We start from the raw sequence: 141,587 nt of genomic DNA, 5'->3' as shown, positions 1-141,587 counted from the left end.
CTTTTAAGAGCTCCAAAAGCTCAAAGCAAATCCTCATCCATTCTCTTGCAGACACATACTCAGCTCCCCTAATAAAAAAAAATTGAAGGTAACATTAAATTTTAAAAAGTCATTCTGCAAATTCATTTCTCAAAGCTGACAACTCATTTTAAGCGCTAAATAGAAATTATTGTTCCAGGGCCAGCGCTGTGGCATAGCGGGTTAACGCCCTGGCCTGCAGCACTGGTATCCCATATGGGTGCCGGTTCAAGACCCAGCTGCTCCACTTTGCTGTGGCCTGGGAAAACAGTAGAAGATGGCCCAAGTCCTTGGGCCCCTGCACCCAAGTGGGAGACCTGGAGGAAGCTCCTGGCTTCCAATCGGCACAGCTCCAGCCGTTGCGGCCAACTGGGGCGTGAACCATCGGATGGAAGACCTCTCTTTCTCTCTCTGCCTCTCCTGTGTAACTCTTTCAAATAAATAAATAAATCTTAAAAAAATTCTTATTCTACAGAAAGGCTGCTTAGTCTTAAAACTATATTGCTCTCCATTACCATTCAAATTAAAATTTGAAAATACTGATACTGAAGAGCATGACTGTATATATACTACATCAGCAACATTTGGCAAATTTTGCCGTTTGAATAAAGTAAGCCTGCAAATTAATATTATTTATGAAAATGTTTAAGTAATCTGCATACCTGTCAGCAATACGTCCAACAAGATCAATACAATTCTCCTGTACTTTTTCATGCCTGTTCTTTAAGATGGGGGTGAGTCTAGGAAGCAGATCTTTAATTGGTGGGGTCATCTTATGCATACCTATTTAACAAAAGTCACAAAGTATTAATTAACATTTGAAATGCAAACTTTATCTTTCCTTTTACTCAGCAATGTATTATACATTACTAGACATAAATATAAACTCAGAGCTGCCTATGAAACAAGAAAAATCCCCAGAATCTGACCAGACTCAGAACTGTTTATAACTTTTTAATTAACAACTTTTGATTATGCATAGAAATGAAAGAAACCAGTGAAGTGATTTAAGGAATGATGAGTACTCAATAACAAAAAAAGTTTTTATTTGGTTCTGAAATGTATTTGTGTACTGACATTTAAACATGGGGACAGCTTATGTTCCGGCCATACAAACAATATAAGCCAGAGGTAAACATGTAAATTAAAGCAAAATTTTCCAAAAGGGCCCCCTTACCCTTTAACTGCAAAACAAACAGATCTCCAGTCTCCCTGCAATGCAGGGCATACTTGGATGGTATTTACACCTATGAAGAGAGAAAAAAGGAGGCAGCTGGCAGGGGCTCTTGCTCTAACTAGAACTGCTTGCTCTGATTCTCTCTCCATTGCTGTTTTCCCATGTTTCCCTAACAAACAGTATGGTTTACAACTCCCTGCAAACCAGAGCCCCATAAGTGGCTGAGTAACTGATTCTTGGCAAATCACTATCTTCAAGTATAGAGGACTGGACTGGGCTGAACTTTTTGTGAGCTTTTAAGAGCTCTAAAATCCAACAGTTCAATGATCTGTATTGCATTAAAAACCACTTACTAAAAATGAGAAAATGGTGGCTATTACAACCAGTTATTTTGACCCCTGATAGTTATTTCAGACACTCTTAAGTTCAGGAGCAACTCTCGGCAACAGTTATGTTCAATTATAAGGAAAGACTAAACACAAGACGCCATTGTTTGCTTTATCATATTGCCCTTTAAAAAAAATTTTGCTTTCCACACCCAAGATCATTTGTTGTGTATTTACTTTGAGTGAGAAAACTATATGAATAGTTTTTAAAGACCTGGGTATGAATAAAGACAAGACAATAACTTGATCAATTCACTTTCCCCTGGTTATAATCCTTGAACTTGATGGCAGGCAAAAAATCCAGTATAATAATCACTTACTAATTCAAGATTGAATAAACATAATATTTTGTTCCAAAACTAAATTAAAACTTTAGGGTTGCTTCCCCCCACACTACCCATGATAGAACATGACAGCCAGTATTTTCAGCTGACATACTGGTTCTACTAGGGTCCTTTATCCCATGACTTCAAACTTTCTGAGTTGACTATTCCCACACCATTCTTCTAGATCCTAAGCTACCCTTTTTCTTTCTAAACTAAAACATAAAGGGCTTTCCAAGATGACTTTTGTGACATCCCTCAACCTAAGTACAATCTCAAAGTTCTTTAAAAAAAATGAAAATTACCCTACTCCTAATTATGAGTCTATATTTTACTTGCAAAAACCCAGAGAAAGTTAAAAACAAAACAAATTCTCACATGACCAGCAAATTCCATACCTATTACATTTACAATGGCCTTCAGTGCTCCAAGAATGCTGCCCAATACTTCAGGGTACTCTTCACCCAAATATTCATATAAAACAACACCCAAGTGCCCCATCAATTTTTCCTGTAACAAAAGAAACGATGTTAAAACATTACTGTTTATATTAAACAATATGGTGAAGAACTAATAGTGTGGTATCAAAGTTTACCTCTTGACAAGTCTTCATAACAACAGCAGTTCGAGAAATCAAGTCAGCTGCCTGTTGCCTAACTTTGGCGGATTTGTTATTTAAACGCCACAAAACTGTACCACAGATCTGAGGCAAGTATGGTTTGACTCGTTTACCAAGTGCATTGACCACTGTGCCAAAGCCATTCAACATTACTGAGTCCTTAAAAAAAAAAAAAAAAAAGCCAAATTAAATGAAAGAAGATATTCACTGAGGCCTAAAATTTTGTTTCTTTATGACTAGACAGTTGAAATATACTAATATTTACTCTTTTCCAACCATCCAAATAGCTACTGCTTTAAAAATCATCTAAAACCTTGAGGTAGAAAAAAATTTATTAGTAATTGAGACTATGAACATTTTAAAACTCCAAATTTTAAATTTTTTTAGTGATATTTGCTTGAAAAATTCCTTTTTATACAGATATGAAAGTGATGAAAGTGGCAACTTGCCATAAAAATTAGTTATCATTACCTCTGTGGTCTGTTCTTGGAAAGCATAAAGAATACCATCAATCAGTTGTTCTTCAAGTTTATGATCAATATCTGCTGCTCCCAAGTTGCCCATGATTTTCTCAATTGTCTCCATCACCATTTTTCTGTACTGTTCAGCTTCATCTTTCAGATCATCCACAATCCTGGATATAATTTCAGCTGCACCTACTTTGTTTGCCAACTCCACAGTAGTATCAACTAACTAAAAAGACCAAAAAAAGAGTAATTTTAATATAATATTCTTTAAAGAAAATATGAAAATCAAATACTCTAAGCATACTATTTAACTAGCAAACATGCTGAAAATGGTTAACTCCTATTTATTAAACGCTGATCAAAGTGATCAAAAAAATTTAAATGTTGAGGGCTTTTGCTTAAGGGTAATATTGCATCCATGTTTCATTTAGCCAGACAAAGCATTGAATTTACTAGATAAAGCAGAGTTGAGTATTTGCCCTAGAAGGCAAAATCAAAATAGAAGCTAACTGGCTAATATCCAACTTTCATAACAAAGTATATATAAACTGAGGCCATTCCCTCACCAAAAAAAGGGCAACATGCACTGACTTAAGGATTAGATGAAAGAATTTTTGAAAACTTTTTTCATAATTAAAGTTCACCTGTCGGTAATTTCTTCTATCCAAAGCCATTCTGTGCTGCCAAAAGTGTTTAAAAAAGGGAGGAAGAATCTCTGTCTTAATGTAGTTTGCTTCTACACCATCTGTTCCACAACACTGTTTCACCACCTAAATGGTTAAAAAAATAGTAACAAATCAAAATACAGTACTGGTAACAACATACATTTTTTTCTAAAAAATGCCTTAAAATACCTTGGAGCATAGAACAAACCCAGTTTAGATTAACAAATCCAGAACCATCTGGAACAGTTACCTTCAGCACAATTTTCTTCATTTCTTCATCAGGAGATTGGAATTCTCGAATAAGAATTAACATCACTTCTCTAGTATAGTAGTTGGCATATTCTGCATCCATGAGAGGAATAAGATATCCAATAGCCTTTAAGAAAGCAGCCAAACCCTATTTCGACATAAAAAATACATAATACTTCAATTGTATCACTTTAACTTTAATGAATAGAAATCAAAAGAAAAAATCTAACTAGCATATTTACCTTTCCTCTGTGTTGGCGAATACCCTTCCACAGAGGCTTTAACACAGAGTCAAAAGATTCGATACCATAAGGAGTCGCTGCCTCAGCTAAGGCAGCAATGGCCAAAGCACTGATGGTTCGTACTTTCTGCTGCTCATCCACAAGACCTATAAAATCAATCACAGGTTTTAACTATGCATCAACATTACTTAATTTCTAAAATGTCATCCAGATTCTAGCTTGCTCTAACCATTTAGCCAAACTATAAAATCTGTTCACGTTAGACAGTATTAGGCAAAAGCCAGTAGGAACTACAGCCTGTTAGATGATATCATAAATCCCATCATAAAATAAATGGGCTTATGCAGTTATGCTCAATCAGTAGCCCAAATTTCAGGACATATGTCACATAAAAGACAGTTATATTGCAGCTTACCGTGTTCAATGATTTCAACTAAACTTCTGAGATGTGGCAAGATAGCACAGCCCATCAGAATAGCTATCTGCTGTACAATCTTAATACCAGTGTGTCTTGCTTGCCAGGACTTCTTGCTTTTACACACAGCTTTTAAGAAGGGCAATAAAGAAGGAATGCCCAGGGCAGAGGCTACAACAGCAAAAGCTCTAGCTGTTGTGTTACGGACATATTCATCCATGTTATCTATATCAGGTCTCATGGTAGAGATCATAGTAGCCAGACCAGCAGCCTAAAAAGAAAAGAAAGTATTCATGAGCACAAATACCCTCAACTCTCTCCCATAATAAGATAATCCCATCAATAAGTATAAACTTTCTTCTCTAGAAATTTAACCTAGGGGCTGTGGCTGTGGCAGTGGGTTAAAGCTCTGGCCTGCAGTGCCAGCATCCCATATGGGTGCCAGTGGAGTCCTGGCTGCTAAATATCCAATCCAGCTTCCTGATAATGCACCTGAGAAAGCAGCAGAGGGTGGCCCAATTCCTTGGGTCCCTGTACCCATGTGGGAGACCTGGAGGCACCTCCTGGCTCCGGATCGGCTCAGCTCTGGCTATTGTGGTCATTTGGGGAATGAACCAGCAGATGGATGATCTCTCTCTCTCTCTCTCTCTCTCTCTCTGTCTCTACCTCTCTGTATCTCCTTCAAATAAGTAAAATAAATCTTTAAAAAAAATTTAATGTAAATACCTTTGCCAAATTAGAAATAATCTCTCGGCCTTCCACTCTAGCATAGTAATCTTCATCAATCAATAATGGTTCAATGACCACAAGGATCTGAAAAAGAGAAATAGGAAAAGGAACTACATTTTCACATCAATTACTGATGCTACACTCATAACAGAAGTAAACAAAGCAAGCTTATAATTGACAGTATTTTTTAATCAAGGGAGAAATTAAGTGTATTATATATAATTTCAAATCTCAGATATAGATGAAACTTTAAGAACTATTACCCACATAAACTAATACTCAAAAGTTTAAAAAACCATAATTACCAACAGAAAAAAGATGGATTTTAATTCTCAAATAACACAGTTTAGAAATACATCAATTAAAAAAAAAAAAACTGGTTGGCTTTGAACATCTTACAAGGGAGTAAATTTTCCCTTTTTACTGTATACAATCAGCTACTTGGGGCCAGCTTTGTGGTGTAACTGGTTAGTTCACTGCCTGCAATGCTGGCATCCCGGATGGGTACTGGTTCAAGTCCCAAATGCTTTACTTCCACTGGCTCCCTGCTACTGCACCTAGGAAAGCAGCGGGAGATGGTCCAAGTACTTGGGCCTGTGCACCTACATCTGAGTCCCAGATGAAGCACCTGGCTCCTAGCTTTAGCCTGGCCCAGCCCCGGCTGTTGCGGCCACTTGGGGAGTGAACCAGCAGATGGAGTCTCTCTCTCTCTCTCACTCTATAACTTTGCTTTTAAAATAAACAAAATATGGGGGTGCAAATGTTGAAATCTTTACTTAATGCATACTAAACTGATCCTCTGTAAAAAAAAAAAAAAAAAAAGAAATTATTAACTCCCAACTTGACTCTCACTGGGATTAAACATGACAATAGGTCTGATCTGATTTCATCATCATTTAAAAAAATCATCTATTATTTTTCACTTTATGTTTCTGTGTGGGAGCAAACTGTTGAAATCCTTACTTAATGTATACTAAGCTGATCTTCTGTATATTAAGATAATCGAAAATGAATCTTGATGTGAATGGAAGGGGAGAGGGAGTGGGAAAGGGGAGGGTTGTGGGTGGGAGGGACGGTATGGGGGGGAAGCCATTGTAATCCATAAGTCGTACTTTGGAAATTTATATTCATTAAATAAAAGTTAAAAAAAATAAAAATAAAAAAATAAACAAAATAAATTAAGGAAAAAAAGAAAAGAATCAGCTGCGTTTTTAGAATTTTTAAAATTTCAATACCACAGACATCATCTGGTGAAAAAAGTCAATTTTTGTGGAATTTCTTTTATATTAAAAAATCAAAATAGTAAACTATTAGAAACACTACTCCAGGAAATCACAAACCTTATGCACATATGGTCGAACGAGGTCATCAAGTTTGTACAATATTCTGTCAATAACTTTCACAAGTAAATGACGCTCCTGATCCTCAAGTGTAGGAGACATCAAGAGAGGAAGAATCTGATTAAACAAAGGACCAGCTCCAAACTCCCGGGCTTTATCAGTAATCTGACGCAATGCAGCCTGAGGGGAAAAGTAGAGAAAAAGGTGGTTTCTTTGTAACAAGCATTTTGAGTGAGCAGTTTACATCAGGAAGATTTTCTACTTTATATTGCACACTTTTACAGTTTGTATAGTGACCTAAGTTTATTTCCATTCAAGCTACTCTGGAACTTGAACTTCTGTAACAGAAAGTTAATTTAAAAAGGGTAATTTAGGGGGCCAGCGCTGTGGCGCAGCAGGTTAATGCCCTGACCTGAAGCGTCAGTATCCCATATGCATGCCGGTTCCAGACCTGGCTGCTCTACTTCCATTCCAGCTCTCTGCTAAGGCCTGGGAAAGCAGAAGATGGCCCAAGTCCTTGGGACCATGCACCCTCATGGGAGATCCAGAAGAAACTCCTGGCTCCTGGCTTCAGATAGGCTCAGCTCCAGCCATTGTGGCCAATTGGGGAGTGAACCATTGGATGGAAGACTTTCTCTCTCTCTCTCTCTGCCTCTCCTCTCTCTTTCAAATGAATAAATAAATCTTTTATTAAAAAAAAATGGTAATTTAGTAGAAGCACAAGAATATAATATTTCACATATTTCACCAGCCTTAAAGCCTGAAACATATTACAGAGGCCTTAAGGATTTTTAAAAAAAGAATCTCATTTTTTCAACATTCCTATTAATTTAAGATTTTTGGAATAAAAACTAAAAAAAAAACATGCATTTTTTTCCCCTTACACTATCCCTGGATAAAAACCAAGAAGGTAACTGTAATTATCTAAAACAAAAAAATATGAACATAATGAGCAACTGGGATTCACCTTTCTCATTGGAGGTGTTCCGTTCTTAATTTTTAAAAGCAACTTCATTATTTTTCTCTCTTTTTGCTCTTCTGGACTAAGTGTTGATTCATCAACATCAACCTATAGAAAGACAAAAAATTTTAAAGGTATGTTGAGATACCATAATTCGAACTCCCAAACCAAAAATATTAATTTCATTATGCTATTATCACTTACCAATAGTTTATCAAAGTACTGAATATCATCAGGTTTTAAAAATGGAAGATTTCCAGATGGCTGATCATTAACACTTTTCATAGTTCTATCTTCAGTTTGCATGTGGAAACCAGTCATACCACCCAATGGTGTTGGAGTTGCTGTCAGCTTTCGAGCTGGAGTTCTGATAGGAACATAACCAGCTGGAGGGGGAAGTACCTAATAAAATTAGAAAGAGTTTAGGTTTGTCCTAGCCTTATGGATTTAAGAACCACATATTGAATAACATTTGCACTTAATGTATTTTACACTTTAATAGCTAGAAAGCTTTTTACTTATTTGGAAAAAATTACTAAATCCTATCCCCTGCTTTTCTATCTTTAATTATGTCAATTTAAAATGTTTATGAAAAATGTTTCCATTTCTCATCTGCTAATTAAAACCAAGTATACCAGGAATGTGAAGGAAATGAGGCTAAAATAAGTGAAAAATTCTGACCACTTTCAAGTATTAGTCTATATAAGTATACTAGTGAATCAACCTGTCAAGTTACTAAACTACTTAGATTTTATAATTTCTAAGTGAGTGAATACAAATAAAGTGCTATAAAGCAAAGTAATATCTAATATAAGTATTCATATAGCAATAATCTTACATTATTATTATACCAAAAAGCATATTTTGGCACCAGAACAAAAGCAAATGCAAACCTATACAAGAACTAATCTTAAGAACTCTACAAAAAATAAGTTAATCGCATTAAAAATTGGAATCAAGATACTTTAAAAAAAAGTCCTGTACAATACATAAACCTTTTGCAAAACCAGTAAAAAAAAATTTTTAATGCAAGCTGAAAACAAAAGAATTTCTATTTTCTTAAAGCTGGCAGAAAGCTTTAAAAACAGCAACAAAAACAACTTCCTGAGCATGTCAATAGGCCTAGAAGTCTTCTCAAATAAGCATACACTATTATCTAAAAGTTTTAAAGCTTAAATTTTACTAAATGTATATTGATACTATCTGTAGTTAACCACTTTTTATTTACTGCTAGTTGTATATGAACCAAGATGAACCAATAATTAACCATTTTCAATAAAGTACAATTTATATGCAGTTAAGAGGCCTTTGAAATTCATGTCCAGTCCACTGATAACAGTCTACATTAAGGACTTAATCTATTTTCTATAATCACTAATAAGGACTTAATATATAATTTATATGAGTATATTAATTAATATAATTATATAATATATAAAGTATATTGTATATTATATAATATACTATATAATATATTATATAGATGTATAGAATATACTTCTATATTCTTTAAGTTTTTTTTTTTTTTTTTTGACAGGCAGAGTGGACAGTGAGAGACAGAGACAGAGAGAACGGTCTTCCTTTTGCCGTTGGTTCACCCTCCAATGGCCGCCGCGGCCGGCGCGCCGCGCAGATCCGATGGCAGGAGCCAGGTGCTTCTCCTGGTCTCCCATGGGGTGCAGGGCCCAAGCACTTGGGCCATCCTCCACTGCACTAAATATATTTCTATATTCTCATAGAGACTTCATAGGTGAAAAACAAAACACACAAAAAAAGCAAGTCACTAGCAGAAGACTCTCTAAAAGTATTAAAATGACAGGTTCTGGCCTTGATTACTGTGAGTGATCTCTTTCGACTGCCTGCCTAGCCTATGCAGTTAGCCTGACTACTGGCAGGCAGCGGGAGCCTCAGGCACATTTCCCCCAACTCATGCCTTCTGCCAATCAGGTAAACTGCTCCTGGGTGTGGCCAGGCCCACCTGGAAGGTTATCCTTCAAACTGATTGGAGAGGCATAATGGCACCCAGTGTTGGTTCTGTTCTATAGTTACTGTTTGCCCTTAATTAGTTATGCCCCTTCTGCCTGCCCTTTAAAAGTGTACACAGTCATTAATACAGACAGACATGTTCACTGAAGCCTGTCCCCAGTGCTTACTGGGGAAGAACATCGTTGCTCCACTCTCCCCAATGGTACGGGTCTCACAAGATGAGTCCACAGATTATAACACTAGGCTATCTAACCAGACTACTTTTAAACCAGTAAACAGGCTAAGTACCAGGTACCTAGAAAATGTTATAGTTCAAAATAAACTTAAGCTATGCTGGTAAAGAGAATATTCTTTGGCCGGCGCCGCGGCTCACTAGGCTAATCCTCCGCCTAGCGGCGCCGGCACACCGGGTTCTAGTCCCGGTCGGGGCGCCGGATTCTGTCCTGGTTACCCCTCTTCCAGGCCAGCCCTCTGCTGTGGCCAGGGAGTGCAGTGGAGGATGGCCCAAGTCCTTGGGCCCTGCACCCCATGGGAGACCAGGAAAAGCACCTGGCTCCTGGCTCCTGCCATCGGATCAGTGCGGTGCGCCGGCCACAGCGCGCCGGCCGCGGCGGCCATTGGAGGGTGAACCAACGGCAAAAGGAAGACCTTTCTCTCTGTCTCTCTCTCTCACTGTCCACTCTGCCTGTCAAAAAATAAAAAAAAAAAAAAAAATTAAAAAAAAAAAAAGAATATTCTTTGTGCCCATTAGCAATTTATGAACTTTATTACATATAATCTTGTTGAGGCTCCAACAAGTTACAATCTAATGTGAGCTTAATCCTGAGACTGTTGGTAATGAAGCAGCAAACTATCTATATAATCCATAAAAGCCCTTGAGGTTTCTCACTTTCAAAAAAAGTATTAACTTCAAAGGAGACTCATGCTTTCTACACCTCTGTCACTTTTTGAAACTGAAATTTAACTGGAAATAGAAATGAAGTGGCAATAGTAAATTTGGGCAAGGCCAACATAAACTTAATGAGTCAATTTTATTCAACAAACACTTAAAATTCATACGCTAAATACCACCACATTCACTGTTACTACCTTATATCCTTCTGGGAACATAGCATCCAATTCTTCATCAGAAAGTGGGCGATTTCGCTCATCAATCTCCCTCTCCCATCGCCAAGCCTGAAGCTGTTCAGGAGTCATACTCATTATGTGACCTACAAAATAAAAGCAAATTTTTCAACAACCTATAGTGCAACACCTTATCATTCCATGGGTACTGGGCATAATACAGTTAAACAACTCTAATGTTTTGCTTTTCAATATTATAAAAGCCAATACTTTAAAAAAAAAAAACAACTTGGATTTATCTGAACAGCAGAGTAAGAAAGAAAGCAAGGAGACAGATCTTCCATCTTCCAGTTTACTCCTCAAATGCCTGCAACAGCCAGGACTAGACCAGGACAAGCCAGGAGCCTAGAACTCCATCCAGGTCTCTCATGTGGGTAGCAAGAATTTGGGCAAGGCCATCACCTGCTGCCTCCCAGGATGCACACTAGCAGGAAGCTAGATCAGGAAGCATAGCTGGGGGACTCATCCCAGACACTCTGATGCAGACATCCATACAGTATCTTAACCTCTGCACCAAATGACTATCCCCCGAGACTTATCTTATCCTCTTCTTAGTAAAATAGTGCACAGAAAATCACAAAGGGAGAAAAAGTAAAGTATTTCCAGGAGAAAAAATAATTATTTCCAATGGAATAGTTTGTACCTGGGGTAGGAGTAGCCATGTTCATGGCTGGTGTGCCAATTGGTGTTTTTCCAGGGGTTAGAACAGGAGTGCTTCCACCCATTTGACTGGCTGGTGTTTCATCCCAACGTGACTTTCTTTTACTGGCTCCAGGAGTTGGTGTTTCACCAATTGAATCTCCACCTCGATCTGTTCGCGGTGTTTCAGCCCAACCACTTCCATGCCCAGGAGTATCTTTAAAGAGAATGAGCCAGTAATACCATATTATTAATCACTGTTAAAGTAGAATTGCTTATTCTCAAACATCTAATATATTCAATATGATTAAGATCAGAAACAGGATATTCCTAAAACGAAGACACATTTAAACTTTTGATATTCTATTTCATATTTATACTCTTCAATGTTTTTTGTGTTTCTTTTCCATGGGTTACAAAACATACAAAACAAACTACTGGGGAACAGGAACACAAAGTAACCTTAAGGCAACACTGCAACCAACAAAAATCCAGACTGGAGAAGTACCTCTTTCTGTTTTGGGGGTTTCATCCCATCTGTTTTTACGAGCACTGGAAGTTGCACCTCCATGGCCTGGTGTGGCGTGACCTGGGGTATCGCCTCGTCCAGGAGTAGCAGCTCCCGCTGGTGTGTGACTAGGTGTAGGATCCCATATTTTTGAGCCTGGTGTTGCTCCAGGAGTCTCACTTCCCTTTGCACGTCCTGGTGTCTCATCCCATCTCAGGGAAGGGGTATGCCCAGGGGTCTTAACAAAGAAAAAAAAAATTATTCTACATACTCACACAGAAATAACTAGAAAATTTGTTAAACAAAAATGTTTTAGCTCTATTCTCTAAATAGTTAGCATAAACTATCCTTCTCTTTAAAGACACCCACTTTCTTGCAAATATATTTATGATAAAGAACAATATAAAGTTTCAACTTGGTGTAATTAAAAAAATCTTAGACTTAAAAACAAAATATTCTAAGTGTATATCTTGGATATGCCATTAATATCTCTGTGATTTTCAGAAAATCACTAGGGTTTCTTTTCAACAGAAAACTGTGTCAGCTCCAATTACATCAATACTTTTCAAACTGGAGCATACTTGTACCATGTAGGGTAAAAGAATTCACAAATTGGGGGCCAGTGCTGTGGCACAGCGGGTTAATGCCCTGGCCTGAAGCATCGGCATCTTATATGGGCGCCGGTTCCAGACCCAGCTGCTCCACTTCCGATCCAGCTCTCTGCTATGGCCTGAGAAAGCAGAAGGTGGCCCAAGTCCTTGGGACCCTGCACCCGCATAGGAGACCCAGAAGAAGCTCCTGGCTTCGGATTGGCGCAGTTCTGTCTGTTGCGGCCAACTGGGGAGCGAAACAGCGGATGGAAGACTCCTCCCTCTCTCTCTGCCTCTCTTTTCTCTGTGTAACACTTTCAAATAAATAAATATTTTAAAAAATTCATGAATTCTGGCCAGCGCCGCGGCTCACTAGGCTAATCCTCTGCCTAGCGGCGCCGGTACACCGGGTTCTAGTCCCGGTCGGGGCGCTGGATTCTGTCCCGGTTGCCCCTCTTCCAGGCCAGCTCTCTGCTGTGGCCAGGGAGTGCAGTGGAGGATGGCCCAAGTACTTGGGCCCTGCACCCCATGGGAGACCAGGAAAAGCACCTGGCTCCTGGCTCCTGCCATCGGATCAGCGCGGTGTGCCGGCCGCAGCGCGCCGGCCGCAGCGGCCATTGGAGGGTGAACCAACGGCAAAGGAAGACCTTTCTCTCTGTCTCTCTCTCTCTGTCCACTCTGCCTGTCAAAATAATAATAGTAATAATAATAATAAAAATTCATGAATTCTAAGAATTACCTACATAATTATTACAACCATATACTGCCATATGATTTTAATCCTTGAGATAATTGTTTTAATAGATATATATTTACGTAGTATCAAATGTTTCACAGTAGTTCAGAGACTACTAGTAGTAGATATATGACATCAGATAGCGTATGATATCAAAAGAACCTCCACCAATTCAGATATCATTATCAAAACAGCAAGTAATTTAATGTAAACAAAATTTATTCTTAAAACACTGCCTTGGAAAATTCTAGCTTTTATAAGACTTTAACTCTTGTGTCTGGTTATCATGAGCACAGAGTTAAACAGTTACTAACAAGACAATTATATTTTAGTTTTTAAGACTATAACACTGAATGTTAACTACAGAATTAAAGCTTGTAAATAATGGACCAGCATTGCAGTGTAATGGGTTAACCCACCACCTTGCTATTCCAGCATCCTATATGGGCACCAGTTCAAGTTCCAGCTGCACCAGTTCAAGTTCCAGCTGCTCCACCTATGATACAGCCCCTACTAATGTGTCTGGGAAAGCAGAGGAATATAGGCCCACATGCTTGGGTCCTTGCATCCAAGTGGGAGACCCAGAAGAAGCCCTCAGCTTCAGCCTGGCCCAGCCCCAGTTGATGCAGCCATTTGAGCAGTGAACCAGCAGATGGAAGATCTATTTCTTTCTCTCTCTCTCTCTCTCTCCCCCCCTCTAACTCTGCCTTTCAAATAAATAAAATAAATCTTAAAAAAAAAAAAAAAAGAAAAAGAAAAGCTAGTAATTACTTATATTCAGCCGAATCAAATCCTCTCATATCCATGTGGAACCTTCAGGATCTACCTTGAACTAATTGTGTTTGGAAATTATGTACTGGGTTTAGTATACCCCAATTCTGGATTTGGGGAAAATACTACTGTGATCTAAAGGTTTTTTTCTCGATGATACATTGAAAAAAAATCTACAAGTCAGTCTAGGCTGCAGCTAAGAGTGATTTAGACTAGGGTGGTAGAGACATACATAAAAAGTAGCTAGATCCTAAACAAATTTAAAGGCAGAACCAACAAAACTTGTTTATGAATAGCATACAGGATTAAAAATATATAAAAAAACAAATACAGGATGACTATCTGGCTTAAGACAGATACGGGAAAAAACAAAGAAAGAACAGGCTGGAGAGGTGCAGTGAGTGAAGAAAATCAGTAACTTTATTTCAGAAATACTGACACTGAAATGCCTATTAGGAGCTGGCATTTGTGGCCTAGTAGTATAGCCACCTGCAATGCTGACATTCCATATGGGTGGCCAGTTCAAGTTTCAGCTGCTCCAATTACGATCTAGCTCCCTGCTACTGTGCCTGCTCCAGCCATCGCAACCATCTGGGGAGTGAACCAGCAGATGGAAGACTTCTCTCTCTCTCTCCCTCTGACTCTGCCTTTCAAATAAATAAATCTTGGCCGGGGGTGGGGGTTTGGGGGTGGGGGAGAAATGCTTATTAAACATCAAGGTCAACAACAAAAAAAAAAACAAAAGAAAAACAAAAGAAAAAAAAACCATCAAGGTTAGACAAACAGAGAGGTCTTAAGAACAGAAAAGTAGGGGACAAATTTATAATTTGGAGGTTCTCTTATACAGATGATATGTAAAGACAGCAATGAGATCTAAGCAGCGAGTATAAAAGGAAAAGGGATTCCAAAGACTAAGCCAGAGAACATCCCAAAATCAAAGGTTTCAAGAAAGATGAGGAGCCGGCGCCGCAGCTCACTAGGCTAATAATCCTTCACCTTGCGGCGCCGGCACACCGGGTTCTAGTCCCGGTCGGGGCGCCGGATTCTGTCCCGGTTGCCCCCATTCCAGGCCAGCTCTCTGCTGTGGCCAGGGAGTGCAGTGGAGGATGGCCCAAGTACTTGGGCCCTGCACCCCATGGGAGACCAGGAGAAGCACCTGGCTCCTGCCATCGGATCAGCGCGGTGCGCCGGCCGTGGCAGCCATTGGAGGGTGAACCAACGGCAAAGGAAGACCTTTCTCTCTGTCTCTCTCTCACTGTCCACTCTGCCTGTCAAAAAAAAAGATGAGAAGGATCCAGCAAACAAGACTCAGGAGTAGCAGTGAGGAGACAGTGAGGATACTAAAAGCCAGATGCTAAGATGAAAAAGGTTATCATGTCAAATGCTACTTATTGATATGATATGGTAATCTAAGGGCTGGGAAGGGAAGATTTAGGAATTTAACTTAATGGGAGGTCAAGCAACCTAGAAGAGATGTTTAGGTAGAATGGTATAGGCAAAGCACTGAAGCAGTTAAACACACAAAGCATGCACAGACTGCTCAAAGTGTTAGAGATAAGCAATGGTAACTGCTTATCTGTTTTTCTGTAAGTTTCTATTTGCTCAGATAACCTAGTATGGAAGAAAAAGAAACTGATGTTACCTAAGAGTCTTTGAGCAACAAAAGAGGACATGAAATAGTTCATAAGAAGTGCTAGTTTTAGATGGTGAAGTTGCATGAACAGTTTTACTTATCACAATGGGAGGGAGAGCACAGTAGATGGGAAGATACAGGTATACTGGTAGATTTCATATTGGGAATATGTACTGATTTTGTTTCTATTTGAGGAGAAATAGGAAGCTGAGTCATCAAATAAAAATGAAGAAACTAGGCAGCAATGCAGCCCCAGTAAGCCATCATATGTGACACCGGCATTCCATGTAGGCACCACTATGAATCCTGGATGCTCCACTTCTGACCCGCTCCCTGCTAATGTGCCTGGGAAAGCAATGGAAGATGGCCCAAGTACTAACCCCTGTGACCCACAAGGGAGAACCATAAGGGCAAGTTGTCTCTCCCTCTTTCTCTGTAATTCTGCCTTTCAAATAAATAAATCTTTAAAAAATTAATTTAAAATAAAAATGAAGAAGCTAAGGCAGGGATTGCGGTTCAGCAGGTTGTCACTTGAGATGCCTGCACCCCACCACATCAGAGTGCCTGGTTGGAGTCCCAGCTGCTCTGCTTCAGATCCAGTTTCCTGCTTAATGCATCCTGGGAGGCAGCAGGTGATGGCCCAAGTGGTTGGGTTCCTGTCACCCACATGGAAGACCTGGATGAGTCTGAGGGTGCTCAGAACATGAGTTCTTAGCTCCTGGCTTCAGCCCGGCCCAGCACCAGCTATCACGGGCACTTGGGTAAAGTACCAGTGGATAGAAGCTATCTCCCAGGGGCCAGCACTGAGGCATAGCTGGTAAAGCCGCAGCCATATGGGTGCCGGTTCGAGTCCCTGCTATTCCAATTCTGATCCAGCTCTCTGCTATGGCCTGGGAAAGCAGTAGAAGATGGCCTAAGTCTTTGGGCCCTTGCACCCTTGTGGGAGACCCAGAAGAAGCTCCTGGCCCCCAGCTTCCGATCGGCACAGCTCCGGCCATTGCAGCCAATTGGGGAGTGAACCATCAGATGGAAGACCCTCCTCTCTCTCTCTGCCACTCCTTCTCTCTCTGCGTAACTCCAACTTTCATATAAATAAATAAATCTTAAAAAAAAAAAAAAAAAGTATCCCACTTCCCCTCTCTCTGTCATTCCACCTTTCAAGTATATCAAAATAAACATTTAAATTAAAATAAAGAAGCTAAGGAGCTATCATAGGCATGACACTGTAAGAATTCCTCTGTGGAGGAGTTACTGCTTAATGATTACAGAGTTCCTGCTGGGGTGATAAAAAGATTTTGAAAATATATAATGGTGATGGCTGCACAACACTGACAATGTAATTAATCCAAGTGGTTTCTATGCTAAATTTTGCATCACATATATTTTACAATAAAAAAAATAGCTTTTTAGGGACAGGGTTTGGTGCAGTGATTGGGACACCATTTGGGGCACCTACGTTGCATATTAAGCAGCTTCCTGCTAATAGCCACGCTGGAAAGCAGCAGGTGATGGTCCAAGTACTTGGGTCACTGCCACCCACACAAAGGATTGAGTTCCAGGCTCCTGACCAGGGCCTGGCCCATCCCTGGTTGTTGAAGGGCATTTGGGGAATAAACCAACAGACAGATCTTTCTCTGTCTGTTGAAATAAAAATAATTTTTAAAGGTTAGAAAATTTGAAAGTCACTAGGAAAGTTGACCAAGGCAACGCAGTAATGTTACCTATTTATCACATGTAGTCAGAGGCTTAGGTTCTCCACATATAAAATAAGGAAGATCACTATACACTGTACTCTACCTCCACAATGTAACATATCTATATATAATCTATATATATATATATTTAATATTACAAAAGAAACATTCTTTTATTCCGTGATCTAGAGTGAACCGTCATCCTCAAATCCTTACATCAAAGTTCTATCTAACCCAGATGGGTTTTTAGGGAGGTAATTAATGTTAAATGAGATCCATAAGGATGGATCTTTGACAGGACCAGTGTCTACAAAGCAGAAAAAACACAGAAAAGGACACATGTGAACCCAGCAAGATAGTAGCTGCCTGCAAGCCAAGATGGAGCACTCAGACACCAACTCTGCTGGCATTTTGATCTTTGACCTCAAGCCTCTAAGCCCATGACTGTGAAAGTCTAAGTAGCTGCTGCTTAAACTCAGTGCGTGATATCCTGTCAATGGCAGATCAAGCACAATAACAAACGCTCTAACAATATTTTTAAATTATAATAATAAAAAATAAAAATAAATTACCTCTGCCTGATCCCAACTTGACAGTTTTTTAGGGGTAGCACCAGGGGTCTGATCAGCTGTTTGATCCCAACGCCGTTTTCGTTTTGAGGGAGGCTGGGATGCTGCTGCTCCATTGACGACTTTTAGTTCTCCAGCTTTAGCTTTTTCTGCTAGTTGTTGCCTAATTTCTCTCTGAAAAAATATTTGAAAAGATAATACTTGTCTTCAAAATGTCTCCAATGTTTTTATGCTAATATTCATTTCTATTTAATGTTTATATTTTATACTTCATTCTCTTTTCTATGCTACCAATGATTTCATTCCTTATCTCCTCTTCTCTGTATTTTCAGTTTTACATGTCTTTCTAAACAGACAAGCAAGGATATAATTTATATAGAAGACCTTACTTCATAGACAGTTAAAATCTTCAATCAACAATGAAGAGCCAAAATGCTTCCAATGAAAGGTAAGGTTTTAAAACTCACATAACAAGCAATTAAGACTCATATAAAAAGCAGTTAACAAGACTGAAAAATGATTATGTATTGCATATAATTTAGTTCTGATATATATCCTCTGACTTTAAAATGAGATTCCATCACCCCATTTAATTCATATAAATCTATTATTCATAACAGTTATAAAGCCTAACTACTAAAACAAAATGGAATATGATCACTGTAGGCCAAAAGGAATTATTTCAGAATTCTCCATCCCTATCAATGTCGAATTTAGGAGTTCTTCAGGGAGTAACCATTTGACTTTTTCCTAACACATTGGCTTCAGATACACACCATAAACCTTATCCCCATGGAAACACCTACTTTAAGATACATACATACATATTTGGCCAAGGGGCCTAGACTAGAAAAGATCATAGAAATATCAAGCATTTAATTTGAAAGGTGATGTGATTTTTGGATAAGATTCTTTTTTTTTTCAACATTTATTAATACTATTAAAGTATTATTTGGACAGCAAATAGCAAAAAAGAAATATAAATGCCTCTTATTCTCAACTTTACAGTGTTGTACAACCATTAAAATAAGAAGCAAGAGGCCACAGTTGTGGCTCAACTACGTAAGTCTGCTGCCTGCACCCCATATTGGAGTGCTGGGTTCAAGTTCTGACTGCTCTGCTTCTAATTCTGTTTCTTACTAATACACCTGGAAAAGCAGCGGAAGATGGCCCAAGTACTTGGGTCCCTGCCACCCATGAGGAAGAACAGGATGTAGTTCCTGACTCCTGGCTTTCGCATGGTCCAGTCCTGGTTGCTGTAATCATTTGGGAAATGAACCAGTAGATAAAAGATCAATCCATCTCTCTCCCTTGGTGTGTCTGTCTGTCTCTAAATGCTGTTCTGCTTTTCAAAGAAATAGAAATAAATCTTAAAAAAAAAAAAAAAAAAAAAGGCATGTTCACATACCTCTTCTTTAGTCAAATGCTGTTCTCGCATTACATCCATGTAAGTCCTAGCATTCATTTTAGGATCAGGGGTCTTCCCTCCTGCAGAAAAGAACAGCAACAGGACAAGAGTACAATAAATAAAGGATAATTGGGTTCAACTGATTTATCTGCCCTGCTCTAATATTATGTTATTCCATAATCGTTTAATTTATTTTTGATGGAAAACTTTAATAATTATACATCTTACTTTTTATTGAGTTTGCTGATCAATTTAACCTGTTTGAACACAAACATATCTACAGCAGTTTAAAACAAATATTTTAATGCATATAAAAACAAAATGACAGCACAGTTTAGAGTCTTCAGAAGTGATGGGTTCCTGGGTTGCTAATCCGGAATACGTACACTTTCGTGCCTTTGTCTCCATCAGCAGTTCTGACTTCAAGCAGCAGAATAGAAGCCTAGAAAATTATCTCTTTACCATTAGTAACACTTTGGAAAGATATTTATATTCAAAACATTACCTGTTGCAAGCTGTTAAAATCCTGACTATAAATAACTATAACTAGATAAGGTCTTCATACAGTGTTCTAAAACAGTTGTAGTTTAGACAATCAATTTTTAAAAATATACCTATAATCGTATTCTGATGTCAGGTTACTAAAAAGGGCTTCATACATTTTTTAAAAAGATTTTGTTGACCCAGAAACATTTTTATTTCTTAAAAACTATCAATTACAATGGAAACATATTACTTGAAATAAATTACTTCTAGCAGTTATGATGCACACAGAAGAAAAGCGGTATACAAAGAGATGTGTTAGTCTCTTGGTTAAAGTTTCAGTATTTGCTTTTCAAATCTCAAAGTATTTTAAAGAAGCCCGAATAACATATAACAAGACACAAAGAGGCACACTATGCTTTAGAAATGTGATAATTAGCTATACAAGTAGTATAGCATCACAATTTAGGAAAAAATAATAATATTCTAAGACATTTCCTATGCTGAAGATCATGCCCAATTGGTAGTGTCATTCTTTCTGACACTAGCTCTGCTAAGACTTCCTTTGGAATACTTTTTCACCATAATCTAGAGAGGATGTGTTGAACTGCACCCTTAAGAATGCAGACAGGACTGGCATATAGCAGTACTGCTGTAGGAAAGAAATTAAGGACAGTTAGTATGGGCCTGTGAATTCTGACATACATGTTTAAATCAATTACAATTATGCAAGTAAAAAAAAAAGAATATCCCTACTAATTCATGCAGGCTGAAAGTCTAACTTATAAACCTGCAGCAGAATCTAATTTTTAAGAAACAGGCACCTAATTTTGATTGTGAAACTCACTCACCTGAGGAAAGCTTCCATCAGGCTCACTATGCCCCTTGTGCTGACTTGCACACTAAAATTAGCAAAACAGACTTCAACTATTAAAAATATCAAAGTCTTTGTACATACTTTTGTTTTAATTTTAAGTATGCTTAGAGCAAAGTAGGTGCATTTACTATGCTATATTTAGAGCATTATGGGGGGGGAGCTCTAGTGTGAGAAATAGTTTCTTAAAAGTAACAATCCTAAAATTCTAGGATTTGGAATGAAAACTTTCAATAATTTGAAAGTATTTTGAGCAGGAAAACACATTTGTTCAAAGTATAGAAAGCGTACCCAAAACAAAAGTAAAAGAAAAACCTTTAACCCTTTGCGTTTCTATGGCATTGGCTCATTATTTTCTTGTCCTTCTACCTGGAAAGAAAACTTGCATTATAAAGATGAAGAATATGGCATCTGTGACTTCAACCAAATCTATACAAATCTATAATAAGGGGGGATTTTAAAAAAGAAAAGCAAATTCATAAGCATGCCAAAAAAAATCAAAGGGCTAAAGACAACTTAACACAAATAAATTTTTGGATACTTATAGAAAAGTGGGAAAGAATTACCATCTGCGAAAGGATCAAGACGCTCTGGGGAAATTATCATGGTCCGCCTGTGCTTTTTGTATTCATCCTCCCGGTCTGCGATCTTCGGAGGTCGGTGCTCAGCAAATGGATCATACTAAAAAAAGGTTATATCTCATTAATACCTACTTTGCTAAGTAACCAAGCAGAATACTGTAAATAAAGATTGTAAAACACATGTTTACTGTAAGAACTTTTCTATCATCTAATAAATAAATACTAATATGAAGAAAGGTATATGGAAATGAGACAAATACACATATGCATGATTTACAATTTAATGCTTTATGAAGTGATTACCTTTATAAAATACGTTAAGTACTTTTTCAATTCTTTCAAATCAATTCTCAAAACATTCTAAGAATTGATTCCTAAAATATATGGGCTTCCCCAAAAACTCAGACATTTACTTTTCTATTCCTGAATAAATTGCCTTTTTTTTTTTTAAAGTTACCTGTTCTGTTGACTGTGGTATATCATTAAGCAGTGCCACAGGAGCATGATATCCTGGCTTCTTCTGACCAAGCAAACTTGTAGATGATGAGTAGTCATCGTCATCCTACAAAGAAAAGTCACAAACAAAATAGAAAAGCTTAAAAATTAGCAGGATGAAATTTGCTTTTTCAGATCTAGCAATGACAGGTTACTTAGAACTCTTCAGGTTTCTTTACTCATTTTTTTAAAAAAGATTTATTTATTTAAAAGGCAGTTACGGCCGGCGCCGTGGCTCACTAGGCTAATCCTCTGCCTTGCGGCGCCGGCACACCGAGTTCTAGTCCCGGTTGTCCCTCTTCCAGGCCAGCTCGTGCAGTGGAGGATGGCCCAAGTACTTGGGCCCTGCACCCCATGGGAGACCAGGATAAGTACCTGGCTCCTGCCATCGGATCAGCGCGGTGCGCCGGCCGCAGTGGCCATTGAAGGTTGAACCAACGGCAAAAGGAAGACCTTTCTCTCTGTCTCTCTCTCTCACTGTCCACTCTGCCTGTCCAAAAAAAAAACAACTTCCCCTCTTGGGTTCCGGAACATATTGTCACCACTGTCTTTTATCATTTGGGTTATAAGAAATCCAAAATGCTAGTGCCTGATTAGCGTCTAAAAATTTAACTTTAGGAGTTTTAAATTTCTCCCAAGGGAAAATAGAAAAAGGAGGAAAGTATTATGAAGTAAAATATAACTTAATTTCCAAAAAACAACATTTGGTAATCTAGATACATATAAATAAGTAAGTTTTGCCTGTAACTAAAAATTGGGTATTTCACCCAATGTAGATGCTTGGAATGACCTGATAAAATGTAAACTATGTGGAAAATATGAAAAACACTGTATGGGGCTGGTGACGTGGCACAGTGGGTTAGACCACCACTTTTTTTTTTTTTTTTTTTTGATTCTTTTCTTTTTTATTTCACAGAGTTAGACAGTGACAGAGAGAAAATTCTTCCTTCCGTTGGTTCACTCCCCAAATGGCCGCTACAGTCAGAGCTATGTCGATCTGAAGCCAGGAGCCAGGTGCTTCTTCCTGGTTTTCGACGTGGGTGCAGGTGCCCAAGCACTTGGGCCATCCTCCACTGCCCTCCGGGGTCACAGCAGAGAACTGGACTGGAAGAGCAGCCAGGACCAGAACCCAGTGCCCATATGGGATGCCAGTGCCGCAGGCAGAGGATTAGTCAAGTGAGCCATGGCGCCAGCCCCTAGACACCACTTTTGACACTGCCAACCCATGTCTGAGCACCAGTTAAAATCCTGGCTGCCTTGCTCCCTGTTGATGCTTCTGGGAAAGCAGCAGATGATGGCCCAACCACTCGGGCCCCTGACACCTGACACCCACATGGGAGAACAGATGAAGTTCCAGGCTCCTGGTTTATGCCTAGACCAGCCCTGGCAATTATGGCCATTTGGGGAGTGAACAGGTAGATGAAGGATCTCTTTCCCTTGTCTCTCCCTCTCTTATCATTCTGCCTTTCAAGTAAAAATAAAGGGGGCAGGTGCTGTAGCTAAGCAGGTTATCGCCCTGTCCTGAGGCACTGGCATCCCACTTGGGTGCCAATTCTAGTCCCAGTTGCATCTCTTCCAATCCAGCTCTCTGCCATGGCCTGGGAAAGCAGTAAGAAGATGGTCCAAGTCCTTGAGCCCCTGCACCCACATGGGAGACTCAGAAGCAGCTCCTGGCTCCTGGCTTCAGATTGGTGCAGCTCCGGCCACTGCGGCCAATTGGGGAGTGAACCATCAGATGGAAGACCTCTCTCTCTCTGCCTCTCCACTATCTGTGTAACTCTTTCAAATAAATAAGTAACTCTTAAAAAAATAAAAATAAATTAATTTTAAAAAACTATAAATCTTGTAAAACAAAACAAAACACTATGAGGAATATATTTCAAAATGAGAAGCAATCATCCTTCACAGGAACTGAAATAGATAAAAAAAGCTCATGAGTATCAGTAACAAGAAAAATTCCACTGATGTTAAGATGCCATAGGAAAAAGAAAAAATCAAGTCAGAAATCAAGTCAAAAGTACAGATGTCTATTTATAATCAAGTCACTTCTCACACGAGCTACTCTAGAATGAACTCTGTAGATAATAGTATATATTTACTTTATAACAGTAATGATTTGCAGATGCTTTGCAGAATAAACTAGTCCTCAACATAAAGATTCAGAACTGAGAACTTACAGAGAAGTTTCTGAACCTTAGTAATGAAAAATATCTTCAGGCCGGTGCCGTGGCTCACTTGGTTAATCCTCCGCCAGCATCTCATATGGGCGCCGGGTTCTAGTCCCGGTTGCTCCTCTTCCAGTCCAGCTCTCTGCTGTGGCCTGGGAGGGCAGTGGGAAGAAGCACCTGGCTTTGGACTGGCACAGCGCTGGCCATAGCGGCCATTTGGAGAGTGAACCAACGGAAGGAAGACATGTCTCTCTCTGTCTATAACTCTACCTATCAAATAAATTAAAAAAAGAAAAAGAAAAGAAAAATATCTTCAAAAGTTATATTCTCTGAAAAGATCTCTTAATCTCAAATATCTCTCTGGAATAAAAACCAGAAAACTCCTTTATATTTCTTGCTTTCTTAAAAAAAAAAAAAAAAAAAAAAAAAAAAAGGCTTGTCTCTTAATTTGTAACTTACATCTTCAAGTTCAGTTGCAGCAATTGATGTCACATAGCCAGCAAATCTGCTGTCACTTCCACCATAAATTTCCTGGTCATAATAACCTGTAGAATCAAGGCCCACTCCTTGAGCTTCATCAAGAGCTGCCTTCTTGCCTTGAATTTCTCGAATCTGTGCTTCAATATCTGTAAGAAAGATAATATAAACTTTAATTTCCTTTTCTGAACAGCTCTTCATATAGTATCTTTACCAGGTGTTATCAAAAACACTCTTAAATACAATTTAAAATCACTGCACCACACTGAAGTAGTTAGCAGAACTCTAACAGGTATATACATTAAATACATTCCCCAGCTTCAGTAATGGTAACATTCAAGAGGAGTTGCTTCTTATCTCATCAACTACAAAATACCCTCACCTTCAAAACAGGCAACTAACGTTATTGTTGTATTCTATACCTTTCCTTTACTGAAGAAAATAACACTGTTGATACTGATTAAGGACCGAGAACTATACACGCCTATGGATTTTGTCAAAACGTTGGGGCCTGGGGTCAGATCCAAACTTCTGCACTTCTAACAAGTTCCTCTCCAGGACATCCGGAACCACTTCTGAATAGTACAATGAAGTCTAAATTTTTTAGCATGGAATTCAGAGCTGCTATGGTTTCCCCCAAGGCTTCAGGTGCTGGTGAACCTTCAGGTAGAGGCCTAATGGAAGGTAATTAGGTCATAGGGGCACTGTACTCACAAAGTGTGTTAATTCAACAGAGCAGGTTGCTGTAAGAGAGTATGGCAGTTTCCTTGAATCTTACTTCCTGCCTTGCCATATGATTTGTCCCAACTGCATGCACTGAACACCATGAGACCATCTATCATGCTGTGATATAGTTCAGTGGCCCTCAACAGAGGCTAAACTATGAGGGCAACAGATCTTGGACTTTCACCCTCCAAAACTGTGTGTGAAATAAATCTCTCTTCTATAAATACTGAGCCTCAGGCATTCTGTTACAGCAACACAAAATGGACTAATACAAGAGCCCTACACAATTTGCTGCAACCACTATCTCCTAAGTTTTCCAAGATTTTAAGCTCTGTAATCAAAATGTTTCCTTTCAAATAATGGCTCTTTCTCTTCTAATTAAAGAATTAAACTGAAATAACATAAACACTCAAGTATTTAATTATCAATTCCTGAGACATCTCATCCCCCAAGCTTTATGTTCTAGCCATACGTCTGACATTCAGAAGAGGCACATTTGGTGAATGAAGCATCAATTAGTATCAACTGCTTTCCAAACTTTCTCCAATTCTTCAAAAATCAAGTCTAAAGTAGTACAGCAAAAATCCACATAACTCCTTCACTTATATTATTTATTATGAGATAAAGCAAATGTGTATATAGACAATTAAAAACTACATTATAGACACTACACCTCCTAAATAGTTTGGTATTTCCAGATCTAGGATAGTCTGAACTGCTGCTTCAAATCTCGCCAACTGTCCTATAGAAATATTCTTTTCTAACTCATAATATAACCAACAACCAGACACTGCATTTACTGTCAATCTCTTCAGTCTTCTTTAAATACATACTAGTCAGGGCCCACACTGTGGCATAGTAGGCTAAGCTTCTGCCTGAGGTGCAGCAACACCCAAGGGTGCTGGTTCGTGGGCTGCTCCTCTTCTGATTCAGGTCTCTGTTGTGCCCTGGGAAAGCAGTGGAAGATGGCCCGAGTGCTTGGGCCGCTGCACCCATATGGGAGACCCAGAGGAAGCTCCTGGCTTCGGATCGACCCAGCTCCAGCCATTACTGCTATTTGGGGAGTAAACCAGTGAATGGAAGACCTCTCTGCCTCTACCTCTCTCTGTCTGTAACTATACCTCTCAAATAAATAAATAAAATACTTAAAAATAAATAAATACATACTTTTTGTCTTTCTTGATACCAGGTACCTTTAACTTACAAACTAACATTTCATTTTAATAATATGAATACATATATAAAGAAATGAATGGCTTCTCTTATAAATGTATTCTGTGGTCTAAAATAGCCATAATTCTTGCCCATCCATTTTCTTTGTCCAACTGGATTATGCCTGCTGACACCAGTCACTTCAAATATCTCATTTATGGGCCTGGATGCTCCACTTCTGACCCAGCTCCTTGCTAATGCACCTGGGAAAGCAGCAGACTATGGCCCAACTGCCTGGAGCCCTGCCACCGATATGGGAGACTCAGATGCTTCATCTCCCATAAAGTACATATCACAAAAAATTAAAATGATTTCTGAGATAACATTTTAAATATACATCATACATTAATATACATTAGAGTCAAAAGGCTTATTGGCACCACTTAAATTCTTATTTTTTTTTAAAGATTTATGTATTTATTTGAAAGAGTTACAGAGAGGAAAGGCAGAGAGAGGTCTTCTGTCCGATGGTTCACTCCCCAGCTGGCCACAACGACTGGAGCAGCGCCGATCTGAAGCCAGGAGCTTCTTCCGGGTCTCCCATGTAGGTGCAGGGGCCCAAGGACTTGGGCCATCTTCTACTGCTTTCCCAGACCATAGTAGAGAGCTGGATTGGAAGAGGGACAGCCAGGACTCGAACCGGCGCCCTTATGGGATGCTCGCGCTTCAGGCTAGGACGTTAACCCACTACGCCACAGCGCCGGCCCCCAATAAATAAATCTTAAAGAAAAAATTACAACCGGAAGGCCCATAGTGGGTTAAGCTGCTATCCCATGTATCCCATATTGCTTTGAAACCCAGCTATTCCACTTCCGATCCAGCTCCCTGATAACATGCCTGGGAAAGCAGCAGAGGATGGCTCAAATCCTTTGGCCCCTGCATCCACATGGGAGACCCAGAAGAAGCTCCTGGCTCCTGGCCTCACACAGCAGTTGCAGCCATTTTGGGGGAGCGAACCAGCGGATGGAAGACCTTTCTCTGTCTGTCTCCGAGAACCTCTCTCTTGTAACTCTTTCAAATAAAAATAAATCTTTTTTAAAAAAAAAAGGTGCAAAAATGCTACTTCTATGTGCATTTAAACAGGAAAATTAAATGGGTGAATTAGGCCAGACAGTCTGCAATCTCTCCTCTAAACCATCAGTGTAGTCTGATTACCACCTACTTCCACCAAATCACCTGGTGTACCTGTTACAAAGGTGGGACCCTAGGTCTGAGATAACACAAACACAGAATCTCCAACAGGCCTCCTCATTAACAAATGCACCAAACTATTTTAACTAGTCCTTCACCCTCCTACTTCCAGTTTCAGACAACTCCTTACTAAATTTTCCAGCTTAAAGTATCACTTTATCTTTTCTCTACCTTATATATAAGCATAAAAAACAGGAAAGTACTATTTTACAAAAAAGCATCATATTATACACAGCATTATGCAACTTGCATTTCTACCTGCACTTGCTAATCAAACTTTCTTATTTTCCTTCTAAAGAGTTATTCCATTTAAATTCTCAGCAACTAGTCCCTCCATTCGGATAACACATTCAGGAACTACTTTTATCTATGAAATTTTTCCTGCTGATTTTATGTACTTGCTGACTAGCAACAGAGTTTTCTAATTACAGAGGTTCATAATACTCAATTAGTATTTGTACAAAATATATGTAAATCATGACCGAATTCCTTTTAAATCAAAGTTTAGAAAAAAAAAATTACCTAGCCCAAGGGCTTGTGGGGCTAGACAGCTGTTTGTAGTTAATTCTGAGGTGAGTTCATTACTAAACTTCTAACAGCTGCTTATTATTTACATGCAATCCAAGCATTGTTTTTTGTCTGATTGAAATACATGGATAAAATCTTAAAAAGCTAATGGATCTTGCTGATGCACTGTAACTAGAGTACCTTTATATAAACACTGTTATTCACAAAATTAAAAAAACCAGATACCATAAAACTCAGTAGCTTGTTTTGCAAGCCACAGAGTAAAATTCAGTTAATATTTCTTAACAATATGCCCAAATGCTAAACATAATGTGCTCAAATATTTAAATAAGTTCATATCACTACATTCACAAATAAAGTACCTTCGTGTCTGAGGTTTCATTTCCAAAATATAATGGATGGAGCAAATATGGCAGAATATTAAGAACTGATAAAGTTACAAAAAAATTGTTGTATTTTGTCATATCTTTCTATATGTTAAAATATTTCATAATAAAGTTATTTCAATCTGTAAATCATTAAAAGAAAAATTTTCTTTCCGATCTATGCCAGCAAAGGTTTGTAATATCCTATGAACATTTTTACATCTTTAAAATTTTTTAATAATTTATTTTATTTATTTGAAAGAGTTTCAGAGAGAGGTAAAGCCAGAAAGAGAGAGCGAGGTCTTCCATTCTGCTGGTTCACTCCCCAGATGACCACAGTGGCCAGAGCAGAGGCTATCTGAAGCCAGGAGTGAGGAGCTTCTTCCAGGTCTCCCATGTGGGTGCACGGACCCAAGGACGTGGGCCATCTTCTTACTGCTTTCCCAGGCCATAGCAGAGAAATGGATTAGAAGAGGAGCAGCCGAGACTCAAATCGTCACCCATATGGGATGCTGGCGCTGCAGGCTGGGGCTTTAACCTGCTGTGCCACAGCACTGGCCCCTCTTTGGGATTTTCAAAGCTAACACTAAACTATAGCTACCTATATTTAGGTATTCCTGCAGTTTTTAAACATGACTAAAAATGGGCAAATAGGCCACTGCTGACAACAAATGATTAATAAATAAAATTTACTGTCAGGTCTAAAAATAAATTAGAGGAAACATACCAAAAAGAGTAAGGGGGGGAGGGGGCCTGGCAGGCACAGAGATGTGGCGTACCCTGTAGTACTGGCCGGTTCTAGTCCTGGCTGCTCCACTTCCAGTTCAGCTTTCTGCTATGGCCTGGGAAAGCAGTGGAAGACAGCCCAAGTGCCTGGGCCCCTGCATCCACATGAGAGACCTGGAAGAAGCTCTTGGCTCCTGATCCACTCAGCCCTATCCACTCAGCCCTAGCCGCTCAGCCCCAGCTGTTGTGGCCATTTGGGAAGTGAACTAGTGGAGGGAAAACCAACCTCTCTAACTCTGCCTTCAAAATAAAAAATCTTAAAATGTTAAGCCAAAGGCTGGAGCCCAGAACTCAATCCAGATCTCCCAAGTGGGTGGCAGAATACCACCTACTTGAGTATACCTGCTGCTTTCCAGGGAACACATTAGCAGGAGGTTGGAGTATAGTCAGGACTTAAACCCAGGGACTCTGATAGGGAATGTGGGCATCCCAAGCAATGCCTTAACCACTGCACCAAACACCCATCCCAGATGCAAGCATCTTAAACATTAAATTTATTCCAATGATCCACAGAAAAAGAAATCTTACTATTCAACTGAAAACTTACACAAAAAAGAAAAATCGTTCTGATCCCTGGCATATTTTCCACTATCAGAGAACAAATTCTTCCCAGAAAGTACAGAAGAAGAATATGTTATTAAGCTTTAATTTGTGAATTAATAATTTAAGCAGCTAGCTCATTTGGCCTCTCAAGTCATTGAAAAGCAGGTTTCCTTTTATTCTGGTTTGTTTACTTAAAAATCATTATTACTGGGGTCAGCACTAAGGCATAGCAGGTAAAGCCATATGCAGTGTCGGCATCCCATGTGGGTGCCGGTTCTAATCCCAGCTGCTTCACTTCTGATCCAGCTCCTTGCTGATGTGCCTGGGAGGACAGTGAAGGATGGCCCAAGTTCTTGGGCTCCTGCATCCATGTGGGAGACCTGGAAGAAGCTCCAAGCTCCTGGCTTTAGACAGGCTTGGCTCCAGCCATTGCTGCCATTTGGGGAATGAACAAGCAGATGAAGGACCTTTCTGTCTGCCTGTCTGTCTGTCTCTCTGCCTTTCAAATAAATAAATCTTGTTTAAAAAAAAAAACTCTATGGTAATTAGAAATGCAAGTTTAAATAAATTGAAGTTCTTCTTATATAAACACATCATATCTTACCTGGGAATTGAGTCTGACATCAAAAGATAATTCTACAAAACCAAGAGTGCTTTTTTTTAACTTTTTTTTTTTTTTTTTGACAGGCAGAGTGGACAGTGAGAGACAGAGAGAGAAAGGTCTTCCTTTTGCCGTTGGTTCACCCTCCAATGGCCGGCGCACCGCGCTGATCCGATGGCAGGAGCCAGGTACTTCCTCCTGGTCTCCCATGTGATGCAGGGCCCAAGTACTTGGGCCATCCTCCACTGCACTCCCTGGCCACAGCAGAGAGCTGGCCTGGAAGAGGGGCAACCGGGACAGAATCCGGCACCGGGACCGGGACTGGCGCCGCAAGGCGGAGGATTAGCCTAGTGAGCCGCGGCGCCGGCTAAACTTTTTTTTTTTTAATTTTTTTATTAAGAGACAGAGAGAAAGGTCTTCCTTCCATTGGGTCACTCCCCAAATGGCCGCTACGGCCGGAGCTACGCCAATCCAAAGCCAGCAGCCAGGTGCTTCTTCCTGGTCTCCGACGTGGGTGCAGGCGCCCAAGCACTTGGGCCATCCTCCACTGCCCTCCAGGACCACAGCAGAGAGTTAGACTAGAAGAGCAACAGCCCGGACTAGAACCCAGTGCCCATAGGGGATTCCAGCACCGCAGGCGGAGGATCAGCCAAGTGAGCCATGGCACCGGCCCCAAAGAGTGTTTTAAAAGATGGCAAACATCTAACCTGAGGTGTTTTATTTATTTGAATGGCAGAAACAGAAAAACACTCATCTGCTGGTTCATTCCCCAAATGAGGCACTCTAATGAGATGCGGATTTCTTACCTGTTAGGTCAAATGCACACCCTTACTGTTTGTAGTTTTAACCAAGACCTAAATATCAAACTCTTGAGATAGTTTATGCCACTAATATACCAGGTCAGCACCAGTACAGCTACATAACTGTTCCCCACCAATTCTGTCCCTCTATTGGTTTCCTTTCCTGTGTCTTTTCTTCTTCCCATGCCACAGATATTGCCACCCCAAGCAGGCAGCATTTCTTCCCCCTTTGCTGTTTTATTCCTCATCTTTAATTTGTACTACTTCCAATGATCTAACCACTGTTCATTACCCATGTTCCAGAGACAGAGCTGTGAGATGTTCATCTCTCACTGAATCTTTTAGTCCATAAGTGACATCTATTCTCCTTCAGCCAGAAGCAAACAGTGAATAAGGATTCCCCAAATACGAGACTTAAAGGACATCCCTGCAATGCCAGCATCCCTTATGAGCACCAATTCGAGTTCCAGCTATTCCACTTCTGATCCAGCTCCCTGTGTGGGAAAGCAGCATAAGCACAAGATGGCTCCTGCCCCCCATGTGAGAGACCTGCATGGAGTTCCAAGCTCCTGGCTTCAGCTTGGGCCTGCCCTGGCTGTTGTGGCAATTTGGGGAGTGAATCAGTAGACGGAAAGTCTCTCTCGTTCCCTCCTTCTCTGTAACTCTTTCAAATATATATACATATACATATATATATATATCTTAAATAAGTATATCCTGGCATCTCAACTGTCAGTCTGTTCACTAACAAATCAACAGAACTAACTATAATGTAAATTACTCTATTGAACACTGTAGAAAACAGTGATATATCAATTCCCAAATGAGTCTATGGGGGAAAAAACTTTTAAAACCTTCAAGCAGGGTCCAGCATTGTGGTGCAGTGGGTTAGGCTACCACCTTTGATGCCCCCATCACACACAAGCACTGGTTCAAGCCCTGGCTGTTCCACTCCAAATCCAGCTGCCTGCTAATGTGCCTGGGAAGGCAGCATATAATGGGCCAAGTGCTTGGGCCCCTGCCACCCACAAAGGAGACCTGGATGAAATTCCAGGCTTCTGGTTTCTGTTGCAGACATTAGGCGACTAAACCAGTGGATGGCAGATATGTCTCTACCTTTCTGTCTCTGAAACTGTGCATTTCAAATAAAAATTACAAGGGGGTGGGGCATTGTGGCAGCATGGGGTAAGCCATGCATGAAGTACTTGGGTTCCTGCTACCTACACGGAAGTACCGAATGGAGTTACAGCTTTAGCCTGGCCCAGCCCCAGCTACTATAGTCACTTGAAGAATAAACAAGCAGATGGAAGACCTGTCTGTGTCTGTCTATTCCTCTTCCATTTAAAACTTTTTAAAAATAAAAATAAATTTTTGGGGGAGGGGAGAGGGAGGTATTTAGCGTAGTGTTAAGACATGCTTGGAACACCCATACCCCCTATCAGACAGACTGAATTCAAATCCTGGCTCTGCTCCTGATTCCAATTGCTGCTTCCTGCTAATGCACACCTTGGGAGACAGCAGTAACAGCTCAGATAATTGGGTCCTGTCACCCACATGGGAGACTCAGACCGACTTCCAGGCTCTTGGCTTTGGCCTGGCCCAGCCTTGGCTGTTGCAGGCATTTGGGGAGAACTTGCAGATGGAAGCTCTCTTTCTCTAAATCTTTAAAAAAATTTTTAAATTCTCCAAAAAGCTTACATAAAAAATAATGAATTACATGGTACGACAAAGAAATGTCTGTACCAGAAACATTTAGAATAAATATTGTATAATCTTTTTACTTGAAACAAAAATAAATATTACATATTTTTAAAGGCCACGCCAGTGGGATTCAATCTAAGTCATCCTCTCTATTTCAATAGCCTAAGAATGGTTGCTGACTCCAGGTCATCCTTCACACTACAACCTGTGACCTTCCCAAAACACAGAAATAATATGACCTGGAGGAAAGAGCCAGTATCTGTGGCCACTGGTGGGAAGCCTTCCACGATGACACTAACCTAATATTTCATCCTCTCAGTTGAGGAAGTTCCCAAAGTGTAAAGTCTTGCTTCCCCCCATCTATCTCACCCAAATACATATAGTCAAGCCAACACAAACTTTCAAAGATCAATTAAGTACCTTTTGTTTGTGAAACTCTTTTAATACTTCCAGTATGTATCTTTCAATGTTGATTAAATATTTAAGCATACATAATGCACCTACTGGGTATTCTAAGATAGAATTCCTGTAAACAACCTCAAAGTATGAGAAAACTTTAATAGAAAAACTATCCTAAGTGAAATAATACAAATATATTGAATACTACAATAGCACACCCCAACCCCAAAAGAAACTAATTTCCAGCTTATAAGAAATCGCTTGACAAGTGAAAATAGCTAAAGCACAAAGAACTAGAGTTCTGCAGAAAAATACCACAAGGAAGAGAGCGAGAAGCTATGCAAATACTGTATTTCTATTTAACAGTTATCACCCTGCAACTTATCACACACAGTGATAATTTTCACAGAAAGTACTCAGATGTTATACCAAATTTTCCACTATTTTCTTTAAGGCATTACTTAATTTACATTGATAGCATAATCTCAAATAAAACAACGATTTGCAATCAAAAGGCCTTTTAGCTGGGTTTCTAACATGCAGGAAAACCAACTGCAATTTTTGATTTTCCTGACCAAGGTTATGAGATATTGAAGATACCAATAAATAAGCAATCAACGCTGCTAAGTGACCCCCAAATGAGTAATCTACTCCTGAATGAACAAAACTTGCAACATCTTTATATTTTCTGGTTATTTTGCAAAAGGTATTTTGAGATAGTCTAAAAACAAAGGATTAAGGCCTAAGAACAGTTCTGGGCTTAGAAAGCATTGAGCCTCAGTTCCATCCACATTCTGGTCCTAACCAACCTTTCCAGATTCATCTTCTACTTCCCCTTTGCACCTCTTTTCCTGCCACTGCAGACTTCTCCAACATACTTTTCAGACGCACTGCCTTGTTAACAGTTCTCTCAGGTTCACACGTCCTCCTCTAATTTAAAACTGACTGATCCTTTCAAGACTGGGGACACGTCACCTCTTCTGTGAAAACAGCCCTAACCATAAATCCATCACTCCTACCCAAGTTCGCAGAACACACTGCTTACATTTCTATCTAAGCAGTCATCTGGCCTCTTAAGAAAATTCAGATAAATACGTGTCAGTGTACCCCATCACACTAGAATGTTTGATGGCCTCTGAGTCGCTTACCTCTCACAGACCAATACCAAACCACACACCAAGAAACGACATACATAAATAACGACATGAAATAAAAGTCATCTTGAAAGCCTTGTGTACAGTGTAAATTTTGGATCCAAAGCCAAATCAAGGAGTGCAGTTCTAAATTCCCAATCCCCACTTCCTATTCTCTGGACACTCCCTAATGGATTTCACTCTACTCCCAACATTCGCCTTATTTTGTATACCCTGTATACTAGAAAAGGATCAACTATCTTCAAAACTTCGGTCACCAGCCAATATAATATGACTTTCCTTTTGCACATGCTCCTCCAATAATCAGCCACCAAAGAAAAAGATAAATATACTATAAATTATTAAGGAAGGCAAAAAACACCGGATCATTTCTTCCAAGAAAAATAATCAAGTAACCCAGACACCTGAAGACACACATTTTACCCAGGGTTAGGAGTCTGCGGCCTCGGTTTAACATTCCCCGAAAAGCGGCTGCCCTATTTCAGCGCTTTCCTGACTCCCTGCACAAACTATGCCGACCACAGTACCAAGAGGTGAGCGGGACTCTCCTCCCACGCTTCCCCTATCCGTCGGCCTGGAATCCTCCTTAGCCACCCGCTTAAACGAGGCTTCTGGTCAGGGAAGAGAAGAAACCCTCAAGCAGCTGCATTCAAACACGGAACAAAGCGCCTGTCGGGGGTGTACGAGTAGGACGCCATTACGCGGGGCAGTGGCCTGCGCCGCTAGCGCCGAGGAGACGCCTCAGACCCCCAAAGCGCGGACTCGGCCCCCTACAAAAAAACTAAAGGAGCGTCAGAGGCTCGGAAAGGCAGTCTTAGCAGGATGGCGGCAGAGAGGGCACGTAAACGGGAGAGCCTGCTTACCTTCGTGAGTCTTGGCGATCTTCGCCATTTTGTCCACTCGAACACACAGACGGAACTGGCGCTCCCAAGCACTTCCGCTCGTCGCCGCCGCCACGGAGAAAAATAGCTGGGACTGCTCTCTGCGCGTGCGCCAAGCGGGAGCGCGCTCCGTCGAATGACACGTGACAGAGCAGCCACCTAGATGGAATCGCGAGGTGCATTGTGGGTGTGGGAGGAACCGGGATTAGTCCGGGGGCGGGTCTTAGTTTGTGACCCGGGAAAACTCTGCCTGGGGGTGAGGGAGGCAGTGAGTGGGTAGATTACTCGGTGGTGGATAAGAACGGACCCTGTGGGAAACTATGGGTTCGGAGCTGGAAGAGACCTCAGCCTTTCAATTACCTTTGTCCAAATTCAAAGGCGTCTCGGGGCTGGAGAAAAGCTTTCTTAGCATGTTTCAGCTGTTGCCGTCCTTAGCTAAGGAGACAGTCTTAACAGTCTCACACCTCACGCTAACTTTCAAGGTCATTTTTCCTGCTGCCCTTTTCTCAATAATTGCCTGCTGTCTCTATAGGAGTTTCGTTTCCAACTGACGTTGCCAAACTACTTCACAAATAGTCCAGTAAAATAGGCAAGCTATTGCTAATACCATTGAAGACAAAAAAAATTAGAATGGGAAGATATGTAAATTGTGCAAAGTCACACAGTTACCAAATTGCACAACTTGAATGCTGTCACCATTATAAAGCTTTTTCACTTTATAGGTTCTTAGAATACAATTGCCCTAAATGTTACTCCTAAATCAGGAACTTTAGTAAGTCAGAATACAGTGGTGTTCTTTATGCTTAGATATGAATTATGCTGTCATAACTTGACACTATTTTTGGACTTTGGGGTTGAAAAAAACAGAAGAACTAAGGAGGGAGGTTGGGTCTAGGAAGCAGCCTAGGTAAACAGGTAGGGATCAAGGTTAGAGCCAGCAGAAGGTTAGCTTGCTGTTTGATAGACACAGTCTGAATAAATACTTAGTGGAAACTTCAGTAACACATAGGATTTTTATCAGCATCTGTGAAATAATCGATTTAATAAGTTTAAAACTTCAGATGTTTAATTTCCATCTCTTTATTAGTTCAAACAGAAGTTAATCTAATAGGGGGGACTACACTGTGGCCCAGCAGGTTAACGCCCTAGCCTGAAGCACTGGCATCCCACTTGGGTGCTGGTTCCAGTCCCTGCTGCTCCTCTTCCTATCCAGCTCTCTGCTATGGCTTGGGAAAGCAGTAGAAGATGGCCCAAGTGCTGGGGCCCCTGCACCTGCATGGGAGACCTGGAAGAAGCTCCTGGCTCCTGGCTTTGCACAGCCATTGCAGCCATCTGGGGAGTGAACTATCAATGTAAGACCTCTCTGTCTCTGCCTTTCCTCTCTCTGTGTAACTGTGACTTTCAAATAAATAATAAAATTTTTAAAAAAGAAGTTAATCTAATAGGGAATGTGGGGTCAGGATAAGAAAGATTGTTATGCAAATTATTGAGGGGCCCTTGCTGTGGCTTATCAAAGCGTAAAGCTGCTGCCTGCAGTGCCGGCATCCCACTAGGGCACAAGTTCCAGTCCCAGCTGCTCCACTTCCAATCCAGCTCTCTGCTATGACCTGGGAAAGCAGTAGAAGATGGCCCAAGTGCTTGGGCTCCTACACCTGCGTGAGAGGATCTAGAGGAAGTTCCTGGCTCCTAGCTTCAGATCAGCACAACTCAGGCCATTTTTGCCAGTTGGAGAGTGAACCAGCAGATGGAAAACCTCTTTTTCTCTCTGCATCTCCTTCTCACTCTGTGTAACTCTGACTTTCAAATAAAATAAATAAATCTTAAAAAAAAAACCTGCTAAACAAAAAAAAATCAAAAGAACATCAAGCTTTTTGCCTCATGTCTTTGAAAAAGACAAATTCTTATATATAAGGTAATCTGTCATGTGAAAAATATATATTGAAAAAGTTGTCGGGCAGGCGCCGTGGCTCACTTGGTTAATACTGCACCTGCAGCGCCGGCATCCCATATGGGCGTTAGGTTCTAATCCCGGTTGCTCCTCTTCCAGTCCAACTCTCTGCTGTGGCCCAGGAGGGCAGTGGAGGATGGCCCAAGTGCTTGGGCCCCTGCATCCGCGTCGGAGACTAGGAAGAAGCCCTTGGCTCTTGGCTTCGGATTGGCATAGCTCCAGTCATGGCAGCCATTTAGGGGGTGAACCAACGGAAGGAAGACCTTTCTTTCTGTCTCTCTCACTGTCTAACTCTGTCAAAGGAAGGAAGGAAGGAGGGAAGGAGGGAGGAAAAAAGAAAGAGAAAGAAAGAAAGAAAGAAAGAAAGAAAGAAAGAAAGAAAGAAAGAAAGAAAGAGAAAGAAAGAAAAAGAGTTGTCAATATCTTAACAGTAGATGTTTGTGAATGATGGGATTATGTGTGATTTTTTTCTTTGTGTCTTTTGTATTTTCCAAATACTCTGCTATAATCATGTGTTAATCTTATAACTAGAGGGAAAAATGAAATGAAAAAAAGCTGCAGAGTGGGTATCACCTATTCACCCTTGTCTTCTCAAGACATAGAATAGCTGAACCTGCTGGCTCCTTCATAATATATGCATGTTTCTCCAAGTTCCTAGCTATTAAGTTACTTAAAACATACAGCATACCTATATGAGTTCTTCAAAAAGTATGTGGAAACTGTGCAATATCTTTTTTTAAAAGATTTATTTATTTTAAAGGCACATTACAGAAGGACACAGAGAGAGAAGAGGGAGAGGCCTTTGATCCGCTAGTTCACTCCCCAGATAGCCTAAACTGCCAGAGCTGCGCCAAGCCAAAGCCAGAAGCCAGGAAATTCCTCCAGGTCTCCCATGTGGGTGCAGGGGCCCACAGACTTGGGCCATCCTCCACTGCCTTCCCAGGCCATAGCAGAGAGCTGGACTGGAAGTGAAGGAGCCAGGACTCAAACCGGCACTCATATGGAATGCTGGCACTGCAGGCAGTGGCTTTTACCTCCACAGTGCTGGCCCTGCAGTATCTTTTTTTTTTTTTTTTTTTTTTACAGGCAGAGTGGACAGTGAGAGAGAGAGACAGAGAAAAAGGTCTTCCTTTGCCGTTGGTTCACCCTCCAATGGCCGCCACGGCCGGAGCGCTGCGGCCGGCGCACCGCGCTGATCCGATGGCAGGAGCCAGATACTTATCCTGGTCTCCCATGGGGTGCAGGGCCCAAGTACTTGGGTCATCCTCCACTGCACTCCCTGGCCACAGCAGAGAGCTGGCCTGGAAGAGGGGCAACCGGGACAGAATCCGGCACCCCGACCGGGACTAGAACCTGGTGTGCCGGCGCCACAAGGCGGAGGATTAGCCTAGTGAGCCACGGCGCCCGCCATTTTTTTTTTTTTTTTTTTTGACAGGGAGAGTGGACAGTTAGAGAGAGAGACAGAGAGAAAGGTTCTGCAGTATCTTTTAATTCCTTTTTTCTACAAAACCTTTGATATACCCTTGTGTATAGCACTGTGAAAGATGAGGGGCTTTTCCATAAAGTAAAGGAGACTCCCTTCTCTTCACTGAATTTTTTAAAAGATTTATTTATTTATTTGAAAGTCAAAGTTACACAAAGAAAGGAGAGGCTGAGAGAGAGAGAGGGAGACAGGTCTTCTATCCACTAGGTCACTCCCCAAATGGCTGACACGGCCAAAGCTGCTCCGATCTGAAGCCAGGAGCCTCTTCTGGGTCTCCCACGTGGGTGCAAGGGCCATCTTCTACTGCCTTCCCAGGCCATAGCAGAGAGTTGGATTGGAAATGGAGCAGCAGGGGCTTGAACCACCACCCATATGGGATAACGGCACTGCGAGTGGTGGCTTCACCCCCTACGCGACAGTGCCAGCCTCCTGATTTGTTTTTAAAACAGTGCATTAGACATCCAGACAGAAGAAACATATTTTTCAACAAGTCTTTTTTACTTTCCATTTTCAATATTAGCAAGTAATAATCAGATATTACTCACAGTAGGTTTCCTACCCTTTTCTGGTGAGGTTTTATTATTATTTGTTTATTTGTTTGCTTGTTTCATTTATTAGAGGGGGTGGGTGTTTGGTTTAATGGTTGAGAAGCCTACATCCCACATTGGAGTGTCTGGATTCCAGTACCAGCTCTCCTCCCCATCCCAGCTTCTTGCTGATGTGCACACTGGGAGGCAGAAGGTGATGGTTAGAGTGGTTGAGTTCCTGGTGCCCATGTGGGAGGCCTGGATTGAGGTCCCAACTCCCAGCTTTGGCCTGGCCTATCCCAAGTTTACCAAAAAAAACTTTAAAAACTTTAAGTTAAGGTGATCTAGCCCCCTTTTTAAACTTAGACAATTGGCAGTGATGGCATCCAATTAAAACTTACCTTTTCTTTTTTTTTTTTTTTTTAAGATTCATTTATTTATTTGAAAGTCAGAGTTACACAGAGAGAGGAGAGGCAGAGAGAGAGAGAGGTCTTCCATTCGCTGGTTCACTCCCCAATTAGCCACAATGGCCAAAACTGTGCCAATCTGAAGCCAGGAGCCAGGAGCTTCTTTCAGGTCTCCGATGCGGGTGCAGGGGCCCAAGGGCTTGGGCCATCTTCCACTGCTTTTCCAGGCCATAGCAGAGAGCTGGATGGGAAGTGGAGCAGCTGGGACTAGAACCAACGCCCATATGGGATGTTGGTACTTCAGGCCTGGCGTTAACCCGCTGCGCCACAGCGCTGACCCAAAATTTTTCTTATCAACGCATTTAGACACTGGCTATTCATAGTCTCAAACTTTACAAAGTAGTAAGCATACAAAATTTCTCTGGACAAAAGGCAATACAGAGTAATATTGACAAATGTTGAATGCAAGCTATAAGTTCACAAACTGCTTTTAGGGATAAGACTGTAAAGGCTTTGAAGTTCCAAGCTAGAGAAAAACTTGTGACAGTTTAGCAACCCTCTTCCCTGGTGAGAGAAGGGCTGTCACAGAAGAAATGATCCACAGCCTTGCCCTGCAGTGTTGAATTTATCAGAGGTCTCCTATATTAAAGGGATATCAGACTCTACCTACTCCAGGCCAAAAATATTTTTCCATTTACCAGTCAGTTATGCCTAAAATTCTAAAACTAAAATCTTCTAAAAATTTAAGGCATTTGTCAGAGTTACAGAGAAAGGGGCAAAGAGAGATCTTCCACCCTCTGGCCTCTCCAGATGGTTGCAATGGCCAGGGCTGAGCCTTGTGGAAGCCAAAAGCCAGGAGCTTCTTCTGGGTCTCCCACATGGGGGCCCAATGACTTGGGCCATCTCCTGCTGCTTTTCCCAGGCCATTAGCAGGGAGCTGGATCAGAACTGGAGCAGCTGGGACATGAACCAGTGCCTATATGGAATGCCAGCATCACAGGCGGCAGCTTTACTCACTATGCCACGACACCAGCCCCTCCAACTTCCTTTTGGTGTAGACCCTGGGAGGCTCAAGTCACTGGTGATGGCTCAAGTCACTGAGTACCTGCCACCAATATTGGAGACCTGGATTGAGTTCCCAGCTGATGGCTCCAGCCCCAGCTGTTGTGAGCATTTGGGGGAGTGAACCAGGAACACAATCCTTATGTCTCAGGGAACCAGTTACGTCAGCCATCACCAGCTGCCTCTCAAGGTCTGCACTGGCAGGAAACTGGGTTTGGGAGCTGGAGGCAGGTATCTGTGGGTGATTCTGTACCTGGTGGGGAGTCTGCCTGCCTTGCTCATGCAGGAGGTTGAGAGGGTGTGGCACAGCATGCCTCCTGGGAAGGACCCCACAACCTGACTGCTGGCAGGCGGTGAGAGCCCCAGGTGCTTTTCCTCACTCCGGCTCCCTGTGAAAGGGCCCTGTAATTGCCAATCAGGTTAACAGCTCCTGGGTGTAGCCCAGGCCCATTAGGACCACCTGGAAAGCTATCCTATCTATGTGACCTTCAAGCTGATTGGAGAAGCATAGCAGTGCCAATATTGGTTCTATCCTGTAGAATTAGTGTTGCCCTGAATTAGTTCTGAAGTAGAATGGGGAGAAAAGGATGTGTGTGTTTCTGAAATCTCCTTTCTCTATCACTAATGCAGTGATTCTGTCTGTAATTGAATTCCCTTAGGAGATTTTTAAAATTCTAGGTTGTGGACACCACACCAGAGATTGATTCAGTATAGGTTTGAAGAGGAACCCCACAACTGGTGATTCTTTGCTGATGGCCTACCAGTATGCTTTGAGAAAATCTGCATTCCAAAGCCTCCTTCCTCAACTATATCTGAATTTTCGAAGGAGAAAGGAAGATTTCCAGTGTTGCATGGTCAAAAGTGTAAACAACATACGCATACCTGAGTGTTCAATGGTATAAGAGATAAATAACTTCTCCACCATTTACCCCCACATTGTTAGGTAAAATATACCTATGGATGAGAAGAATGGGTATTCTCCATATGAGAAAGAACAGGGATGCTTTACAGAACACAAAGATTCAGCCTATGCACTTGTTCTCACACCTACGTGACATAAGACCACCTTTACTTTCTGAAATAAAGTTCACAGAAAACACAACCTGAGGAGCTAGCACTGTGGCACAGCAGGTTAAACTGCTTTCTGCAGTGCCAGCATCCCATCTGGGCCGCTTCACTTCCAATCCAGCTCCCTGCTAATGCACCTGGGAAAGCAGCAGAAGATGGTCCAAGTACTTGGACCCCTGCACCCATGTGGGAAATCCAAATGAACCTCCTGGCTTCTTGGCTTCAGCCTGCTGCAGTCCCAGCTGATGTAGTCACTTGGGAAGTGAAACAGCAGATGTAAGATAAATCTTCTGTTCTCTCCCTCTCTGTAACCAAGCTTTTCAAATAAATAAATACATATTTCAAAAAAAAGGAAATAAAATATAACCTAATCATACACATAATCTTCAAAAATGTCAATATAATGCCCCAATTGAAATCTAAAAGGAGAGGGGCTGGTGTTTTGGCATAGCAGGTTAAGCCTCCATCTGCAGCACTGACATCGCATATGGTCTCCAGTTCATGTTACATATTAATGTTAGCCGTCACAAAACACACCGAACACCAGAGTAAGGGAAAGGGTTTACTGGGGAACAGCCAACAGACTGGAGTGAAGGGGCAGTGAAGGGAAAGAGACAAAGAGTATAAGAGAGCCAGAGGAGAGGAGCTAGTGAGGAGAGAAGATAGAGAAGAGATATGAGAGGAGGAGAGAAACCAAGAGAGAGAGCCAAGAGAACGCAGGAGAGAAGGGCCAAGAGAGCATGTGTTTTTTTGACAGGCAGAGTGGACAGTGAGAGAGAGAGACAAAGAGAAAGGTCTTCCTTCACCCTCCAATGGCCGCTGCGGCCGGCGCACCGTGCTGATCCGGTGGCAGGAGCCAGGTACTTCTCCTGGTCTCCCATGGGGTGCAGGGCCCAAGTACTTCGGCCATCCTCCACTGCACTCCCCGGCCATAGCAGAGAGCTGGCCTGGAAGAGGGGCAACCGGGACAGAATCCGGCACCCTGACCGGGACTAGAACCCGGTGTGCTGGCGCCGCAAGGCGGAAGATTAGCCTAGTGAGCTGCGGCGCCGGCCTTGGAACAGGCCCTTTTAAAACAGGGCGGGCAGGGAAGCGGGAGCAGTGAATCCCATTAGGATGGGGGTGCAGCTTGACCACAGAGGTTGGGCCATGTGTCCACCTGGCTAAAACTGCACCAGTTTCCTAACAGTTCATGTCCCAGCTGCTCTTCTTCTGATCTAGCTCTCGGCTGATGGCCTGGTAAGGAAGTGGAGGATGGCCCAAGTGCCTGGGCCCTGCACCCAGATGGAAGACCTGGAAGAAGCTCCTGGCTCCTGGTTTCATATCAGCGCAGCTTAGGCCATTGCGCTTATAAGAGGAGTAAACCAGTGAACAGATGACCTCTCTCTCTCTCTCTCTCTCTCTCTAACTCTCTCAAATAAATAAATCTTTTTTTTTTTTTAAATCATAGCTGTGAGTACAATGAAATTCTGAGAACTATGAGTTTTTTTTAGTAAATCATTGTACCTGGGAGTGGTCTTGGAATACAGGGTGGTACTGGGTTTTTGGAAATTGCTATTGATTTCTTATCTCAGAATCCCCTTATTTAGTCACCTTAGTTTCCCAAACGCTTATAAACAATGTCCCTATATTAAATTTTTGGCTTAAAATAACTGGTCACTAAACAACATGACTAATCACTGAGTGTGAACTGTCTAGTTAATCTCTGTTATGGGGGCTGGTGCTGTGGCATAGCAGGTAAAGCCACTACGTACAGTGCCAACATCCTATATGGGCACCAGTTCAAGTCCTGGCTGCTCCACTCTTGATCCAACTCTGCAATGGCCTGGGAAAGCAGTGGAAGATGGCCCAAGTCCTTGGGCCCCTGCACCCGCATGGGCGACCCGGAGGAAGCTCCTGGCTCCGGATCAGCACAGCTCTGGCCATTGCGGTCAATTGGGGTGTGAACCAGTGGATGGAAGACTCCCCCCCAACTCCCGTGTAACTCTTTCATATAAATAATGATGGAACAAGGACATAAGGCTCAGCCATTCTCCCTCATTGCCCAAAAGAGATAAACTTTAGAATGTATTCCTTGCCCTTGAATCTCAATTGGGTCTCAGACCCTATTGCCTTCATACCCCACCCAGCATTATTTTCCAGGTTCTCAAGGCCCCGCCCAGTTCCAGGAATTCCCCTCCCAGCTGCCCCCTACCCCCACCCCCAGCCCTAGCCCTCCTTAAAAAGACCCAGCCCCTGGGGGTTGAGGCCTTCTGCCATGTGCTCCATCAATATGCACGCAAGCAGTTGGTCACCCACCTCTACGGATTTATTTTCTCTGAACAAATTCGGTCTGGCTGTAAATTCTTTTTTTTTTTTTTTAAATGTACTTTATTTCTTCAATAATGCAGTATTTTGACTGGTACAGTGCTTTTACTTGGCATCATTTATGAGTTGGTTTTCAAGCAATTCAGTATTACACCAGCTGGGATGATTACTGATTTCTCCATTCTTTTGGGGTGACTCTGCCAACAGGGGACAGGTTCCATTCTATTCCAATTTGTGTTGCTGTATATGTCCATACAGCAATACAGAACATGGCTCCACCAGCTAATACAATATTACCATATTTGTCATGAAAATCAGGTGTACGTTTCTGGTGGCTCTGCCTTGCCATTGTTTGTTGAATGCTTCGAACTTGGAGACGACTTAGCGCATTTCTGACCACAGGAAACATCGTGAAGCAGAAGATACAACTGCGGCAACAGTAGCTACCGCTTTGCTGCAATTCCACTACAGATACCCTCGCAGAGCCCTGAAGAACAAAATGGCTTTCAGATGAAATCCTTGATGAGATTTGATGAAATCTCGTGAGATCTGTTGGCTGTAAATTCTTACACTGCCTCTTCTCTATTCTGATGCCCCATGTGAGGAGGCATCAATCTGCAACTCTTTTCCTAACAAATAATAAAATAAATCTTTAAAAAATAATCTCTGTTATGGTCTGGATATTTTTTTTTTATTATTATTTTTGACAGGCAGAGTGGACAGTGAGAGAGAGACAGAGAGAAAGGTCTTCCTTTGCCGTTGGTTCACCCTCCAATGGCCGCCGCTGCAGCCGGCGCACCGCGCTGATCCGATGGCAGGAGCCAGGAGCCAGGTGCTTTTCCTGGTCTCCCATGGGGTGCAGGGCCCAAGCACCTGGGCCATCCTCTGCTGCACTCCCTGGCCATAGCAGAGAGCTGGCCTGGAAGAGGGGCAACCGGGACAGAATCCGGCGCCCCGACCGGGACTAGAACCCGGTGTGCCGGCGCCGCAAGGTGGAGGATTAGCCTATTGAGCCACGGCGCCAGCCTATGGTCTGGATATTAATTCAGATATTCCTCAAAGATCCTCAAGATGGTGCTAGTGGGAGGTGGTAGAACTATTGGGAGGTGGGGCCTGCTGGGAAGTCCATAGGTCAGCGGAGACTTGTCCAGGGAAGGTAGTTCTGTAAGCACTGTAGTTTTTGTGAGCAGGAATTAAGCCCTCTCTCCACTTCCTGACTCACTGTGTGACTCTCCCTCTGCATGAATTCTGCCATCGCTACCCATCATCCTCAGCAGAGGCAAACCAATGGAGCAGCCTGCTCTTAGACTTGAACCTCTAAACTGTGAACTAAATAAACATTTTCTACTCATAAAGACAATTGCCTCCATTATTTTGTTGTAGAAGCAAAATGTTGGGGTCAGTGTCAGTGGTGTTGTGGGTAAAGCCATGACATCCCAAATGGGCACAGGTTCAAGTCCCAGCTGGTCCACTTCCAACCCAGCTCCCTGCTAATGCACCTGAGAAGATGCATTAGTAGAAGGTGGCTCAGGTCCTGGGCCCCTGCACCCATGTGGAAGACCCAGAAGGAGCTCCTGCTTCCTGGCTTCAGCCTCGCCCAGCCCTCCTGGTCGTGGTTATTTGGAGAGTGAACCAGCAAATGGAAGAGCACATGCTCTTTCTCTGTTTCTCTGCCTTTCAAGTAAAATAAAATAAATATTAAAAAAAGATTAAAATACAGTGTTCTGGGGTGGCGCTGTGGCATAGCAGGTAAAGCCACTGCCTGCAGTGCCGGCATCCCATGTGGGCACCAGGTTGGGTACCAGCTGCTCCACTTCTGATCCAGCTCTCTGCTGTGGCCTGGGTGAGCAGTGGAGGATGGCCCAGGTCCTTGAGCCCCTGCACCCTCATGGGAGACCCGGAGGAAGCTCCTGGCTCCTGGCTTCGGATTGGCGCAGCTCCGGCCATTGCAGCCATCTGGGGAGTGAACCAGCGAATGGAAGACCTCTCTCTCTCTCTCTGCCTCTCCTTCTCTCTCTGTGTAGCTTCAACTTTCAAGTAAATCAATAAATCTTTACAAAAAAAAATACAGTGTTCTTTGCTAATCTTCTTTTTGTCAGAAACTAACACCTGTAATAGCATTGATTTCTTGGAACTCAGTCCCTGCTTCAGTTAAGGAAGTTTTTTTTTTTTTTTTTTTAAGATTTTATTTATTTATTTGAGAGGTAGCGTTACAGACAGTGAGAGGAAGAGACAGAGAGAGATAGGTCCTCTTTCTGTTGGTTCATTCCCCAAATGGCTGCAATGGCCAGAGCCACGCCAATCTGAAGCCAGGAGCCAGGAACTTGCTCTGGGTTTCCCACGCGGGTGCAGGGACCCAAGGACTTGGGCCATCTTCCACTACTTTCCCAGGCCATAGCAGAGAGCTGGATCCAGAGTGGAGGAGCCGGGACTTGAACCGGCGCCCATATGGGATGATGGTGTGGCGGGCAGAGGATTAACCTATTGCACCACAGTGCTGGCCCCAAGGAAGGTGTTCTTTAAACGAAATATTTCCAAAGGATAATCCCTGTATAAAATCATTGAGCATGCTGGGAAGAGTATTTTGTTAATCAAAAAGGTGCAGGCAGGGCCAGCACCGTGGCTTTCTTGGCTAATCCTCCACCTGAGGCACTGGTGTCCCATATGGGCGCCGGTTCTAGTCCCAGTTGCTCCTCTTCCAGTCCAGCTCTCTGCTGTGGCCCGAGAAGGCAGTGGAGGATGGCCCAAGTGCTTGGGCCCTATACCCGCATGGGAGACCTGGAAGAAGCACCTGGTTCCTGGCTTCAGATTGGCGCAGCGCCGGCCGTAGTGGCCATTGGGGAGTGAACCAACGGAAGGAAGACTTTTTTCTCTCTCTCTCTCTCTCACTGTCTATAATTCTACCTGTTTAAAAAAAAAAAGATGCTGGTGATGGCTAATAGTAATTTAAAGCTTACTTTATTTCAGGAAAAAAGAATTTTTTTTTTTGACAGGCAGAGTGGATAGTGAGAGAGAGAGAGACAGAGAGAAAGGTCTTCCTTTTGCCATTGGTTCACCCTCCAATGGCTGCCACGGCTGGCAAGCTGCGGCCGGCGCACTGCGCTGATCTGAAGGCAGGAGCCAGGTGCTTCTCCTGGTCTCCCATGGGGTGCAGGGCCCAAGCACTTGGGCCATCCTCCACTGCACTCCTGGGCCACAGCAGAGAGCTGGCCTAGAAGAGGGGCAACCGGGAAAGAATCCGGCGCCCTGACCGGGACTAGAACCTGGTGTGCCGGCGCTACTAGGTGGAGGATTAGCCTATTGAGCCGCAGCGCCGGCTGGGAAAAAAGAATTTTCTGGTTAAAATTCATTGGCTTTTTTTAAACTGAAGGATGGATTAAAAACAGTATTTCTCATGCAAGCATTTGGCACAGTGGTTAGGCTACTGCTTGGGACACCAGCATCCCATATTGGAATGCCTAGTTTGAATCCAAGCTTCTCCACTTCCAATCCAGCTTTCTGCTAATGTGTATCCTCAGGGGGACAGTGGGTAGTGGCTCAAGTATTTGAGTCCTTGCTCCCCATGTAGGGGATCTAGGAAACCCAAATTCCTGGCTTCAACCTGGACCAGCCCTGGATGTTGTAAGCATTTGAGAAATGAATTAGTGGGCGGAAGACCTCCCTCTTTCTCTCTTTCCTATTTCTCTCTCTCTCTCTGCCACTCTCTCTCTCTTTTTGCCTTTCAAATAAAATAAGAATAGATAAAATAAAAACAGTAATAGGACTAAAAGTCTTAACCCTCTGTATCTACTGAAGCCTCTCAGGTTCTACTCAGTCTATATTAGTTTTCTGAAGAGTAAACAAAAGTTAAAGCAGTGTGATTCTAAGTGGAAGTCAATCTTTCATTTGGTAAGATCACATGAAGGCAGAAATAAAAAAGATACATAGTTATAGATGAATGTTTTATTATGGAAGATTTTAAACATCCCTAAAAATTGGATGTGATTATGCATTGAAACATTCAGTTCAATAATTATCAACACAAAAGTAGGCATTTAGCAGAGTGGTTAAGGTGTCTGTGACATACATCACAGTGCTGGGTTCAATTCTCAGCTCTGGCTCCTGCTTCCTGCTTCCTGCTAATGCAGATCCTGGGAGGCAGTGGTGAGGGCTCTAGTAATTGGATTTCTGCCATGGATGAGAGACTTGGATTACATTCCCAGCTTCCAGCTTCAGCCTAGCCCAGCCCCAGCCATTGTGGACATTTGGCAAGTAAAACATCAGATAGGAATTAGCTCTCTTTCACTCAGATGGATGCAACTTTTTCAAATATCAAGATATCATCAATTTTGTTTCATCCACTCTATCCCCCACTCCCACTGGATTATTGTAAAGACAAGCACAGGCACGTTTTATCATTAAGTTTGCCTCTGTGACAGACTGGTGATCAGTCCTGGTATCAGTCAGCACCAGAAGATGTGGCTTTCAGAAGGCTGCCTGGATCTGGTTAGTAATGGTTCCAGGCATGAAGCGGCCAGCAACAGGAGTAGCTCCAGTGGCAGCAACAAACGTCAGCACAGCCATCTGGAAAGAGTTCGGGGAGTATACCATACTGGCATCAGCAAAGTTTTCAATGGCAACATTGGCACGACCCACTAACAGAAGCTTCTCCCAGGTCCTCTTCAGATTTACGATGTAGATGCCTTCACTTTTCCTTTTGTACATGCTCCACTTGGAAGTCAAGGTTGGTGCTACCTAGATGGACATCAAGGGCTCCAGACATTGTGACAGCTTCCCTTTGAGCTACCCAAGGAAACAAGAACAAGGTCGTATGGACCCCTCACTGGGTAGCGCAGAAAGTCCATGTTCTAAATTTGGCAGACAGTATCCCTTTGGTGTCACTTTTTTTTTTTTAAGATGTATTTGTTCTGTTTGAATGTCAGAGTTAAGGGGGTGGGGGAGGGAAGAGAGAGAGAGAGAGAGATTGATTGATTCCCTCTGCTGGTTCACTGCCCAGATAGCCACAACGGCTGGTACAGGGCCAGGCTGAAGTCAGGAGCCTGGAACTCCATCTGAGTCTCTCACATGGGTGGCAGGGACCCAAGTGCTTGAACCATCTTCTACTACCTTCCAGGTATTCTAGCAGGGAGCTGGATGGGAAGCAGAGTATCAAGGACTTGAATTGGTGCCCACACAGATGGCAGCATCACAGCTGCATCCCAACCTGGTGTGCCACAATGCTGGCGCCTCAAGTTTCTTTTTAACAGCATAACTGACCTGGAAATTAAGGCACTTCTTCTCACAAGTATCTACTGAGTTTGATTTTATGACCAATATTTTAATGTAGAGACAGATCTTATAATTTCCAATTTATGGAAGTACTGTTACTTAATGAAATTGAACCAGAGGTTATTACCACCTTATGTTTGCACATGTTATTTTCTCTGCTGTAAGTCAAATGGTATTATACACTATCCTTTATTACAAAAATTCTTTGCCTTTCAAAAAAAAAAAAAAAACTGATTGGGGAAGGTGGTACAGGTATTTAGCCCAACCATTAAGCTGCTGCTTGGGATGCCTTCATCCCATTTTGAAGTGCCTTGAGTTCCAACTCCTTCACTTCCAATCCAGCTGCTTGCTAATGTGCATCCTGGGATGCAGCAGGTGATGACGTCTCAAGTGCCTGGGTTTGTGCCACTCATCTTGGAGAACTAGATGGTGTTCTGGACTCCTTGGTTTGGTCTGACCCAGCTCTGGTTGTTGTGAGCATTTGGGGAGCAAACTGGAAGATAGGAGACCCCCACATCTCTCTGCCTTTCAAATAAAATGAAAATAAATAATTTTTTTTTTGACAGGCAGAGTGGACAGTGAGAGAGAGAGACAGAGAGAAAGGTCTTCCTTTGCCGTTGGTTCACCCTCCAATGGCCGCCGCGGCCGGCGCGCTGCGGCCGGCGCACCGCGCTGATCCGATGGCAGGAGCCAGGAGCCAGGTGCTTTTCCTGGTCTCCCATGGGGTGCAGGGCCCAAGCACCTGGGCCATCCTCCACTGCACTCCCTGGCCACAGCAGAGGGCTGGCCTGGAAGAGGGGCAACCGGGACAGAATCCGGCGCCCCAACCGGGACTAGAACCCGGTGTGCTGGCGCCGCTAGGCGGAGGATTAGCCTAGTGAGCCGCGGCGCCGGCCCGAAAATAAATAATTTTTTAAAAATCTATTGGGAAACTATTCAATTGAGTGACCCAATTCTGGGAAGCTCTACGAGAAATTGGTTTGTGAATTTAATTTAATTTAATTTTTTTAAAGATTTAATTATTTAAACGGAATTGTTACAGAAAGAGAAGGAGAGACCTTCCATCTACTGGTTCACTCCCCAAGTGGCTGTAATGGCCAAGGTTGGGCCAGGCTGAAGCCTGGAGCCTGGAACTCCATCCAGATCTCCCACATGGGTGCCAGGGGCCCAAGTACTTGGGCTTGCCTCTGCTGAATTCCCAGGCACATCATGAGGGAGCTGGATCAGAAGTGGAGCAGCTGGGACTCGAATCAGTGCTCATATGGGATTCTGGTTTTGTGGTACAGTGGATTAAGCTACTGCCTACAACCTCATATTAAGGACACAAATTCATTTAATGGAAGTATGGTGCTCCTTTCCCCTGTCTGGCCGAGTAGAGGCTGAACAATGCCTGAAGTTAAAGTGAAAGGTGCAAACCAGCAACATTCATCAGAGCTCTGGTAGCTTTTCTCAAAAAGTCCAGGAAGTGGGGCCAGAGCTGTGGAGCAGCAGGTTAAGCCACAGTCTGCAGTGTTGGCATCCCTTACGGGCACTAGTTCAAGTCTCAGCTGCTCTACTTCCAGTCCAGCTCCCTGCTAATGGCCTACGGAAAGCAGCAGAGGACGGCCAAAGTCATTGGGCCCCTGTACCCATGTGGAATATGTGGAAGAAGCTCCTGGCTCCAGCCTGGCCCAGCCCTGACCATTGCAGCCATGTGGGAAGTGAACCAGCAGATGGAAGATATCTCTCTCTCTCTCTTTCTCTCTCTCCTTCTGTCTCTGTCTCTCCTCTCTCTTTCAAATAAATAAATCTTAAAAAAAAAAAAAAAGTCCAGAAAGCTGAAAGTTCCTGAATCCCAGTCAAATTGGCCAAGAAAAAGGAGCTTTCTGCCTACCATGAGAACTAGTTCTATTTTTTTTTTTTTTTTTTTGACAGGCAGAGTGGATAGTGAGAGAGAGAGAGAAAGGTCTTCCTTTTTGCCGTTGGTTCACCTTTCAATGGCCACCATGGCTGGCATGCTGCGGCCGGCGCACTGCGCTGATCTGAAGGCAGGAGCCAGGTGCTTTTCCTGGTCTCCCATGGGGTGCAGGGCCCAAACACTTGGGCCATCCTCCACTGCACTCCCTGGCCACAGCAGAGAGCTGGCCTAGAAGAGGGGCAACCGGGACAGAATCTGGCGCCCCGACCGGGACTAGAACCCGGTGTGCCGGCGCTACTAGGTGGATGATTAGCCTATTGAGCCGCGGTGCCGGCCGAGAACTAGTTCTACACATGAACTGCTTCCACAGCACAGCACCAGATCCTCTGAGGTCAGTGTTGGAGTTGGTTCCATAACCAGGATCTATGAAATCATAGAAATGGTGTCATTCCTCAGACACTAAAACACAGTTCCTAAAGTACAGCCCACCAAGTCCTCCAATCTCTGTAGGGGCCAAAAGTGGTGTAAAAGAACCAAGATGCGGGTCTAAAATTGATACTTTAGAGACAGATTTGGCGAAACAGTGAGACAGCTGGAAGCTGCCAACAAGAAGCATTAGAAAATGATGCTGGGTTAATAAATTCTCATTAAAAAAAACTACTGTGTATCATGCTGAAAACTATGCTTACAGGCCTTCTGTTAGAGTTACCAATAGTTTGAAATGGAACTAAGTGTAATGCCTAGGCAACTTGCCACTACTTTTAAAAAAACATTTATTTATTTATTATTTATTAAAAAGGCAGAGTGACAGAGAGGGAGACGCACACACAGATCTTTCATCTGCTGGTTCGCTCCCCAAATACCCACATCAACTGGGGGGGGGGGGATGTCATGTTGAAACTAAGAGCCAAGAACTCCATTTGGGTCTCTCATGTGAGTGGCAGGGACCTAAGTGCTTGGGCCATCATCTGCTGCTTTCCCAGGTACATTAGCAGGAAGCTGGATTAGAAGCAGAGCATCCAGGACTCAAACCAGCACTCTGATATGGCATGCCTGCATTCCCTCCTGGCAGCAACTTAACCTGCTGTGTTACAATGCAGGCCCTCACCACTGGTTTTTAAGCAGGGGAGTAATATGATGAAAATGTTCATTTTTATTAATTTTTTTGACAGGCAAAGTGGACAGTGAGAGAGAAAGAAACAGAGAGAGAAAGGTCTTCCTTTGCCGTTGGTTCACCCTCCAATGGCCGCTGCGGCCAGCGGGCTGTGCCGCACTGATCCGAAGCCAGGAGCCAGGTGCTTTTTTAGCTGTCTGCTGTGCACAGACTTAGTTACTTTTAGTTCGATCTGCAAGAAATACTCTGCAAGCCTTGTAGTGTAAAGAAACAAGTAGTTTATTTAAGTAGCAAATTTTTAGAGTAGGGCAGAGAGAGAGAGAAAGAAGGTGGGGGGGATTCCCTAAGAGTAGGGACTCAACTCGGGAATTTACCACTAGGCAATCTTCACACAGCACCGGAAAAGGATCCATACTGAGAACCAAACATCATCAGTAATCATCACGTGCACATTCAACGTCCAGCATGACTGCGTGCTCCCCCGGGATGGAACAGCAGCAGCAGAGGCTTGCTCTGGCTCCCTCTTAAAGCCCACAAGGACAAAGGGGGCTCATTGCCAGGATTTTAGGCAAGCAGTGCGTCCCGTCTCGGATCTTGGCCAGAGAGCCAAGACACAAAGCATGCCCACCTGTTTATCAGAAACATTCCTTTATCCTCCTCCCTGGGAACTGGCCAGGCAGGCTCCCAAGGAGCAGGAGAAGGTCATCTGGCAGACAAGTTACTTGTTTACCACAGCCGAACCTAGATACAAGCTTCTTCATCCTAAAAATTTGTCCTTACACCTGGTCTCCCATGGGGTGCAGGGCCCAAGCACTTGGGCCATCCTCCACTGCACTCCCTGCCACAGCAGAGAGCTGGACTGGAAGAGGGGCAACCGGGACAGAGTCCAGCGCCCCGACCGGGACTAGAACCCGGTGTGCCGGCACCGCAGGCAGAGGATTATCCTGTTGAGCTGCAGCACCAGCTGAAAATATTCTTTAAAGGAAAATATTACTGGATAATTTAGATCTAAAGCAAGCAGGGACTACGTATTTGAAGGTAATCTTTTACAGAATTATCTACATAGCTACAGAACAATCTCATCCAACAAGTACATCATATGTTGTATTGAAAAGTGTTTGACAGGGGGCCAGCACTGTGGGTAAAGCCACCATCTGCGGTGGCATCCCATATGGGCACTGATTCAGTTCCGGCTGCTCCATTTCTGATCCAGATTCATGTTAGTGTGCTTGGGAAAGCAGCAGAGGGTGGCTCAAGTACTTGGGCCCCTGCACCCACGTGGGAGACCCAGAAGAAGCTCCTGGCTCCAAATCAGCCCAGCTCTGGCTGTTGTGGCCATTTGCGGAATGAATCAGGGAGTAGAAGACCTCTCTCTGTCTCTCCCTCTCTCTCTATGAGTGTGTAACTCTGCCTTTCAAATCAATCAATTAATCAATCAATCTTAAAAATCCAAAGTTGGTTCTATGGCTGCCAGGCATGATGATAAAGTCCCATCTCTCTGATGGCATTTCCTGCCAGTTTCTTCCTCTTGCTGTGTTCCAAACCCCTTGCTCATCCTAAAGCATTGCAAGATCTTTCATGTCTGGGGCCTTTCCATGTACTGTTTCCTATACCTGAGGGTAATCCCCCTTCATTTCTAGACCTTTGTTTAGTATTACCTGCTCAGAGGCTCACCTGCCCACTCTGTATGAAACAGCACCCCACATGATCTCTCCCTCTCCTTTCCCTATCTTGTTTCATCTAACATTGTATTAAATATTCATCGGTTTCTTTCCTCCACTAGAATATAATACGCTCAATAATGGTCAAGACTTTGTTCGCTTCTCCCGCACCAAGAAAAGCCCCCAAATTATTTGTTGGTTGCATTTAACCAACAATCTTATTTGTGCCTCAAAAGTATCAAACAGGTAGTGTTGTCATCCTCATTTACAGTTTACAGGAAACAATAGTAAAATAAAGATGTGAGAACAGAAAAAAGCAGCTTGGACTTGAATGATTCCTGAAATTAATGAATCAAAGCAAAATTGTCTGACTTATATGGGATAAGAGAAACTCAAACACCAATAAATATGTTGGCCATGCAGGAAAAAAATCAGAACGGCCGTTAGCTGACTGGGTCTTAATGTAACCTTATGCTGCCCTCATATCAACGGGTTGTGGTAGGCAAGGAAAGTACTTTGACAATCATTAAAGAGCAGGACTTTGAAGCCCAGAATTCGCAAGCCAGTACCGACACCGTGTCAGGCTCCGCCCTCGGGGTCCGTACAGTTACATAATTCACACCCCGACTTTCTGGCTCCCTCTACCCCTGGGTGAGGCTCACGTGTGGGGCCTCGCGACCGGAAGCAGGTTCTCGGAGACCGGCGGCTCTCCGCAAATCCGGGTTAGAGTTACAGCGCGGGAGGTGGCCTGGGCGGCGCAGTGGATGCTACGTAACCTGCGCGCGAGAGTGGGTGGAGCGGGAAGGTGTGTCCCAGCGGCCCTGCGCTCCCCTGATTGGACAACAGCATGACGAACGCGTTTACACACGGCCTTCAGGCGGTGGAAGCGTGCGTCAGCTTTGCGCAAGCAAGAAGGAAGAAGGGGCGTGTCTGGTTGCCCAGAGGGCCACCCGATTGGCTGAAAGTCGCCGGAGCCGGCGGCACGCCCCGACATCAGGGCGGTGCCGCTGGCCTGGTCCTGGAGGTGGCGACCGGCTTCGTTGAGATGACCATGGCAGCGCGAACCGGTCCTAGGGCTTTGACAAGAGTGGTATCGGGATGCCGGCCGAAGTCGGCGACAGCGGCTGAAGCCCTGGCTCCAGCCGGGGGGCCCGCGCGGAATGTCAGGTAATCAACAACCGGGGCGCCGCGAGGGGGTTTTTCCGCCTAGGCCTGCTGAGGGAGTGGACCCGGAGGATTGGGGCATGGCGGAGCTGGTTCCGGTGCCTTTTCGCGTCTCTGGAGTAAACGGGTCTCCTGCGTTGGGCATTTGAGGGACTCTGCGCCGCGCGTTTCATCCGGGGCCCGAGGTTCGGTGACGTCCGTGTTTGTGGCTCGCTGCCTTCGCGAGAGGCGGTGAATCGTTGACGAAGCGGCTGATAAAGCAGCTCAGCCGCCTGTGTTTTTTCTGGCCTCCTCGCCTAGTGCCTGTTGCTGCTGCTGTGGGCAAGTTTTCCCTGCGCGGAGGCTGGCGCTGGGGGCCCGGTGGGGGCTGGTCTTTGGCCTCTGCGCCTGCGCGCCGGTGGTCGGAGCGGCTGTCCCAGGCTCTGGTAGGGTCTTCGGCCCCGCACACGAAATCCGTGAGGACCTGGAGTTAGTGGCTCCACGGTGAGCGTCGCGTAACCTTGAGCCAGAGTCTGTCTGCGATTTTCCTGGCTGGTTCATTCTTGGTGGAGGTGGGAGGAGAATGGAGGTGGAGACAGGAAGATACCATTCTTTTACTAAGTTTCCTTTTACCAATAGCACTGTTCTCTAAAAATTAAACTTTAGGCAGACGTGTACAGTGCGGGGCAGAGGGAGAAAGTACAAATCTGGGCATTTAGGACCAACAAAGAATTTTTAAAGGTACCAACAGCGCTGCCGATTCCAAATTCTTTGACCCGTATTGGATGAAGCAAATAAAATCCTATATCCTTTACTCCTGCTTTAGGAAATAGCCTCAAAAAGTAGTTCCAAACAGAACATAACGCCTTCATACTTTAGACCGATCTGCTTGTATAGTGTTATAAAATACTGGCTTGTAAACAAAACAAATATAATCTGTAGCATTAACATAGATTCTGGCCTTAGACTAAGAGAGTAGTAGTATTGGAAGGTTAGTGGCAAGACAAACTGTGTAGTATTCCTTTCATGGTTTAACTGTGTAGATGATTGTTTGGCTGCTTCTACTGCAGCTGAAGACATTATCTTTTATGGTGTGTAAAAATAGATGTGCTGTCTAGAGCTCTGTAACCCTTGAATGCAAATTGATCAGGAAACCTACCAGTTTGCTTTAAATAGACATTTCCCTGGGGATTATAATCAGCTTGTGTGAAAGTATCTTTTTGTGGACCTTAAAGAACAACACATGCACATGGTACCAAACCACATATAGTGAAAAGTAAGCCTCTTAGTCAACCACATGCTCACCTCTTTAGAAACAATTTATTTTTATTTTTATTTTTATTTTTTTGACAGGCAGAATGGACAGTGAGAGAGAAAGAGACAGAGAGAGAGGTCTTCCTTTTCAGTTGGTTCACCCCCCAATGGCCGCCACAGCCGGTGCTCTGCGGCCGGCGTACTCCGCTGATCCAAATCCAGGAGCCAGGTGCTTCTCCTGGTCTCCTATGGGGTGCAGGGCCCAAGGACCTGGGCCATCTTCCACTGCACTCCCTGGCCACATCAGAGAGCTGGACTGGAAGAGAAGCAACCGGGACAGAATCCGGCACCCCGACTGAGACTAGAACCGGGTGTGCCGGCGCCACAGACAGAGGATTAGCCTAGTGAGCCATGACGCCTGCCTAGAAACAAGAATTTTTTTAAAAATAAAGATTTACATAAGAAAAATTGCTTTTTCTGATGCTGGTTTGTGTATTAATAACTGTGTACAGATCTGTAATATAATTGGCTTCCAATATCAGGAAGTATATATGGAATACAAAAAGCAGGAAAAATAGATTCAGCTGTTAAAATAGTTATAATTTTTAAGAGAATGTCTTTGGACAGAAATGGTGATTAGGCTTTCTGTGCATCAAATTTAGTTCCTATAATCAGTCTAGCTAACAGGGATCCTATTGTGTTTTCTGTTTTAAGGGGAACGCTAAATTAACTATTTTATTTCCACTATTCTGCCTTATTTAGCAAAGTGACAGTTCACTTTTATTGGTATAATTTTTTTTTTTTTTTTTTGGACAGGCAGAGTGGACAGTGAGAGAGAGAGACAGAGAGAAAGGTCTTCCTTTTGCCGTTGGTTCACCCTCCAATGGCCGCCGCGGCCGGCGCACCGCGATGATCCGAAGCCAGGAGCCAGGTGTTTCTCCTGGTCTCCCATGGGGTGCAGGGCCCAAGCACTTGGGCCATCCTCCACTGCACTCCCGGCCCACAGCAGAGAGCTGGACTGGAAGAGGGGCAACCCGGACAGAATCCAGTGCCCTGACTGGGACTAGAACCCGGGGTGCTGGCGCTGCCAGGCGGAGGATTAGCCTAGTAAGCCACAGCACCGGCCTGGCACCCAGATTTCTGATGTTAGAGGAAGACCAAATTTCAAGTTTGATTTGTGTGAATCAAGAATTGAGGAACCCCTGTCGGTCCAGCCGGGAAGATAACCTGAGCAGAGAAGGTGAATTGACAAACAGATAAAGAGAGCCTAGCAGTGTGGCACAGTGAGTTAAATCTCAACTTGGGACACCAGTATCTGTATCAGAGTGCCGATTTGAGTCCTAGCCCTTCTACTTCCATTCTAGCTTTCTACTAATGTGCTTGGAAAGGCATTAGGTAACAGCTCCCGCCACCCTGTGGGAGACCTGGATGGAGTTCCTGGCTCTGGCTTCAGCTTGGCCCAGTCCTGGCTGTTGTAGCCATTTGGTGAGAGAACCAGTGTATGGAAGATCTCTTTTTCTCCCAGCCCTCCCTCCCCACCCCCTTACTCTGCCTTTCAAATGAACAAATCTTTTTCAAAAAGAAGGGGCTGGCATTGTGGCATAACGGGTAAAGCCACCCCATGCTGTGCTGCCTGCATCCCATATGGGTACCAGTTCCTGTCCTGGCTGCTCCACTTCTGACCCAACTCCCTGCTAATGGCCTGGGAAAAGCAGTGGAAGATGGCCCAAGTATTTGGGCCTGTACCACTGCTATGGAAGACTCTGATGAAGCTCCTGGCTCCTGGCTTCAGCCTGGCCCAGCACTGGCTGTTACAGCCATCTTCGGGAATGAGCCAGTGGATTGAAGATTATCTCTCTCTACCTCTACCTCTAACCTCTAACCTCTAATCTCTAATCTCTAACCTCTAACCTCTAACCTCTAACCTTTTCCTCCCTCTTTCCATCCCTCCCTCTCCCTTTTTTTTTTTTTTTAAGATTTATTTTATTTATTTGAAAGAGTTACAGAGAGAGGTAGAGACAGATAGAGAAGTCTTCCACCTGCTGGTTCACTCCCCAGATGGCCGCAACGGCCGGAGCTGCGCTGATCAGAAGCCAGGAGCCAGGAGCTTCTTCCTGGTCTCCCACGTGGGTGCAGGGGCCCAAAGACTTGGGTCATCTTCCACTGCTTTCCGAGGCCATAGCAGAGAGCTGGATCGGAAGAAGAGCAGCAGGGACTAGAACCGGCGCCCATATGGGATGCCGATGCTTCAGGCCAGAGCTTTAATCCACTGTGCCACAGCGCTGGCCCCTCCTCTCCCTTTCAAAATAAATAAATAATTTTTTAAAAGAAATAGATGATGAATAATCTTGCAAATGTATGGTATATTATGTTGTAACACATGACTGTAGACTGAAAACCAACTTTCTGGGAAGTAATACCTTTTGTATCCGAAGCTTCTAATCTAACTATAAACTGTTATTTTTAGTTTTCTGTGTGGTGCCTGTGAAGCTTCATTTTTCCTGTGCTTGTGTGTATCTTTTTTCAAGAATATTCTGAAGTGATAGAGGCTTCTAAAATGTGACAGTTGTTTTACAGTCTCTTTAAACTGAGCTTCCTCTTATTTTTCAGTGCACATCTAAATCAGATTATTTTTTGTCTTTTTAGATACTTAGCTTCCTGTGGGATACTGATGAACAGATCTCTTACGCTACATACCTCAATGCTACCCAAGGAGATACATGCAAGAACTTTCTTCAGAATTGCTGCACCATTAATAAACAAGAGGAAAGAATACTCAGAGCGAAGAATTATAGGGTTTGTATATAATAATTCTACTAAAAGCATGTTCACAGTTTCCAGTGGAGTGTCATGCCTCTTTCTCTCTGGCTTTTCTAAGTTGGCCTTGTTGAAGACCTTGTTGTTTTATAAATATTTGTTGGGAAAATTTAATTACAGCCAACTTTATAGGATAGATTTAAACCTTGACATATAAAGAAAATGATTTGTGTAGAACTACATTTTTGTACACTATTGTTTTCTGTAATGCAGTGTTCTTAATATGTTAGTCCATGTGTTTACCTAGCTTCCTCACATGTATACATGCATAAGTAAGTACATACTGACATACTGAGAGGCTCCTAATCTAGAGCAAGAGTTGGTAAACTTTTTTCTGAAGAGCCATATAGTAAATATGTTAGATGTTGTGGGCTTTAAGGCTACCCAACTCTGGGGCTGGCCTTGTGGCACAGCGGTTTAAGCCACCACATGCAGCACCAGCATCCCAAATGAGTGCTAGTTTGAGTCCTGATTGCTCCAGTTCTAAGATGGCCCAAGTGCTTGGGTTCCTGCCACCCACATTGCAGATCCAGGTGGAGTTCCAGGCTCCTGGATTGGGCCTAGCTCAGCCCTGACTGTTGATAGTGAACCAGCAGATGGAAGAAACTTCTCAGTTTGTTCATTGTACCCCAAAGGTAGGTATAGACAATTTTATTTGTGCACTTTTTTTTTTTTTGATTTTTTGTGTAAAGACTTGTAACTCTGGCCACTAAGTATACCTTTATTACTGGTTCGTCACTGTATTAGTTAAAGTAATGCTGGTAATTATACAAATAAACCCAAAAGTTTATTATTTTCTTATGTAACATTCAAATGGGTATTCCTTATCAAAAAAAAAAAAAAAAAAAAAACCAAAAAACAAAAAAACAAATTGGGTATTCCTTATCATTGGGTAATTTTTTTCCCAAGTAGTGATTCAGGAACCCAAGCTCTATCCTGTTGATGACTTCAGTAATTACTTAGTCTTTATTGTGTTATTGTTGGCAAGAACTAGTCATGTGACCCCCCCATATAAATGCAAAGCAGATAGAGACTGGGAATGGCACTGACTGATGAGTAGGTGCTTCCTAGTAACAATACTATGTAAAGGAGTGCAAATCTTTGGATAGGTGGACATTTTGCTGTAGCTGGTACTGTTAAGAAATGGGGAATAGGCATTTGGTTTTGTAGTTATGACTACTTGGGGGCTGGCATTGTGTTGCAGGCACCGACATGGGAGACCTAATTGGGGCACTGGGCTCCTTGCTTCAGCCTGGCCTAGGGGCTGTTGTTGCCATTTGGGGACTGAACCAGCAGAGGGAAGATAATTTTCTGTTTTTCAGTAATTTTGCCTTTCAAATAAATAAATTAAAAATATCTTTTATTAAAAAAAAAGATTCCATGGGGCCTGCGCTGTGGTATAGTAGATTCAGTCTCCACCTGTGACTCTGGCATCCTGTATGGCCGCTGGTTTGAATCCCAGTTGCTCCTCTGCTGATCCAGTTCTCTGCTATGGCCTGGGAAAGCAGTAGAAGATGGCCCAAGTGCTTGGGCCCATGCACCCATGTGGGAGACCCGGAGGAAACTCCTGTTTGGATTGGCCCAGCTCTGATTGTTGTGGCCATTTGGGAAGTAATCCAGCAGATGGAAGACCTCTCTCTCTTTCTTTCTCTCTCTCTCTCTCACACTCACACTCACACTCACACCCTGTCTCTGTAACTCTGCCTCTAAAATAAATAACAAAAAAAGAAGATGACGACAATGACTCCACTTAAGATACCTCTATCCCATATCGGATTACCTAGGTAAAAGTCTAGCTCCACTTCCAATTCTGGCTTTTTGCTAATTGACACTGTGGGAGGCCTCCCATATGGGTACAGAGGACCACATACTTGAGCCATCACCTGTTGTCTCTCAGAATGTGCATCAGCTGAATATACACATCCATGCGTATGTATATTTAACAGCAGTATCTTTGTTTTTGTTTTTTTTTTTTTTTGTTTTTTTTTTTTTTGAAAGTGCTGGGGCGGGGAGAGACACAGAGAGAGAGAACTTCCATCTGATGGTTCAGACCCCTAAGTGTCCATAACAGCCAGGGCTGAGCCAGGCCAAAGACAGGAGCTTCTTCTGGGTCTCCCATGTGGATGGCAGGAGCCCAAGCATTTGGATTGCCTTCCGCTATTTTCCCAGGCCATTAGCAGGGAGTTGGATCCGAAGCGGAGCAGTCAGGACAGGAACCAGTGCCCATATGGGATGCTGGTGTTGCATAGCTTTACCTGCTACGCGACAATGCTGTCTCCAGCATGTTTGTATTATTTCTTACTCTACTGGGAATGTGTCTGATATTTTACTATCTATGGGGGAATCAGATAGTTTTCCTTTTTTTTTCTATTAGTACAATTATAACTGGACAGGTACTTGGTGTTACAGTTAAGACACTGCTTGGGATTCCTACATCAGAGTGTCTGTGTTTCTGATTCCAGCTTCCTGCTAATGCATACCCTAGGAGGTTGCTAGTAATGGCTCAAGCACTTGGATCCCTGCCATCCATATGGGATACCCAGACTAGGTTTCAGGCTCCCTGCTTCAGTCTGGCTTAGTCCTGGCTGTTACAGGCATTTGGGCAGTGGACCAGCAGGTGGAAGATCTTTCTCTATTTCCATCTCTTTCTGTCTCTGCCTTTCACAAAAAAAAGTAGGTAATTTTTTTTTAAGAATATAAGTTTATTTTGCTACCAAAAAAATTGAAATCCATGTGTATGTTGTTTTTTTTTTAATTTTTATTTTTTGGACAGGCAGAGTTATACAGTGAGAGAGAGAGACAGAGAGAGAGGGCTTCCTTTTTCCATTGGTTCACCTGACAAGTGGTTGCTACAGCCGGTGTGTTGCAGCCGGCGCACTGCGCTGATCCGAAGCCAGGAGCCAGGCACTTCCTCCTGGTCTCCTATGCGAGTGCAGGGCCCAAGGACCTGGGCCATCCTCCACTGCCCTCCCGGGCCACAGCAGAGAGCTGGACTGGAAGAGGAGCAACCGGGACGGAACTGGCGCCCCAACTGGGACTAGAACCCAGGGTGCTGGCACTGCAGGCGGAGGATTAGCCTAGTGAGCCACGGCGCCGGCCCATGCATGGTTTTTTTTTTATGTTACACATTTTCTGTAACTTTTTTCAAAGATTTATGTATGTATGTATATATTTGAAAGGCAGAGATGGGACCAGTGCTGTGACATATCAGGTAAAGCCACCACCTGCATTGCCAGCATCCTATATGGATGCCATTTTGAGTCCCAGCTGCTCCACCTCCCATCCAGCTCTCTGCTATCGCCTGGGAAAGCAGTAGAAGAGGTGCAAGTCGTTGGGGCCCTGCATCCATGTGGGAGACCCAGAAGAAGCTCCTGGTTCCTGCCTCCGATTGGCACAGCTCCGGCTATTGTGGCCATCTGGGGAGTGAACCAACAGATGGAAGACCTTTTTCTCTCTCTGCCTCTGCCTCTCTCTAACTGCCCTACAAAAAATAAATAAATCTTTAAAAAAAGAAAAAAAGGCAGAGAGACAGGCAGAGCTCCCACCTGCAAATGCCCACATTGGCTGGGTTAGGGCTATGTCAGGGCAAGAACTGGAGCCAGGAGCTCAATCCAGGTACTCAGTGTGAGTGGCAGGGACCCAGTTAATTGGGATATCAACTCCTAGAGTCTGCACTGGTGGGAAGCTGGAACTGAGAGTCAGAGGTGGGAATCAAATGCAAGCATTCTAATATGGAGCCCTAGTGCCTTAAGTGCTAAGCCAAGCACCTATCCCTGTAAGATAATTTTTGTCTTTTTTTTTTTTTAAGATTTTATTTATTTGAGAAGTAGAGTATGGGTGTACCATTTATTTATAATTTATAATTTATTATTACTAATTAATATCTATTAATATCTGTCTTCTGATAGATATTTTGGTTGCTTCCTTTTCTCCCCAAACCATAATCAATATTGAAGTGACATTTTTTTGTCCAATATGGGAGTATTTTTTTTAAAGATTTATTTATTTACTTGAAAGAATTACAGAGAGAGAAGGAGAGGCAAAGAGAGAGAGAGGTCTTCCATCCACTGGTTCACTCCCCAGATGGCTGCAACAGCCAGAGCTGTGCCGATCCGAAGCCAGGGGCCAGGAGCTTCTTCTGGATCTCTCATGCGGATGCGGGGGCCCAAGAACTTGGGCCATCTTCCACTGCTTTCCCAGGCCCATAGCAGAGTGCTGGATTGGAAGAGGAACAGCCAGGACTCAAACCAGCGCCCATATGGGATGCTGGCACTGCAGGCAGTGGCTTTACCTGCTACGCCACAGCAACAGCCTATGGGAGTATTTTTGAATGATAACTTGCTGGAAGTGAAATTATTGGCTTAAGGTAAGGAATTATTAGTCACCTGACCTGAAGCCATTTTTTTTTTAAAGGCAGAATGACAGAGAGAGAGGTGGGAAGAGATTTATTTACTCAAAGGCAGAGTAACAGAGAGAAGTGGAGAGAGAGATCGATCGATCTTCCATCTGGTTTATTCCCCAAATGCCTGCAACATCCAGGGCTGGGCCAGGCCAAAGCCAGGAGGCAAAAACTCTGTCTAGATCTCCCATTCTCCCATGTGGATAGCAGGGACCCAAGGACCCAAGTGCTTGAGTGCTTGGGCCATTTTTTTTTTTTTTTTTTTTTACAGGCAGAGTTAGACAGTGAGAGAGAAAGAGAGAAAGGTCTTCCTTCCATTGGTTCACCCCCCAAATGGCTGCTACGGCCGGGCGCTGTGCCGATCCAAAGCCAGGAGCCAGGCGCTTCTTCCTGATCTCCCATGTGGGTGCAGGGCTCAAGCACTTGGGCCATCTTCCACTGCCTTCTTGGGCCACAGCAGAGAGCTGGACTGAAAGAGAAGCAACCGGGACAGAATCCAGCGCCCTAACTGGGACTAGAACCTGGGTGCTGGTGCCGCAGGCGGAGGATTAGCCAAGTGAGTCGAGGTGCCCGCCAAAAGATTTATTTTATTTATTTGAAGGAGTTACAGAGAGAGGTAGAGACAGAGGGAGAGGTATTCCATCCGCTGATTCAATCCCCAGATGGCCGCAATGGCCGGAGCTGCACTGATCTGAAGCCAGGAGCCAGGAGCCTCTTCTGGGTCTCCCATGTGGGTGCAGGGGCCCAATGACTTGGGCCATCTTCTACTGCTTTCCCAGGCCATAACAGAGAGCTGGATCAGAAGAGGAGCAGCTGGGACTAAAACCAGCATCCGTATGGGATGCCAGCACTTCAGGCCAGGGCTTTAACCCACTGCACCACTGTGCCACTGTGCCGGCCTGTGGGCCATTTTCTTCTGCCTTCCAAGGTGCATTAGCAAGGACCTGGATTAGAAGAGGACCAGCTAATACTCAAACTAGCACTGTAATATGGGATGCCTGCATCAAGCAGCGGCTTAACCCACTGTGCCTCAACACAAGCCAGTTCTTACTATGTATGCATATGGACACATTGCATCAAGATCTTCCCTTTTTTTCAGTTTTTATTTAAGCTTTAACTTTTTAAGTGCCAGTAACTAATTAAAATTTCGAAAACCACATCTGTAAACCAGATCCAACCCATGGGCTGCCAAATTGTGACTTCTGTGTAGATGTATATTTAGAACCCTTTTATTTTCTTTGTTGTTTTGAAGTCACTTATTCCAGGTTGTCGTTTAGCGTGTGTTCCAAATGATTTATTGCCTCATACACAGTATGTTTTATTCATTTTCAATGTAAAGAATGCATATATACAATATAAGTAGTGCAGTTAACACTTTTTTTTTTTTAAGCTATTCAATGCAGGAAATGTATGATGTGGTATCAGGAATGGAGGATTACAAGCATTTTGTTCCTTGGTGCAAAAAATCAGATATAATATCAAGGAGATCTGGATATTGTAAAACACGATTAGAAATTGGATTTCCACCTGTGCTGGAACGATATACATCAGTTGTAACCTTGGTGAAACCACATTTGGTGAAGGTAATAGTTTTTTTGTTGTTGTTGAAGTCTTTGCAAATTTAATTATATCAAGTGGGTTAAAGTGTAATAACTTGAAAATACTTCTCTAAACTAGTAGGAAGGTAGCGGGAAAATGAACCATGTATTATTACAGCTCCTAATTGTGTTTATTTCATAGAATGTTAGCATTATTCTTTCCAACTAAGAATTTAAATAGATTATGGAAAAGGGAGGCTTTAAAAAAATCTATTAAATGTTTTATCACTGAGAAATTAGTAAATTTATTCAGTAAATTTACCTTTTTTTTTTTTTTTTAAAGATTTATTTATTTATTTGGAAGTTAGAGTTACACAGAGAGAGAAAGAGAGGCAGAGAGAGGGGAGAGGTCTTCCATCCGCTAGTTCACTCCCCAACTGGCTGCAACGGCCGGAGCTGTACTTATCCAAAGCCAGTAGCAGGAGCCTTTTCCAGGTGTCCCACCCAGGTGCAGGGGTTCAAGGACTTAGGCCATTTTTTACTTCTTTCCCAGGCCATAGCAGGGAGCTGGATCAGAAGTGGAACAGCTGGGACACAAACCGGCGCCCCCATGGGATGCCTGCTTCCCAAGCAGCAGCCACGCCACAACGCTGGCCCCGTAGTGGCCTTTAAAAGCTGAGTTGTATTTTGCACATACAGGATGTAATAGAGATCTCATTTCTTGGTAATTGTTCAGAGCTAAGTGCCCTAGTTAGCTTTTCATCAGGCATTACAGGGCGACCAACTCTCAGATGCACCCTTTCTGGTGCAGAATCCAGAAGTGTACTGTCCAGTGAAGCTAAGAGCCTCTCTTCGTAGCTTACATTTATTGGGTCCCTTTTCATTATTTATTTAAATTACTCATATAATCTTTACAGAAGTCCTTTGAGGTCCAAGTATCATTATTCTCCATCTTTTAATTAAGCAAACTGAAACTTAGAATAGTTAGATAACTTGCTCAGGATCACAGAGCTGAGACTGTAACTTAGTCTGCCTGACACCATGGATGTTTTTATAATCTATAATATTTTCTATTCTTTGATCTCAGTCGCTTATCATTCAGACTCTTAAAACTTAACACCTTAGGGGACAGTGCTGTGGTGTAGAAGGTTAAGCTGCCACCTGCAGCGCCAGCATCCCTTATGGGTACCAGTTCAAGTTCTGGCTGTTCCACTTCTGATCTGTCTCCCTGCTAATGCACCTGGGAGGGTGGCAATGGGTAGCCTTGGTCCTTGGCCCCCACCACCCACATGGGAGACCCGGAAGAAACTCCTGGCTCCTGGATTTGGCCTGGCCCAGCCCCTGCCGTTGCAGTCATTTGGGGAGTGATCAACCCTTCACTCTCGTTCTCTCTCTCCTTCTCTCTCTGTATTTCCACCTTTCAAATAAATAAATATTTAAAAACAAAACTTAAATCTTAGTATATTATACTTCTTTAACTAAAAGAATTCTTGAAAAATTTTATCTTCTCTGCCCTTCACCCACTTTGGCTGTTTTTCTGTCTCGGCTTCTTAAAACATACAGGATAAAGTCCATCTCTTAATCATTATACACAGACCCATCTATGTCTCCCTCCCTCCTCACACATCCATCCTAAGTGTTCAGGCAGTACTATGTACTACACATGGTACTATAGTGCTTCCTGCCACACAGCTCTGTACTTTTGTATACTGTTCACTTTTCTGCCTGTAATGCACTTAACTCTTTGTCTGTTATTCCTTCAGATTCCAATTGTTTGGTGTTATTTTCTCCCTGTCTTTTCACGAGACCTTGGTGATTCCTCTGAGCTTTTTACATATTTCATTTCTCTTATCACTCTGTAGTATATTTATTATAATAGTATAACTAGTGTAATATGTATAATATAATATAATATAAGTATATTCCACTGGATTTCTCTTTGACAAGATTGAATTACTTAAGGGAAGAGGGCCTTGTCTTCTTCATCTCTCTATCTTCAGCAGCAGTATCACAATGATGGGAGTCAGAGGGGCTCCTTGCTTAGCAAGCTGTCACTACCTATATTCCTGGGCTATTGGCAGGTCTACAGGTGTTCACAGTAAGCTCAGAATAACTTTGAGCACTTCCAGGATTCTAAATTTTAATACCTAATACATAGATGTGATATACAGAAAAAGTTATTATGCCTGAGGGAAAAACAGAAGCCAAGTGGAGTCAGCAAGTTAAACTACTGCCTGTGATGCTGGTAACCCATTTAAGTACTCTATTATAGCTGTTCCACTTCTGATCCAGCTCTCTGCTAATACACCTGGGAAAGCAGCACAAAATCGCCCAAGTACTTGGGACCCTGCCACCCACATGGGAGACCTGGATGGAGTTCTAGGCTCCTGGTTTTGGCCCAGCCTAGCCCTGGCCATTGCAGCTATTTGGAGAGTGAACCAGCAGGTGGGAAAATCACTCACTCTCAAATATTCAAAAACAAAACAGAAGCCGAATGACATTTTCTATGAATGATTAGCTGCCCAGAATGTGCCTGTGACTTAATATGTCAGTAAATATTGTCTATATCAATCTTTTATGGCCAGAAGCCCTTGAAAATTTTCAGCAAATTTAATAGCAGCAACAGTTCTATGGATCTTACTGCCTAGTTCACAATATAAGCGTTTTATTTGGGTGAGATTATATGATGGTCTAAGTCAATCCACCCAGACCAGTCAGTAGGAGGTTATTACCATAACAGCTTGTACTGTTTCCATTGTCTCTGCACTTAGAAATGAGGTCTTTGGCAGCACTCCTATCAAAACATACCAGTAAAAATCCATGTGTCCTTGGGCTAGATCATTGGTGTGAGTACAATGAGGCCACGTTTTGTATAAAAGAAGTCAGAGGAAGTACTTCCAACAGCTGCTTCTCCTTCAGTGTTAAATTTCCTGTAGGTTTCTTAAATGATTATAAATATAGAATATATTATCTTTAAATAACTGAAATAAGATTTTATTATCGAATCTTGATACTCTTAAAAATCAGATGACTTTATTAAACCATACTTAAGGGGGCTGGTGCTGTGGCATAAAAGGTGGAACCACCTCCTACAGTGCCAGCATCCCATATGGGCACCGATTTGAGTCTCTGCTGCTCCACTTCTGATCCAGCTCTCTGCTATGGCCTGGGAAAGCAGTGGAAGAAGGCCCAAGTCCTTGGGCCCCTGCACTCATGTGGGAGACCTGGAAGAAGCTCCTGGCTCCTGGCTTCAGATTGGCGCAGCTTCAGCTGTTGTGGCCAATTGGGGAGTGACCCAGCAGATGGAAGACCTCTCTCTCTCTATCTCTCTCTGCGTAACTCTGAATTTCAAATAAATAAATATATCTTAAAAAGAATAATTATTTCCCCTCAAGAATTCAGATTGTCCCTCCCCTAAGGCTATCCAACATGTATCAGCATGCATAGGTAAACTATTCTCCAAATAATATCTGTATAGGTAAACTATCATTCCCCCAAATAATACTTTTTTTTTTTTTTTGACAGGCAGAGTTAGTGAGAGAGAGAGAAAGACAGAGAGAAAGGTCTTCCTTTTTCTGTTGGTTGGATGCAGGGCCCAAGCATTAGGGCCATCCTCCACTGCCCTCCCGGGCCACTGGAAGAGGAGCAACCGGGACAGAATTCAGCGCCCCAACCGGGACTAGAACCCGGGGTTCTGGTGCTGCATGCTGAGGATTAGCCAAGTGAGCCGCAGCGCTGGCCCAAATAATACTTTTTTGAAATAATTTTTATTATTTATTTTCAATTTATTTAAAATGCAGAGAGAAAAACAGAGAGATCTCCTATTCTCTGGTTCACTCCCCAAATACCCATATACCTATAAGCCCAGAATTCACTCTGATTCAGGAGGCTGTATCAGAAGCTGAGAAGCTCAGCCTCAAGCCAGACACTCTGATACGGGACACTGTGCAGTGTCTTACCACACAAAAGTGCTTGTTTCATAAAAGAGCCATTTTTAATGCCCCTAGTTATAGCGTACCTAAACACAGAACACAGGACCATTTCTCTGATTAAATTCTGGATCTCTCCAAAGAAAACTCAAATAGGGGGACAAACAACTGAAAATCTGTTTGTAGGTTTCTTCCTGATTTCCTCTTCATCAAACTTGTGAATCAGTTATCAGCTGCTAAGATGGTGAAATCATTACTATAAAGGTCAACTATAGGCTGGCGCCGCGGCTCAATAGGCTAATCCTCCACCTTTTGGCGCCAGCACACCGGATTCTAGTCCCGGTCGGGGTGCTGGATTCTGTCCGGGTTGCCCCTCTTCCAGTCCAGCTCTCTGCTGTGGGCCGGGAGTGCAGTAGAGGATGGCCCAGGTCCTTGGGCCCTGCACCCGCATGGGAGACCAGGAAAAGCACCTGGCCCCTGGCTTCGGATCAGCGCGGTGCGCTGGCCACAGCGCGTCGGCCGCGGTGGCCTTTGGAGGGTGAACCAACGGCAAAGGAAGACCTTTCTCTCTGTCTGTCTCTCTCACTGTCCACGCTGCCTGTCAAAAGCTAAAAAAATAAAAAAAGAAGAAGAAGAAGAAAAAAAAAGGTCAACTACTCAAACTGTAAACAGAATTTACATCAGAAATACTCATTTACATGTTGGTAAAAAGATACTAAAGATAGAAGCCAGTGAATGTTCTAAAAATTTACATATGATAAAATAATAGTCACTGAAATACTACTTTAATAACAATTTGATCACACTATGCTAAAACACTGGAGAAAGGTAAAAAAAAATTTTCATGCCGGCACCACGGCTCTCTAGGCTAATCATCCGCCTGTGGCGCTGGCACCTGGGTTCTAGTCCCGGTTGGGGTGCCAGTTCTGTCCTGTTGCTCCTCTTCCAGTCCAGCTGTCTGCTGTGGCCCGGGAGTGCAGTGGAGGATGGCCCAGGTCCTTGGGCCCTGCACCCGCATGGGAGACCAGGAGGAAGCACCTAGCTCCTGGCTTTGGATCAGCGCAGCTTGCCGGCCATAGCAGCCATTTGGGGGGGGGGGGGTGAACCAACAGAAGGAAGACCTTTCTCTGTCTCTCTTTCTCTCACTGTCTAACTCTGCCTGTCAAAAAAAAAAATTTTTTTTTTCAAAATGTTTACCTTGGAATGGGCATTTAGCCTAGTGATTATGACACTGGTTGGGATGTCTGAGCTCCATATGGGAGTGCTCTGTTCCCAAATCTAGCTTCCTGCTAATGTACACCTCAGCAGTAGGTGATGGCTCAAGTAATTGAGTCTCTGCCACCCAACTGAAAGAGGTGGACTGAGCTCCGGGTCCCTAGCTCTGGCTTGGCCTACGCATAGGCTTTACAGGCATTTGGGGAAATCAGCAGATGATTGCTCTCTGTTTCTGTCTCTCTGCCTCTCACATAAATAAAATAATTAAAAGTTAGTCTTAAGTATGGTTTATTTTGAGAGAGAGGTCTTCCATCTGCTGGTTCACTCCCCAGATGGCCACAATGGCCAGAGCTGTGCCAATCTGAAGCCAGGAGCTTCCTCTGGGTCTCCCACATGGGTGCAGGGGCCCAAAAACTTGGGCCTTCTTCCATTGCCCTTCTCAGGCCATTAGCAGGGAGCTAGATCAGAAGTGGAGCAGCTGGGACACAAACCAGCACCCATATGGGATGTTGGTGTCTCAGGCAGTGGCTTTACCTGCTACCTGACCACCATATTTCACATTGTAGTTGGTAACTTGTAGGTTTCAATCAGAATTATTTTAATGTTAGAGAATGGGAGCTACCTATATATGCCAAAGAGCTCAAAAATTTAGCTTCCATCTTGGTAGATTCTGGCTGATAGCAAAGATATTTCACTGTTATTTTATCTTTTTGTTCTATTCTAGGCATCCTGTACTGATGGGAAACTTTTTAATCATTTGGAGACTATTTGGCGTTTTAGCCCAGGTCTTCCTGGCTACCCAAGAACTTGTACCTTGGATTTTTCTGTAAGTCTCTCATAAAAGCCCTTGATTTATCTCAGATCTGAGAGGAAGTTTGAAAAGAAATAATAATCTATTTTAGAACCCTGATGCTATAATTTTCTCTCACACATAAAGGTTACGGAAACATACTTTAAAAAAAAAATCTTATATTTCTCAATGTTATGTGCCACTTTCTGCACTAGTGTTAATGAATGTTTCTGTTCTCTTTCTTCCAACATTGAATATTTATTCTTTTCTATTTTCTAATTTTTACAAGTCCATAGATTATAAGATATATGTCATGACTTTACTGCCAGCTTAATAGTAATTTAAAATTAGAGCCAAATTAGAAGTAGGCATTGTGGTGTGGCACCATTTGGAATGCCTGCATCTTGCATCAGAGTGCAGAATCAAATGCACCTCTGCCTCCAATTCAACTTCCTGGTAATATCCTTTGGAGGGGCGACAAATATTGGCCCAGGTACTTTGGTTCCTGCCACCAACATAGGAGACTCAGATGGAGTTCCTAGTTCCTGGTTTTGACCTGGATTGGCCCTGGGTTTTGCGGGCATTTGGAGAGTGAATCTGTGGATTGTAGATCTCTCCTTTTCTCTTATCTCTCCCTCTTTGTTTATTGCTTTGCCTTTCTAATACATAAATGAGTTAAACTTTTTAAAAATTTCATGGGACTAGCCAAAAAAAGGTATGATTTGTTTAAAATAATTAACACCAAGCTAAATCAAATGTCATGTAAGATTCAGTAATAAAGTACAAAGGAGAAAAATAAGATTTTCAAATCTAGAGACTGGTAATTTTCTTGTTCATACCACCTCACCTGAGCTACTACTTTAAGTAGTTTGTGTCTTTTTGTTTGCCAATAGGAAAATACATATGAGTTCTCAGTACTTGCAACTTAGGCATTGGCTGTTAAGAAATGGTAGTGATTTTGATTCAGTTATCATGTGCTATTCTCATATCTTGAGTAGCTTTTATTAAAAAAATTAATGGATATTAGGGTGGAAATTTGGAGAAGTGCAGTGCTGAAGATACTGCTTTGGGATACCCATATCCTGTTTCCATGTGCCTGAGTTCAAGTCCCAGTTCCACTCCTTATTTCTGCTTCCTTCTAACATGTACCCTTGTAGGGTGATTGGGTCCCTGACTGGGACCCTGCTTCCCATGTGGGGACCCAGATTGAATTCCCAGTTCCTAGCTTTGTCGTGGCCCAGCCTTAGCTATTGTGGACATTTGAGGAGTGAATCAGCAGATAGGAAATCTTTTACTGTCTGCCTTCTAAATAAAAATTAAACATTAATGGACTTTAGTGGAACAATTGGAAATTTGGGTAAGGTCTGAATAGATTAGATATTATCATTTTTAATGCATGTATCATTTGTTTTTAAGATTTATTTTATTTATTTATTTATTTGAAGGGCAAAGAGAGAAAGAGAGAGAGAGAGAGAGATCTTCCATCCTTTGGTTCATTGCCTAAATGCCACAGTCAGGTCTGGGCCAACCTGAAGCCAGGAACTAAGAACCCCATCCAGGTCTCTCACACGGGCTGCGGGGGTCCAATTACTTGGTCCATCTTCCACTGCCTTATCAGGCACATTAGCAGGAAACTGGATTGGAAACAGAGCAGCTGAGACTGTAACAGGCACCCTGATATGGGATGCTGTTGTTGCAAATAGTGGCTTAACCACCCAAGTCACAATGCTGTCCCTAGATATTAGCATTATTATCTAGTAATAGTAATTTCCTCTGTTAATTTCCCAATTTTGATAACTACACAGTGATATGAGACAATAACACAGATCTGGGTGATAGGTACTGGGAATTCTTTTGTGCTATTTTTGCAATCTTTTTATATAAACAGATTGACTTTAGATTGAAAAGTTAAAACATTTTAAAATGTAGAAGATATTTTGTCCTGAAAATACTATTCTCAGACCAGTTGCCTTGAAATAAGTTGCCTTGAGTTCCATCTAAAACAGTAAGGGAGTGTAAACTTCTAAATCATTGGCTATTTTATGATTAAACCACCTCCCCGATCTGAGTCAGACATGTGTGTGCCATGCTCACATGCAGTTTCATCTTTCTGCAGCTCTTTCTATGTGAACAATCACTTCCCTTCCCTCTTTCCTTTTGTGGGTTAGGCTAGAACTAAAGAGAGTACATTAATGAGAAACCAGAGTAATAAATGTGGTATTCAGGAAAACTTTTTTCCTGTCTTCTGTAACTTGTTAAGAAACAGACTCTTGCCTTGAAATGAAATCAGCTGGCCATGTTTACTTAAGCTTCTTGTGGTAGTTGTGCTTAGCGCTGTAAAGATTCCCTCTTTACATAGGTCCTAAAAAAATCACCTAAACACACCAACACAGCTCTGCCTTAGCTATCCAGTTCACAGTGTGACCATCACTGTCCTAAATGGAGATGTAATGAAAGAGTGATTTTTTTTTTTTAAGATTTATTTATTTGAAAGAGTTACACAGAGAGAGGAGAGGCAGAGAGAGAAAGAGATCTTCTGTCTGATGGTTCACTCCCCAGATGGCCACAGTGGCTGGAGCTGTGCTGATCCGAAGCCAGGAGCCAGGAGCTTCTTCCAGGTCTCCCACGTGGGTGCAGGGGCCCAAGGACTTAGGTCTTCTTCCATTGCTTTCCCAGGCCATAGCAGAGAGCTGGATCAAAAGTGGAACAGCTGGGACTAGAACCGGCGCCCACATGGGATGCTGGCGCTTTAGGCCAGGGTGTTAACCCGCCATGCCACAGCGCCGACCCCAAGAGTGATCTTCCTAAAATAACTTCTAACATTTTCCTACAGATTTCTTTTGAATTTCGCTCACTTCTACACTCTCAGCTTGCCACGTTGTTTTTTGATGAAGTTGTGAAGCAGATGGTAGCTGCCTTTGAAAGAAGAGCATGTAAGCTGTATGGTCCAGAAACAAGTATACCTCGGGAACTAATGCTTCATGAAGTTCATCACACATAAAGAAAGAGACAGCTGGTGTCACCTACTTGTAACTTTAGTTTGTTCAATCTTAGGAAGTGCTTTCATGATTTGTTTTTGGAAGTCAGAAAGCATTTATTACACCTAACTTTGATTGTAAACTTGCACCATGGAAAATTTGCACATAGAATATGGACCTACTTGTACATGGAATTATTTCTTTAGTCATGTAATTCAGTGTAATACTTACATTAGCATGTTCTGCATTTACTATAATGGGATGTTACTATTGCCAGAATAGACATCTCTCTTCTGAGCAGAAACAAACTGTAAATTTAAGCTTTTTCATGATCACCTTTCCTAAAAAAGGTCAGTTGATATACTCAGTATATATATTAACCATTTCATGTCTAAGTTATTAAATTCAGACTATTTGTAACTTATTGCTGTAGAGCCTGCCACATGGCTTAGGGGTTATCACCATATATGTAAAGTAAAAACTTTGACTTATAAATATTGTTAATGAATGTCCCCTGTCACTTTTGATATCTTTAAATTGTTCATATGGGTACAGTAAATGATTGGTGCTATAATGAGGTTGGCCTCAGAGAAACAATGGGAAAAAAATTTTTTTTTGGGTAAGTGGTCCAGAGCCTGAAGTTATTTTTCCAGTAGTTTGCAAACTTCTCCCTTTTCGTAGGTACTTTGGTTGCTTTTTCAATAATGCTAATTTTGTGTCAAATTTTAGTTACAACAGAGGCAACAGATGAAGAAAAGTTGGTTGATGTGTCTGCAGCACTATGCATCCCTATTTTTATTTATTATGTGTACTCACTTTGAATAAGGTATTCCAAACTGGTATTTTTTTAAACAAATCAATGTAAGGACTGAAGTAGTAACTTGATAAAATAAAGTTAATTTGTTTATTTTTTTGTAGTAACTTTGGTTATTGAAGTCATCCTATATTGTTTCAGTATGTGTGCATTTATTTTTAAATTTTTATTTATTTGAGAGGCAGAGAGAGACAGAGGGAGACAGAGAGCTTTCATTTGCTGGTTTTACTCCCCAGTGTCCACAGCACCCCCTTGTAAGAGGCCACTGGGAGCCGGGAACTCAATCTAGGTCTCCTATATGAGTTGCAGGAACTCAGTCACTTGAACCATCATCTGCTGCCTACCAGGGTCTGTATTAGCATAAAATTGGAATTAGGGAGCCAGAGCCAAATATCAAGTCCAGGTACTCTGATATGGGATGCAAGTGTCTTAACCACTATTTTATTTAGAAAGCTTTTATTTAATAAATAAAAATTGCATAGTTACAGCTTTTGGAACATAGCGGTTCTTCCCCCCATACCTGCCCTCCCTCCTCACTCATGTCCTACCTCCTACTCCCTCTCCCATTAGATCCATTTTTAATTACCTCTATCTACAGATCAACTCTGTATCAACAGTTTGCATCTACACAAAGTATAAAGTACTGTTTGAAGACAAGTTTTACCATTAATTTCCAGTGCAACTCATTAAGGACAGAGGTCCTACATGGGGAGCAAGAGCACAGTGACTCCTGTTGATTTAACAATTGACACTCTTAATTATAGTATCAGATCACCCAAGGCTCTTGTCATGAGCTGTCAAGACTATGGAAGCCCTTTGAGTCCACAGACTCCGTCAGTATTTAGATAGGGCCGTAATCAAAGTGGAAGTTCTCCTCCCTTCAGAGAAAGGCCATTTTTTGCCACCGTGTTTTGGGTTTCCATGCCTGAAATGCTCTCATGGGCTTTTTAGCCAGACCCAAATGCTTTAAGGCCTGATTCTGAGGCCAGAGTGCTGTTTAAGGCATTTGTCATTCTATGAGTCTGCTGTGTGGCCTGCCTCCTATCTTGGATCATACTCTCCTTTTTAATTGTATCTGTTGTCATTAGCAGACACTTAATCCTATCTAGATGATCAGTTACACACTTAATATAAGATCACTTTAACACATGAGATTGCATTAGTGCCACCCAGCTTAAATGGGATTTGGAGTCCCATGGCAAGTTTTTAGCTTCACCCTTAGGGGTACATCCATGGGAACGTGTGCTGAACTGTACATTTCCCTCTTATTCCCATTATTTTTTACAGGGATCAATTTTAAATTGGATTTAAATTCCTAAGAATAATTCTGTGTTAAGAGTTCAACCAATGGTATTAAGTAGAAAAAGAAAATAGTAAAAAGAATAAAATAAGGCCGGCGCCGCGGCTCAGTAGGCTAATCCTCCGCCTTGCAGCGCCGGCACACCAGGTTCTAGTCCCGGTCGGGATGCTGGATTCTGTCCTGGTTGCCCCTCTTCCAGGCCAGCTCTCTGCTGTGGTGGCCAGGGAGTGCAGTGGAGGATGGCCCAAGTGCTTGGGCCCTGCACCCCATGGGAGACCAGGATAAGTACCTGGCTCCTACCATCGGATCAGCGCGGTGCGCCGGCCGTGGCGGCCATTGGAGGGTGAGCCAACGGCAAAGGAAGACCTTTGTCTCTCTCTCTCACTGTCCACTCTGCCTGTCAAAAAATAAATAAGTAATAAATAAATAATTAAATAAAATAATAAGCTGTTCCTCAACAGGACAAGGGCTGATCAAATCACTGCTTCTCATGGTGTTTTGCTTCTACAGGCTTCAAGTGCTCAGTTGTCACAGCTCAGGGAGAACATTTATTTGTCCCTTTGGGACTGGCTTATTTCACTCAGTATGATGTTTTCCAGATTCCTCCATTTTGTTCAGAGTACATATCCCATAGCTTCTTTATCTAGTCTTCTATTAATGAGCATTTAGGTTGATTCCATGTCTTAGCTATTGTGAATTGAACTGCAACGAACATGGAGGTGCAGATAGCTCTTTTATTTGCCAATTTAATTCCCCTTGGGTAAATTATGAGTGGGATGCCTGGGTTGTATGGTAGGACCATATTCATATTTCTGAGGTATCTCCAAACTGTCTTACCCAGTCTGCATTCCCACCAACAGTGGATTAGTGTGCCTTTTCCCCCACATCCTTGCCAACATTTGTTGTTTGTTGATTTCTGTGTGAAAGCCATTCTAACTGGGTTGAGCTGAAACCTTATTGTGGTTTTGATTTGCATTTCCCTGGCAGCTAGTGATCCTGAGTATTTTTTCATGTCTGTTGGCTATCTGGATTTCTTGTTTTGAGAAATGTCTGTTTAAATCCTTGGCCCATTTCTTTTTCTTTAGAAAACTTTAATAAATATAAATTTCAAAAGTACAACTTTTGGATTATAGCAGTTTTTCCCCCCATAACCACCCTCCCACCCACAAACCATCCCATCTCTTACTCCCTCTCCTATCCCATTCTTCATTAAGATCCATTTTTAATTATCTTTATATATAGATCAACTTAGTATATACTAACTAAAGATTTCAACAGATTGCACCCACACAGACACACAAAATATAGTTTGAATACTAGTTTTACCATTAATTCTCACAGTACAACACATTAAGGACAGAGATCCTACATGGGGAGTAAGTGCACAGTGACTCCTGATGTTGATTTAACAATTGACACCTGAGGCTCTCGTCTTGAGCTGCCCAGGCATGGAAGCCTCTTGAGTTCACAAGCTCTGACCTTATGTAGACAAGGCCATAATCAAAGTGGAAGTTCTCTTTCCCCTCAGAGAAAGGTGCCTCCTTTTTTGATCCTTGGCCCATTAACTGCGTTTTGTTGTGGAGTTTCTTGATCTCTTTATATACTTGAGTTACAGAGGGAGAGGTCTTCCACCTGATGGTTCACTCCCCAATTGGCCACAACAGCCAGAGCTGCACTGATCCAAAGCCAAGAGCCAAGAGTTTCTTATGGGTCTCCCATGTGGATGCAGGGGCCCAAGTGCCCGGGCCCTTCCAGGCCATAGCAGAGCTGGATTGGAAGTGGAGCCCATAAGGGATGCCAGCACCTCAAGCCAGGGAGTTAACCCACCTGTCCCACCCCTCTTTATTTTTCATTCTTTTGCTTTGTTCTAGGTAACCATTACTTGCTTCACAGATACTGGAAGTGACATTATTTTGCCAATGGAACAGCTTGCTCCTTTTTGCTTTAAAAATAGCTGGATGTCTTTGAATGTGTTCAATTAATTTTGTCTTTTTTCTCCTTTCTCCAAGATATGGACCAAACTGCTATACAGGAATCCTGTTACCTTTGAATGGAGTATTAAAAAGATGTTAAGTGCTAGAATGTTCATGAAAACTGGTATGGGGTATAAGTGCCGTTGTTAGGTGATTATTTTGGTGACAGACGTCATGGCTGGGCCAATCAAGTTAGATAGCTTCCTTCCCCAGTATGGATTAAATGACACATCCCTCCCGTTAAAACATTCTACAAGACCTACTTTCATCATTTCTGGGCATCCAGCAGGAACCCCCAGCTTACCCATCACACCCAAGATTTGGAACAGTAACCACAGCTCCCTCAATAAATGATGGGTTACCCTTTTACAACCAGACCTCAACCACTGTTCACAAAGAATTCTTCACAGTTGTGGCCTTCTCCCCCTAGTACCAACGTTCAGCTGCAACGAAGAGCAACTTTTACTATAGGTGGAATAGTTTTTTACACACGTTGCAGTTGTGCCTACTTCCTGGCTTTCACTTTTCCTCTAGGTCAGAGAAAGCAAGCAAAATTACTAACTTTAAACACATTTTTATTACACAAAGGTGTCACATCATTGGGTATTTCTCTACTTTGTACACAATTATTCTCCACAGAAAGGCTGCTTCTTAACTTCTCATCTGGTGATGGCAAGCACTAAAATCCTGATTTTTAACAGAATAGTAGTAAAAATGCCTCAGTGATTTAAGTTGAAAGCAGTACACTGGTACATGGCTCTTGCACCCAGTATCAGGAATGTACAAATGTCTTTTTTATTTATTCAAAAGTACAAAATAAATTATCTGTAGGCATGGACAATGACAGCAGTAAACCATTATATATTGTCAACTGAAACCAGTAACTGATGCTTATAGTGATTTTCTTCAGCAAGCCTTTTCTCCGTTTTCTTCAACTGACTTCTCTGAAGTTCTTGATGAGGAACATTGCCTTGAGCTTCCTGTCACAGTTCATTAATAATGGTAAAGCATTATTCTAAGAATTAGAACATACCACCTCCCATACCACCTCCCATTCCGCCCATCGCGCCCATTCCAGGGTCCTTCTCTTCTTTAGGAATTTCTGTGACTACAACTTCTGCTGTAGTTAACAGAGAGGCCACTCCAGCAGCATCCAGTAAAGCAGTTCTTACAACCTAGAAAAAAAGTAAATAATATGTTAGTTTCCCTTAGTAAATATGAACAAGACTTAATGAAAATGAAAAGTTTGTTTATGTCTGAGTTGCTGAATTTTTAGAAAGTGCTCAATTATGTACCTTTGTTGGATCAATGATTCCTTTTTCTACCATATTCACAAAATCCCCAAGCATAGCATCATAACCAATTTCTGGGGAGCTTTGCAGAATTTTCTCAACAATCAAGGATCCTTCAACACCTGCATTCTTAGCAATAGTCATTGCTGGAATTTTCAGTGTTCTTTTAATAATTTCTATACCTACAGAGAAAATTTAATAACTTTGTTAGTTCTTTCTTCTGTAAATAATGTAACACATTCTAATCTGTGAAGGTACCTGACAGAAATCCCAATCCCAACGTAAGTCAAATCACTGCTCCTATTACCTTCCTCTATTCTACTTTTGTTAATTAGGAAATTGTGATTTACTATTCCATACAGGAAGCAGCAACATGACTAAAATCTGACCATAAATAAATTCACTTAAAAGCTTTTTGTTTTACCAATTTTTTGATCTTCATTAGCTGGAGTTAGTGAGTCCAAGGCTGGAATGCACCGAAGCAGGGCACAACCTCCTCCCAGAACAATGCCTTCTTCAACAGCAGCTCTTGTAGCATTTAGGGCATCTGTAACTCTGTCCTTCTTTTCATTTACTTCAACATCACTTGTCCCACCAACCTGAAGTTCCAGAAGTTTCAGTTAGTATGGCTCCTCCCATTCAAGATGTGGACTACCTAAAAGGTCATTTAGAGATCATCCAGGAGCCAGCGCTGCAGTGCAGTGGGTTAAAGTCCTGGCCTGAGGTGTCAGCATCCCATATGGGCGCTGGTTCTAGTCCCTGCTGCTCCACTTCTGATCCAGCTCTCTGCTGTGGCCTGGGAAAGCAGTGCAAGAAGGCCCAAGTCCTTGGGCCCCTGCACCCACGTGGGAGACCTGGAAGAAGCTCCTGGCTCTGGATCAGCACAGCTCCAGCCATTTCGGCCATCTGGGGAATGAACCATCGGACAGAAGATCTCTTTCTCTCTCTGCCTCTCCTCTCTCTGTGTAACTCTGACTTTCAAATAAATAAATAAATCTTAAAAAAACAAACAAAAAAACACAACTATCCAGTTTACTTAAAATGCAATTTTAAGGGGGGAAAAATGTTGCCTACTTGTTAAAAGGAACTGCAACAACCCACAAAAGACAGATTCCAGAATGACTTTCTCATGAGCATCTTTCCCACAGCAATTTCCCCCTATAAAACTAGTTTACAAAAGCAATGTTTCAGTAAACAATTTTACATAATGAATATTCCCATGAGCACATTACTCCCTCAAATATTTAGGTTCCACAGTACTACTGGGAAATACTATAGAAGCAAAAATCAATACAACAGTGAATCTCACCTTTAGCACAGCTACTCCATCTGAAAGCTTTGCAAGACGTTCATTCAGTTTTTCTTTTTCATATTCACTAGTCGTGATGTCTAACTGCTCGATGATTTCTTGAATACGTTTTTCAATTTGAGCCTTGTCACCTTTTCCTTTCAAAAGCATAGCATCATCTTTGGTCACAATGACTTCTCCAACTTTTCCTAAGTCATGAGGTTGAACATCTTCAAGATTTAGGGTCAATCCCTCTTCTCCAAATACCTACAACATTTTAAAGTTGTAAGTTATCATACTGTACTTCTTTGAAATGAACAGACTTCAAGACCAACATAAGTCTATAAGAAGATTTAAATTGTCTTTCATTGCATTTTCAACATCTCAGTTTTCACAACTCTACCAGTCACTATTATTCTAATTTGAGAAATACTCAATGCCACACTTATTGAAGGAAGGGAGACTATACCGACCATAGGCTGAAATTCTTTTTTTTTTTTTTTTTTGACAGGCAGAGTGGACAGTGAGAGAGACAGAGAGAAAGGTCTTCCCTTTGCCGTTGGTTCACCCTCCAATGGCCACCGCGGCCAGTGCACTGCGCTGATCCGATGGCAGGGCCCAAGCACTTGGGCCATCCTCCACTGCACTCCCTGGCCACCACAGCAGAGAGCTGGCCTGGAAGAGGGGCAACCGGGGCAGAATCGGGTGCCCCGACCGGGACTAGAACCCGGTGTGCTGGCGCCACAAGGCGGAGGATTAGCCTAGTGAGCCGTGGCGCCGGCCAGGCTGAAATTCTTTAATCCCACAATGGATTATTTTTTATCACATTATTGACTTTCAAAACTGAAAGCAGATTTAGTAAAAAAGCTCATTCTTAGTAAGCCAAAAACATGGCAAATCAGAGATAAAAGCAGCAGAAGATAGCCCAGCGCTGGCCACTGTGGCCATTTGAAGAGTGAACCAATGGATGGAAGATCTCTCTCCCCCCTTTCCTTATAACTCTGCCTTTCAAATAAATAAATAAGTCTTTTAAAAATAAATTTTAAAAATTAAACAGTAACTAATTGTGAAAAATTAAATTCTCTCTAAATTTTAGACCTGGAAATATAAATAACATTCAGTAAACAAATATAAAACTTAAGTTTACTTACTGCACCACCAGTAGCAATAGCCATATCTTTAAGCTGGTTCTTTCTATTGTCACCAAAACCTGGAGCTTTGACTGCTACAACCTGAAGACCAACTTTTAGCCTGTTAAGGACGGAAGACGGTGAGACTTAAATTGAATAAAAATACCTACTATCTAGTTTAGTTCCTCTCAAGTCCTGGTACTACCAGAACTGTTCATATTAAAAGAGGTAAAGTAGGAGACAGAGCTATATTCTACTCATCTATACTTCTTTGTAGCTGATTACCTTCTTAATAAACTGCTGGCCTCACATTCCAGTTGAACCGCTGAACCCAGAAGCAAAAATCACATTACAATTAAGGACATATTAGCAACTATTTTATGAGTGATGGAAAACAATAATTATAAAATATTAAAAGTAAATGAGTAATCTAATGAAGACTTCTATGGGTTATTGTTAAAGTTAAGTTTGAACAAAGAATGTCCCAAATTTAGCTCTTTTATAAATGTTATACAAAACTGTAGTGTTAAACTCACCTGAAATTTTATCAGGTAAATGAATACTTGAAATATCATAATCAAAGAAATGTCCATTAGAGAGCAGATTGTGAACAAAACTTTAAGACAGTGTCGCTCTATTTTACTGAGACAAATAAAAAACTAGGATAAGCTATGATGATATGCTATGAAAACTGGGCAAAGACTTTAGAGCTACCAGTAAACAGCTCAACAAAAACTTTGCACTGTTTAGAATATGACCATTACTTATTTCAAGGTTAAAACTAATATTAAACTATAAACTTGTTGAATAGACTTCATCTTATTTTAGGTTGAGTGTTAATTTCTCTTACTTGAGAATATGAAATACTTATCACTAAATACACTAAGGGATGAGGTTTTTATAATGGCAATTATTTCCTTCCTTCCTTGTTCCATGCAAAATTACCTTGTGTTCCTCGGGGCTCGCTTGTGGCACAGTAGGTTAAACTGCTGCCTGTGACACCTGCATCCCACATTAGAACACCGTTTGAGTAGCAACAGCTTTGCTTCCAATTTAGCTCCCTGCTAATGTATCCAGGAAAGCAGTGGAAGATGGCCCAAGTATTTGGGCCCCTGTGACCCACATAGGAGACCCAGATGGAGTTTCAGGCTCCTGGCTTCAGCCTAGACCAGCCCTGGCTGTTGCAGTCATTTAGGGAGTGAACCAGTGATGGACATCTCTCCCTGATGTTGTCTTTCAAATAAATAAAAATAATTCTTAAAGTCTTCTGAAACATGAAGATGCAAGCAGCACACCTGTACTCCAAAAAGCTGATAAAAAATAGAACTAAAGATAGTTTGGTCCAAAGAAACAATTTAAAACCATGCAGCTTTTTCCATAAGAGGCTTTTTACACAAATTTTGTAAAGAACTTTCATATACACTACAAATCTAGATACAAACACAGGTTGATAGAATATGGAGGAACATAATGGAGATTTCAAACATCAATGCAAGTTCTTCATCAAGAAATGTGAACTATCAAATACACTGCTTATTACCTATTCAAAACAAGTGTACTCAGAGCTTCTCCATCAACATCTTCAGCAATTATGACCAGGGGCTTACGGTGAGCATTGGCAATTTCAAGAGCAGGTACGATGGATTGGACACTAGATATTTTCTTTTCACTCAGCAGAACATAGGCATCTTGGAATTCACATTTCTGACCTACAAAAAGCAAACAAAAAAACCAAAACAAAATTTCAAACCAGGAACCAGCCTCGTAGAGTAGCAAGTAGACTCCACCTGGGACGCACGTATCTCATATGGGTACTGGTTCATGCCCCAGCTGTTCCACTTCCAATCCAACTCCCTGCCTGGAAAAAGCAACCCAGGTACTTGGGCTCCTGCTTCATCCTGACTCAGCCTGGCTGTTGTGGCCACCTGGGAGTGAACTGGTGGATCAAAGATCTCAGAGAGTCTCTCTCTTTCTAACTCTTGACTTTCAAATAAATACATCTTTAAAAAAATTTTCAGGGGCCAGTGCTGTGGTGCAGAGGGTTAAAGTCCTGGCCTGCAGTACTGGCATCCCATATGGGCTCCAGTCTGAATCCTGGCTGTTCCATTTCCAAACCAGCTCCCTGCTAATGCACCTGGGAAAGTAGTGTAGGATGGCCCAAGTCCTTGGGCCCCTGCACCCATACAGGAGACCCGGAAGAAACTCCAGGCTCCTGGTTTCTGATCACCTCAGCTCCGGCCATTGTGGCCCTTTGAAGCGTGAACCAGCAGATGGAAGACCTTTCTGTTTCTACCTCTCTCTAACTTGTCTTCCCAATAAATCTTTTTTAAACAATTTCAAACTGAACAATGCAATTTATTTACACAGAAAACTTTCAATTCGAAAGTGATCAAGAAATTCATGTTTTCCTTCTTTATTTCTTATAATTACTTTTAGAACACTTATTTTTTAGAGGTAATGCTACCAACTAATGCCTATAGCTTGACGTACACTAGCAATGTACACTTAAAATTTTTAGTTATTGATTTGTTCTTACCTTTTGATGTATTAATAAAGTATGGAGAAATATAGCCTCGATCAAACTTCATGCCTTCAATAATTTCTAATTCATCATTCAGTGTTTTCCCATCCTATGAAATGCCAAAGAATTAGGTATGTGGATTTCACAGAAGAGACACCAAACTTGCATCCAATTTCACTTCTACAAAAGCTCCAAAAACTCATACTTGAAAAAATTCTTACAGCTATATAGTTAGCAAAAATTACTACTAACTGGATCAAAAAATAGTAAACAGGGCACTTTTTACATGCGTTGAGATTATATATGAAGAAATGAAGTATTCACTGAACATTCTATTTGAACCACAAATGGACTGATTTTGTTTGGAACGCTCAGTTTTGATTACCGGACGTTTCATTCAAGCTATCAAAAACATACTTGCCTTTACTGTGATGACACCTTTCCTTCCAACCTTCTTCATTGCATCAGAAATGATGTTGCCAATTTCTTTGTCTCCATTTGCAGAAATTGTAGCAACCTGAAACAATCAAGTCAGTCTTTAGAATCAAACAGTAAGGCTAGGGTCCTCGATTCACAACCCTTGTCCTAGTAACTTTCAAAGTAATAATTCCATTTAGGGAGATTTTATGATACAACAGTTTCAACCAAAATATTGGCTCTCTGTACAATTCTTTTTAAATTCATTATTTGGCTATATTATTTTGAGGAGCACGAAACAATTCTTTTAAACAACAGCAGTTAAAAAAAAAACATGCTGGCATCTCATTTTTCCTCTGTAAATGTGTGATATTAAAACTAACAAACAGGGGCCAGCGCCGTGGCTCACTTGGCTAATTCTCTGCCTGTGACGCTGGCACCCAGGGTTCTAGTCCTGGTTGGGGTGCCGGATTCCGTTCCGGTTGCTCCTCTTTCAGTCCAGCTCTCTGCTGTGGACCCCGGAGGGCAGTGGAGGATGGCCCAGGTAATTGGATGCCTGCACCCGGTATAGGAGGCCAGGAGGAAGCACCTGGCTCCTGGCTTCAGACAGGCCCAGCACTGGCCGTGGTGGCCATTTTGGAGGTGAACCAACAGAAGGAAGACCTTTCTGTCTCTCTCTCACTGTCTAACTCTGTCAAGTTAAAACAAAACAAAACAAAACAAAACAAACACACTGACAAACAATGTACTTTGGACAACAGCTAAAAACATTTTCATGTATGCTCAAATCCATTTTGCGGTCATACAGAACTAACAAGATAAATCATCGAGATTCAAATTATAGTTACTGAATTCTTTCAAATGTTTCAGCAATAAGTAAAAATGACTCCGATGTTGGTGACTGAGTGCTGCTGCTACTCGATACTGGTGTGACGATTATGGAATACATTCCCACATGTACTAAGTTTTCAAAAAACTATTATTTTAATATACAAAAGGTCCTTACCTGAGCAATTTCTTCAGGGGTTGTCACAGGTTTTGACTGCTTCTTAAGCTCAGCAATTACAGCATCAACAGCTAACATCACACCTTGTTCAAGAATATGAGTACGTCATTACAACAGTTACTCTCACATGGCTTCCATGTTACATAGATTCACAATATTGTTAATGCCTTAACATTATGTCTATACACAGCTTCTGTGCTAGTGCCATTGCTAACTAGAGTTGAATGACATGCAGTTAACAGTAACTTTAACTTTACACACTAAGTAAAGACACACAGGGCCAGAACAGCTTTGGAACTTGACTAAATAAAGGTAGATGTGTATAGTTTCAAGAATTTCACTACAACTACTCCCACGTCGTTCCTAATCTAGTCACATGGCCTGCCGCTGAAAAGGGTCACCCAACGATTTACCTTCATTATATGATGCACAAAAACCCAAAATGGGCAACCCTTACTTCCAACAAGTGACAAGATTTTGTCATGGCTGTCGCACATACATCCTTACCTCTTCTGATTTCCACTGGATTAGCACCTTTGCTAATCTTCTCAAAGCCTTCCTTGGCAATAGAGCGGGCCAGCACAGTAGCTGTGGTGGTGCCATCCCCAGCCTCTTCATTTGTGTTATTGGCAACATCTTGAACAAGTTTAGCTCCAATATTCTTATATTTATCCTTTAAGTCAATTGACTTTGCAACAGTCACACCATCTTTTGTTACTTTAGGGCTACCCCAACTCTGTTCAATAATTACTGTTCTCCCCTGTAAATGCACAGGAAAAAATGTCACATGATCTCATATGCTAAAAATTTAGAGTTAAAAAAATGAGCAAGCTTCAATAACAAGTACTTAAAAATCTCCATGCAGATTCTATCATTTTTATCAGTCCTGCAACATGGTCTCAAGGGCAAATTCATCATGATCCTTAGTCTACAAAAACTGACCTCTGCTTCTCTGCAGAGCAGAACTTTGAATGAAGTTATTATAGGAGATGAAAATCTCAGGGAATAAAAATGTCCTCTTATAATATAATAAAGTGTACAACGCAAGATTAATCACAAGATTCAATACTCTTCACATTGCTTATACTTAAGTTTTGCCTGGCGCTTATTCAACATACTCAGAATAAAGTACTCAGAACTTGGGAGACCCAAACAGAGTTCCAGGCTCCTGGTCTTGGCCCAGCCCCAGCTGTTGTGGGTTTTTGGGAGAGTGAACTAGTGGAAGGAAAATCTTTTTCTTTCAGATGAGCAAGTAAACCCTTTGAAGATTTACTGGAGCCGATGTTGTGGCCGTAAAAGCTACTGCCTGCAGTGCCAGTATCCCATGAGTAGTGGTTCTAGTCCTGGTTGTTCCCTTTATTTATTTATTTATTTGACAGAATTAGACAGTGAGAGAGACAGAGAGAAAGGTCTTCCTTTCATTGGTTCACTCCCCAGATGGCTGCCACGCCAGAGCTACGCCGATCCAAAGCCCCGAAGCCAGGAGCCAGGTGCTTCCTGGTCTTCCATGCGGGTGCAGGCAAACAATTACCTAGGCCATCCTCCACTGCCCTCCCGGGCCACAGCAGAGAGCTGGATTGGAAGAGGAGAAACCGGGACTAGAACCCGGCGCCCATATGGGATGCCGGCACTGCAGGTGGAGGATTAACCAAGTGAGCCACAGAAGTCTTCCACTTCCGAAAATAAAGTGGAGGATGGTCCCTGCACCTATGTGGAAGACCTGGAAGAAGCTCCTGGCTCCTGGTTCTGGCCATTGCAGCCATTTGGGGAGTGAACCGTTGAATGGAGAGATTAGGAGATCTTCCATCCAATAATGGTTCATTCACCAAATGGCTGCAAAAGCCACATATGGAGCTAAGAACTCCATTCCGATCTCCCATACAGTTGGCAATTACCTAGGCCATCTTCCACTGCCTTCCCAGAAACATTAGCAGGGAGTTAATAGAATAGGAGGCAGAGTAACTGAGATTCAAACCAGCACTGGGACACGGGATGTAGACATCACAAGCTACAGCTTAAATGGCTACACCATAATGGTATCCCACAAATAAAACTGTAGGAATCCCAAACATAGCATATATGTTTCTGTACCTTTTGGATTTGCACCAAAACTGCTACCTTCTATTTTTGAGCTGTACAAATGGCCTATTTTTACAGTTGTTTAGGTCACTTTGATATTTGAACTGTTTTCAATTTGAAAACTGTACTCATCTGTACTACAGCCACCTCGAAAAAATTTTAAATATGCTTTGGAACAGGAGAGCAGCAGAAAAGTACTGGGCAAATTAGTACCTACAAGGAAGGGGGGAATGGGTAGAGTTAGTTTTCCAAGATGATACATGGTGGCTATGATTGCCAACAAGATCAATGCATTTACTGTTCCTTAACTGTGTGCTAAAAAATGGTAATGAAAAATTAGGGAGCAGAGGTTGAGTTCCTGCCTGGCACAGTTCTGGCTGTTGTGAGCATTTGAGGAGTGAACCAGCAGATGAGATCGGTCACACTGCCTTTCAGACAAATCTTTTAAAAATTATCACCTGCAAATACTTATCTGAGGTATTATTGGACACAACCTGTATTTCCCCCCAATACATGCCACTACTGGGAAAAGATCCATGAATGTGATGCAAGGACACAAGCGAAATTAACTGTACTAAGTGTTCACCTTAAGCTGTGAGTTACTACCCAGTTACATCACACAATACACACAATAATAAAGAACTATACATAAAAACTAGATTCTCTCAAAAAGTGAATACCAAAGCACTGGTAAATAGTTCTACGTGACTATTCCTTAATCAGTAAAACAGTATTCCTTAATTAGTAATACGTAATTAAAACCAAATAATACTGATACCTTTGGCCCCATTGTCACGGCTACAGCATCGGCTAAAAGGTCTACACCTTGAAGCATTAAAGCTCGGGCATCTGCACCAAATTTTACGTCTTTGGCGTAAGCCCGAGTGAGATGAGGAGCCAGTGCCCTGGACACTGGCCTCATCTGGCGAAGGACTGTGGGTAATCGAAGCATTTCTGCAGGAGAAAACAAGTACACGATCAGTACCACGCCAATCCGCGCGTCGCAGCAAATATGCCCACCCTCACACCAGATCAAGCAAGGTTAGGTGTGAACCAGGTCGACCTCTGCCAGCCACTAACCCCCGGCCACGCAGCCTCGGAACCCCAGCAATCGGCGCAAGCTAAGAGGCCGCCCCCTTGCCTGACCTATAGCACAAGGCACACGCAGCTGCTACCCCATGGCCGCCTACTCCTGCCTCCAAAAACGAGTTAATTTTTCACCGCTACAATGGCCTACAGAGTAGAATCGCTCCAATTGTATCCCTGCAAAGACCAATCGGTGGGAGTGGGGTGGGGGGAAGGGGAGAGAGCGAGAAGAGAAGCGGTCTACAAATCCGAGTCACCAGGGAAGTATTCCTGAAGCCGCAAAACCCGCTCAGCGGAAAGTGTCTTCAAGTATCCAGCCGAAGCTACTGTATCAGAGCAGTTAACTAGGCCCCGACTCCGCGAGCCGAGCCCCACGTGCCTTGCTTTCAGGACGCCCCCAGCAAGGTCAAGAGCTGAGGCGCCGTACCCCTGCAGCCCGCCGGCCAAAAGCAGTTCCTGGCGGACGCGACCACCCCCAGCCAGGAACAGGCAACCCCAGCAGGCCCTAGCGGCCTCGATGTCCCCCGTCCCGTCCCCAGGCCAGTCCTCCCTCCTTCCCTCCCGCGCCTGGCCCGGGCCGCAGTCCACGCCGCACGTGATGAAACCCGCATGGGTTCCCGAGGCCTGGCCCAGCGGGCCCCGTCTCGCAATCCTCCGAGTCCTGGCTGTCGCCTGCCGGCCTGCTCAGGCCGGCCCGTAGCGGAAGGCGGCCTGCTCCAGGGCCGCAGGAGCCGGGGCCAGGCGGCGCCCAGTGGCCGCGTACCTGCGGGGAGGCGGCGCGGAGTGCACGCGGCGAGGCAGGCCGTCGGCGGCGAGTGAGGGCCAGGCTGCAGGGCGCGCACGGCAATGAGTCTGTGCCCCTCCCTCGGCTGCTCCCCGCCCCGCGGCACCGCGTGTGCGGCGGCTCCCGCCCCTTCCCGTCGCCCGGGGCCCGGCAATCAGCACGCGCCGCGCCCGCGCCCCGCCCCTCCCCACCGCGCAGAGCCTGGACGGCGGGATCAGCCCCCTCCGGCCGAGTTAGGCTCGTTCCCGGGCCGCGCTCGCTTCCAGAACTTTCCGGAAAGCGCCGCGCGCTCTGCGGGTCAAGGGTCACACCCCGTCATTTCCGGGAGGGGGACAGTGGGGTGGGCTTGTCCTTTCACCTCGGCCTGCTGGCCTAGAAAAGCCTAGAAAAAGCTCTTCTTCAATTCCGCCCTCTGGGCCTCGCGTCAGCAGGCCGCGCGGCGCCTTCCGGGCGAATCCCGGCGCGCGCTGCGGCGGCCGCCCCTCTCGGGGGGAGGGGCGGGGGCGGGTGCGGGCCGAGCGCGCGTGCGCGGTGCCTGGCCTTTTCACGTGTCCCGAGGGTCAGGCTGCAGGTCTCTCCTTGGAGCGGCGCGAGAGCGGAGCGAAAGCTGCGGCGCTGGGGCCATGGTGAGTCCCGCGTGGCCCGCAGGGCGCCCTGCGGGGCCTGACTGCAGGGCTAGTGGAGCGTTCCGTGAGTAGCGGCCGCCTGTCCTCCGCAGAGGCGAGGCCGCGCCGGCCCTCCCCTCCGCCGAGGGCTCCTTGCACACGCGTGTGCCGCAGTAGCGTGGGGCAGGGGGGCGGGAGCCCGGGCACACAAGCGCGGCGGCCCACCTGCCTCTGCACGCAGGGCCCTTGTGGGTGTGCAGGATCTAGGAGAAAGAGCACGGCTCCAGGCGGAGGGAGTGGCCCTGACTTTTCCAGAAAAACTTAAGGAAAATGACCTTGGAGTTAATTAAGGTTAACCAGGTCGCGTGGGCGAGAGGGGCGACAACGACCCCCCAGCGAACACAGAGGGTGGGGAATATTAAACTTGGTGCAAAGGGCGGAACGTTCAGATGCGTTCCCTTAGTGTGGGTGTTCTGGAAAACCGAAGTTGATTGAGATGAAACGCTTGCGGAGGCCCTGCGTGTTTTCAATAAAACGTTTTTCTCTCTGCAGGCAGGACAGGCATTTAGGAAGTTTCTTCCGCTCTTTGACCGGGTCTTGGTGGAGAGGAGCGCCGCGGAAACAGTAACCAAAGGAGGCATTATGCTCCCTGAAAAATCTCAAGGAAAAGTATTGCAAGCAACGGTAGTAGCTGTTGGATCAGGCTCTAAAGGAAAGGTAACTTGGGGACTGCAGATGCAGCTATAAAAGTATTTTAAATAACTTGCGTCATTTTAAGGAAAATGACTGCAAAAATAAGCTGATTTTACGATGGAGATTTCCATAGTAGTAACATTGTCTCCAGGAGCTTTCTAGTAGCCTAGTATCACTGGTTTTTTTCAGATTGTAAATTTTTGAGAAGACAAGATTATGCTGTAAGGTATACTGCTGGACCTTTTAAGACTTGAAACGTGGACTGTTAAGGGACTTTCAGTGTTAGAGGTTAAACTAAGGCCGCGTTGCCCTGGTCTTGTAACTTTTGGGGCCTTAGCTGGTATACTTGTGAAAGGAGCAGGTTGGTCTGTGCTTCAGGGTGTTCACCGATTAACTGGTTAAATCTTAGGTCTCTGAAAGTGTCAGGCCAAGTACACAGTGAATGCCCTTAGGGTCAAATATGTTAACTGCCTGTTCATTTGTCTCTTAAAGTTGATGTGAGTAGCTGCCCTGTAGTAGTCCGTCTCCCTAAATCTGTACTTTGGAGGAAAGGAAATTGAAACACAAGAGAATATATGTTCTAAATATAGAAAATTGAAATTAAGTTTTTATGTATGAACATCAAAATATGGGTTTAGGCTGATTCATTGGGGCTAGCATAAGATGATTTCAAAAATTGAAAAAACACCGTTTCCTTTCATGTGATCTATATATTATGTTAATATGTGACAGTTACACGGTTAACGTTTCCAGTATGACTGACCTTTTACATAGAAGTCAGGTTTTAATTTAACCCGCTGTATTCATTATTTCAAAGTGTAACTTTATGGTGATGTTTTTGCAGTGAAGAACTACAATTCTAGTACTAATTTGTTTATATCACTTGACGAGGTTCATTTTTAACGTTGGCTTTGAACATATATCATTAACAGTGTTTTGAGAAATAACTGTTGTGAATTAGATGTCTTTGTTAAACGTCTATTTTTTTCCTCAAGGGTGGAGAGATTCAACCAGTTAGTGTGAAAGTTGGAGATAAAGTTCTTCTTCCAGAATATGGAGGCACTAAAGTAGTTCTAGACGACAAGGTGTGTAAATGTAATCATTCTAAAAGGAAGTTGAATGTTTATTATTAGCTATTTTAATTAATGTTTCTCTACTTGCAGGATTATTTTCTATTTAGAGATGGTGACATCCTTGGAAAATATGTAGATTGAAATCTCTGAAACAGCATCACATGAAGCTTCCCATTCCATTGAAGTTCTGAAATCTTTTCATCATGTAAATAATTTCCATGTCTCTTTTATAATAAACTAATGCTATCTAAAACAATGTCGCCCATTGTCTCTAAACTTTAGTTTCACTGTTCTGGTGTAAACATTTACAAATAAAATCTATAAATGAATGGTTGTTCTTTTAGTAATTTAAGGTGGTTTTTTAGAGTTTTCTAATTTTTACTTACTCCTTGATTCAGGTAATCAGAATTCTGGGAAACAAGAACTATAGGTATGTTTTCCCTACAATGAGTTTTAACTTTAGTATATAAGTAGTTGGTACTGATAAAAAACCATGGATTCACACATTTTGAGAAAGTTAAGTGTCTACATTTTGACTTAAGATGTAATAAGTACTTAATGAACATTTCCAGTTTCACATTGGTTAAACCATCACCTGTGACACTGTGTACCAGTTGGTGATCCTGCTGTTCCAGTTCTGGTGCAGCTTCCTGCTGATGCACTTGGGAAAAGCAGTGGAAGATTGTGCAAGTACTTGCCCCTGGCTCAGCCTCAATCTTGTGGCCATTTGGGGAGTGAGCCAGTGTATAGAAGATCTCTGTTTCCCTCTTTCCTTTTTTTTTTTGGACAGGCAGAGTGGACAGTGAGAGAAATGTCTTCCTTTTGCTGTTGGTTCACCCTCCAATAGCCGCTGCGGCCGGTGCACCGCGCTGATCAGGAGGGAGGTGCTTCTGGTCTCCCATGGGGTGCAGGGCCCAAGCACTTGGGCCATCCTCCACTGCACTCCCTGGCCACAGCAGAGAGCTGGCCTGGAAGAAGGGCAACTGGGACTAGAACCCGTGTGCCTTGCATCGCAAGGCTGAGGATTAGCCTATTGAGCTGTGGCGCTGGCCTTAACTTTCTTTTAAGATTTATTTATTTTTGACAGGCAGAGTTAGAGAGAAAGGTCTTCCTTCCGTTGGTTCACCCCCCCAAAATGGCTGCTACAGCGGATCCGAAGCCAGGAGCCAGGAACTTCCTCCTGGTCTCCCATGCGGGTGCAGAGCCCAAGTACTTGGGCCATCCTCCACTGCCTTCCCGGACCACAGCAGAGAGCTGGACTGGAACCCAGAGTGCCGGCGGGGCAGGTGGGGGATTAGCCTAGTGAGCCACGGTGCCGGCCAAGATTTATGTATTTGAAAGTCAGTTACGCAGAGAGGAATCCTCCATCTGCTGATTCATTCCCCAGTTGGTTGCAACAACCAGAAGCTTCTTCCAGGTCTCCCACGCAGGTGCAGGGGTCATCTTCCACTACTTTCCCAGGCCATAGCAGAGCACTGGATTGGAAGTAAAGCAGCCAGGACTCGAACTGGCGCCCACATGGGCTGCCAACATTGGAGGCGGTGGCTTGACCTGCATTATCACAGCACTGGCTCCTTAACTTTCAAAAAAAAATTTTAAGTTGATTGTATAATTACTTTAAAGGAGAATCTAAAATGTAATCATTAACATTGCCTAAGTTCTCTTTTCCTCCAAGATAAAGTGATAGCAATAATAGCTCAGGAACAATTTTATTTTTTTAAAGATTTATTTCATTTGAAAGACTTAAAGAGAGGTAGAGGCAGAGAGAGTGGTCTTCTGTTCACTCCCCAAATGGCTGCAAAGGCCAGAGCTGGGCCTATCTGAAGCCATGAGCTGCTTCTGGGTCTCATGCAGGTACAGGAGCCCAAGGACTTGGACGTCTTCTACTGACTTTCCAGGCCATAGCAGAGAACTGGATTGGAAGTGGAGCAGCCAGGACTTCAGGCAGTGACTTTACCCACTAGACAACGGCGCCGGCCCCAGGAATCTTTTTTTTTTTTTTTAAGATTTATTTGAAGGTCAGAGTTACAGAGAGAGGTCTTCATCCACTGGGTCACTCCCCAAATGGCCACAGCAGCCAGGGCTGTGCCAGGCCAAAGCTAGTAACGAGGAGTTTTCAGGGGCCCGAGGGTTTGGGCCATCTTCCACTGCTTTCCCAGGTGCATTAGATAGCTGGATGGGTAGTGGAGCAACCAAGACTTAAACTGGCACCCGTATGGGATGCTTTAACCTGTCATGCTACAGTGCCAGCCCCTTCAGTAACATTCTTTAAGTGCTGTTGTCTGTCTAGCAGCTAGGGAGAAGAGTTCATCCCAGAACTGGGCTTTTGGTCTCCAGCTAACAATGTCACGCAGGATATCCACATTCCATATTAGAGTGCCTGGGTTAGAGTCTCGTTCCAGCTTCCTGTTAATCTGCACACTGGGATGCAACTGAACGGCCCAAGTGGCTGGGCTCCTACCACTGATGAGTGACCTCGATTGACTTCTTGGCTGTTGGATGATTCAAATCTTGACTGTTCCACACTAGAGTTAATTACCAAGTTCTAAACTCAGCTACCAGCTGTTTCTACCTTCATGATTACTAAGTACTGAGTAGTGATGCTATCTTAGAGTTCCTTAAAAACTAGTTTGATATGTCTTTCAAAGGTTGTATGCATGCTTTTGAGTGGAATTGAAGTCTGAAGGCAGTTGTAACTGGCATGGAATGATGGTGTCAAGTTTTGGTTGTGTTCCATACCAGCAAAGTAGTTCCAGCATGTATTTATGTATGTGTATGTGTTAGTGTTTTAGTTACACACAGGCTTGGTTTTTGTCAAATTTTGGCCCTGTCATTAGGAGAGTATCCAAGTGTACTGTCAGTTTTATACCCTGCCTCAGACATTGTGTTCATAACCTTTTAAGCACAGGATGCCTTGTTTTACAGAGGCAACTCAGATGAGATGAGGACACTTGTTCAAGGCCATGGCTTTCCCAGTATTCTCTTTTGCTATTTCCTAAAGACCCCAGCAAATGAGTTTTGAGATCCCAAGTGATAGTTCCCAAGCTTGATTGATCTTTTGGAGTCATGGTATACTTAAACGTTCAAGAGCCCCGCTCCCCATTCCAAACCTAAATCAGAGGGAAGGGAATGTTTATACCACAGAAGCAGTCCTACTGGGATGCTTATCTAGCAGAATTGCTAAAGAAATTTCAGATGGTGAGATTATATTAATAAAATAGGGAAGAGATTTTTGCCATGCAAAATTTGTGGCATTGGGAATGTGGGACCACATAATTCAGACTAGTATGTGCCATTTACCTTAGTTTTCACAGGAAAATAGTTAAATAGAAAGGTAAAAATTCTTAACTAGTTTTTGTGTGTGTGTATGTGTGTGTGTTAATACTTATCATTTTTGAGCACTTCCTAGGTACTTCATACGTATTTTGTGTGTGTGGTGGAAGTTTCGTTTTTATTTTCTTCATTTCCCATTCACTGGTTCACTACCCAAATGTCTGCACAAGCTTGACATGGGTGGCAGGAATCCAATTACTTGAACCATCACTGCTGCCCGCCAAGAAAGTACTTAACACCCCAAATGCCTGCAAACAACCAGGGCTAGGCCAGGTTAAAGCTAAGAACCAGGAACTCAATTCAGGTGTCTCACAAGGGTGTCAGGGACGAACTGCCTAAACCACCACCTGCTACCTCCCAACATTAGCAGGAAGCTGGAGTCAGAAGAGGGAAATTGAATTCCAGTTGCTCAGATGTGGGCTGAGGCCTACCCCCTTGAAAATGCTGCGTACTTGCTTGTAGATTCAGCAACTTTGTGAAGCAGATGCTCCTGCCTCGCAGGTAAAGAAAGATTCTGTGGAATAACTCGCTCAAGGTAACACAAATTGTGATAAGAGTTGGACTGATAAAAATATGTTTGACTTTGCAATCTGCTTTCCATTATTCTACACACAAAAAAAATTGGGGAATTGACTAACTTACATTAAAATTAACCAGGGAATGATTCTGTTATACCATTATTAGTATTACTATTATTATAATTATATATTTTTCTATTTCAGAAAAGTATATGGAAAGTTATTTTAAAAATTGGGGTCATCCTAAATTTGTATTTATGAAATGCATGAAGTTTATATATATATATATATTTTTTTTTTTTACAGAGTGGACAGTGAGAGAGAGAGAAAGGTCTTCCTTTTGCTGTTGGTTCACCCTCCAATGGCTGCCGCGGCTGGCGAGCTGCAGCTGGCACACCGCGCTGATCCAAAGGCAGGAGCCAGGTGCTTCTCCTGGTTTCCCATGGGGTGCAGGGCCCAAGGACTTGGGCCATCCTCCACTGCACTCCCCGGCCACAGCAGAGAGCTGGCCTGGAAGAGGGGCAACCGGGACAGAATCTGGCGCCTCGACCGGGACTAGAACCCGGTGTGCCAGCGCTGCTAGGTGGAGGATTAGCCTATTGAGCCGCGGTGCCAGCCTTAAGTTTGTATATCTTAAATAAAAGGTTTTAAGATAAAAATTGGGATCAGGGCTGGCATCGTGGCATAGCAGGTAAAGTTGCTGCCTGCGATGCTGGCATCTTACATGGGCACCAGTTCATGTCTCGGCTGATCCTTTTTTTTTTTTTTTTAAGATTTATTTATTTGAAAGAGTTACACAGAGAGGTACAGATAGAGAGGTCTTCCATCCACTGGTTCACTCCCCAGATGTCCACAATGGCCGGAGCTGAACCGATCCAAAGCCAGGAGCCAGGAGCTTCTTCCAGGTCTTCCACGTGGGTGCAGGGGCTCAAGGACTTGGACCATCTTTCCACTGCTTTCCCAGGCACAACAGCAGGGAGCTGGATCAGAAGAGGACCATCTGGGACTCGAACCAGCACTCATGGGATGCTGGCACTGCAGGGCAGGGCTTTACCCTGCTGTGCCACAGCCCCAGCCCCACTGATCCACTTCTGATCCAGCTCCCTTCGGATGACCCAAGTCCTTGGGCCTCTTCCATCCACGTGGGAGACCTAGACAAAGGTCCTGACTGCTGGCTTTAGATTGGCTCAGCCCCAGCTGTTGTGGCTACCACACCATAATGCTGGTCCTTCATTTTTCTTGTTTAAATAATATATTTTTTTAAAGATTTTATTTATTTGACAAAGTTATGACAGAGGGAGAGACAGAGAAAAGTCTTCTAACCACTGGTTCACTCCCCAAATGGCAACAATGGCTGGAATTGGGCTGATCAAAACCCAGGAGCCAGGATCTTCTTCCAGGTCTCCCATGCATGTGTAGGGGCCCCAGTACTTGGGTCATCTACTGCTTTTCCAGGCTGTAGCAGAGAGCTGGATCAGAAGAGGAGCAGCTGGGACTAGAACTGGTGTCCATATGGGATGCCAGCACTACAGACAGAGGTTTAGCCCACTACACCACAGTGCTGGCCACAATAATGTTCTGTATATCCCATTTTGAAGCTTACTTTCTGTTATTAACCATTTGTATCAGATTAATTTTATATAAATGGTATAATATTCCATTATATAGATAATTTAAGTATTCCTCTATGATACATATTATTCTCTTTTCCTGTTAGAAATATTTCTATGATCAATAGATTTATGAATAAATAATTTTGCACATGTGAGCAAATATATCTCTAAGTCCTTAGACATGTAATTGCTTGGACAAAGAGTAAATGAATTTTAATCATACATGTACATATATAAACACATATATCTCTAAGTTGGCCTTTATGCAAGTTCATTTTTTTTTAATTTTTATTTTTAAATAAAATGGGAGATAATAGATCTCCCATCACTCCTCAGATGCCTGTAACAGCCAGGGTTGGTACATGCCAAAACCAGGAGGTAGAACCCAGTCTGGGTCTCCCTTATGGGTGGCAGGGACCCAGTGCTTGCACCATCTCCTGCTGCATCCCAAGGGTGGACATTAGCAGGAAGCTGCAATTGGAAGTGAAGCTAGGACTTGAACCCCAGGCACTGATTTGAGATGTGGGTGTACCAAGCAACATCTTAACCACTATCAAATGCCCATCCCAAGTTCTGTCAGTTAACTGTGCTACTAGCAATGTGTGAGGCTATTTCTTTCTTCTCTTAATAGTACAGGATATTATAGTTTTTTTTTCCAATCTGATAACTATTTATGATTATGAATGAACATGAACATTGCATGTGTTATTTCTTTTTAGTTTACTGCTGACTATTCCTATTAATATCTTCTATCAATTTTTTCTACTAAGGGTATGATCTTCAAAGGTTTTTTATGAGGTCTTTATTAGGAAAATTAGTTCTTTGTGGTAAGTTTTTTTTTTTTTTTTTTCAGTTTGCCATTTTGGCTTTGATTTTGTTTATGCGTTGAGTTAATGAATATTTTCCTTTATGGCTTCTGAGTATTATATCAAACTATGAAAAATCTTCACCAATAAAAACTTTTCCCACACTGTGGCATAGCAGGGTAATCAGACAGTTGCAGTACTAGCATCCCCATGGGCATGAGTTCGAGCCCTGGCTGTTCCACTTCTGATCCAGCTCTCTGCTAATGGGCCTGGGAAAGCAGCAGAGAATGGCCCAAGTGCTTGGGTCCCAGCATCCACATGGGAGACCTGGAGGAAGCTCCTGACTTTGGACTGGCCCAGCCCTGGCCATTGCAGCCATTTGGGGAGTGAACCAGAGGATGGAAGCCCTCTCTCTTTCTTTTTCTCTCTCTGTAACTCTACCTTTCAAATAACTAAAATGAATCCTTAAAAATGTTTTCCATGGCTTTTTTAATATTTTTATAGTTTGAGGAGCTGCATTGTGGTATAGCAGGTTAAGGGGTTGCTTACAGTACTGGCATCCCATATCAGAATGCCATTTAGAGTCCTGGCTGTTCTTCTGGTCCAGCTCCCTGTTAATGTGGCTAGGAAGGCAGCAGAAAACGACTCAAGGACTTGGTTCTTGCTACCCATGTGGGATATCAGAATGGAGTTCTAGGCTCCTTGCTTGGGTCTGGCCCATACTTGACTGTTGTGATTTGGGGAATGAACCAGTGGGTAGAAGATATTCTCTCTCACTCTTACTGTGTGTGTGTGTGTGTGTGTGTGTCTCATGCTGCCATTCAAATAAGTAAAACTTTTTTAAGAAAGAAATTGGCAGCAGTTTATTTGGATGATTGTAGTTTAGGGGTCTCTTAGGAGGCTGCCATCATCTGAAAGTTTTTCTTGGGCTGTAGGATACACTCCCAGGGTGATTCACTCATATACTGGTAAGTTGATGCTTTTGGCAGAATGCCTCAAATTTCTTACTACATGGGCTCCTCATAGGGCTGCATAAATGCTCATACATGGCAACGCCAGTGCAAGTGATCTAACAGAGCAAGGCAGAAGCTATTCTGTCTTTTATGACCTAACATCCAAAGCCACACCACAGGCCAGTGCCGTGGCTTACTTGGTTAATCCTCCGCCTGCGACGGCATCCCATATGGACACTGGCTTCTAGTCCCAGTTGTCCCTCTTCCAGTCCAGCTCTCTGCTGTGGCCTGGGAAGGTAGTGGAGGATGGCCCAAGTGCTTGGTCCCTGCACCCACATGGGAGACCAGGAGGAAGCACCTGGCTCCTGGTTTTGGATCGGCGCAGCGCTGGCCGTAGTGGCCATTTGGGGGGTGAACAAAAGGAAGGAAGACCTTTGTCTCTGTCTCTCTCTCTCTCACTGTCTATAACTGTCAAATCCATAAAAATAAATAAATAAGCCACACCACATAATTTCCACAATATCCTATTAGTTATACAGGTAAGCCATCTTCACAGAGAGAACCACACAAGGGTGTAGATACCATACAATGATAATTATTGTGGGCTATCTTGAAGGCTGGCTACTACAACCAGAAATTTGACAAAAATTTTCTAGAATGTTGCTAAATCTCTTAAGAGAAATATTAAATACCGTGGGAGGTCATCATCTCTCTCTCTCTCTCTCTTTTTTTTTTTTTTTTTTTTGGACAGGCAGAATAGAGAGTGAGAGAGAGAGAAAGGTCTTCCTTTTCCGTTGGTTCACCCCTCAATGGCTGCTGTGGCCGGCACACCACACTGATCCAAAGGCAGGAGCCAGGTGCCTCTCCTGGTCTCCCATTCGGGTGCAGGGCCCAAGCACTTGGGCCATCCTCCACTGCACTCCCCAGCCACAGCAGAGAGCTGGACAGGAAGAGAAGCAACCGGGATAGAATCCGGCACCCCAACCGGGACTAGAACCCGGGGAATTGGCGCCGCAGGCGCTGGCGGGAGTTCATCATCTCATTTGTAGTCAAAGTTGCCTAAAGTTTGAACTCTACAAGTTAAAAGAAAAAAGTCCATAACAACTTTTGACAAAGAGAATAATGTTAAAATATGTTGAAGACAGGGGCCGGCGCTGTGGCACAGTGGGTTAACGCCCTGGCCTGAAGCACCAGCATCCCATATGGGCGCCAGTTCTAGTCCTGGCTGCTCCTCTTCCAATCCAGCTCTCTGCTATGGCTTGGGATGGCAATGGAAGATGGCCTAAGTCCTTGGGTTCCTGTATCCACGTGGTAGACCTGGAAGAAGCTCCTGACTCCTGACTTTGGATTGGCGCAGCTCTAGGGGAGCTCTGGGGAGTGAACCATCGGATGGAAGACCACTCTCTCTCTCTCTCTGCCTCTCCTCTCTCTGTGTAACTCTGACTTTCAAATAAATAAATAAATAAATAAATATTTTAAAAATATGTTGAAGACAGATAAAACAATATATAGGGGACTGGCATTGTGGTGCAGTGAGTTAAGCCACCACCTGCATCTTTGGCATCCCATATGAACACCAGTTTGAGTCCTGGGTGCTCCACTTCCCATCTGTTTTTCTGCTAATGTGCCTGGGAAAGCAGCAGATGTCCCAAATGCTTAGGTCCCTGCCACCCCTGTGGAAGACCTAGATGAATGTCCAGGCTCCTGGCTTTAGCCTGGCCTAGTCTTAGCTGTTTGGCATTTGGGGCGTGAACCAATGTTTCTCTGAATTTCCCTCTCTCTAACTCTGGCTTTCAAATAAATAAGTTTAAAATATGTATGTATGCTCTTTTATATATATATATCAATTTTTTTTAAAGATTTTATTTATTTATTTGAGAGGCAGAGTTAGAGACAGAGAGAGTGACAGAGAGAAAGGTCTTCCATCCACTGGTTCACTCCCCAAGTGGCCACAACAGTTGGAGCTGGGCCAATATAAAGCCAGGAGCCAGGAGCTTTTTCCAGGTCTTCCACGCAAATGCAGGTGCCCAACCACTTGGGCCATCTTCTATTGCTTTCCCAGGCCTTAGCAGAGAGCTGCAAGGGAAGAGGAGCAACCAGGACATGAACCAGTGCTCACGTGGTAAGCTGGCGCCATAGGTGGAGGCTTAGCCCACTATGCCACAGTGCCGGCTCCCCCAGTCAACTTGCTTGCCCTACACTGAAATTTCCTGCATCTCTGCATATACGTGCTACCCACATATTAAGGCCTACCTCAACTTCTTGTGCATTGCTCAGTGTGTCAGCTTTGCTTTTAGCTTGGCTTCCTTCAAGCCAAGACTTGTCAATGTCCAGGAAAGAGAGCCATCTCTCTTGCTATCTCTGCCTTAGAAGAATATCAAATCTCTTCCTCAGAACTCTCCATCACAACTCGTTTCACATTTCTTTAGGCTAAAACGGAGCCATATATCTACCTCCTAACCGATCATTATCTTAAACCATAGTGATTTACTCTGCAGCTAGAGATGGGTCTACCTTTCCTTGGCGTACACTGCATGATCAGAGTCTGTTTGCAAAAGGAATGTGAAAGGGAAGGGAGAATGACAAGGTGAGTAAAAGGGGCTGCTTCAACACTGAAGACATCTTGCCTTGTAGTAGGGTCGCCTTTTCCTATTCATTTTTAAGCTCTTTGAGAAATGCTTATATATTTTACATGTCATGTTTCTTAGCACTTAGTCCAGTGCCTTGCACATAATAGGCATTCACTCTAATACATTCATGTGCAGTTTGGTCAACAACAGAGTGCATATAAAACTGTGGCCTCATAAAATATTACTCAGTGACATTGTAGCTATCTTAGTCTAACTACATCCTATCATGGTCATTCAATGACAAAATTGCCTAATAATATATTTCTCAGAATATACCTCACTATTAACACACAGTTGTACTTGGATTTTTTTTTTAAAGATTTATTTAACCATTTGAAAGAGAGAGAGAGAGGTAGATCCAGAGAGAGAGCGAGAGAGAGAGAGAGAGAGAGAAAGAATGTCTTCCATCCAATGGCCAGAGCCGAACTGATCCAAAGCCAGGAGCCAGGAGCCTCTTTCAGGTCTCCCACGTTGCTGCAGGGACCCAAGGACTTGGGCCATCTTCCACTGCTTTCCCAGGCCATAGCAGAGAGCGGGATTGGAAGTGAAGCAGCCGGGTCTCAAACTGGTGCCCACATGGGATACCAGCACTGTAGGCTTGGGCTTTAATCCACTGCGCCACAGCACCGGCCCCTGTACTTGGATTTTAAATTCCCCAAGGTGGGTTTCATATTTGATATTTTTGAAATTACTTTTAATACTTTGTATTTATGAAATGTTTTCTTCTAAAACTTCAAGATATTTAATTTTATGCTTGCTTTCATTCTCCATGGAATGAAAAAATTACTGTGTACAATCTTCATTTCAAATGATGTGATAACTTTTTTAAAGTCCTGCAGTCAATAGGCAAGAGAATCTAGATTTTCTGAATCTCAGTCCAGAGCTATGTCCATTAGTTCATAGTGTCTTTTTTTTTTTTTTTAAGATTTATTTACTTATTTGAAAAAACTATAGAGAGTGAGAGAGAGAGAGAAAGATCTATCTACAGATTAACTCCATGGATGGCTGCAACTGCCAGGGTTGAGCCAGAGCTGAGCCAAGCTGAAGACAGGCGCCAAAGAGCTTCTAGTGTGTCTCTCATATGCAAGGCCCCAAGCACTTGGGTCATCTGCTGCTGCTTTTTCCAGTCCATTCCAGGGAGCTGGGTCTGAAGTGGAATAACCTACATAGGATGCTGGCCGGCATCACAGGCAGCAGCTTTACCTGCTATGCCACAATGTTGGCTCCAGTTCATACTATTTTTAAACAGGATAGTCTTCCTTTATCAGAAGCATTTTGTATTCACTTCTGAGAGTTGTCACATAACCCATCATTACATGTAATTATTACTGATTATGTCTTTTTTTTCTCTTTGCTTCTTCCACTTCTCCCCAAATTAGCTCTGGTTATAAAACTGTTCTTTGGGGCTGGCGCTGTGGCGAAGTGGGTTAAAGCCGGCATCCCATTTGAGTGCCAGTTCGAGTTCTGGCTGCTCCTCTCCCAATCCAGCTCTCTGCTATAGCCTGGGAAAGCAGTAGAAGATGGCCCAAGTGCTTGGACGCCTGCAACTGTGTGGGAGACCCAGAAGCTCTGACTTTGGATCAGCTCAGCTTGGACAGTCGTGGTCATTTGGGGAGTGAACCAATGGAATGGGAGACCTTTCTCTGACTCTCTCTCTCTCTCTCTGTAACTCTTTCAAATAAATAAATCTTAAAAAAAAAAAGTTATTCTTTTTTGGAGGTCATAATCGTCAGGCTGACGGAGGAATGAAAATGTGAAGGCTATGAGCTGGAAACACTGCAGCCCTGAAGAACAAGGTTCTTCCTGTAAACAAGGCCAGGGTTGACATCACAGCACAATTTATTGGGCTTTTCAAAGAGAATGAATGTGTATTTTATTGCTGAATTCAACATCAACTCATCTGCTTTGCTGCTTCTTTTTCCAGACTGAAACAATACAGAAAAATCTGGAATTAAGACAACATTAGGGCCGGCGCCGTGGCTCACTAGGCTAATCCTCCACCTAGCGGCGCCGGCACACCGGGTTCTAGTCCCAGTCGGGGCGCCGGATTCTGTCCTGGTTGCCCCTCTTCCAGGCCAGCTCTCTGCTGTGGCCAGGGAGTGCAGTGGAGGACGGCCCGAGTTCTTGGGCCCTGCACCCCATGGGAGACCAGGAGAAGCACCTGGCTCCTGCTATTGGATCAGCGCGGTGCGCCGGCCGCAGCGTGCCAGCCGTGGTGGCCATTGGAGGGTGAACCAACGGCAAAGGAAGACCTTTCTCTCTGTCTCTCTCTCTCACTGTCCTCTCTGCCTGTCAAAAAAAAAAAAAAAAAAAAAAGACAACATTAGCCGGCACTGCAGCTCACTTGGTTACTTGGTTAATCCTCCGCCTGTGGTGCCAGCACCCAGGGTTCTAGTCCCGGTTGCTCCTCTTCCAGTCCAGCTCTCTGCTGTGGCCCGGGAAGGCAGTGGAGGATGGCCCAAGTGCTTGGGCCCTGCACCTGCATGGGAGACCAGGAGGAAGCACCTGGCTCCTGGCTTTGGATTGGCGCAGCACGCCGGCCGCAGCAGCCATTTGTGGGGTGAACCAACGGAAAGAAGACCTTTCTGTCTCTCTCACTAACTCTGCCTGTCAAAAATAAAAAAATAAAAAATAAAAAAAGAGAACATTAAGGGGCCAATATGGCGGTGAAGTGTGTTACACCAACACCTGCAGCACTGGCATCCCATATGGGCACCAACCGGAGTCCCAGCTGCTCCACTTCTGATTCAGCTCACTGCTAATACTCCTGGGAAAGCAGCAGAGGATGTCCCAAGTAGGAGACCTGGAAGTTTTAGGCTCCTGGCTTCGTCTGGGCACAGCACTGGTGGTTGTAGCCATTTGACCAGTGAATTACTGGATGGTAAATCTCTCTCTCTCTCACTGTAACTTTTTCAAATAAATAAATAAATCTTTTTTTAAAACTAACATTAAAATGATCCCCTTCAATTATAGGTAACTTTTATGTATAACTCACGGTAACTGCCACACAATCTGGGAAATCTGAATTTACTTCTCAGATATGAGTTTGTCTGCAGATGAGGAGGCCTTCCTAGGACTCTGCTCTCTCACAAACCCACCCCATTTCTCTCGGGAAGTTAAGATTTGGCCCTTGTTCTGGGCACTCACTGTATTCAGTGTAAGAATTAGTGATTTGCACGTCTACGCCCCTTGGTGTATGGACCTAAGAACTTGTACCTCAGTGCCTACCACATACTAGTTCTTAATGTTGTTGAATGAATAAATCTTTTGGTATCTGGGAGCTATTGCTGGGAGGTCAGAATTAAATCTCTTAAAAAATTACCAATCTATACCAGATTCCAGAAAGAAGGAATCTGATGCCAACTAACTTCCTCTTGCCAAATCCTTCAGGTTCCAAGTCACTGACAGTTACTGAGCTTTGAATTTAGTGAACAAATCTTTCCTCTCCTCTTAGCGTTCTTCCTTGGTGGCTGTGACATGGCCTTTCAGCACACATCTTCATCTAGGGACACCTTTCTCTCAGAAATCATGCACTCAATAGACTTTGAACTGTCTTTCCATCTGATATTCCAAGGCCTCCCTCATTCTAAATCAAACACTTAAATTTTTTAAGCAGAAAAAAAAAAAAAAGCTTGCTCAAAGGGCTGTGATTTAAGAGAACATTTAAAACGCACGACCTGTACACTGTAAAAATCCCGTTTTATTCATTACTTCCTAATGCTGCTGACTTGCAACAGCACCAGCTAATTCCTTGTCTTTCTAACGCACAATACCCAGTGTCCACTCTATCTCACAATTGGCATCTATGTCCTCTGCCCACGCAAGCTTGTCATTGAAAAAGTCCTTGGCTTTGGTGTCTATGGATGGCGGAAGCGACATTCAACACGGAAACCCCCAGTCTGATTTCAGCTTGAGTCGGTTTCTTGTAGATTCTGTGGAATTTTCCCATTCTGCTTCCTACTTTGCTTTCCTAGACAGTTTTTGGGACAAAATTAAGCTTCTCTGGGTACTTACTGCCACATGGGTATACGGAAACAGTCGCCATTGTGCAAACTCTGTCCTTCCAGTGTAACAAACAAGAGCCCAGCGTGAGGTACCAACGCGTGACGTACGCCACGCACACTGCAGCACCAGTCCTGGGCGACCAGGACCCTCCGCGCCGACCGGCCGCAGCCAGAGGCCGCCCCAGCTTGGCGGCCCTCCACTGGGCCACAGGGCCCCGCCGGCTGTTTCTTCGCTCACCCCCGCCCTCCGCCTCGCCCGCCCTTTCCCGGTCTCCGCCCCGTCCTCCCGTGCTGCCCCGCGCGGGCCGCAGCTGTTCTGCCGGCGGCCGTCCCTCCCTGGCGCGCGGACCCAGAGCGCCACTCCGCCCCGCCCCCAAGGCAGGCAGCCGTCCCCCTACATCCGGGTACCGACTCCAGCCGCCCAGATTCTGGCACTATGGTCATGGCGGAGGGGACGGCAGTGTTGAGGCGGAACAGGCCGGGCACCAAGGCGCAGGTACCATCTCCACACCTTTCCTGCGGGTGAACTCTCGGTCCTGAGCCGTGCCACGCCTGCAAGCTGGCTGCCACTGAGGGGAGGCTGGATCGGGGCGGCCGAGAGGCGGGCAGCGGCACTGGTGCCCGGCCTGCTCTTCCGGAGCCGCAGCCCCTCAAGGCAGTGGCCGCCCGCGAGGCCTGCAGAGCTCTGACCTGAGTGAGGGGTGGGCGAGAGGGACGGTTGGGGGCTGCGGGGGGTGCCCGCCTAGGCCTGGGGCCCTCCGCCAGTCCGCAGCCGCTGCCTTTTGTCGACTAGCCCCCGAGTGCCAGCTGACTGGCGCCGGAGGGGCGCGGCCAGCCAGGTGGAGACCTGGGGGGTTCCCTGAGGATCCCGGCCTCGGGCGTGGGAGGGAGTGTGAACACTGCCGACCTTGTCTGGGCGTCACGTCCCACCTGGCCTGAGACGGCCCTGCGCGGCTCCTGCCATCCAGCCTGTCCAGCCAGATCCGAGTGGCGATAATTTAACCGCCTCCTCTTGTTTGCCTTTGACCACCTCTTCCTGCTGCTTCCCTGCAGCTGCTCGCTGGTCCAGCGAGTTTTCCTCACCAGGTTGTGACTTGTTGGATGGCATTCCTTGCGGATTTCCTTGTTAATATGTATGAAGCATAGTCAGGGAATGAGCTGATTGTAATTTTAATGACTCTTAGGCTGTATTTGGTGTAAGTTGTTTTAGAATTAGGTATTGATTCTTAGGAATTGCGAAAGATGCTTTCACATTAAAAAATAAAATTGGCATCCAGATTTGACCTGATTAATCTGCCAGCTGAAATGGTTTGCCATGTAGTTGATGCCCTAAAATCAGAAGGATGTGTTTAATATGTAGTTTTAAAGAAAAATGATGTTAAGTGAGGAAAGCACCCTTAGAGCTGAGAATAGATTTAATTTCGTGTACAGAATTATGGAAAGGAGACCATTCAAAGAGTTTATAGGTGTCGACATCTTTCCAGATCGGTGTTACAAATAAGGAAGTCAAAGCCCAGAGATTTGCTCAAGGTTACATTGTCTCCTGATTCTTGGTTCACTGGTGACCTTTCCTTTTCAACAACTTGCTACTACTGAATTCCAGAGAATTCATGTTGCAAGTCTGATTATAGAATCATATTATGCTGTCAGTTCCTTCAGGCAATCCTGTATTCACATTGTGGGAATTTGTATATTAGGCATGTTTTCTTACTTTTCCTGAACGTTTTGCTCTTTTCTACATACTTTTAGTTCTTATTCTATAGAGACATTGTTTCTCTTTTCTTAAATGATCAACTTTTATACTGTTATATTAAAAATACGGTTTTTAAGTTCATTCTCAGAATCATTTTGTTTACTAAGTTTTTCATTTTGAAAAACTAGAAAATAATATATTTTAAACCAATATTGTTATATTTCTGTTTTCAGTGTTGTTATGAGTAACTTACAGGTGAGAGAACTCCTTTGGTTTTTTCCACATTGTCATAGATTAAACTTGTTAAGTAAAATGTAACAGAAGCGGTTAGGACATTAAAAAAAAAAAAAGACTACTTAAGCAGCAGACTATCCTATCTCTTGTTTATTACATAAATTTCCTTCAGCGAATAGGTCTCTTAAAATCATATAGTTAGAGGTATGACACTGTAGGTGGACTATCTTCCTATTTTTTTTAAAAATTTGGGTAGACTAGAATATAGGCACATAATTGGTTTTCAGTAAATGTTAGCTGAATTAGATGAAAACGTTCATTAAGCTAAATTTTTTGTTGCCTCTCATTGGTGTCTAAAATACACCACAGTTACTATGGAAATATTTCATCCCCAATTAACTTCCTTACATATTCTCCGTGTATTACTATATTGATTTTAATATATATATATATATATATATATTTGAAGATTTATGTATTTATTTGAAAGGTAGAGATAGGGAGAAGGAGAGAGAGAGATTGATTGATTGATTGATTGATTGTCTTCCCAGATAGCCACAATGGCTGGAGCTGGGCCAGGCCAAAGCAGGAGCCAGGAACTTTGTCTGGGTCTCCCACATGGGTGCAGAGGCCCAAGTACTTGAGCCATCTTTCACTGCTTTCCCAGGCATATTAGTAGGGAGCTGGGTCAAAAGTGGAGCAGCTGGGACTCAAACCGGCACCCATATGGGATGCCTACACTGCAGGTGAAAGCTTAACCTTCTACACCACAGTGCCAGACCAGGTTTTTAATATATTTAAAAAAAAAAAAAAACTTTATTTATTTGTAAGGCAGAGCTAGAACTCTTCCATCCTCTGGTTCACTCCCCACATGGCCAAAGCCAGGTGCCTGGAACTCCATCCAGGTCTGCCATCTGGATACAGGGGTCCAAGCAGTTGGGCTGTCCTCTGCTGGATTTCCAGGTGCATTATCTGGGAGCTGGATTAGAAGTGGAGCAGCCGGGACTCAAACTGGTGCTCATATGGAATGCCAGAGTCACAGGCAGTGACTTAACCTGCTATGCCACATCACCGGCTCCCTGCTGTTGAATTTTTTTTTAAAAAAGATTTATTTATTTATTTGGAAGGCAGAGTTACAGAGAGGCAGAGAGAGAGAGAGAGAGATAGAGAGAGAGAGAGAGAGAAAGTCTTCCATCTGCTGGTTTACTACCCAAATGGCCGCAACAGCCAGAGCTGGGCTGATCCAAAACCAGGAGCCAGAAGCTTCTTCCAGGTCTCCCATGATGGTGCAGGGGCCCAGGCACTTGAGCCATTTTTTGCTGTTTTCCCAGGCCATAGCAGAGAGTTGGATCGGAAGTGGAGCAGCTGGGACTTGAACTGGCGCACATATGGGAAGCAGGAACTTCAGGTGGCGGCTTTACCTGCTATGCCACAACTCCAGCCCCGGTTTTTAGTATTTTTAAAACAAAGAATTCTATGGGCTTTCTTAATGTGTTAAAGGAAAGAAGTAGTAAAGTGTTTTCGGTATAAATTATATAAGAATAATAATTTCCCTTTGTAAAATTTATTTTTAAAGACTTATTTATTTGAAAGTCAGAGAGAGAGGGAGAGACTGAGAGAGGTCTTCCATCGGCTTGTTCACTTAAGCCAGGACCTAGAAGCTTAGTCCAAGTGTCCCACTTGGATTGTAGGGACCCAAATATTTTGAGCCATCACCTGCTGCCTGCAGGTTTTGCATTGTCATAAAGTTGGGAGCCAGAGACAGGTATCAAACTCATGCACTCTGATATGGGACTGTGTGTGTGAGTGTGTGTGTGTGTGTTTAAGGTTTATTTTATTTATTTGAAAGAGTGATAGAAGTTTTCTATCCCCTGGTTCACTCCCCAATGGCCACAGTGGCCGAGCTGAGCTGATCCAAAGCCAGGAGCCAGGAGCTTCTTCCGGGTTTCCCACGTGGATGCAGCGGCCCAAGGACTTGCCATCTTCTACAGCTTTCCCAGACACATTAGCAGGGAGCTGGATTGGAAGAGGAGCAGCTGGAGCTTGAACCGGCACCCATATGGGATGTCAGCACCACACGCTGGGGCTTTAACCCACTGTGCCACAGCACCAGCCCAGACCTATGTGTCTTAAATGGGCTGTTAATCACCAGGCCAGATGCCTGACCCTGGTTCACTGCTTTTTGATGGAGCTCATAAAACTATTTAGAAATTTAAAACTCTATTTTGAATTGGAATAATAATTTATATTGTCTGTCTAAAATAATACAGGACAGTTAAATAACTATGAACACTAGCAAGCTATTCTCTCTCTCTCTCTCTCTCTTTTTTTTTTTTTTGCCAGCTGCTCTCTTTAGATAAAAAACTTTTCTGGTATAGTGTTTGTCTTATTTTTAATTTTTTTTAAAGATTTGTTTATTTGAAATGCAAAGCAACTAAAGAGAGAGAAGGAGAGAGAGAGAGATCTCCCATCTGCCAATTTACTTCCCTAATGCCCTCAATAACCATGGCTGGGTTAGGCTAAAGCCAGGAGCCAGGAACTCCCTCCAGGTGTTCTACATTGGTGGCAGGGGCCCAAGTACTTTAGCCATTATCCACTGCCATCCCAGGCACATTAGCAGGAAGCTGGGTTGGAAGTGGAGCAGTTGAAACTCTGGTAGCAGCTTAACACTGTCCCTTGGTGTTCCTTTTGAAATACTAAATAAAATTCCTTTATTTCCCTGATATTCACATTTTTAAAAGGCTTTTCTTCTTCTCTGATGTGAATTTTGACTCTTTGTTAAGAATTGAATATAATAGTAATATTGTATCCTCTTTGTAATTCTCTATGTGCTTTAACCGTAATTTATTTTTATAGGATTTCTATAATTGGCCTGATGAATCCTTTGATGAAATGGACAGTACACTTGCTGTTCAGCAGGTAATAGTTTTTTTTTTTTTCCCCAGTTTTATTTATGTATTTAAAATACAGAAATACAGAGAGGGGAGAGAGAGAGAAAGATCTTACATCCACTGATTCACTCCCCAAATGGTTGCAACGGCCAGGGCTGGGCCAGGCTGAACCTAGGAGCCAGGAGCTTCTTCCAGGTCTCCTATCTGAGTGCAGGGTCCCAAGTACTTAGCCCAACTTCCACTGCTTTCCCAGGCACATTAGCAGGGACTGGAAGCCAGGACTCAAACCGGTGCCCATAGGGGATGCCAGTGCTGAGCTGAGCTTAACTTTCTATGCCACAGTACTGGCCCCAAAACAGTTTGTTTGTTTGTTTGTTTGTTTGTGACAGGCAGAGTGGACAATGAGAGAGAGAGAGACAGATCTTCCTTTTTGCCGTTGGTTTACCCTCCAATGGCTGCTGCGGCTGCCGCATCGCACTGATCTGAAGCCAGGAGCCAGGTGCTTCTCCTGGTCTCCCTTGCGGGTGCAGGACCCAAGGACTTGGGCCATCCTCCACTGCACTCCCGGGCCATAGCAGAGAGCTGGCCTGGAAGAAGGACAACCGGGACAGAATCTGGTGCCCCAACTGGGACTGGAACCCGGTGTGCCGGCGCCACAGGTGGAGGATTAGCCTATTGAGCCACTGTGCCGGCTCTTTTATAGCTCTAATAACCTAAATAGTTTACGTCTTTGGTATAGTTAAGTATTCCTATATCTTTTAGTACAAACTAGATTCCACTGAATTAATGGAATATCCATTTCAAACTTTAATCAATTCTCATTTTGTTGTAAGATGGCATTTTTTTGAAAGATTTATTTATTTATTTATTTGAAAGGCAGTTACAGAGAGGTAGAGGTAGAGGCAGAGGGAGAGAGAGGTCTTCTATCTACTGATTCATTCCCAGATGGCTGCAATGGCTGGAGCTGTGCTGATCTGAAGCCAGGAGCTAGGAGCTTCTTCTAGGTCTCCCACGTGGGTGCAGGAGCCCAAGGACTTGGGCTATCTTCCACTGCTTTCCCAGGCCATAGCAGAGAGATGGATTGGAAGTGGAGCAGCTGAGTCTCCAACCGGCGTCCATATGGGATGCCGGTGCTTCAGGCCAGGACGTTAACCCACTGTGCCACAGCACCAGCCCCAACAAAGAAGAATTTTGTTACAAATATATTTAAGTGTACATGAGAGTTGTCCAGAGAATGAGTTAATCACCACTAAATACATATTTTACCGTTTACTTAGAGTCAGTATTTTACAACTAATTGAAATGTAGAAACTTTACCATCATTTGAACTCTTTCCCTCTTCCTTTAAACTATGATTGTTTTATTACCTCTACATACGTTAAAAACCTCATCAGGTAATGTTATATCTTTTTGTTTTCAATTCACCGTATTTTAAAGAACTTAGGAGGAGAATCCTGCATTATATTTGCATACAGATGTCTTTAATTTCTATTGCTGCTAATGCTGCAAGTTTCCGTTGAGTATTTTTTTCTCTTGTCTGAAGAACTTCCTTTGACAGTTTTTTAGAGCAGTCTGGTGGCTAGGAATTATATTTAGTTAATTTATTTTAGTCTTCTTTTCATTTGAAAATATCTAAAATGTCTAGCTTATATTTATTCCTGAAGAGTATTTCTGTGGGCTACTGAATTCTGGATTATTCTTTGTTTCAGCACTTTCACAAATTTTTGAAAATTTTATTTTATTTGAAAGACAGAAGATGGAGATAGAGAGAGGAGGAGACAGCACTCCCATGGGCTGGTTTACTCCCCAAATGCCTGCAATGGCCTGGGTCAGGCCAGCCAAAACTGGAATCCGGGAACTCAATCCAGGTTTCCCATGTGGGCAGCAGGAATCCAATTACTTGAGCCGTTACTGCTGCTTCCCGGGATCTGCATTAGCAGGCAGCAGCTGGAATAAGGAATGAGAGTGAGGTATCAACCCAGGTACTCCAGTGGTGGGACATGGACATCTTTCTTCTTCTTTTATTTGAAAGGCAGAGAGACAGAGAAATCATCCATCTGCTGATTTACTCCCCAGATGCTCACACTGCAACAGCTAGGGCTAGACCAGGTTGAAGCCAACAGCCTGGACTTGGGCTATCACCTACTGCCTCCTAGAGTGTGCATTATCAAGAAGTGGGATTGGAAATGGAGGAGCCAGGCTCAAAATAGGCACTCTGATATGGGATGCAGGCATCCCAAGTGGTTAATTAACCACTCTGCCAAACCCCTGCCCTGGAACACAGGTGTTTTAAAATATATATATTATATATTTAAATATAAATATATATATATTTGAATATGCAGAGTTACAGAGAGAGAGAGAGAAAGAGAAATATTGTCCACCCACTGATTCACTCCCCAGATGCCTGCAATAGCTTGGGCTGGTCCAGGATAAAGTCAGGAGCCTGGAATTTCATTTGGGTCTCCCATGTGGGTGGTAGAGGTCCAAACATCTGTGTCACCTTCCACTGCTTTCCCCAGGTATCTTAGTAGGGAGCAGGATCAGAAGTCGTGCAGCCAGGTCTTGAACTGGTACTCATATGGGATGTTGGTGTCACAGGCAGTGGTTTAAGCTGCTGTGCCACAACGTAGGCCTGAATGCAGGCATCTTAACTGACATCTTAACTACTAGCTTAATTTCCCTCTTTCCTTTTAAAAATTTTATTTGATAGGTAGATGACTAGTTCACTCCCCAAATGCCCACAATGATGGGCCAGGAGCTGGTAACTCAGTCCAGGTTTCCCACAATGGTGGTAGGGACTCAGTTACTTGAGTCCTGTCCTCTACCTCCCAAAGCCGATGTTAGCAGGAATCTGGAGTGAGGAGTTGGAGCCAGGAATTTATTGTAGGCAATCTAGTGTGGGACATGATTGCCTTAACTGCTGGACCAAATATCTGTTCTAGCTGTATTTATTTAATTTACTTGAAAGGCAGAGAGACAGGAAGGCAGGGAGTGGTGGCCAGAGATAGAGGTCTTCTATCCTCTGATTTACTCTGCAAATGCTGGCAACAGCCAAGGCTGGGCCAGGTGGAAACCAGGTGCCTGGAACTCAATGTGAATTTCATATGTGGGTGGCAGGGACATAAGTACTTGAGCCCTCACTGGTGTCTCCCAGGGTGTGCATTAGCAGGAAGCTGGGATGGAGAGTAGACCTGGCACTTGAACTCAGGAATTCCGGTAAAGGATACGGGTGTCCCAAGTGGCTGCTTAACCATTATGCTAACACATGCCCCTGTGACTTCTTTACTTTTTAGCCATTTGATTATGATGTGTCTGAATGTGGGGTTCTTTGAGTTTATCTTGTTTGGTGTTTATTTAGCTTTTTTTTCTTTTATTATAAAAAATTACTACTTTTCATTTTACTTGAAAGGCAGAGAGACAGAGACAGAGATCTTCCATCTGCTGGTTCACTCCCCAAATGCCCATAGTAGTCAGGGCTGGAGTTGGGCAAGATCAGGATGGAAGAGCTCCATCTGGTTCTGCCAAGTGCTTGGACCGTCATCTGCTTCCTAGGGTAACATTAGCAGGAAGCTGGATCAGAAGTAGGGTAGCTGGAGGTAGCTTGATTCTCTCTCTCTCTCTTTTTTTTTTTTTTTGACAGGCAGAGTGGACAGTGAGAGAGAGAGACAGAGAGAGAGGTCTTCCTTTGACGTTGGTTCACCCTCCAGTGGCCACCGCGGCCGGAGTGCTGCGGCCGGCACACTGCGCTGATCCGATGACAGGAGCCAGGTACTTATCCTGGTCTCCCATGGGGTGCAGGGCCCAAGGACTTGGGCCATCCTCCACTGCCTTCCCTGGCCACAGCAGAGAGCTGGCCTGGAAGAGGGGCAACTGGGACAGAATCCGGCGCCCCGACTGGGACTAGAACCTGGTGTGCCGGCGCCGCAAGGCGGAGGATTAGCCTAGTGAGCTGGGGTGCCGGCCAGTAGCTTGATTCTCAAAGTGTATCAAATGCCAATTAGGACTATTAGGAGTGAGCCCAGAGTTCACAAACAGCTTTATAGGATCATACGTTTAAGTTCCTTTCTTTTCATTATATCTCTGACACTTTCCAGGTTCCTGGGGTATACCGCTTTGGTCCTGGTTAGTGGCCAGAAACCACTTAACCACATTTGTGCTGCAGTATGGAAAGACAGAAAGATAAAGAAATGGTTTAGTTACATCATATTGGGGCCACAGTACCACCAAATGGAAGGAATGGGCTTTCTTTTTCTTTCTCAAGAGTTTTTTTTTTTTTTTTTTTTTTTGCCTGCATTTTTCTTTTGCCAGCCACTTTTGCTGCCGTTGTGGAATTGTCTTGAACTAGATATGAAAGAATGAAGAGAAAGGAGGGGCAAAAAAAGAGTTGTTTTTTTTTTTTTTTATTCTCTTTGAGCTTTAAGGGTACTTTTTTTCACTCCTTGAGCCAAAATGAGAGTTTTTTTTAGATCTCTATCTGCACTATACTGCTCATTTCTGAGTTTCATCCTGCACTGGGTTCAGACCAGGGATAACAGATAGGAAGGGATACATGGCAAACTAGCTGACGGGTCTGTGGTACTTTGAATTCTGGTGCTGCTTCCTGCTCCTCTTGCTGTTTACTTCTCAGAGACCTCTAATAGCTGACACATGCATCCTGTCATTTTATAGTTTCCTGCAGTGGGAGTGAAAAGTTGATAAGTTTTATTCCATCTTACCCAAAACTAGAAACGATAAAATGCTTTGTATGGTGTTTTATTGCTATGTACTTTATTTGATCCAAATAATTTTTCAAAACTACTTTAGGAAGAATCTTACCTAAAATCGACACAGTATTAGATCAGTAAAATTAGAGCACACAGGATTAAATCACTAGAAAGATAATATGTCTGTCATTTCATGGTAGAAGGCAAAAAGATTTCATGCCATCTTTCGGTTATAGGCCAAAATTTGGGTTATAGGCCTAGCACTGTAGCATAGCAAGTTGAGCTGCCACCTGTGATTTGGCATCCTGTATAGGTACCAATTCAATTCCCCATTGCTCCACTTCCTATCCAGCTCCTTGCTAGTGCGCCTGGGAAAGCAGCGGAAAATCTTGGGCCCCTGCACCCGCATGGGAGACCCAGAGGAGTCTCCTGGCTCCTGGCTTTGGTTTTGTCTAGCTCTTTCATTCATTCACTCATTCATTCATTCATTTGAAAGTTACAGAGTTACACGGAGAGAAGGAGAGGCAGAGAGAGAGAGAGAGAGAGAGACAGACAGACAGACAGAGAGACAGAGGTCTCCCATCCATTGGTTCATTCCCTAGATGGCCGCAATGGCTGGTGCTGCGCCGATCTAAAGCCAGGAGCCTCCTCTGGGTCTCCCATGTGAGTGCAGGGGCCCAAGGCATTGGGCTATCTTCTGCTGCTTTCCCAGGCCATAGCAGAGAGCTGGATCGGAAGTGGAGCAGTTAGGACTTGAACTGGCGCCCATATGGGATGCCAGCACTGCAGGAGGTGGCTTTACCCACTAAGCCACAGCGCCAGCCCCTGCCCAGCTCTGACTGTGTGGTTATTTAAGGGGTGAACCAGTGGATGGAAGAGCTTTCTCTCTGTCTCTCTGTGCCTTTCAAATAAAGTAAATATATCTTTTAATAAAAAGTAAAATAAAATCTGGTTATGATATTCTTGTACCAAGGAGGCTTGAGAGACTTCAGATATAAATGGATAACTGATAGCAACTCTGAAATGTTAGTGGAGCATAATCAGATAAGTGGTACTGACTTTTTTTTTTTTTGACAGGCAGAGTTAGAGAAAGAGAGAGAAAGGTCTTCCTTTTCCGTTGGTTCACCCCCCAAATGACCGCTACGGCCGGTGTGCTGTGGCCAGCACACTGTGCTGATCCAAAACCAGGAGCCAGGTGCTTCCTCCTGGTCTCCCATGCAGGTGCAGGGCCCAAGCACTTGGGCCATCCTCCACTGCCTTCCCGGGCCACAGCAGAGAGCTGGACTGGAAGAGGAGCAACCGGGACAGAATCCGGCGCCCCAACCGGGACTAGAACCCCGGGGTGCTGGTGCTGTAGGTTGAGGATTAGCCTAGTGAGCTGTGGTGCCGGCCAGGTGGTACTGACTTTTGGATGCTTGCTTTTTTTTTTTTTTTTTGACGGGCAGAGTTAAGATTCTCTTCAAGAAATGGTAATAAGTTATGATTTCAAAGAACTTGAAAGCATAAAGAACACTATTATGATGTCTTCTCAGTTTTTCTGTAAAATCTCTAAATTTTTAAAGCCAGTTTCTTAAATAATAGTTGTATAATTTACTCAGTTTCAGTAACTCTTAGCATTAAAATTCACTAAAAATAATCTAAACGATAATTGGCACTACTTTCTATTTAACTTAATTAGTGCATGAGTAACATTTGCATTAATGTTGAAAAGATTCTTGGAGCTGGCAGTGAGGCACAGTGGGTTAAGCCATAGCCTGCAATGCCAACATGCCTTATGAGCACTGATTCAAGTCTTAGCTGCTCCACTTCCAATCCAGCCATCTGCTGATGTGCCTAGTAGAGCAGCAGAAGATGGTCCAGGTGCTTGGGGCTCTGCCACCCATGTGGGAAACCCAGATGGAGTTTCTGGCTCCTGGCTTTGGCCTGGCCCAGCCCAAGCTGTTGTGGCCATTTGGGGAATAAAACAACAGATAGAAGATCTCTCTTTGTGTATGTGTGTGTCTCCTTAACTGCCTTTCAAACAAATAAATAAATCTTTTAAATAAAAGAAAATGTTGAAAAGGTACTTAAGGGAGTAGGTGTTTATTTTAAAATTGTATTTTATTTATTGGAAAGTCAGATACATTATATATATATATATATATATGGAGAGAGACAGAGACAGACAGACATACATAGAGAGAGACCTTCTGTCCGCTGATTGATTTCTCAAATGCCTGCAACAGCCAGGGCTGGGCTAGGCTGAAACCAGGAGCCAGAAACTCAATCCAGGTCTTCCACATGGATGACAGGGACCCATTCATTTCGTTCATCACCCACTTTATCCCAGAGTGGAATTTAGAATGGAGAGTGGAACCAGGACTCGATGTCAGGCACTCAGATTGGGATAGTGGCATTTTTTTTTTTTTTTTAGATTTATTTATTTTATTTGAAAGTCAGAGTTACATAGAGAAAGGAGAGGCAGAGAGAGGTCTTTCATCCTATGGTTCACTCCCCAATTGACTGCAAAGGCTGGAGCTGCGCCAGTCTGAAGCCAGGAGCCAGGAGCCCAAGGAGTTGGGCTATCTTCTACTGCTTTCCCAGGCCATAACAGAGAGCTGGATCAGAAGTGGAGCAGCCGGGTCTCAAACCGGCGCCCATATGGGATGCCGGCACTTCAGGCCAGGGTTTTAACCTGCTGAGCCACAGCGCTGGCCCTGGGATATTGGCATCTTAACTGCTATACCAAACACCTATCCACTGATCTTAGCTCATTTTATAAGATTGATAACTGCCTCTGTGTATGAAAATATAGATGATTCAATTTAGAAAACAAAATACTTTTAATTTATTTCTAAGTTAATGATTTCTATTGTTTATATAAATCGGCATTAATAAAGAATTATAGATTTTTAAAAGATTGATCATTAATACCTCCACATACTAACAAAACTTAATATTTATAAGTAAATTCAATTACTAAATATGTGTTTAAAGGATTAAAATTGATTATGAGCAAGTGATTTTGCAGAGAATGTATTTTTGTATGCCTAACAAGCTGATTTTAGGATGATCAAACATTACAGAAGAACCTGTATCTATACCCCATTTTTGGTAAATTTTGTCAACCCCAACCCTTTGTGACTTTGATATTTTAGATCATTGAATATCATTATTTTTGGCTTCAAGTAATATGGCTCAAATGAAGTAAGTAAACATTCATTGAAAACCTCTTATGTATTAGGGGCTAACACCAAAATTCAAAACAAAGCTAAATCTCCTTATTGAGTAACTCAGTATTTGAGGGAAACATGTAAATAAACTTTTGTGTTATTTAAAGATTTATTTATTAATTTGAAAGTAAGAATTACACAGAGAAGGAGAGGCTGGTTCACTCCCTAGTTGGCCACAACGGCTGGAGCTGCAAGGTCCGAAGCTAGGAGCCAGGAGCTTCTTTCTTCTGGGTCTCTCATGTGGATGCAGGGGCCTAAGGACTTGGTCCATCTTCTACTGCTTTCCCAGGCCATAACAGAGAGCTGGATCGGAAGTGGAGCAGCTGGGACTCGAACTGGCACCCATATGGGATGCTGGCACTGCGGGAGGCTTTACCTGCTATGCCATAGCGCTGGCCCCAATAAACACTTTTAAATGTGAAATAAATGCTATTAAAGTATAGTGGATGCAAGAAAGATTAGGATGACTAGGCAAATTGCTAATTTAGATTATGCAAATACCAAATATGGTAGGAAATCAGTTGGAGTTCTGTGTGGACTAGAATAATCAGGGAAGCACTGCATATGCTGAGGGAGAGGGATTTGCAAAGAACTGTGATGTGGAATTTGAGGTGACTTGTGGAGAAAGTATAGAAGGTAATTGTTTCTCCTTGAGGAGAGAAAAAGAGAATCAAAACTTTGGACAATTAATGTGGAGTCAACCAATCAGGGATAGTGGGTTAAATAAGAATTAGAAAGTCATTTAAAGTATTTGGGTAAGCTAATGATAATATTCAAGAAGTTTAGTGTGAATGGGCAAAAAGATTGGCTCAAGAAAGCCTGTGGTTAGTAAGTTTCTATAAGAAGTCATTTTAATCAACTCTAACCTCTTCAAATTTCAGAAAATTAAAATCACAGATTAAGGATGGGCATTTAGGCAAGTGGTTATACTTCGGTTAAGCCACCTGAATCATGTATGGGATTGCTTGGGTTTTAATACCTGGCTCTGGCCCCTGATTTCAGCCTCCTGCTAATGCAAACCCTGGCAGGGGTGACAGCCCATGTAATTGTGTTCCTGCCACCATGTGGGAGACTTAGACTGAGTTTCTGGCTTCTGAGTTTGGCCTGACCTAACCATAGCCATTGTGGACACTGGGGAGTGATCCAGCAGATGGGAGCACACTCTGTCTCTCTCTCTGTGTCACTCCCCCTGCCAACCTCTTAAGTAAGTAAATACACTTTTTTTTTTTTTGAAAGATTTATTTATTTATTTGAAAGGCAGAGTTACAGAGAGGCAGAGAGAGAGAGAGAGAGGCCTTCCATCCACTGGTTCACTCTCCCATGTGGCTGCAACGGCCAGAGCTGGGCATATCTGGAGCTAGGAGCCAGGAGCTTCTTGGAGTTCTTCCACGTGGGTGCAGGGACTCAAGAACTTGGGACCATCTTCTGTTTTCCCAGGCCATAACAGGGAGCTGGATTGGAAGTGGAGCACCTGGGACTCAAACTGGCACCCAATGGGACGCCGGCACTGTAGGCGGCAGCTTTACCTGCTATGCCACAGTGCTGGCCCCAGTAAATAAAATTTTAAGAAATTATAAATTGAAGCATTAGGATCTGAAATTGAAAGTTTTATGTTAATTAATATTTTTCAATCAAAAGTAATCCTCCCTGCCATTTTTTTTTAAAAGACTCATTTATTTGAAAATCAGAGTTAGAGAGAGGAAGAGAAAAAAAGAGATCGATCTTCCATCTGCTGGTTTACTCCTCAGATAGCTGCAACAGCCAGGGCTGGGCCAGGCCAAAGCCAGCAGCCAGGAGCATCTTCTGGGTTCCCCAAGGACAGGGCCCCAAATGCTTTGGTTATTTTCCATTCCTTTTCCCACGCCTTATAACAGGGAGCTGAATTGGAGTGGAGCGCCTGGGACTTGAACTGGCGCCCATATTGGATGCTGGCATGGCAGGAAGTGGCTTTATCTGCTATGCCACAATGCCAGTCCCAATTGCTGGTCATTTTTAAAAATAGCTTTTATTAGATATAATTAGTATATAAGATAAACCCATTAAAAATACATAGTTTAGTGATTTTGTTCACAGGATTGTACAGCTATTGCCACAGTCTCATTTTAGAGCATTTTCATCCTCGCTGAAAGAACTCTCATCCCCATTAACAATCTTTTTTTTTTTTTTTTGCAAAGATTTATTTATTTGAAAGGCAGAATTATAGAGAGAGAAAAAGAGAGATTTTTCTGTCCACTGGTTCACTCCCCAGATGGCTGCAGTGGTTGGCACTGGGCGGTCCAAAACCAGGAGCTTCTTTCAGGTCTCCCAGGTGGGTGGAGGGGCACAGGGACCTGGACCATCTTCTACTGCTTTCCCAGGCACATTAGCAGGGAGCTGGATTGGAAGTTGAACAGCTAGGATTCAAACAGGCACCCACATGGGATGCTGGCGCCGCAGGCGGTGACTTAACCCACTACACCCCAGCACTGGTCTCCTAACAGTCATCTTTATTCAGCTGTGTATTCCTTTCTCTCCTATAGTCCTAAGTAGCTACTCATCTATTTTCCATATCTATGGGTTTGCTTATTGTAGATATTTCATATAAATAGAATCATTCATATATTCATAGTTATAATTATATAGTCTGTATTTTATATTCATTTGAAACTTACAGGTTACAATTTTGATCCAATTTCCAATCCTATTGATTAATATTATATCTGCATTTATGTAGTAGATCCTATTCTAATGAAGTTGAATTGGAGAATAGTAAGGATTACCTTTTCTGAGTTACTGATTTTGATTCTATGCTTGAATTCCTATTTAATGTATAACTCAAAAGGTGGACCACAAAGAGCAGTAATCAAAAACTGTATATTTAAAATGAGATTTACTATGTAGTATAATATTTTAATTAACCATAATAACTTCTTTATTTATAGTATATTCAGCAGAACATAAGAGCAGATTGCTCCAATATTGATAAAATTCTTGAACCACCTGAAGGCCAAGATGAAGGTGTATGGAAGTATGAACATTTAAGGTAGGTTCTTAGGATATATCAAAATAACCTCAAGTACCTATTAATGATTATGAATCATAAATAAAATTTGCTATCTAATTGTAGCCTGAAAAATGAAATTTTAAAAGCTTCTGAGTTTTCACTGTTTTAAGGGTCTCAACTTTGTTGTTTACTGATTGTTTTCAGATCATTTTACGTTACAAAGTCACTTGTTTTGAAAGGTGGTTTCATACCTCCCTATGTACCTTTCTAGTTATGCATTGAAGCTTTATTATCTTTTTTTTTTTTAAGAGTTATTTATTTATTTGAAAGGCAGAGTTACGGAGAGGCAGAGAGAACGAGAGGTATTTCGTTTGCTGGTTTACTCCCCAGATGGCTGCAACAGCCGGAGCTGGGCTGATCCAAAGCCAGGAGTTAGGAGTTTCCTCTGGGTCTCCCAAGTGGGTAAAGGGACCCAAGGACTTGGGCCATCTTCCACTGCTTTCCCAGGCCATAGTAGAGAGCTAGATTGGAAGTGGGGCAGCCAGGACATGAACTGGTACCCAGATGGATGCCAGCACTACAGGCATCAGCTGGCTTTACCTGCTTCACCACAGCACTGGCCCTGGCTTTATTACCTTTTTATGTGATTTTCCTTAATTGTATCACCTAGCCATAAATACATTATTTACACTCTCCCCCTCCGCTACTTTATAGAGAATAACCTCAAGATTTTACCCTAGATTTGTCATCTGATGAGTAGCCCATGAATAATTGCAAACATCTGGTTTTCCCTTTGGGCAGTAGAGATTAATTATAATGCTGAACTAATGAGTTTTGGTGCTTTTCTTTTTTATTTTTATTTATTTATTTAGACAGAGTGGACAGTGAGAGAGAGAGAGAGACAGAGAGAAAGGTCTTCCTTTTGCCGTTGGTTCACCCTCCAATGGCCGCTGCGGCCGGCACGCTGTGGCTGGCGCACCGCGCTGATCCGATGGCAGGAGACAGGTACTTCTCCTGGTCTCCCATGGGGTGCAGGGCCCAAGCACTTGGGCCATCCTCCACTGCACTCTCTGGCCACAGCAGAGAGCTGGCCTGGAAGAGGGGCAACTGGGACAGAATCCGGCGCCCCGACTGGGACTAGAACCTGGTGTGCCGGCACCGCAAGGCGGAGGATTAGCCTAGTGAGCCGCTGCGCCGGCAAGTTTTGGTGCTTTTCTTTATGTACTTTGAGAGAAAATGATGATTAGTGAATAGGTGGAGTTAACTTTAGAAGCAGCTGTATCCTGAAATTCCTAGGTGTGGTTTTTTTTTTTTTTTTTTTTAAGATTGATTGATTTATTATTTGAAAGGCAGAGTTACAGAGAGGGAGAGAGGTTGAGAGGTCTTCCAGCTGCCAGTTCACTCCCCAAATGGCCGCCACAGCTGGAGCTGGGCCAGTCCAAAGCCAGGAGTCCATGTGGGTGCAGGGACCCAAGCATTTGGGCCATCTTCTATTGCTTTCCCAGTCCATAGCAGAGAGCTGGATTGTAAGTGAGGCAGCTGGGACTCGAACTGACACCCATATGGGATGTGGGCACCGCAAACAGTGGCTTTACCTGCTATGCCACAGCGCCAGCCCCAGGTGTTGTTTTTTTGTTTTTTTTTTTTAAAGATTTATTTATTTTATTTGGAAAGTAGAGGTACGCAGAGGCAGAGAGAGAGAGAGAGAGAGAGAGAGAGAGAGAGAGAGAGAGGTTTTCCATCTGCTGGTTCACTTCCCAGATGGCTACAACAGCGGGAGCTGTGCCGATCTGAAGCCAGGAGCTTCTTCCTGGTCTCCCATGTGGGTGCAGAGGCCCAAGCACTTGGGCCATCTTCTACTGCTTTCCTAGGCCATAGCAGAGAGCTGGATTGGAAGAGGAACAGCTGGGACTTGAACCAGCATCCATATGGGATGCAGGCCCTGCAAGCGGCGGCTTTACCCCGCCGCCCCGCCCCCAGGTGTTTCTTAAAGTTACAAACTTTTCAGCGCAAATGGGAGATAGGATGAGTTGATGGGTTAAGTGTAGAGAATGCAGTATACATATATGTTCTTTAAGTTTTGTTACTTTCAGGTTGATTTTCAGATAATAATTGAAATACAACTTTGCCTGAAAAAAAGATTACGTTTCTGGTAATGAGTCTCTTGTGGATGAGATATTTTTTTCCAACTTTTTAATATTGTATACATGTTTAGATAGTGGTAAGGCATAACGTTTTGCCATTAACAGTTCAGCAGTTTGATAACGTTGAGACTTTTTTTGTACCACTTCCATGTTTCTTGGACAAATCACTTGAGTGTTTGATCTAACTTAAAAATTTTTTTTATTTATTTGAGGGTCATAGAGAAAGAGAGACAGAGCACTCCTGTTTGCTGGTGTACTTCTCCAAATATCTGAAACAAGGATGGGCCAGGCCAAAGCCAGAAGCTGGAAACTCAGTACATGTTTCTTATAGGGGTGGCAGGGACCCAGTTACTTGGTCTATCACCTGCTGCCTCCATCCATATTAGCAATAAACTGGAGTTAAGAGCAGAACTGGGATTCAAACCCAGGCACTTTGACGTGGACACTGGCATCATATGTTGGCAGATTAACATGCTGGCCCTTATTTTCCCATTCTTATAACCCAAGATAGCACATTACTTATATTTTGCCTTATTTTAATCAGCCTTGGAAAAAATTAGTTTTTTTTGTATTAATGATTTTTAATTAGTTTTTAACAGATTCAGTGTGACTTGTTGATAAAATTCTAAGAACATAGTGCTATTCCCTTTCTCCCCTTCTACCTCCCTCCCCAACAAGCATGGTTTTTTGCTTCAAGTATATGTCCTAGCAAATGAGGCTGATTTTATTGTATAAGGCCTTTTTTTTTTTAAAGATTTATTATTTATTTGAAAGTCAGAGTTACATAGAGAGAGGAGAGGGAGGGAGAGAGAGAGAGAGAGAGAGAGAGAGGTCTTCCATCTGCTTGTTCACTCTTCAGATGGCCGCTACGGCCGGAGCTGTGCCGATCTGAAACCAGGAGCCAGGTGCTTCTTCCCGGTCTCCCATGTGGGTGCAGGGGCCCAAGCACTTGAGCCATCTTCTACTGCTCTCCCAGGCCATAGCAGAGAGCTGGATTGGAAGAGGAGCAGCCGGGACTAGAATTGGCCCCCATATGGGATGCCAGTGCCACAGGCAGAGGATTAACCTACTATGCCACAGTGCTGGCCCCTGTACTAGGCTTTTATTTTAGACCTGAAAACATTTTCCTCCCTATTTAACTGAAATTACTAAATACTTGTTATATAAAACATGAAAACTTTACATAAAACTACATAAAATATTTCTCATGGACAGTCTGTTCTGATGCTATTGTTTTTGTTGTTTTATTTGTATTAGCTATTTCTTTGGGTGTTTTATATGTTCTTGATTTTTTTTTTCAAAAGATTTATTTTTTTTTAATTTTAATTTTAATTTTTTTTTTGACAGGCAGAGTGGACAGTGAGAGAGAGAGACAGAGAGAAAGGTCTTCCTTTGCCGTTGGTTCACCCTCCAATGGCCGCCGCGGTTGGCGCGCTGCGGCCGGCGCACCGCGCTGATCCGATGGCAGGAGCCAGGAGCCAGGTGCTTTTCCTGGTCTCCCATGGGGTGCAGGGCCCAAGCACCTGGGCCATCCTCCACTGCACTCCCTGGCCACAGCAGAGAGCTGGCCTGGAAGAGGGGCAACTGGGACAGAATCCGGCGCCCCAACTGGGACTAGAACCCGGTGTGCCGGCACCGCTAGGCGGAGGATTAGCCTAGTGAGCCGCGGTGCCGGCTTCAAAAGATTTATTTATTTATTTGAAAGTCAGAGTTACACAGAGAAGAGAGGCAGAGAGAGAGAGAGAGAGAGAGAGGTCTTCCATCTGATGGTTCACTCCCCAGATGGCTGCAACGGCCGGAGCTGTGCTGATCTGAAGCCAGGAGCCAGGAGCTTCTTCTGGGTCTCCCACATGGGTGCAGGAGCCCAAGGCCTTGGGCCGTCTTTCACTGCTTTCCCGGGCCATAGCAGAGAGCTGGACAGGAAGCAGAGCAGCTGGGTCTCGAACCGGTGCCCATATGGGATGCTGGCACTTCAGGCCAGGGCGTTAATCCACTGCCACAGCGCCGGCCCCTGTTCTTGATGTATTTTAAAGATTTATTTTTTAATATGTTTTAGTAACATATATTCTTATCTCTGTCATATTATATGTATCTATATAGTTGGCCAAGAGGAATTTCACAAGTAGCCTTTTGATTTTTCACATTTGTTCAATGTTATTGATTTGAGGCTGTATACTTGCTATTATTGATTAATGTATTGATTACCAATTGATTAACTGGTAATTCAGATTGGGTCATGATTTCAGTCAAATCTCCACTAGCTCAAACCGAGCCTTTGAGATTAGGAAAAAGTGCTCTTTCTTTGACTGGATACAGTCCTTTGCTAGGATGCTGTTCATGGTAACTAGTGTACAGGCTGAATTTCAGCTGTCTCTAGCTGGCCAACTGTATATGTATATGTTCATTCTGTATTGGATTAACTTGAAGCTGTTAAATTTGTACTATTTGCCACAGATTATATCCACAAAACTGCCAAATCAATTAGCTTGGTTTTACTGTCAACTATACAAGGGTTGGAGTAGGTAAGAAAGTTTCTTATCACCACCAGCCTTTATACCATTTAGTTGAAATAACTCAAAAACACATAATGTGATTGCTACTGACAAGGGGCAGAGGAGGGTGATATGATTCAAAAAGTGTTTTTTTTTTTTAATTTATTCATTTATTTCAAAAGCGGAGTTACAGAGGTAAGAGGCAGAGAGAGAGATTCTTTCATCCACTGGTTCACTCCCTTAATGGCTGCAACGGCCTGGCCAAAGCCAGGAGCCAGGAGCTTCTTTCAGGTCTTTCACATGGGTGCAGGGGTCCAAGGACTTGGGCCATCTTCTACTACTTTCCCAGTTCACAGCAGAGAGCTGGATTGGAAGTGGAACAGCCGGGACTTGAACCGGCACCCACATGGGAAGCTGGCACTGTAGGTGATGGCTTTACCTGCTATGCTACAGCGCTGGCCCTGAGTCTTTTTATTTTTTAAAAACCAAATAGGTCTGTTTGAAATTGATGATGTTATGTAGTTTCCCTTCTTCATTTTTTTTTTTTTTTTTTTTTTTTTTTTTTTTTTTTTGACAGGCAGAGTGGACAGTGAGAGAGAGAGACAGAGAGAAAGGTCTTCCTTTGCCGTTGGTTCACCCTCCAATGGCCGCCGCGGCCGGCGCGCTGCAGCCGGCGCACCGCGCTGATCCGATGGCAGGAGCCAGGAGCCAGGTGCTTTTCCTGGTCTCCCATGGGGTGCAGGGCCCAAGCACCTGGGCCATCCTCCACTGCACTCCCGGGCCACAGCAGAGAGCTGGCCTGGAAGAGGGGCAACCGGGACAGAATCCGGCGCCCCGACCGGGGCTAGAACCCGGTGTGCCGGCGCCGCTAGGCGGAGGATTAGCCTAGTGAGCCGCGGCGCCGGCCTTCCCTTCTTCATTTATTAAAAAGACATTTGTGCCCTTACTGTGCATTGTACATTGTATAGGCTTAATAATTCTCAGTTTTAGAAGGAAGGAAAGCATAACATGAAAAGATGTCCAAAACCTATTACATAACCAAAAGCAAGTAAGAAAATTATGTATGATAGTTCAATATATTTTAACCTGAGCTTAGAAAACCCAAACTTTCATATAAACAGTAGTTGTCTTTTAGGAAGAAGTAGTGGAATTATGGAGGATTTTGAATTTCTACATTCTTTATTTGACAGTGTTTGAAGTTTTTATAAGGAGTGTATTGTTTAGTTAGAACAAAATTTGGAAAATACATGAGCATAAAACATGTAGTCTTTTTCTTGTGTCTCTCTTTATAAATGTACATACACACATAATGTTTTATATAACTAGAGTCTTACTGTGAATATAGGTAATATATCCTTTGTGTGTTCTTATGTACCAACATTTTACTACCCCCCGAGATGCTCATCAGAATATTTCAAAATTTTTCTCATGTAGAGTTCCTGTGAGCATGTTTGTACACATATCTCTATGTAGTTCTGATTATTTTACTATAATAGATTCTTAGAAGAATGACTTAGTCAAAAAGGATACAGTTATTAAGGATTTTGATAAGTATTTCCAAATTACTTCCCAGAAAAATTGTACCTATATTCAGTGTATAAGAATTACCAGCTCACTGAACTCTGGTATTTTTTTTTTTTTTATTTGATAGGTAGAGTTATAGAGAATGAGACAGAGACAGAAAGGTATTCCTTCTGTTAGTTCACTCCCCTAATGGCCACTACAGCCGGCGCTGCGCCGATCCGAAGCCAGGAGCCGGGTGCTTCCTCCCAGTCTCCCATGCAAGTGCAAGGACCCAAGCACTTGGGCCATCCTCTGCTGCCCTCCTGGGCCACAGCAGAGAGCTGGACTGGAAGAGGAGCAACCGGGACTAGTACCTGGCACCCAAACCGGGACTAGAACCCGGGGTGCCGGTGCCGCAGGCAGAGGATTAGCCAAGTGAGCCGTGGCGCTGGCCCTGAACTCTGGTATTGAACATTATTTGGATCACTGGGTTTTGCTTTTTTATTTTATTTCATTTTTTAAAGATTTATTTGAAAGGTGGAGTTATAGAGAGGGGGGAGAGAGAGGCAGAACGAGAGAGAGAGAAAGAAAGAGAGAAAGAAATTTTCCGTCTGCTGATTTGTTCCCCCAAATGACTGTAATAGTCAGGTCTGGGTCAGGTCAAAGCCAGGAACTCCATGCTGGTCTCCCATGTGGGTGGCAGGGGCCCAGGTACTTGAGCTGTCTAATGCTGCTTTTCGAGATGCAGGAAGCTGGATGAGAAGCAGGGCAGCCAGGTCTTGAACTGGCATTCTGATTTGGGATGCTGGTGTGAATAGTGACTTGGCATGCCATGGGGAATGCTGGTCCACTTTTTTTTTTTTTTTTTTTTAATTTGTAAGTGTGGAAGAAATGGTTCCCTGTCAGTTCAGGTGAAGTTAATAATGATGATAAGGGCTTTTGGTGCAGTGGTTAAGATACTGGTTGGGATGGCCACATCTCTTACCAGAGTGACTCAATTTGATTCCTGGCTCCATTCTCAGCTCTACCACCCTACCACCTATGTGGGAAACCTGAATTGGGTTCCATGCTCTTGATTTCAGTCTGTCCCAGCCCTGACTGTTGTGGGCATCTGGGAGGTAAACCTGTGGATGGAGGATCTCTGTCTCTGTCTCTTTCTTTTTGTAGCAGGCCTTTGAATTTCAAATAAATAAATAAGAATTAAATATTTAGAAAAAGAATAAAAAATAAATATTTAGAAAAAGGATGGTATTGAGGGAGGAAAGATGGTACTGATGGAATTATTTTTTTAGAGTTAATTTTCTAAAAATAATTATAGAAAATGTCACTTTTCATTTATTATATTTGCATTTTCAGGCAATTCTGTCTTGAGCTAAATGGACTTGCTGTCAAACTTCAGGTAATATTTTCCTTAAGTTAAATTTACAATTTAAAGTTCCTATTTTTCTTTGTTGTAACTTAATGTGCTAGAAAAGACTTATCCAAAATTTCTAATTATTTTCTTCTAATATTTTGTAGGGAAATCTAGTCACTCACTTGATAAGCTTTTCCATTATTATTTTTAATAGAGTGAATGCCATCCAGATACTTGTACTCAAATGACAGCAACTGAACAGTGGATTTTTCTGTGTGCAGCTCATAAAACTCCAAAAGAGGTAAGTGTTTATGAAATAGAATGATAAAGTTATCATAACCTAAGTCTGTCCAAGATATTGGTGTAAGCTTTTAGAATTTTTAGTTTGCTGAATGTTTTTCCATTTGATTTAGAGTTTCTTGGTGTAATGTTATTACCATAAGCTATTTTAGGATTTCTTACGATCAGCATTATTTTTCATTATGAGGTAATTGTATTGGCTAGAATTTACTTTATGATTTACTTGCTATCATGAAATAACATGTCACATTATGCTGATGTCTGCTGTGTAGTGAATTGATAAACTTGATTAGATTTTTGTTATGATATCTTTTGATAGGAAGAACTACTGATTACTGATTGGTGCCTAACCTACTAAGTATAAGTGTTACTTTTTTTTTTAAATGGTTTTTATTTTATTTTATTTTATTTTTGACAGGCAGAGTGGACAGTGAGAGAGAGAGACAGAGAGAAAGGTCTTCCTTTGCCGTTGGTTCACCCTCCAATGGCCGCCGCGGCCGGCGCACCGCGCTGATCTGATGGCAGGAGCCAGGTACTTATCCTGGTCTCCCATGGGGTGCAGGGCCCAAGGACTTGGGCCATCCTCCACTGCACTCCCTGGCCATAGCAGAGAGCTGGCCTGGAAGAGGGGCAACTGGGACAGAATCCAGCGCTCCGACCGGGACTAGAACCCGGTGTGCTGGCACTGCAAGGCGGAGGATTAGCCTAGTGAGCCGTGGCACCGGCCTAAGTGTTACTTTTGAGCCTTTTAATATTCATATTGTTTTTCCTCCTCATTTAGTTTCTGACAAAAATGTAAGTGGTGTCAGTTATTAGATGTTTTTCTTATTTTAAATATTTATTTATTTATTTGACAGAGTTAGAGGAAGGAAGAGAAAGATCTTTTATCCACTGGTTCGCTCCACAAATGGCAGCAATGAAATGACTGGGGCCTGGCCAGGCCAAAGCCAGGAGCGAGGAGCTTTCATCCCATCTCCCACATGGGTGGCAGGGGCCCAAGTACTTGGGCCATCTTCTCCTGCATTCTCAGGCTCATTTGCAGGGATATGGATCAAAAGGAGAGCAGCCGGGACTTGAACTGGTGCTTATGGTATGCCGGCAATCACATGGTATGCCAGCAATCACATGGTATGCCAGCATTACAGGTGGCAGCTTAACCACTGCACCCCAGTAATTACCTTTTACTTGACACTGATTTGATCATATTGGGTTATGTGAGGAATTATAGACCTACAAATGATCATTGTTTTGACATTGTTTTAAGGATTGAAGACAGGTGACTCTAGTTGCAAAATCACTATTTAGGGGCTGGCATAGTGATTGTAGGTGATGTAGTTTCTGGTTTATTATCTACATGTCCTTTCGTCCATATGCAGATTGTGATCTTTTACAGTCACATTATGATTGTATATTTGGCCAAAATATAATTTATAAAAGTTTGTGAACACATTACATATTCTTTTGTGACCTGCTATATTTTATCAACTGTTTGCTTTTCTAACTGGTACAGAGAAGTTACTTGAGAATTAATTGGGAGAAGGTAAAGGCAAAGCAACTAAAGTAAGGTAGAACTCTTCCCCTCATTCCAAAGAATCTGGAAGCCAATTAAAGATCTAAAACTATGCTATCTGATTTGGTAAATATGAGGCATGTGTGACTATAGGACAGTTTGAAATGGGGGTAGTCCAACTTGAGATGTGTAGTAAGTATAAAATAAGAGGGAATTCAAAGGCTTGCTGCAAGAAAACAATGGAAAATATCTCATTGAGTGTCAATTAGATATTTACTTATAAAAGAATGAAGTTTGGGCCCACATCTCAACACTAAATTAAAAAATTAGGCAAAGATAGATCAAAGATTAAGAATTACAGTTTAAGGTCGGCACTGTGGCACAGTGGGTTAATGCCCTGGCCTGAAGCGCTGGCATCCCATATGGGCGCTGTTTCTAGTCCCAGCTGCTCCACTTCTGATCCAGCTCTCTGCTATGGCCTGGTATAGCAGTAGAAGAAGGCCCAAGTCCTTGGGCTCCTGCACCTGTGTGGGAGACCGGGAAGAAGCTCCTGGCTCCTGGCTTCGGAGTGGCACAGCTCCGGCCATTGCGGCCATCTGGGGAGTGAACCAGCGGATGGAAGACCTCTCCCTCTTTCTCTCTCTGCCTCTCCTCTCTCTATGTAACTCTGACTTTCAAATAAATAAATAAATCTTTTAAAAAAAAAGAATTACAATTTAAACATTCTTAGAAAAAACATAAGTGTAAATATTCATGGCTTTGGAATAGTCAGGGATTTCTTAGGTATGACACCAAAAGCACAAGCAGTTGGAAAAAAGTAAACTGGATTTTATCAAAATTAGAAGCTTTGCTTCAAAGGACATTAAGACAGTGGAAAGACAATCTACAAAATAGAAGGTAGGGTTTTTGGAAGCCATATCTCTGACAGGGTTTGGTATCCAGAATACCCAAAGAATTATTGCAACTCAGCAATTAAACCCCAGTTTCAAAATGAGCAAAGGATTTCTGCAGATATTTTTTCAAAGAAGATAAGGTAATGGCCAGTGTGCACATGAAAAATGCTCAGTATCATTAGTCTTTAGTTAAATGAAAAACAAAACCACAATGAGAATGGACAAACAAAATATAGCATGTATATCCATAGTGGAACATTAAATAGCCATGAAAGGGAAAGAAGTTCTCATTTGTGCTGTAACATGAATGAATCTTTGAAATCCAGTATGTATTATGTTGAGTGAAATAAGCCAGACACAAAAGGATATGTATTTTTTTTCTTTCTTTGATTGTTTTGTATTTTGACAGGGAATGAGTCCTCAGGAATTCTGGATGAGAATTCTGGATGAGATATGCCATGAAAGGATAGGTTTCATTGTTTGTGATAAATGGAGCAGAATAAGACAGGTTTATCAAAATACAGAGAAACTTTAAAATTTAGTGTTAAAACAGTGGAGTGGGGTGGGGAGTTGCATTGTGGCACAGCTGGTTAAGTTGCTGCCTGCAACACTGGCATCCCATATGAGCAGCTGGTTCCAGTCCCAGCTGTTCCATTTCTGATCCAGCTCCCTGGTGATGCACTTGGTAAAACAGTGGAAGATGGCACAAGTACTCCGCCCACATGGGAGGCCCAGATGAAGCTCTTGGCTTTGGCCTGACCTATTCCAGCCATTGTGCCCATTTAGGAGTAAACCATCAGAAGGGAAGACCCTTCTCTCTCTGTCTCTGCCTCTCTCTCTGTAACTGCATCTTTCAAGTAAATAAATGAATCTTAAAAAAATTTCAAAGAGGGTTCAAGGAAAAAGTCATTTATATAAAGAGCTGCTGGATTGTTGACAGGGTATCAGGGCCATAATAAGGAACAATTTCTAGGATTTAAGCAGGCAGTGATCACTAGAGGTACGTGTAAAGGGAAGGAGGCTTCTGGGCTGCTTGATGAAGTATAAATCAGTAGAGTAGGAATCAGTATACTTGGATTGTTGTTTTTGAGTCCTTCTTCCTAACCGTGTGCCATTGCATACACCATTGGCCTTTTAAAGCCTCAGTTTCCTCAGTTATAAAGTCAGGGGATTGGATTAGAAAAAGTTTTCTTCTAGGTACAAGGTTGGGAATAAAAATGGGAGAGTAGTTATGTATCTGCCGGAAGCCTAATATCATTTTATAGTTTCCTGAGATAATACAAATTTTATTTATTGGTGTAACATTGTATTTTAGTCATTTTGAAATTATAAGTGATGTTTTTCTTGGAATAAGCACTTCTTTGGACTAATATACCTGTATAATAACTATCCCTAATCCAAAAGATTGAAGTCTTCATTGATGAATTTTAAAATCTTTTCTTTTTTTAGTGTCCTGCTATAGACTATACTAGACACACGCTTGATGGTGCTGCATGTCTTCTGAATAGCAATAAATATTTTCCTAGCAGGTAAATAAAACTTAAGTTTTTTGGATTTAATGTAAAAGGCTGATTTTTCAAACTAAATTTAGGTTGCTGGTTAATGCATTGTTTTTCTTTTATTTTCTTAAGCTGTTACATATTTCGCTTTTTCAAATGATCAAATCTTGAAGTTAGGATTGTTATTAAACAGCAGGGCGTGGCTACTAAAGCTCACTGGCTAATTTAGTCAAGACTGGTACCTGATAGTGAGTGTCATTCTCCAGAATGCTCCCTCTTATGCTTTAGAGTTGAGATATTTACATGCTTGCTCTCTTAGTTTATCTTTAATAGTCAGTCAACCTCCCCTTATAGACAGCTTGCCTACAAAGAAGTCTTTCTTAAGGTGGACTGTGTTGTTCTTAAGGATTCCTTATTTTTTCCTATGGATTTTTTTAAAAAATATGTATGTATTCATTCGAAAGGCATAGTTTACAGTGAGGGAGAGATCTTCTATCTGCTGGTTCACTCCCCAAATGGCCACAATTGTCAGAGCTGGACCATTCCAAAGCCAGGAGCTTCTTCCAGTCTCCTGTGTGGGTTCAGGTGCCCAATGACTTGGGCCATTCTCTGCTGCTTTCCCAGGCACATTAGCAGGGAGCTTGTTTGTAAGTGGAGCAGCCAGGACTCCCAACTGGCGCCCATATGGGTTGCCAGCATCGCATCCCATTTTTTATCATTTTCGACTTTTAAAAAAATATTTATTTTTGTTTCAAAGAATTAGAGAGAGATAGAGGCAGAAAGAGAGAGAGAGGTCTTCCATCTGCTGGTTCACTCCTCAAATGGCTGTAACAGCTGAAACTGAGCAGATCCAAAGCCAGGGGCTTGGAGCTTCTTCTGGGTCTCCCATGTGGAGTGTAGCAGCCCAAGGACTTGGGCCATCCCAGGTGCACTAGCAAGGAGCTGGATTGGAAGTGAAGCAGTTGCCCATATAGGATGCCAGCGCTGCAGGCCAGTGCTGTAACCTGTTGGGCCACAGCGCTGGCCCCCCCTACCTATAGATTTTTAAGGTCTACAAGGAAGTTGTGCATGTACTGCAAATTGGTGAGGGTTGTGACTGATCTTTTATTCTATCAAGATATTTATTGTGGTTGGTGCTGTGGTATAGTAGGTAAAGCATCGCCTGCAGTGCTGGCATCTCATATGGGTGCCGGTTTGAGATTCGGCCACTCCATTTCTGATCTAGCTCTCTGCTGTGGCTTGGGAAAACAATGGAAGATGGCCCAAGTCCTTGGGCCCCTGCACCCGTGTGGGAAACCTGGAAGAGGCTTCTGGCTCCTGGCTTCGGATCTGCACAGCCCTAGCCATTGCAGCCATATGGGGAGTGAACCAGTGCATGGAAGACTCTTTCTCTTTCTCTCTCTGCCTCTGCCTTTCTGTAACTCTGCCTTTCAAATAAATAAATAATTTTTTTTTAAGATTTATTTATTTATTTGAAAGTCAGAATTACACACAGAGAGAGGAGAGGCAGAGAGAGAGAGGTCCTCCATCTGAAGGTTCACTCCCCAATTGGCTGCAATGGCCGGAGCTGCGCCGATCTGAAGCCAAGAGCCAGGAGGCTCCTCTAGGTTTCCCATGTAGGTGCAGGGGCCCAAGGACTTGGGCCATCCTCCACTGCCATCCCAGGCCACAGCAGAGAGCTGGATTAGAAAAGGAGCAGCCGGGCTAGAACCGGCGCCCATATGGGATGCCAGCGCTTCAGGCCCAGGTGTTAACCCGCTGTGCCACAGCGCCGGCCCCTAAATAAATAAATCTTTAAAAGGAAAAGATATTTATTACCAGGTATATGAAATTGGAGATTTCCCCCAAATATGATTAGCTCTAAAAAGCTCATATAAAATGTTAAAAATCTGATCTTTGCCCTCAGTATCCCATATATACATATTTTAAAAAGAATATCAGAAATATGCAGTTTTGACTTCTAAAAAAATTAAAATGAAGGAAAGAATCCAGCTCTATAGAATAAATAATAATAGTCTCACTAGAGCAACAAAGTATAATATTGTACATTTGTGTTTTAGTAAGCTTCCAGTTGTCCAGGGTGTATTTTAACTGCATTAAACTTTAACAATGTTTCAAGACTATAATAACTTTTTTTTTTTTTTTTTTTTTTTTTTTTTGACAGGCAGAGTGGACAGTGAGAGAGAGAGACAGAGAGAAAGGTCTTCCTTTTGCCGTTGGTTCACCCTCCAATGGCTGCCACGGCCGGCGCGCTGCGGCCGGCGCACCGCACTGATCCGATGGCAGGAGCCAGGAGCCAGGTGCTTTTCCTGGTCTCCCATGGGGTGCAGGGCCCAAGCACTTGGGCCATCCTCCACTGCACTCCCTGGCCACAGCAGAGGGCTGGCCTGGAAGAGGGGCAACCGGGACAGAATCCGGCGCCCCAACCGGGACTAGAACCCGGTGTGCCGGCGCCGCTAGGCGGAGGATTAGCCTAGTGAGCCGCGGCGCCGGCCAAGACTATAATAACTTTATTGAATTTATCCAGTGTGGTTAAATAAAGCATTGGCCCAGGAATGAGCTAAAGATTTTCCATGCCTGTTCCTGGACTAGTCCCACTTATTTTCCCTAAGTTTTGGTTTCCATGTTTGTGAATTGAGATGACTTTATTATATATATTGTTCTTAAGATTCTCTGCAGTTTTGTAAATCTATAATTTCTATTCCTAGGGTTAGCATAAAGGAATCATCTGTAGCAAAACTAGGATCAGTATGCCGTAGGATTTATAGAATATTTTCGCATGCTTATTTTCATCACCGGCAGATATTTGATGAATATGAAGTAAGTATATTTCACTAATGATCCTGAAGCATTCTTAATCAGAATAATAGTAATATATCTTGCTGCTATTCCTAGTGTTTTTTGGTTTTCAATAGTAAATTAAATTAACATCTTTTTTTCCCTTTTTTTAGAATGAAACCTTTTTGTGTCATCGGTTTACTAAATTTGTGATGAAATACAATTTGATGTCCAAGGATAACCTGATTGTACCAATTTTAGAAGAGGAAGTTCAGAATTCAGTTTCTGGAGAAAGTGAAGCATGAAGGGAATCGTACAGAAAAATGTACTGATCACATAATTAACGTTAATTATGTACTGTATATATCATTTTAGACACATCAATCATGTATCCATATTATAGCTTCTTTGTTTAGATTAGGTTTTTGTATGCTGTGTGTTGCCTTTTAAAAGGGGAAATACTTTTTAAGTTATTCATAAGCTGTATATTCACCGGTGTGGCACTCATGGTTTTTTAAATAAGATTAGTATTATCTGTTTATAATGCCTGTTAATAAAAGAATTTACAGTTTGGTAAAATTGCTGCTAAACAATCATTGGATTACAATCCTCATCAAATAAACCCATATATAAAAAGATGAGTAAGCTTGAGGTCTTGCACAAACCATTTACTAAAGAGATAGTAATGTTTTCCTTTCATTTTGTCCCTGAATTTAGATATTATAGAAAATTCTATAGAACATAAACTGTAAACTTTTCCAAAATGAGATAAAAGTACTTTAAAATTCTGTTTATAGTTTTTGATATGCATTTATGATTATGTGTATATCCAAATATAAATGCAAATGAAGCATTAGTAATTCTTATATAATCTTACTATGCTATATAAAGTATATTCTAGGCCAGCATACTTGGAAAGGATATACCTTTTTACAACAGTGGACTGTTACATATAAGTTGATGCTAATGATAAGGCACATAAAAGGTATTCCCACTGGAAATCTGTTCACCCCCTTCTCACTTCCCATAATCCTGTCTCCAGATACTTTAGCTGAGAAGTCTTTCACCAGACTGTGACTTAGTGGTGACTTATACCTGTTTATACTCATGTTTGTATTAATTGCTTACAGATTTACCTCATATTAGCAAGTATATTACACTACAAGAAAGATGTGTTGGCATAGGCTCTTTGTTTTGTGAAAATTTTCTAACTACTTGGAAAACAGACCTTAAAGCCATTTGATTCTTCCTCTCAGTAATATTAATCTTTTCATCTTACTCTAGGCAGCATTAAATAGAGTTGAAGAAATATTATAGTATTTATTTTGTACCCTTTCTCCACAAAATTTGAATTAAATACATATGTGAGGTTATTTGCAATAATTGATGCAAGGGTGTTGATGAATGGCCATACATTTTTTAGACTTTGTTGTAGCATATAAGAATTTGGGTGCAGATGTAACGATCTTATAATCTATTGAATGCAGTTTTTCATGGAGTACTAGAGAGGTCTTATTGCCAAATTGATTGTAATGAGGCACTAAGATAGGGTAGAAAAATTATACATGTAGTGAAGAAAATACTTAAACTCATCTCTAAGACATATTTAACAAATGTGAGAAAATTTTTCATTTAAAATAGTTATTTTGAAATGAAGATGAAAATGTATTCATCTTGATTGTCTTCAAAGAAATTATTTATACCATATTATGAGACAAGTATGCAAAGAAAAAAATATGAGAAATAGTAGCATACTGAGAGTGTGTGTATATAGTTTATGCCTTTCCAAGGCTGCCAATCGTTTTGGCTTTGAACAGTACTGTCCCAGCAGCCACAGTCCTTATTGTACCCCAACTCACAGCTATCTTTTAGAAGTTTTATGTTCACGGTGAAAGGAATGTTGAGTTTGAAATTATACGTTTTTTTTTAATGTCACTATAAACTAATGGAATAGTAATTTTTAAGCAAACTTGCTGAATATTGAGAGAATAACCTACTAAGTTAAATTATAGATAGCAATGTAGCTCTTCTCTCTTGATGGTTTCTCATAATGGCTTTCTGTTACTTGACTATTTTCTTGGTGAACATTAGAACTAAAATAGTGACTGGAATTGGTTATCTGGCTAAGGATTTTGAAACACATTTTGAATAATATGACTTAGTGTTTAATGGGGAAATAAAATGATATTTTTTCGTATTCATTCCATCTTCCCTGTACTGTGTTTGGAATTGATCATAAAAGAAAAAAAAACTCCAAAAGAAAACATCAGTTTGTAGTGTTGCTTTTGTGTTCATGTTGACATCTCACAATAATATTCATTGCACCGTGAAGTTGATTCACAAACTAGATAAGAAATAAACAAAATAGTTCCTGTTTTTCTTTAATACTGTTTACGGACTTTTGAAAATGTACATCTATGTACATGGCAGTATTGTGGCTCACTTGGTTAATCCTCCGCCTGTGGTGCCGGTATCCCATATGGGTGCCAGGTTCTAGTCCTGGTTGCCCCTCTTTCAGTCCAGCTCTCTGCTGTGGCCTGGGAGGGCAGCGGAGGATAGCCCAAGTGCTTGGGGCCCTGCACCTCCATGGGAGACCAGGAAGAAGCGCCTGGCTCCTGGCTTCGGATTGGCACAGCTGCGGCCGTAACGGTCATTTAGGGGGTGAACCAACGGAAGGAAGACCTCTCTCTCTCTCACTATCTAACTCTACCTGTCAAAAAAAAAAAACCCTCAGTGAGCCTGACAAAACATTGATTTATGAAATAAATGTTCCAAGAAGACAGGAAATGGAGAATTCACAGTTCTGTATGATAGAGAAGTTGGACTCCATCTTTTGTTTTAATTATCCTATATCAAATCTAAGATAAAAAGTTTTTTAAATTAGATTTTTTCTTTCCATAAAAACCAGATAATAACTCACTTTTTGTCCTATTGTATCTGCTAAAGTAGCTAACTTTTAATCATTTATGTTCCCATAACTAACATTGTTCTTTTATGTGGTGTGCCTGCATTTTCTTGTCTGACATGAGATGTTAAATTTGCATTTTTAGAACAGTTGTTCAGTTAAATTCTTAAGTAACATTTATAATATCAGAATAAAATTAGAAATCATGATTACATTTTTTAGTAAGGACTGTGCCATGGTTATAAACACATTTATTGACTGGTATTAAATTCATTGTAATAGAAGAACTAAATTTTTTCCATGAATACTATATAATGATGTCTTTTTTGCTTCAAGGCATCCTGTAACATTATCTAAGCAGTTAAATTCTAAATTTTATATATTTTTTTTGCGAATACTATTTGAATGTGGTAAAAGTTTCTTTTTGTAGTTCTTCTATGCTAGGTAAATGCTTTTATAAAAGTCGTTGATTTTCATTTCTTTAAGCAGCTCATTGCTAAATAGGCAGGCAATACAGATGTTTTTGTGCAACTCTTTTAGCAGTTTATTTGAGGTGTTCAAAACATTCAAATCTGTTGCCTAAAAAGAGCACACTACAAAAGCAGAAAGCTACCCAGTGAATCCACCAGAGGGTTAGGTTACTTATCTATCAGGTTTATTCATCATTTGTATGTTTTTTCTGGTAATTATATTTCTTTTTATATTTCATGTCAAGTGTGAGAATCTAATGTGATTAAAATACTACATTTTCATGTTAACCTAAATTTCTAAGAGCTAAATACATTGGCATCCTGAATTTACATCCATGAAAATAGTATGTTAATTATCTGATCTGGGAGTGACATCACCACTCAAAACTAGTAAGATACTCATTTTTTAAATGAAATCAAGATTTTTTTCTGGATCTGGGTTTCTCTTGGTAAAAGCAATTTATAATTCCTCAAATATTAACCACTTTATTTTTATTTATTTGAGTTACAGACAGTGAGAGGGAGAGACAGAGAGAAAGGTCTTCTTTCCGTTGTTGGTTCACTCCCCAGATGGCTGCAACGGCCAGAGCTACGCCAATCCAAAGCTAGGAGCTAGGAGCCAGGAGCTTCCTCCCGGTCTCCCATGTGGATGCAGGAGCCCAAGCACTTGGGCCATCTTCCACTGCTTTCCCAGGCTATAGCAGAGAGCTGGATTGGAAGAAGGGTACCTGGGACTAGAACCGGGGCCCATATGGAATGCCGGCGCCACAGGCAGAGGATTAACCTACTGTGCCACAGTGCCAGCCCCGTACTATTTTATTTTGAGTGGTCCTCATGAGAGCCACTTGTATCTTGTATAACAAAAGGAACTAGCTCCCATCCGTTAGTTCATTTTCAAGATGTCTGCAGTAGCCCAAGCTGATCCAGGTTGAAACTGGGACCAGTCACTTGAACCACTATTACTGCCTCCAGGGGCACACATTAGCAGGAAGCTGAAATCAAGAACAGGGCAACAAACCCAGGCATTCCAATATGAGAGGCAGACATTTTAACCAACATTTTAACTAACAAGGCCAAAACACTTTTCCTCCAACATTTTTGGTATTTTAACATTTTGTAAAACCAATGCAGATCTTGGGTTCTGATCGTTGAGATACCATGTTGGTGATTATAGTAGTTTCTCATAGCTGCTGTGGTGAGTCACTGCAATATAAACCTGTTTTGTCATAGTTATTGAGATCAGAAGCTCAAAATCAGTGTTACTAGTCTCAAATCAGCTTCCTGGTTCCTCTGTGGAGACTCCAAGAGAAAAATCCTTTCTTTGCCTGTTTCAACTTCTGGTGGCTGCCAGCATTCTTTGGCTTGTGGCTACATCATTTATAATCCCTTCTTCTATCAAAGCATTGCTTTCTCTCCTCAAGTAGTATCTCCCTTTTCTAAGTAGTCTATCTCCCTTTTCTAAGAACACATGATTACATCATTGGGCCCACCTGATTTCCCAGGCGAATACGCTAATCTCACAGTATTTAATCACATCTGCAATGTCCCTTTTGCTATATGAAGTAACATTCACAGGTTCCAGGGATTAGGATGTCGATGTTTCAGACTTATTGAGCCTACCACAGCAATCCTCTGAAATTCATATTGTTAATATCAAAAATACTCTCATGCTACGAACTTAATTTTTAATAGTCATATTTTATTTCTAGCATGTTAACCCACTTTATGCCTCTCAGTCACACACTGTTCATTTAAGTCTGTGAAGAATTTGAGATGATTTTCTTCAGATTAACATTTACTACACCCTTATAGCAATCCATTTACAACTAATCTTGGTAAGTTTTTTTTTTTTTTTTAAATTTATCACAGTAAAAACAACATGAAATCTACCCTTTTAACAAATGTGTAAGTATATAATATATGATTGCTGTACAGGAGATCTCTAGCATTCATTCATCTTTCTTGACTGAAACCTATGCCCCTTGGTAAGTAGTTTCCTGTATCTCTTTCCCCCTCCCCCAGCTTCTGGTAAAGTACCATTCTACTCTTTGAGTCTATGAATTTAACTATATTAGATAGCTC

General features: G+C 42.8%; 5 protein-coding genes and 1 pseudogene across 19 annotated transcripts in view; 3 read left to right on the top strand and 3 right to left on the bottom strand.

Moving 5' to 3' along the window:
* Positions 1-35,254, bottom strand: part of SF3B1 (splicing factor 3b subunit 1) — a 41,193-nt gene extending 5,939 nt beyond the window's left edge. The window contains exons 1-23 of one of the 6 annotated variants that reach the window (XR_011387178.2): positions 35,198-35,254; positions 24,311-24,477; positions 21,646-21,750; positions 21,174-21,288; positions 19,251-19,330; positions 17,846-18,016; positions 11,850-12,087; positions 11,346-11,558; positions 10,667-10,788; positions 7,796-7,993; positions 7,598-7,699; positions 6,631-6,810; positions 5,288-5,374; positions 4,562-4,832; positions 4,147-4,292; positions 3,906-4,052; positions 3,635-3,760; positions 2,995-3,216; positions 2,500-2,682; positions 2,303-2,414; positions 1,196-1,265; positions 681-801; positions 1-68 (exon numbers count right to left, since the gene is read on the bottom strand). The exon at positions 1-68 is cut by the window's left edge and continues 64 nt beyond it. Coding sequence is in view for 3 of the 6 variants with exons in the window: in XM_008258870.5 (XP_008257092.3) it covers positions 1-68; positions 681-801; positions 2,303-2,414; positions 2,500-2,682; positions 2,995-3,216; positions 3,635-3,760; positions 3,906-4,052; positions 4,147-4,292; positions 4,562-4,832; positions 5,288-5,374; positions 6,631-6,810; positions 7,598-7,699; positions 7,796-7,993; positions 10,667-10,788; positions 11,346-11,558; positions 11,850-12,087; positions 17,846-18,016; positions 19,251-19,330; positions 21,174-21,288; positions 21,646-21,750; positions 24,311-24,477; positions 35,198-35,225 (3,202 nt within the window). In the remaining 3 variants the exon portion in view is untranslated. Of the gene's footprint in view, positions 69-680; positions 802-1,195; positions 1,266-2,302; positions 2,415-2,499; positions 2,683-2,994; positions 3,217-3,634; positions 3,761-3,905; positions 4,053-4,146; positions 4,293-4,561; positions 4,833-5,287; positions 5,375-6,630; positions 6,811-7,597; positions 7,700-7,795; positions 7,994-10,666; positions 10,789-11,345; positions 11,559-11,849; positions 12,088-17,845; positions 18,017-19,250; positions 19,331-19,478; positions 20,977-21,173; positions 21,289-21,645; positions 21,751-24,310; positions 24,478-35,197 lie in introns of those variants that run through there. The other 5 variants (XM_008258870.5, XR_016231981.1, XM_051849300.3 and 2 more) reach the window with 5 other exon arrangements.
* An 8,802-nt stretch (positions 35,255-44,056) lies between these two features.
* LOC149127325 (cytochrome c oxidase subunit 7B, mitochondrial pseudogene) lies at positions 44,057-44,565 on the bottom strand (annotated as a pseudogene). The gene has a single exon (XR_016231982.1). The product of XR_016231982.1 is annotated as a cytochrome c oxidase subunit 7B, mitochondrial pseudogene (transcript).
* A 10,412-nt stretch (positions 44,566-54,977) lies between these two features.
* COQ10B (coenzyme Q10B) lies at positions 54,978-74,927 on the top strand. Of its 2 annotated transcripts, XM_002712367.6 has the most exons (5): positions 54,978-55,124; positions 59,001-59,150; positions 64,961-65,153; positions 70,977-71,078; positions 73,876-74,927. In XM_002712367.6, the coding sequence occupies exons 1-5, from the start codon at positions 55,003-55,005 to the stop codon at positions 74,041-74,043; spliced, it is 735 nt and encodes a 244-aa protein (XP_002712413.5). In that variant the 5' UTR covers positions 54,978-55,002; the 3' UTR covers positions 74,044-74,927. The 2 variants fall into 2 exon arrangements, with proteins under 2 accessions (XP_002712413.5, XP_089186253.1); XM_089330127.1 differs by lacking the exon at positions 64,961-65,153.
* A 3,738-nt stretch (positions 74,928-78,665) lies between these two features.
* HSPD1 (heat shock protein family D (Hsp60) member 1) lies at positions 78,666-90,232 on the bottom strand. Of its 2 annotated transcripts, none has more exons than XM_089330126.1 (12): positions 90,069-90,232; positions 88,619-88,794; positions 86,269-86,521; positions 85,762-85,844; positions 84,760-84,855; positions 84,354-84,447; positions 83,358-83,526; positions 81,839-81,938; positions 80,709-80,954; positions 79,824-79,998; positions 79,403-79,581; positions 78,666-79,282 (listed from the first exon to the last, which is right to left on the bottom strand). In XM_089330126.1, the coding sequence occupies exons 2-12, from the start codon at positions 88,790-88,792 to the stop codon at positions 79,130-79,132; spliced, it is 1,722 nt and encodes a 573-aa protein (XP_089186252.1). In that variant the 5' UTR covers positions 88,793-88,794; positions 90,069-90,232; the 3' UTR covers positions 78,666-79,129. The 2 variants fall into 2 exon arrangements, with proteins under 2 accessions (XP_089186252.1, XP_002712414.3); XM_002712368.6 differs by lacking the exon at positions 90,069-90,232 and adding an exon at positions 89,690-89,743.
* HSPE1 (heat shock protein family E (Hsp10) member 1) lies at positions 89,773-92,410 on the top strand. Its single transcript, XM_002712369.6, has 5 exons — positions 89,773-90,045; positions 90,139-90,336; positions 90,868-91,032; positions 92,004-92,093; positions 92,172-92,410. Exons 1-5 carry the CDS (start codon positions 89,773-89,775, stop codon positions 92,220-92,222), a joined length of 777 nt encoding a protein of 258 aa, XP_002712415.2. The 3' UTR covers positions 92,223-92,410.
* Positions 92,411-106,347: 13,937 nt separating this feature from the next.
* On the top strand, positions 106,348-138,394 carry MOB4 (MOB family member 4, phocein). 7 transcript variants are annotated; one of them, XM_089330128.1, is made up of 9 exons: positions 106,348-106,434; positions 107,865-107,886; positions 110,722-110,784; positions 121,596-121,696; positions 129,153-129,195; positions 129,365-129,451; positions 133,303-133,382; positions 136,061-136,172; positions 136,304-138,394. In XM_089330128.1, the coding sequence occupies exons 2-9, from the start codon at positions 107,872-107,874 to the stop codon at positions 136,433-136,435; spliced, it is 633 nt and encodes a 210-aa protein (XP_089186254.1). In that variant the 5' UTR covers positions 106,348-106,434; positions 107,865-107,871; the 3' UTR covers positions 136,436-138,394. The 7 variants fall into 7 exon arrangements, 6 of the variants coding, with proteins under 6 accessions (XP_089186254.1, XP_002712416.1, XP_089186256.1 ...); XM_002712370.6 differs by lacking the exon at positions 107,865-107,886 and having other exon boundaries at positions 136,304-138,331; XM_089330130.1 differs by lacking the exon at positions 121,596-121,696 and having other exon boundaries at positions 136,304-138,331.
* The last annotated feature ends 3,193 nt before the right edge of the window (positions 138,395-141,587 follow it).

The sequence above is a fragment of the Oryctolagus cuniculus genome, chromosome 3 (assembly GCF_051225735.1).
Source record: "Oryctolagus cuniculus isolate XC-2025 breed Fujian yellow rabbit chromosome 3, ASM5122573v1, whole genome shotgun sequence".
Classification (NCBI taxonomy): Eukaryota; Metazoa; Chordata; class Mammalia; order Lagomorpha; family Leporidae; genus Oryctolagus; species Oryctolagus cuniculus.
Note: the sequence above shows the minus strand (reverse complement) of the source record. Positions and strands in the feature narration are given on the sequence as shown.

Bases quoted from the DNA above. Each gene is read 5' to 3' on its own strand.
- COQ10B (XM_002712367.6), top strand. From the start codon at position 55,003: ATGACCATGGCAGCGCGAACCGGTCCTAGGGCTTTGACAAGAGTGGTA. The intron at 59,151-64,960 runs GTTTGTATATAA...TTTTTTTTTAAG, and splicing joins TCAGAGCGAAGAATTATAGG to CTATTCAATGCAGGAAATGT. The intron at 65,154-70,976 runs GTAATAGTTTTT...GTTCTATTCTAG, and splicing joins TGAAACCACATTTGGTGAAG to GCATCCTGTACTGATGGGAA.
- HSPD1 (XM_089330126.1), bottom strand. From the start codon at position 88,792: ATGCTTCGATTACCCACAGTCCTTCGCCAGATGAGGCCAGTGTCCAGG. The intron at 85,845-86,268 runs GTAAGGATGTAT...TTCTTGAACAAG, and splicing joins TCCAGTGGAAATCAGAAGAG to GTGTGATGTTAGCTGTTGAT. The intron at 79,283-79,402 runs GTACATAATTGA...CTTTTTTTCTAG, and splicing joins GAATCATTGATCCAACAAAG to GTTGTAAGAACTGCTTTACT.
- HSPE1 (XM_002712369.6), top strand. From the start codon at position 89,773: ATGAGTCTGTGCCCCTCCCTCGGCTGCTCCCCGCCCCGCGGCACCGCG. The intron at 90,046-90,138 runs GTGGGGTGGGCT...GCCTCGCGTCAG, and splicing joins TCATTTCCGGGAGGGGGACA to CAGGCCGCGCGGCGCCTTCC. The intron at 91,033-92,003 runs GTAACTTGGGGA...TTTTTCCTCAAG, and splicing joins GATCAGGCTCTAAAGGAAAG to GGTGGAGAGATTCAACCAGT.
- MOB4 (XM_002712370.6), top strand. From the start codon at position 106,375: ATGGTCATGGCGGAGGGGACGGCAGTGTTGAGGCGGAACAGGCCGGGC. The intron at 129,452-133,302 runs GTAAGTGTTTAT...TTCTTTTTTTAG, and splicing joins CTCATAAAACTCCAAAAGAG to TGTCCTGCTATAGACTATAC. The intron at 136,173-136,303 runs GTAAGTATATTT...CCCTTTTTTTAG, and splicing joins AGATATTTGATGAATATGAA to AATGAAACCTTTTTGTGTCA.